The sequence below is a fragment of the Salvelinus sp. IW2-2015 genome, linkage group LG36 (genome assembly GCF_002910315.2).
Source record: "Salvelinus sp. IW2-2015 linkage group LG36, ASM291031v2, whole genome shotgun sequence".
NCBI classification, from domain to species: domain Eukaryota; kingdom Metazoa; phylum Chordata; class Actinopteri; order Salmoniformes; family Salmonidae; genus Salvelinus; species Salvelinus sp. IW2-2015.
Genome location: NC_036875.1, coordinates 17,608,125 through 17,752,303, shown reverse-complemented (window position 1 = coordinate 17,752,303; position 144,179 = coordinate 17,608,125). Strand labels below are relative to the sequence as shown.

Genomic DNA, 144,179 nt, shown 5'->3' with positions numbered 1-144,179 from the left:
TACTGAATGATCTCAAAAACATGCTTYGATTTATTGATTTCTAGGATATAACTGAAATTGGAAAATATCTGTTATTTTAAGGTCCACTGACGTAAGAGAAGATAAGATCAACTTTATTACATGTCCTAAAGTAGTTTGGGTGTAGAGAATTCTGCTGCTAAAGCATGGTACTGCAGACCAGGATTTCCACCACAAATCAATGACAGGGTCATGTCCTTGCGTGTGTGCGTGTACGGTATATGCGTATGGTGGTTTGTGTAGGCCTATGTATGTGTGTGTGAGAGAGAAAGAGAGTAAAAGTATTAGAAAGTCTCCTCCAGCCACCTTGGCTATCTCTCTCCCTTATCTTAAATGGCCGCTGTCTGAGTGTTGACTGTTCTCACCTGAACTGAAACTCTGATTCAATCTCTCATCACCAGAGTGGAGAGAGATAGAGGCAACTTCACACAGCCACAGCTAGCAAGACATCACTCACCTCACCATGACAGCATACAGTGTCCATTTTAGGAACCTGAAAGGGGTTAAGGATTGGCTTAAGGAGGTGAGGTATGAAAGTGAGGGTATCCCAAAATGGATATGGTCCATTGCGAAGGAAGACAGCAGTAACCCTTTGAGCTAAAGCAAAAGCTTTTGTTTTGGACAAGACAGTTCCTGTCTTTAGGTTCCCTTTCAGTCGGTACTCTCGGTACAATACAACTATGGGGAGTCACACTCTCGCAACTTAGATTGAAAAACTAAAATCACGCCTGACAAGGACAATGATATCCGCACCTCGCTGGAATCCCTGCCTTCCACAGGTGATAAGCTTGAGGCTCGGATTCATTCCTTCAATTCTTCCGCTCTTCACCTCGATGTGAGCAGGAACGATTCACGCTAAAAACAGAAAAAAATGGAAAGTGAGACTATCTAAGTTGCCGTCAACTAATCTGTCCCTTTGTGGTAGAGCGTGCTCACCCTCTGGACGTTGTGTTCTGGAGTTTGTATTTGTTCTCCTAGTTTCCGACCACAAACCAATTAGTTATTTTTCGGATTGCTTGGCCTGGTTGTAGGAATGAGTAAGATGGGTAATATGACCAAAATAACGAAGGCTTACAAGCCAGGTTCGTGACCGTGCCCAAATGAATAGAGGATACTCACGTTTGTTGTCTTGTTTGTCTTGGCACATATTCTGTCTGCCCTCGCTCGAATCAGTTAGTGTGCGGCACTGGGGGAAGGTGTCAGTGAACTATGGCACTGTTCCCATCGTCCACGGTGCAGGTTCTCTTGACAATCGTGTAGCATTCTTGAGGGGACTTGGTGTTTCCGATAGTGATTCCCTCTCCCGAGTACCCATACCTCAGCGGAGTCTGAGTTGCAGGACGCGGAGATAGTTTGGGACTTTGGTTTGAGCAAATGTCTTGTCTGCCTGAGCGTGGTGTATGCTGAAGCTGCCCACACTCAACCCAGCTCCTGTGCGCTCTGCCGCCAATTACGGGAGGCTACTTGAAGAGAGAGTCGGACAGGTTTGATGGTTACCTCCCCTGCCGCCTGTGTCTGCCTTGGTCAAGCACCGCTTGCCTCTCTTCCCAGAGTTGTTGATGAAGGGTCCGGTCCCATCTTGGTGATCTGGTCCTATGTAGACTTTTGAGACCAGGCTAGCTAAACAAGCACTGCATAGCGTTCTAGCCAGGTTAGCTAACTCGCCGAGGCAAGCCACTACCAGTTAGTCCTTCCTCCCTACGGTGGAGTTGCTTGGGTAGCTGTTTAGTGTATGTAGCGTTAAGTCGCTTGGTTATCCTAAACAGACCATGCTGTGGTCAAAGAGGTTAGCTAGCCAAGCTTGGACTAAAAAGCCTCCTCGCTAACATCGGCTAGCATGCATGCCTTCTGGTAAATAAAGCTCACTAGCTTTCCCCAGGCGTTATGGCAACCCCATTCTTATTTCCAATTCCTGGAGTTGGAGCGAGTGGAGGAAGCGGGCGCTTGCATGCAGCTCCGATAAGGACAAGCACTTTAGGGCCCTTAGCATGGGTCTGAGAGACCAGTGTGCCCTTACACAAAAATATTACTGTTACAACAGTGCCCCCACATTTGGTTACTGTCCAAACAGGGTACTAGTCCCAGCCATTGTCAGATCCCCCTGTGCCCATAAAGCCAATGTGTCAAACTAATTTCACATAGGGCTGAGTGTCTGCGGGTTTTTGATACACCCTTGAGTTTAACACCCATGCTGTATAGCCTGCACCCTTGCGGCTGGGGTGTCAGACTCACCCAGTGGAGGGCCTAGTGTCTGTAGGTTTTTGTTTTTTCTTTTCAATTAAGCCCTAGACAACCAGGTGTGGGGAGTTCCTTACTAGTTAGTGACCTTAATTCATTAATGAAGTGGGTGGAGGGAAAACCCACTAACACTCGACCCTCCGTGGAATGAGTTTKACACGTGCTATACATTCTCACTGAAGCACAATGTATGTTGGATGCTCATCAATGTTTAATGCCCCTTCTGTTACCCCGAGTTCCATGGTGTTCACGGAGTTCCAGGGGTATATCAATATCCCCAGGGTAAGAGTAATAAGTTGGGCGATTCACCATCTGTCCACAAGGGGGCAATCCTCCCCATAGGTGGCTCATTAATGGGATTAATTTCTGATTCCTGCCTGTAGTTCACTAGTCCCTATGAGGTGTCTAGTGATACAGGTTATGGGCTCTGTTGGTGGTTGGTAGCGGAGTCGAGGGAACAAGCAGAGTTGGACACGAACATGCTTTTATCTAGGCTTTGGTACTTTCACCAAATTGTGCTTAAAAACGGTTCATTACTCAGAGCTTCATTATTGGTTCACAATGTACATTAGTGACATCTGCTGGTCAGCAATGAAAAGCACAGTGTGTGATTATCCCAGGGTTCTCCAAACCTGTTCCTGGAGAGCTACTCCAGTAGGTTTTCGCTCCAATCCCAGTTGTAACTAACCTGAATTAGATTATCAATCAGCTAATTATTAGAATCAGGTGTGCTAGATTAGGGTTGGACTGAAAACCTACAGGACGGTAGCTCTCCAGGAACCGGGTTGGAGAGCCCTGAGATAGAAGTTTATTTTCTCCACTTTTTTTTCGTGTGGCGCAGCAGTAAATCGCTGGCTTTACTAGCCTATAATCAGTTGGAATATCAGGTTCACTTCAAGTTTACTATATTTAAAAAAATTGAATCTATGGCAATATTTAGAATGCTTAAGACAGAAGCGTATACTATACTAAATAAAACAAATTATTTGAACAACAGTGCAGAAAGGGTGGTTTCACATAAAAACAAAATTCAAAATAATGTGCCTTCAATGGGTTTCAACCTCATATCCTCACATCCTTGACTGTTCCATAGTTCCCGCTCTACCTGCTAAGCACCAGTCAGGTGAAACTCTCTGTACAAAATCCTAACTATATTTTGTAAGTACGGTGTCAAGTAGAGGTTGTTTTTTAAAGCAGCTTGGAATTGAAGAAAGCATAGGAACCCCGGTGAAATCAGTGAAAACTCGCATTTTGCAACACACTGTTTGAAAGAGTATGTGATCAAACAAAGCTTCGGATGTCATTGATAACGTACTTCTAATAAAGTGGCACACACATTGGCACACTGTGTCGAAGTTAGCTGCTTAGCAATTTCGACGCATGCCTCGGAGCTCCGGTATTCGACGCACCCCAATTTGGTAAATATTGTACAGAACACGCGTTGGGTTATTTTGTCCTAGCCAGTTGGGTAATTTGGGCTGTTGGGTTTATGATGCTGGGTTATTGAGCTATGACCTGGGTCAAATCAGAAGACGGGAGCCATGGTTTAGTAGGGGCGTGGCTTTCAAATAGTAATATTTGGCCACTCGTAAGAGGAAATGTCATTAAAACATTTAAGGACATTGTTATTTGCAGTGTGAAAACTTAACATGAACAGGAATGGCATTTACACTCATGGGTGGCCCCAAAAAACTATCTAAAACCATGCCGATTACCCAAACATTGGTTAATTTAACCAGTAGTTGGGTTTTTATTCCGTTTTTTTATGTAATCCATAGGTTATTTTCAGGAGGCGTGGCCTATTGGGTGCGTGGCATTCAGGTAGTTATATTTGGCCACCCGTGACAGTAATTGTAATTCTTGTTAATCATATTTGTACATTACAGATTTTAATACACATTTAATAACCTTATTTAAGTATAATAACAAAGTGATAGGTATCCCAACATTGGTATATGCATAGGCAGTTCAGGAACTTGTGTAAGCCTCATTAAAGCTACAAAAGTGTCAGTGCTCAACCTTAACATGTGATGACAATAAATTACATTTACTCTCACGGGTGGCCAAAAAGAACTTTCTGAAAGCCATGCCACTACTTATGCCTCCCATTCTAGACCTAGTCTAGACCTACGTGCCCTCAACAAGCACCTCAGAGTCTACAAATTCAGAATACTCACGAGCCGCCGGCAAATTGGCTGGTGGCGGCAGAGTCGAGGGAGCAAGCAGTGTTACACATATCCGTGCTACTGTCCCGTATTCAGTCTCTAGGCTGAAGAAACCAGAAAAAGAGTTGTCTAACTCCATCCATCTCAGCGCATTCTGTTTCTGGGTATCGAGCACTCCTATCGCCCTTTTCTATACCCAGGTTCCGGCTCTGCTCCGCCAAATTTTGCCTACGCCTACTTGGAACGATGGCTTCTGTGATGGAAGTCGTTCACTTGGGGCTATGCACGCCTTCCAGCACTGAGTGCTAGCCACTCACCTGGACGCATCTCACAGCCTAAGCCGGTCGCTTCAGGTGTCCCTGACAGACCTACAGGCACTGGCCCAATGGTGAGACCCTCTGCTATTGTCATTGGGCTCTGATGGGCTGAGTTGTATCCTGCAAGGTGATCACGACAGATGTATCACGCCGAGGGTTGAGTGCGCAGCGGTCTAAGGCACTGCATCTCAGTGCTAGAGGCGTCACTACAGACACCCTGGTTTGAATCATGGCTGTATCACAACCGGCCGTGATTGGGAGTCCCATAGGGCGGCGCACAATTGGTCCAGCGTCGTCCTGGTTTGGCTGGTGAAGGCCGTCATTGCAAGTAAGAGTTAGTTCTTAACTGACTTACCTAGTTAAGTAAAGGTTAAATAAAAAAATAAAAAAAATTAAAAGAAAGCAACTCCATTTGGAGGTACGGACAGTGGTGCAGAGCGCATGCTGTCCCCAGTTGCCTCAACTTGGGTGCAGATCTTTTATCCAGGTGCCGCCCTCTCTCTCAGGAGTTGAGGCTACACCCCTGGGTGGTCTCCCAGATATAGGAAATGTTCTGCAGGGCCTACTTAGATCTTTACGCATTGCAAGAAAACGTGTATTGTCGTCTGTTTTCTTGATGAGGAGCGTTCCTTTGGGAACAGATGTACCGGTGTGCCAGTTGAATTGGATCCTCCTTCACGCATTTCCCCCCATGRGGCTGATTCAGCCCACATTGGAAAGCAAGAGCTGGAGGGCTTGTCGTCGATTCTTGTGGCCCCGTTTTGGTTCACAGAGACCATTCGCCTGTTGGGCCCAATCTGACAGATAGAGGATTACCTCTGAACTTGATTGCTACTATTTAGTCCGCAAGGGCACCTCTCCATGAGAGGACTGAATGCACATAAGTGGCAGTCATTTGAGCTTCGGTGCCAAAATAAATTAATTGTTCCATTTCAGAGTTCCCTGGGGGACATTTTAATGTTCCAACAGGAGCTTTTTGAGCAAGGTCATTCATACTAAAAAACTAAAGTGAAATTTGTTTTAAATCAAAAAGTAACACACAAAAAGTATGTAACAATAACGAGGCTATATACAGGGGGTACCAGTACCGAGTCAATGTGCGGGGGTACAGGTTAGTTGAGATMATTTGTAAAGTGTCTATGCATAGATAATAAACAGCGAGTAGCAGCAGTGTAAAACCAAAGGGGGGGGTCAATGTAAATAGTCCGGGTGGCTATTTGATTAATTGTTCAGCAGTCTTATGGCTTGGGGGTAGAAGCTGTTAAAGATCCTTTTGGTCCTAGACTTGGAGCTCTTGCCGTGCGGTAGCAGAAAGAACAGTATATGACTTGGGTGACTGGAGTCCTTGAYAATTTTTGGGGCCTTCCTCTGACCTAGTATAGAGGTCCTGGATGTTAGGAAGTTTGGCCTCGTGATGTACTGGACCCTACGCACTACCCTCTGTAGCGCCTTAAGGTCAAATGCTGAGCAGTTGCCATACCAGGCGGTGATGCAATCGGTCAGGATGCTCTCAATGGTGCAGCTGTAGAACTTTTGAGGATCTGGGGACCCATGCCAAATCCTTTCAGTCTCTCGCGGGGGATAAGGTGTTGTCGTGCCCTCTTCACAACTGTCTTAGTGTGTTTGGACCATGGCGATGTGGAAACTCTCGACCCACTCCACTTCAGCCCTGTCGATGTTAATGGGGGCCTGTTCTGCCCTCCTTTTCCTATGGTGCATGATCAGCTCCTTTGTCTTTCTCACATTGAGGGAGAGGTTGTTGTCCTGGCACCACACTGCCAGGTCTCTGACCTCCTCCCTATAGGCTGTCCCATCCATGTCGGTGATCAGGCCTACCACTGTTGTGTCGTCAGCAAACTTAATGATGGTGTTGGAATCGTGCTTGGCCACGCAGTCATGGGTGAACAGGGAGTACATGAGGGGTCTGAGCACGCACCCCTGAGGGGCACCAGTGTTTAGGATCAGAGTGGCAGATGGGTTGTTGCCGAACCTTACCACCTGGGGGCGGCTCATCAGTAAGTCTAAGATCCAGTTGCAGAGGGAGGTGTTTAGTCCCAGGGTCCTTAGCTTAGTGATTAGCTTTGGGGTCACTATGGTGTTGAATGCTGAGCTGTAGTCAATGAACAGCATTCTCATATAGGTGTTCCTTTTGTCCAGGTGGAAAATGGCAGTGTGGAGTGCGATTGAGATTGAGTCATCTGTGGATCTGTTGGGATGATATGTGAATTGGAGTGGGTCTAGGGTTTCTGGCATGAGGGTGTTGATGTGAGTCATGACCAGCCTTTCAAAGCACTTCAAGGCTACGTGAGTGCTACGGGGTGGTTATCATTTACCTTTGCTTTTTTGGGCACAGGGAGTATGGTGGTCTGTTTGAAACATATAGGTATTACAGACTCGGTTAGGGATAGGTTGAAAATGTCAGTGACGACACTTGCCAGTTGGTCTGCGCATGCTTTGAGTACACGTCCCGGTAATCCGTCTGGCCTGTTTAAAGGTCTTGCCCACATCGGCTACGGAGAGCGTGATCACACAGTCATCCGGAACAGCTGGTGCTCTCATGCATGCAGGCATTTAGCTTGTCTGGTAGGCTCGCATGACTTGGCAGCTCGCTCCCTTTGTAGTCCGTAATATTTTTCAAGCCCTGCCACATCCAACAAGCATCACAGCCGRAGTAGTAGGATTCAATCTTAGTCCTGTATTGACGCTTTGCCTATTTGATTGTTTGTCTGTGGACATAGCGGCATTTCTTATAAGTGTCCGGATTAGTATCCCGCTCCTTGAAAACGGTAGCTCTAGCCTTTAGCTCAGTGCGGATGTTGCCTGTAATCCATGGCTTCTGGTTGGGAAATGTACTTACGGTCACCGTGGGGATGATGTCGTCAATGCACTTATTGATGAAGCTGGTGGCTGAGGTGGTATACCCGTCAATGCCATTGGATTAATACCAGAACATATTCCAGTCTGTGCTAGCAAAACCATCCTGTAGCAAAGCATCCACGTCCTTTGACCACTTCCGTAATGAGCGAGTCACTGGTACTTCCTGCTTTAGTTTTTGCTTGTAAGTAAGAATCAGGAGGATAGAATTGTGGTCAGATTTGCCAAATGGAGGGCGAGAGAGAGCTTTGTATGTGTCTCTGTGTGTGGAGTAAAGGTGGTCTAGAGTTTTGTTTTCCTTTGGTTGCACATGTGACATGCTGGTAGAAATGAGGTAAAACGGAATTAAGTTTTCCTGCATTAAAGTCCCCGGCCACTAGGAGCGCCGCTTCTGGATGAACATTTTCTTGTTTTCTTATGGCCTTATACAGCTCGTTGAGTTCGGTCTTAGTGCCAACATCGGTTTGTGGTGGTAAATAGACAGCTATGAATAATATAGATGAGAACTCTCTTGGTAGATAGTGTGGTCTACAGCTTATCATGAGGTATTCAATACCTCGAGACTTCTTTATTTTTAGACATCATGCACCAGCAGTTATTGAGTTATTGACAAATAGACACACCCCCCGCCCCTCGTCTTATCAGACGTAGCTGCTCTGTCCTGCCGATGCACGGAGAAGCCAGCCAGCTCTATATTATCCATGTCGTCGTTCAGCCACGTCTCAGTGAAACATAAGTATTGCAGTTTTTAATGTCCCGTTGGTAGGATAGTCTTAATCGTAAATTCTCCAGTTTGTTTTCCAATGATTGCATGTTGGCCAATAATATGGAGGGACGAGGTGGTTGACCTACTCGTCGGCTAATTCTTACAAGGCACCCCGCCCTCTTTTCCTCCGTCTTTTCTTCACACTGATGATGGGGATTTGGGTCTGGTCTTGACAAAGCAGTATATAATTTGCGTCAGACTCATTAAAGAAAAAATCATCTTTGTCCAGTTGGAGGTGAGTAATCGCTGTTCTGATGTCCAGAAGCTCTTTTAGGTCATAAGAGACGGTAGCAGCAACATTATGTATAAAATGAGTTACAAACATTGCGAAAAAATTCACAAAATACCACAGTTGGTTAGGATTCCCGTATCTTGCGGGCCATTAAATTTGGTATCCATTGGGGCCGGCTTTGGGCGGGATTCTAGTTTCCCATAGTTGTGTTGTACTGAGAGTAGCTACTGAAAGGCAATGTAACATTATAAATATAACTACTGTTCCCTGAAGGAGGGAAAACGAGGTACAGTACCTATTTGGCCCCGCATCGCCTGTTCCTGGGTTTGGTGAATAGAGGTGCGGAATTGAAGGGGGGCTTCCAGCGAGGCGCTGATTTCATTGGCCTTGTCAGGTGGGATTTTTGTTCTTCAGTCAAAGTCGCAAGAATGCGACTCCCCATAGTTGCGTTGTACCTCGTTTCCCTCCTTCAGGGAACAGTAGTTATAGTCAAAGCATTACGTTTTCAGGTGAAGCTGTTTCACTGCAGCAGCCGATGTGCAACTTTGTATTTGTTTTTATTTATTTATTTATCCCTCAACAGCACCGCTACATGATTCACTGGGCTGAGAAGAGATTAGGCTGGAGAGCTGGAAGGAACAGCAATTAAACCTGAATACAACCATCTTTCTCCCTCTATCTCCCTCGCTTTCTCTCTCTCTCTCTTCCTCACTCTCTGTCTCTACMCCTCTCTCTCCCGCTCTCTGCTGGCACCCTGGACCCACCCGACCCACGGGTTACTATGGAAACTGCTCCCCTTCTCTCTGTCTCTCTCACCCTCCCTCTCTCGCGCCCTCTCTCTTGGTTTGCTTCTCACATCATCTTCCCGTCTTCCTCTCTCTGTTACTCTTTTCACATACACACTCTTCTGCCTTCTTTCCCTTTTTCTTTCTTTCACTCACATCCCTTCACTTTTCTACCCCTTCTACTCTCTCTTACTCCTCCCTCTCTCTCTCTTCTTCCCCAGCTCTCCTCCGCTTTACCCCTCTCTCTATCCTGCTGCTTCCAGCATGACACCAAATGTCAGGTTTTAGCACGCATAGAGAGAGAGAGGGTTAGAGAGACTGGGGCGAGACAGGGGGAGGAGGGAGGGGAGGGGGGGTAGTGCTGGTCAGATAGATTTTCCACTGAAGCAGCTCCAACTGATGCTAAAAAGAGAGCGAGAGCAGCTGCCAGCTCTTCTCTTCACTTTAACCGTCGTGTCACACCTGCAGAAAAATGTTAGTTCTAGTGTTCTGCCTCTCTAGTTTGTGTGTGTGTGTGTTGTGTTGTGTGTGTGTGTGTGTGTGTGTGGTGTGTGTGTGTGTGTGTGTGTTGTTGGTGTGTGTGTGTGTGTGTGGTGTTGTGTGTGTGTGTGTGGGGGGGGGGGGGGGAACCCTTATGTTTCACAAGTTCTGTGTGTTCGATGCTCCGTAGCTATAATTGTCACCTGCAGCTCCCACTCTCAACACAGCAGCACAGCAGAGCATACCTCCCCTTTTCTTCCCACCTCCCTTCTTCCTGGGTTTCTCTCCATCATCTCCCTCTCCTATGCTGCCCTAGATTAAAACATGATATCAGATGATATAATTTAGATGGTTTTACGTTCATGCCTCCGTTTGTCCTCCCACACCCCATAGAAAGGTTGGAGTTTGAACATTGACCTCTGGTTGTCTCTTGGATGTATCGTCACTATAGTGTGTAGTTTACACATATACATGTGCAAATACACAAAAGCACACAAGCATGCACTTTGGCTTTTCTCCCACAGTCAACCTGTAGTCGCTTCTGCCCACAAGTGAATTCAGCTTTGATGTTGTAGAGGAATATGTACATGGAGTGGGAGGCAGAGAATACATTTTGTGAGGGACGTGAAGAGAGAGGGAAGGAAGTCATGATAATGACCATAGGAGTTGGTAAGACGGCACCAACAGATCTGGAACCACGCTACATTATCATTGTGTCAGAGAGAAATGTGTTGCTAACAAGATATGTACTGTACCAGTCTCTCAGTCTCCCTATTCACCACCCTGTCTTCTATTACATCAATTGAATTAGTGTTGCCATGAATGCTGTCAAGCTCCACATTTGGCTTTTATAATTGAATACAAATTACTTTGTTGTGCCTGGGAGGGAGGGGTGTGTCAGGACTATCTCTAGGGGTGTCTTATTGGAAAAGGTGTGTGTGTGTGTGTGTGTGTGTGTCTCTGTCTGTCTGAATGAAACAGACAGCTCAGACAAACACCCTCATGCACATACACACACTCACACTCACATGTTTCTATCCAGAATAGTTCTTAGTAGATTGTGCTGTGTTGGCTAAACATATGATTCCATGAAGCATGAAACCCAGGCAACAAAAAAATCAAATTCAAACAGATCGAAAATACAAAGATTTATGTCAAGATCTAAATCGACCCATTTGGAGGACCAAATTGAAAGTGCCAACGTGTACAAGCCTGTTACTCTGGGAAACATATTTATGGTAGATTTAGCCTTTCTTATAGTCCACTTCAGCTCTCGAAGGATAGAGCGTCATTCAGGCTACAATAAGAGAGATTGATGCCTGTGCACATACAGCTAGCTGTATGGTGAGGGTTGGCTATATTTTATACATTGAGAGAGAGATCTACACTGTTAGAAAAAGGGTTCAAAAATGGTTCTTCGGCTATCCCCATAGTAGAACACTTTTTGATTCCAGGTAGAACCCTTTTTGGTTCCATGTAGAACCCTCTGTAGAAAGGGTTCTACATAGACACAAAAGGGTTCTTCCTGGAACCAAAAGGGTTCTTCAAAGGGTTCTCCTATGTGGACAGCTGAAGAACCCTTCAAGGTTCTAGATAGCACCTTTTTTTCTGAGAATGTAGCTTTATGAGCTAGTATGTGCTATGATAAGTATTAATCATACTCATTCACATAGCCTTTGAGATGGTGAGATTTTACTATATTACACAATACACATTGATGGGCTTTCTTGTACTAAGTATAATGGTTCCTGTTCATTCTGTGAGAGAGAACGTACAGTCTGTCCAGTTTAGTGTTAACAGTCTAATGGCTTCGAAAAAGCCATTCGAGTCCACAGGGTGTGTGGTTATCATATAACAACAGAGAGCTTTAAGATGAATGACCATTACCACACTAATAGTAATACTGGAATATGTATAATTGTAGCACATCAGAGAACATTGTTTTAACGTAATCTAAGAAGGGAAATTGATGTTCTGGGATACGCACCCTGAGGCTTGTGATTGACAGGTCCTCTTTGATGTGTGCAAGTTCTGGTTCTAGAGGAGATTCCTGATTTCCTGTTTTCTCAGTTCTGATCAAGCCTAGAGGAAGATCCATCAAGTATGTCCTTGACTCCCTTAATCGTAGCATTGCTGCTGATGTGTTGCTTTGCCTGTGTTCTGAATTACACTGAATAAAATAAAGGTACGATAACTTAGCAGAAGTTGGAAGGCTGAAAGTGGGAATTAAGTACGGATCAAGTATGGCTCAAGACCCAATCAAGAGGCTGTGTGTGTTTGAGGTGGATTGTATTTACCTATGATGAGACTTTTGGATTGAGATGAATGGTGTTAACTGACAGAATTACTACTACTACTCTGTCTCCCTTAGCTCTGTCTCTTCTCTGGCTGGCATGTCTGTTCATGTGTGACCACATCAGAGAAGATGGCCACTTCCACAGGGCAATTGTTAAAACAGCTTAGAATCCTATTTCATACAGACAGTCAGAGAGACAGTGATTGGATACACGCACACACTCACACACACACACACACACACACACACACACACACACACACACACACACACACACACACACACACACACACACACACACACACACACAGGGTCTGACTGGCTCTCTCGGGGAGAAACCACACGCCAGGGCTTCGTCGAGGCGGAATAATCAAATCACATTCTACACAGTTACCTTTCCGATGTAATCATTGCAGGTTCTGAATCAGAAAAGTCATTTGGAACTAGTTGTGATTAGCTCCATCTTCCCTGTAAGGCTTTCAGTGTTGAAGGAAACACTTACCCAGCCTCATAGACATGACAGCTGTAGCTAATTCAATACAGAGCTACACAGTGTTGATGACTCCAGTCACTATTTTAGAAGCTGCCGTATAAAAGCATTCCTGGCAGAGCCATCTAGTGTTACAGTATTAACATGTAGTTACATGGACATTTACAGCAGTATTGGATGGTGTCACTTTAAATGGGAGGAAGGGCTCATTGTAATGGCTGGAACGGAATATGTTTGATACCATTCCATTAATTCCATCCCAGCCATTACCATGATCCACTCTCCCCTCACTAGCTTCCTTTGACGTACAGTGTCATTTTGCAACATAAGTACATAGGCTATTGTTACATAGTAGAAATGTATTACCTGTATGACTGTTAGTCCTTGAAATCGTGCATGTCAATAGCACAGCAAAATCGCATGGCAAGGTCAAGTATTCTTTCCTAACTTGAAGAACTGAGATATCAGTGGATATTACTGTATATCCAGCACACATACATATTGTTATGAAGCCAACTATCCAGACTACCAAAATGTCTATGTTCACCAATCCCCCAAACTTGTGAGCAATCATTCACTTATCAAGCCTACTAGCACACTCAGCATTTGGCCAGGTTGCTGCTGCCCCCTAGGGTTGGGATGTGTATAGTGGAAGTACTGGCTTGCTGTGGCCTACTACACTTCCCTCCATATTTAAAAAAATATATCCTAAACTTTTAAATGTTAAAGTTGTGAGGGTGAAATAGTGAAATACCCATTATATTAGGTTGTGTTCTAAGTAAACAAATCACAAAAACAAGACAATTATGCAAGAAATATAAATTGGGAACATATTTTATTCAACTTTTTTCATACAACATCTGAGCATGTTACATAGACATGTTATCCATGATACGCCTCATGCTCATGAACCTCATGCCCATCTGACTGAAGCTTCTGTACTCTCCAGGCCTCATGTACATCTGTCTGCCTCTGTAGTGGGGCTGCTCGTACATCAGCCAGTGGCCCTCCATGACGTTGCAGGACTGGCAGTCGGACATACGGTAACGCTCCTGGATGGAGTCACAGTCGTCCATCATCTCGTGCATCTGACCTTCAAAGTTCTCCCTCTCGTAGATCTTCATCCTGAAGTTTCCTATGTGCTGTTAGGAGGAAAGCAAAGGTTTCATGGATCGGGGAAATGGTACATACATGTCTATAATATGAGAGTACAACTATTAAAACCTGTTTTGCTTCACCCTACTGTAATTTAATGGCTATTACAACAGCCATCGGGAAGCCAATAGCCATAGGCAGCGCCAACCATGGCTCTGGCCATAGGGCCTCTTTGGGGGCAACAGGGCCTYTTGTGGAATGGGGAAATATTGCATTGTTCATATATGCTTTGTGAATTCTATATAAAGCATCATTGTTAGCTTCCACTGTGGAATAGCACCCACTCTTCTTTCCACCTACCATGGGGATCGTGCGGCAGGACCGGATGCAGTCGTTCATTCCCATTCCCATGCGCTGGTAGTCAGGGTACTCGCCTCTCCTCATGAAGTACTGGTTCCCCATGTAGTTGTTACGATCGTAGACCATGAAGCAACCGCTGTCAACCCTGCAGGAGTGACACCTGCTCAGGAAGGAGGACATGTCAGCGCAGTCCTGGGTGGTCTCATAGGAACGGCCCTGGAAGTTCCTGTCCTCGTAGAAGGTGATCTGGAAGCACCAAAAAATATTTACAATATAATGGCAACATAAATAAAAATATATGAATCCGCAGATACGAGCTGCTTTATAACTAGCAGTGCTACATGCTCCCAAATGTTAAATCATTACAGGTTTTGCAAAATAACCAGTGAACAAATGTAAAAACTGTTTGGAGGAAACAACAACATTGTATGGATGTCGAAAAGAAGCCTCACGTGAAAAAAGGTAACTATCACTTTAAAATGGTGATTCACTTATCCAGCCATTATTCAGACATTGGTGAATTAAAACACTTAGAGTGTGGGATAAAACAGTAGCTTACTTTGCCCATCATGATTGCAGTTGTTCCTGAGAGCTGTGCTGCTGCTGCTACACTGACGTCCTGTCTGTTTTAGCCCTTACCTTTATACCTGACTAAACCCAAAGAGCCTGTGGCCTCCCTTTGTATAAAACCCTGACCCAGCAACATATGGTATAGAGGCCTGCAGAGTGCTAGAAGACTTTAGAATAGATTTTTCCATTGAGAAGTCAATGCAACTGAGCTTTTTGAACAAGTATACAATGGTCTCTTTGACATGGTTCAAATCACACTCGGTAGTGTTCAGTGTACAGTAAACGTGCTCTATTGCTTTAGTTTGTTTGAATGTGATGGCCAYGATCACATCATAAGTCTATACCAACTGCTGTTATTTTGGATTCATGTTTGGTGACTACATATTCAGGTTTAATAATGTGTTAGGACCAAGTAAAGTGTTATCCAGATTGTTATATTCTTTTGGGAGTCCAGTTTAGCAATTAGAAGCAATAAATAGTAAGCTGATTGATTGATTGAATTTATTAGACAATAAAAATGTAAAAACATACATAAGGGCGCTCCAGCCGGTGACGCCTCCACAAAGAACTTAAGAAAATCATCAAGGGTAACACAATAAAGCTTGAACGCTTATTTCCATTGTAGAAGCAACAAACAATGACAGACAAAATTGTTGTTTGTTTCATAAATGAGCTACTGTAATTAGTACAGATCCATTTCCTAATAAACAACTCTGGACAGGTACATCTCCCTTGTCTCACATACCCCTAATATATACAGCATTAATGATCTTATATATACACAAGAAAATCACAATATAATACACAATAGGCACCAAAAGGCAGACCATATGCTATCCCAGGCATGTCCTTCTCACACACGTACTGCAGTCTTACAACTCACTCTTGAGACATGCTGCTATTTAGCAATTTTTTCACTGGGAACTTGAAACTGCCTATGGAGGTTATACTTCAATTCTTTTGGAAGACTATTCCAAAGAATGGCAGCTGAGTACAAAACGTTTCTTTCCCCATACCACTATTAAATCTAAAAGGATCAACATCAGTTTCACTCCTTCCAGTGGATTATCCAGGACAAAGTTAAAGTAGTTACATAGGTACCCGGGGACCATAATATGTACAATCTTATGTACAAGACACAATTTAATCTGAGAGACTCCCTCCTCCACTTTGAGTCATCTGAGGCTTTCAAAGTGGGAATGGTCAAGATGAGTACGTGCCGGAAGTTTAAGAATAATCCTGACTAATTTGTTCTGAGATGTCTGCAGTTTGTTTTTAATTATCTTGGAGGCACTCTTGTACCAGGAAGAGCACACATAGTTAAAGTGGCACTGAATAAGAGCTCCTGCCAATGCCACCATTGCATTCTTATCCAGAAATGTAGAGGTTCTTGCCAGAAACCTAATTCTATGGTTCACTTTGGAGATAACTTTTTGTGCCATGTTCTCCCCTGTCAGATGGTTATCAACATACATCCAAGATAATTAACTGAGTCTTTTGCTGTGACTACTATGTCACCTACTACCACCTTAAAGTCAGGGCATTTCCTCAGTTTCACTTTGGACCTGTAAAAGATGGACTCTGTTTTTCCAAGGTGGAGTGACAGCTTATTGTCATACAGCCATATACTGACATTCAGAAGATCAGCACTGAGGGCTTTCTTAACCACATYTTTGTCTTTGTGGGAAATCAACATTACAGAATCATCTGCATAGAGGAAAAGGTCACATGTACAGACAGATTTCAGATTATTTATATACAACAGAAAGAAAAGTGGGCCCAGCCCACTCCCTTGGGGTACCCCACAGTTCAAGGTTTTGGGTTTAGACAGGGTCCTATCCATCATCCACTGTTTTCTTCCTTGCAGATAAGAGCTAACCCATTTTATGGCTAAGTTATTAATAGGGCACATGAACCGCTAGCGGGACACCTACGACAACATCCGGTCAAATTGCAGAGCGCGAAATTCAAAATACAAAAATCGTAATATTAAACATTCATGGAAAAGTGTCGTACATCATTTAAAAGCTTGAGCTTCTTGTTAATCCAACCGCGTTGTCAGATTTCAAAAAGGCTTTACGGCGAAAGCATACCATGCGATTATCTGAGGACAGCGCCACACATTAAAATACTTTTTCAACCAGCACAGGCGTCACAAAATCACAAATAGCGATTAAATAAATCACTTACCTTTGAAGATCTTCCTCTGTTTGCAATCCCAAGGGTCCCAGCTACACAATGAATGGTTGTTTTGTTCGATAAAGTCCTTCTTTATATCCAAAAAAGTCTGTTTAGTTGGTGCCAATGATCTCAGTAATCCACTCATTCAACATGCATACAAACGAATCCAAAAAGTTACCGGTCAAGTTCGTCCAAACAAGTCAAACGATGTTTCTAATTAATCCTCAGGTACTCTAATATCGAAATAAATAATAATATTTAAGACGGAGAATAGTATGTTCAATAAGGAAGATAAATATCGAAGAGCGCACACCTCATTCACGCGCCAACAAGACTACTTTCTAATGAGAGACACCTTGGAAAAAATACAACTACTTGTTCATTTTTCAAGAAACAAGCCTGAAACCATGTCTAAAGACTGTTGACATCTAGTGGAAGCCATAGGAACTGCAATCTGGGTCCTATCTATTTGTATATCCCATAGGCTAGCATTGAAATGGCCTGTGACCTCAAAACTTCAGAGTGTTTTCTATACAATGCTACCAATTATATGCATATCCTAGCTTCTGGGCTTGAGTAACAGGCAGTTTACTTTGGGCACGTCAGTCATCCGGAATTCCGAACACTGCCGAAGAAGTTAAAGCTAATTGTTTTTAGTTTGATTAACAGAATCTCATTATCCACTGTATMAAATGCCTTTTGGAAATCAAACATAACCATACGACAAAATTTCTCTCCGTCTGCTTGATTCCTGATGTGGTCAGTTAGTACGCAAGTGTAGGTGGAATGGGGTTTCCTAAAGCCAGATTGGAGCTTATATAGTAGGTTATGTAAGGAAATATAACTATCAATTTGTTCGAACATAATCTTTTACCATGACCTTCGATAAAATGCAMRGGATTGAGACAGGCCAATACTTAATACATTTTATTCCCTTTTTCATATAGAGGAATGATCCTTGTAAGTTTTAGTTCCCTAGTTCAGTAGACAGATTTACAATGTGAGTTACGCAGGAGGTGATAATTACCGCAGCATCCCTTAGTTGTCATGTCAAACATTACTATGGCAACAYATACACATATCATTATTATTAGGGACCATTATTTCTCCTGGGCATGACTATTCACTGTCTGATCTTCTGCCCCTGTCAAAACACACACAAACACACACACACGAGTGGCAGGAGGCTACCGAGAGTCAACTGTGCCCAGAAAGGTGCTCAGCGAGTCAGGTTGCTGCCTTATTGCACAGCACTGCTGGGATCTCCAAAGGATTTTCCGTTAGCGGTCAAATTAATTAGAATGTCTAGATTCGTTAGATGCCTTCTCGGAGTAATCCAACCATAATCTCAGCTCAACTGTATTCTTTTAATTAAAATGACTTCCTCACTGTGCGAACCAAGGGAATATAGTAATGTAGTAAATCAGAGGGGTAGGCAGAATGAGACTCAAATCAAATCACATTTTATTTGTCACATGCTTCATAAAGGTGTAGACTAACAGTGAAACGCTTACTTAGAACCTACTTAGGACTGAACTTGTAATAATACAGTTTATATCCAGCTTGACCTAAGACCATTTTCGAGGTGTGAAAATATATCAATTTTTGTGAGTCCATACAGGACTGTCATACCGTATCTAGAAATAAAGTATGAAAATACAGTATGTAATTAATAACTTTGGGGGTGCTTATACTTATACTGTTATACACTTGTACTCCCCCTAAGACAACCGCAGGGAGTGGGGTCACGGCCAAGGTCACCATTGTCCAGCGCAATTGGGGTTAAGTGCCTTGCTCAAGGACACAGTGCCTTTTGGTTACTGGGTCAATGCTCTAACCTCGAGGCTACCTGTCACCCCCTACTATATGTACTAGCCGGTTTTACCAGTGAGATGGGTAGTGTGTCTGGTTCATTAGCTATAGGGGGCTATGTGGTGTCACTGATAAAGCATAGAGAGGATCTATTCTGATCACAGCTGCTTAACGATCCACATTACTCACACTGACACATGCTCCAGACAGATAAAAGAGAGTGTAAGAGAGGGGGAGAGTTAGAAAGAGAGAGGGAGATAGAGAGAGAGAAAATAAGGAAGGTCAAGGAGACTAGGAGAGAGAAGTGCATTATGCTGAGAGGAAAGATACGAGGGAGAATAAACGAAAGAAGGAGAAAAGCAAAGAGAGAGATTATTTAAATTATACTGAGGGATGTGTCAGAGACAGACAGAGATAGGCCTCTCTTACGGCCATGGCCCCTTTGTTTCACCTTTGGAGACCCCAGAGGACATGCAGCTGTTTGAAGGAGCTGAGGCTGTGTCATGTCAGAATGAATGTCCTGTTTGTGGCAATCAACATTAAATTGCGAGACAGCAAGATGGGTAAACATCAGCTGAACAGTAACTATGTAGTAGTTAGTGAAATGGGGACTGGAGAGGACCAAATGAAACASAAGCAGACAGACAGCATGCTCTYGGAAGACAAGCAGCTGTGTCTCYTTGGTCTACAGACCATCTATCTGACTTCTAACATCTTTCTTCTCGGCTAAAAGAGCAGGGAGTCAGTCAGCTAAGCACTTGGAGAGAAGAAGAGAACGGTTTCCTCCCTTCCTGGCAGAATGAGAAAAGTAATTAGAGTGAATTACACCAGGCTCTGAGTTTTAATTTCAGCCTGGCACTTTGTCACTATCTCCATCCCTTCATCTTTTTGTTGGAGACAGAGCAGTAAATAAATAGATGGAGGGAGTAAATCTGATGCTGGATGGAGAGTGAAGTGAGTGAGTCCCAGAGTTGAATCCCCTGGGTGGGGAAATTACTGCGGTAAAGTCAAAAAGATTGGCTTCTCACCGAGGGATATATGTCTACTGAAGCTCTCTCTCTCTAGTCTTAAACCCAACCCTGAGAGAGAAAGGGGGGAGGGAGAGGGGGGGGGAGAAAGTTATGACCTTATATCCCTAGTATCTCTCATTTTTTCTGCATCCCTGCCCTCTCTCTCTCATTCTCTGGACTCTGTGATTCTGTAGGCCTACATACCTGAAGAAAAATGTTATCTGTCAAAATCTGTAATTGCCATCTATTTCTTATTCAGACACTCTTGGAAGAAAAGGAAAATTTATGGAGGCATACTTCGTTACTATGAAAACCAACAGCATTCAGCATTCCCCTTACTGTTGAATAGAATAGAATAGTAGAATACAATTTTTTTAAATGGTTGTGCACCAGCAGTTTTTATCTTGTTATGTAACTCATTTAGCCCATGTCAGATAAAATGTTTTAGATTGATAAGTTTGTCTGGTGTCCAGCTATCTAAACTTGTAGTAATCATGGTCGAATTATTCTCTCCGCCMCATGGCAAAATGAGTAGAATTGCATACAATTTGTTATAAAATTGCTAAATCTTCTAAATCTAAAACTTGCTTTAACGGTGCATTATGCAGAAATCKTTCCACCATTTCCTGGTTGCTAAATTTCTAATAGTTCACCTACTGTAATTTCAGTTTATGTGACAAAACAAGCTATGTATAGAAGCCCTACCATCTAAATCGATGTGAAATACCTTTTCAATAATCTTCAACTGTTTGATGGTGGTGTACAAAACCGGAAATAAAAGACACAAAAACAAAACTTGAGAACAGGAACAAAATGTTGCTTAGGGCCCCCAAAAGGCTGACTGCATGTGTGGGTACGGATCTGGGTATGCAGATCCACGAGGAACTGCGGCCCCTCAYGAGTTCAGATTTTTTGTGGCCCCCAMCCCCATCAAAGTTGCCCATCCCTGCTTTAGATAGATAAACAGGTCTATTCTACTTTCATTTCACTTAAACGCAATCTCCTACTCAGGGTTAAGTTTTGGTGAGAACATAACCTTTTGAAGATGAGCCAAACTCTGGAGGTTTTTGTGTGTATGTGTCTGTCTGTGCACGAGTGTGCGTACGTATGTTTGGTGTGTATGTGTAGTGCGTGTTTGGATGACTGCGGTGTTAATGCTAGCATTCCTCTTTTCGGTCTCTCCACCTGTCTTTCATTCCTTTGTGATTCCCTCCTTTCATCACAAACTGTGCCCCAAACGGAAAAGTAATATATGGCCATATATACAGTATCAAAGAACGTGACATATATTTAAAATATATGATCATATATTTAAAACCCATATATAAATGTGACATTTTAAAATACATGATCATATATTTTAATAACATATATAACTCTCACACCCCCCATACAAAAATTATGATATGGATATGTATTTTCATCATGAAAAATGTACTCATTATTACATTATTATTATTTTTTTCTTTCAATGCAGGGAAGCCTGGTCTAAGGCACTGCGCCACCATCTGTGCCACCAGAGATTCTGGGTTCGAACCCAGGCTCTGTTGCAGCCGGCCGCGACCGGGAGGTCCAGGGTTTGGCCGGCAGGGATATCCTTGTCTCATCATGCACTAGTGACTCCTGTGGTGGGCTGGGTGCAGTGCATGCTGACCAGGTTGCCAGGTGTACGGTGTTTCCTCTGACACATTGGTGTAGCTGGCTTCTGGGTTGGATGTGCATTGTGTCAAGAAGTAGTGCGGCTAAGTTGGGTTGTGTTTTGGAGGATGCCTCTCCCGAGTCTGTATGGGAGTTGCAGCGATGAGACAAGACTGTAACTACTACAGAAACCTATCTCAGTATGAATGTTTATTTTTGTACATAACATTTGTGGAATCACAATAAATGTATAAAACATGGTTTAGATATTGTTGTAATCAATGACTACCAAATATGCTAGTGAGAGGAAGCCCAGTGGCCGGCAGTGGGAGAAGATGGATTTTGTCCGACATTCTGCAAATGTTCTCATCGATGTAACATTTGATCTCAATACAGTTTTCTGTTCCCAAAACTAGAATCTGTTACGAGTGAACAGAGTGGACTAAGTTTTGTAGACTTTACCCTTTGTCAAAGTTTTAAAAAATTGCAAAGGCAAATTTTATTATTGCACATGCGCACTTCACAAAGAAGCCGCTCCCTAACTGAAATATGGAAATTAAAGCTAGAACGCGCAATATGATCTCTCTAGYTCGTGCTTGGCTCCGCCCACTATGACTAATTTGAAACAGGCTGTGGTTTATCTTGGTTTAGTTATACAAATCTTGGACTATACCGTTTCTCCTGTCTAAATAGTTATCTGATTGATACTTACCTTTTACATTGAAATTGTGAAGTTTGAATTTGTTGATTGATCGAGTGAAACTGTTAGCGATCTTGACATAGAGATGACTGGGTTTGAKGCTAAGCAAGGCTAGCTCATAGAATAACACAATGGCACTAAATAATGTTCTGGTTTGAATTTATTGATTTATAGCWCCTCTGAGGTAATATTGTGGTTTCTTTTCTACTCTGTTTATATGGTCTAGGCCCTGACATCTCCCCACCCAAGTGTTATATATTACAGAGTTGTATTTCATTTTCTACTGAGTACACTAAAGTTAATAAAACTGTGCTAATGCTAGCCTGTCAAGACTAAAGGGTTGCTATTAGCTTAGCGGCTACCGTTAGCTGGCTCAGTATTGAGATGGCTGTACTGGTTTATGATTTATTTAGCTATTTAAAGGATTTTTTTATTGAAACATAGCACATGCGGTTAAGATACAGTTGAAGTCAGAATTTACATACACCTTARMCAAATACATTTAAACTCAGTTTTTCCACAATTRCTGACATTTAATCCTAAAAAAGGCAGACTATAGTTTGCAACTGCACATGGGGACAAAGATCATACTTTTTGGAGAAATATCCTCTGGTCTGATGAATCAAAAATAGAACTGTTTGGCCATAATGACCATGATTATGTTTGGAGGAAAAAGGGGGAGGCTTGCAAACCGAAGAACACCATCCCAACYGTGAAGCACAGGGGTGGCAGAATCATGTTGTGGGTGTACTTTGCTGCAGGAGGGASTGGTGGACTTCACAAAATAGATGGCATCATAAGGAGGTAAAATTATGTGGATATATTGAAGCAACATCTCAAGACATCAGTCAKGAAGTTAACGCTTGGTCGCAAATGGGTCTTTCAAATGGACAATGACCCCAAGCATACTTCCAAAGTTGTGGCAAAATGGCTTYAGGACAACAAAGTMAAGGTATTGGAGTGGCCATCACAAAGCCCTGACCTCAATACCATAGAACATTTGTGGGTAGAACTTAAAAAGCATGTGCGAGCAAAGAGGCCTACAAACCTGACTCAGTTACACCAGCTCTGTCCGGAGGAATGGGCCAAAATTCACCCAACTTATTGTGGGAAGCTAGGGTAGTCTGACAGTCCAGGCCACAWCGTGTGCTCTCATATGGTTGGTCGCCATGCAAATACTCTTCATAACACTCTTGGTTCTCTTCTACTCTGCCCCTTCGTACACACTGCCTCCTCCTTTATCCCCAAGCACTCCCTGGCTTAACGAACAACAGCCTTGCCTCGTTGGGGCAGGAAGTCCATATAAGGCCCRGGGGTGAAGCCAACAGGCTGCCAGATATCTCCCCTCAATAACCACTCCCCTCACCTCTCCCTACCGTCTGCCACAATACATATTGTGAAGGAACATTTTCTGYTTCTGCTTTTCTAAAAAMCAATTTGACTGGGTTCATGCAAGTGACTGATTGATCATGCATGGGAGTTATCCTCACTATCAGTTTAAGCAATTTGGCAGTACGCCCAGAACATTGTTTTGAAGACGAAAGGGGTATCTCAGTTTCAAGGTCTCAGCTTGGAGAGAAGGACCCTCATGAGGTATTGGTCRGTCACATGCATGAACCAAACGTTAATGATGAATTAATTATATAATAATGAATTAGCTAAATCATGCAAAAATAATTTGTCTGTAAACAGTATACAAGAGAACTAACAGGACTGCCCCGGCAGAGCTCCTGACCAACGTGTACTATGGTGCATTAAGTTTGTGGGAACCTCTCCAGCTTGATGATAATAAAGAATGATTAATTTAATATTGACTTCAGGTGTATAAGCAATATATAAGCATAGTTTTTTCCACCATATACTGTATGCCCATATAAAACATAAGTTACATATTTTGCCATAAATTACTTTTTCATAAGGGGCTCCTGGACCCCCATTGGCTTTACCGTAACCATGACGATTCTAATGCTGCCWAAGTACACCCCCCGGAGGGTTGCTGGCATCAATATCTCAGGTGCCACCTATCGCCGATGTTCCTTTGAGCAAGAATCAGATGAACTCGTGGATACAACTTTTATGTCTCTGCTTCTAGTTTGAAGGAAGTTGCTAACTAGTGCTAGCRTAATTGCTAACTAGTGTAGCACGAATACTGGAAGTCTATGGTATCTGCTCACATGCTAGAAGATATTACATTAGCTCGCAAAACTACCTCTTAACTTCCATAGTGTACACAAAAACAWACAAATGGCATCCATGAGCTCATCTCACTCTGGGGAAGTAGATTTGCCAAAATCCCAAAGTTTCCCTTGAACCCCCTAAACCGCTCTTTGGGCGTTGGCTCCCCTCGGCGCTGCACTGCGAGGTGGAAGAGACAGAAAAGAGGAATGCTAGCATTAATACCGAAGTTACCAAAACACACACACACCAAATCATGTGCGCACTCTAACATGCACACACTCTCTCACACACACACAATTTCAAAAGTATTTTTACTTAAGTACTTTACACCACTGGTCTCAGGGTACAGAGACTGAGTGAGGCAGAGTAAACAGCTCAAACTAAATTTYATTTCATAATTGACCAACAGAAACACTTACAAATAAGAACCTTAAAGTGTAACTTCAAATAACAAACGTTATCATAACCAGATCGTCTTTCAGCCCTAACCTGCCAACTGCCACCTCCAGCCCTCTCCCTCAAACATGAACAGCAGCAGCCTAATCAACTGTTGGGGCTGATTGTCTAGCCAATCACATACTTRATTGACTTATTACCCTCAGCTGGGCTCCATTAGCCACCCAACAGGGAAGGTGCCAGAAAGGTGCTGGAAGGGCGTGGCAATAGGGTTTGCCTACTCCAGTGCCACACCTAGTGTCTAAACCATAAAGACTGGTTTTCGATCAGTCATGGTATTTCTGAGTTAATGGCCCGCTCTCTGTCTTCTAAACCATAAACACATGATTTAGATCAGTCATGGTGTGTCTGAGTAAATGTCCTGGGTTGTGATACAACACACTGCACTGATGTCACATTCTGCTAGATCACAACACTTCAGTCTAATCTTTGACAGCTAGAAGGTTGTGTAATCACTGCTTGGGGTGCTGTGTATGTATATGTGTGTAATCTGGCTTAGTTACTGAGATTTGGGTTTCCGGCAAAGAGCTTTAACACGCTCTGGGCATATGTTTGCGAAACTGCAGTGGGTTTATGTAACAGAGAAGACTCTGACTGCCATATGGCCTATCAGGAACCTGGCTGTGGCAAGACTGACAACACTGTTAACATGTTCTTTGTATTGTCTTTGTGATGGATCATGAGAAGGAGATGGTGTTTACACATGTTCAAATATTTTCTGCATTCGTATCAGTTGTAAAGGCAACAACCACAATGCATTTGAAACCACAAGCTTATAGTAACACACGTACACGTGTACCACACACACACACACACACACACACACACACACACACACACACACACACACACACACACACACACACACACACACACACACACCACACACACAGCACACACACACACACACCACCATCCCCACCTTATTAGACTATAGCCCAGCTCCATGGCTCCAGCTGTGATATGAAATCTGACACAGCCAATTTGCCTCCCAATCCGTCAGCCACTGGAGCAGATTCATAAAGCAGTGTTTAGTAAGGCCTTCGAGCCCCAGGGCCCCACCTCCAGTCTTAAGCACCCATTCTCCTCCTTGACTCCCCTCTGTCTCACCCCTGTCCCCCCTGCCCCCCCTGCCTCCCCCATGTCTCCCCCTGCCTTCCCTATGCTTCACTCAGATGCAGAGATCCTCTCCAATATCCTGCCGGTTTACAGGGTTTCCCTGGGGTCTCTGTGAACTGCAGGGGTGAGAAGAACCATCCCTGAGATCCCCTGAAGAGGTATTGTTAGATTACACTGAGCAGTATAGGGGTTTTATTCTCCAAACATCACCCTCCTAAAAACAAGGAAACACAGGGTATTTTCACACTTTTGAGCTTCCTGAGCTTCCTGAGCTGGCCTGGATACATACACTGTAATGGAAAATGTTTTATTATACGTWAACTTTTTGTATTATCAGCAGTAAAATATGTTTTACTGCAGCATACTGTAAATTATGGTGCATTGTGGGAAAGAATTGCTGTATTTCGAATGGTACTGTAATYATACCCCACAGATTACAGTGCCTTACCGTATTTTTGGAGCGCCAAAAACTTTTTGACCATTAGTGGGTGCATGGTATTGTTRTTTCTGGCTCATTAACATATTTTGAGGCGTGCCTTGTAAGAGGCTATATTTGTTGTACCTGTGAGTGAGAATGCTGTACCAATTTAACTTCTATGTGGTTATAGTGCCCCTACAATTTAAAATGTATATKGGACAGATTGGAGTGGCAGCAAGTCTTCAACCTTAAATGGTTGTGCTTTTTGCCATGTCCTTTTGGTCTGTTTTGACCTGTAGTTGTTGCCAGTTTGGAAGCCTTTGTTAAGGCCTCTAGAAGTGCAAGTGATATAAAATACAAAATATTAATTAACATGCTGTAATGTTTGTGAACACTTTACCTAGCAGCCAACCTGCTTGCACCAATCCCTTGTAATTACAGTAAAATACAATCACCTACCCTCAATGAATTTCATTCATTCGTTCCGATTACGGTAGCTTTTACTTTTTTACAGCRTAATACAGTACATTTTACAGTATTGTACTGTGTTACACAGTACTTGCTTTGATACTGTATTTATATTACTGTAGATGTACTGTAATATGAAATACAGACTTTTACTTGCCACCGAGCTGCCTGTAAGCTACTGTCAAATTCATGGTAACCCCTTTACAGTGTAGTGACTATAGTTGCTGGAACCATGCTGAAAAAGGCAACGTATGTAAAAAGACAATTCGTGTGAAAAGGGTTATTGTTGAATAATGCAATACTGGTTTTATTTCCTATAAACCAGATGTTTCTTGTGCATACACTTTTGGGAGTTCTGTTCAGCATCAGTGACTTTCCCTTGGCTGACAAAAACAGTAGTTTCTTATGATTAACGCTGGAATCCTTAGTGGTGAAACATCCCTTTGCGATATTACAATAACAAATAAGTTACTGCAAATAACAAACACAGTTTTTTCGCTGCACATTTTTTTATCATGCAGYTTGACGCTCCTCAGCTCGGCAACGAAAGGGTCATTCCACCAATTAAGTGTCTTTTGAGTAGTATAACTTGGTATAAAAAAAAAATACTGCATATATTTTACCTCATTTTTATATTCTGTCACAAAGAGCACATGTACAACTTAATAAAAAACACCTTTTCCCATCTCAAGTGGTTAAATMAAAAAATTRCGATAGTAATTTTGAGAGCCAAATAAATKAACAGGGTTGACCGTAACAGAGTTGATGACTTCATCTTAAATATTGTGTGCAACAGGGAGGGGCAAATGAATGCAAGCTTCACTAAAACATTTAAATTGTTGAAAGATTTGTAGCCTGTTTATCTATGGGTTATAAGGTTGAGGTGTTATGTCCGACCCCCTCAGTTTTCCAACAAAAAACACCAGAAGATTGCAAAAAATAGTAAAACCAGCTCACCTATGATTTGACTATTAGATGTTCAATGTTTAATTGAATGACCTAAAAACAATAACAACGGTAGTGGGGCGGCCAGTGGCACTGTTTCCCCCTACTGCGGATTACATCTTTCACATTAGGGTCTTTCAATAACCCATTGTCTACAATCCTTCTTAAATGAGAGGTTAGTACGTGAAGTTTAGTTTTCACAGCTGTTTTTTGGTCATGCCAGTGGTTGTTTTTATACAAAGGTGTGTTATCCTGTGCTGCTACTTATCTCTGCAGAACACTGATGGCTCTTTTGAACTGGGGTTCTGGGTGAAAGACAGACAGACAGACAGACACGCACATACACACACTGAACTGGAGACTGGAGCCGCAGAGATAAGCAGAACTCTCCAGTGCATAACAGGATAAAAGAAGGGTTTAAAAKGAAGGGTTTATAAGAGGTGTAGTTTGTTTTTCAACATGTCAGTGGGATGTTGAACTGAAGATATACACTGAGTGTACAAAACATTGAGAACGCTGTTTCCATGACAGACTGACCAGGTGAATTCAGGTGAAAGCTATGATCCCTTGTCACCTGTTAAATCTTAAATCCACTTCAATCAGTATAGATGAAGGGGAGGAGACAGGTTAAAGAAGGATTTTTAAGCCTTGTCACAATTGAGACATGAATTGGGTTGACTGTACCCTTTTGGGAGTTCACTGTTTCCATGACAYAGACTGACCAGGTGAATTCAGGTGAAAGCTAGGATCCCTTGTCAACCTCTTAAGGATCGGACCCTTTTTTTCAATTTTCGCCTGAAATGACATACCCAAATCTAACTGCCTGTAGCTCAGGAMCTGAAGCAAGGATATGCATATTCTTGATACCATTTGAAAGGAAACACTTTGAAGTTTGTGAAAATGTGAAATGAATGAAAGAGAATATAACACATTAGCTCTGGTAAAAGATAATACAAAGAAAAAAACATACGTTCTTTTGTATTTTTTGTACCATCATCTTTGAAATGCAAGAGAAAAGCCACAATGTATTATTCCAGCCCAGGCACATTTTGGCCACTAGATGGCATCACTGTATGTGCAATGTTTTAGACTGATCCAATGAACCGTTACATTTCTGTTCAACATTTTGTATCAAGACTGCCCAAATGTGCCTAATTGGTTTATTAATAAGTTTTCAAGTTCATAACTGTGCACTCTCCTCAAACAATAGCATGGTATTCTTTCACTGTAATAGCTACTATAAATTGGACAGTGCAGTTAGATTAACAAGAATGTAAGCTTTCTGCCAATTTCAGATATGTCTATGTCCTGGGAAATGTGCTTGTTACTTACACCCTCATGCTAATCGCATTAGCCTACCAATCCTGTAGAGGTTAAATCCACTTCAATCAGTGTAGATGAAGGGGAGGAGACAGGTTAAAGAAGGTTAAAGAAGGATGGCACCTACTGCCATTCAGAAGGTGAATGGGAAAGACAAAATATTTAAGTGCCTTTGAATGGGGTATGGTAGTAGGTGCCAGTTGCACTGGTTTGTTTCAAGAACTGCAACGTTGCTGGGTTTTTCCAGCCAGGTCACCCGTGATACAAGTCAGTATTCAGCCTCCATGCAACTCAATATTAGGAAGGTGTTTCCAATGTTTGGTATGATGAACTGGAAAAAGTGTGTGCTGAATGATATCCCTCTGCCACATGCCCAGGGATAGAGCATAGACTAGTGCTGAGCGATTAGTGCTTTTGAGGTTGTTTCGGATTGATTATTTTAAAAATGATCACGTTTTTTGTGATTTTGATCATTGTTTTAGACATTAAATGAACTATGCATTATGTGTGTTGAATACTCTAACACAGAATAAAACAATTAATACAAGTCCCATGATAGTAGTGACTGCCCATTACTTCTTATCACTTATCATGTATTCACATTACTATAAGAAAAATATTTGTTTTAATTGATGGCTTTATTATTTAATTCCTAGTCATCAATTGAAATCAAATGACATTTCATTTGTCACATGCACCGAATACAACAGATGTAGACCTAACCGTGAAATGCTTACTTACAAGCCCTTAACCAACAATGCAGTTCAAGAAATAGAGTTTACTAAATATTTWCTAAATAAAATAAAATAAAAGTTTWAAAAAATTATCAAATCAATCAAAAGGTAACACAAGAAATGTACATAACAATAACAAGGCTATATACAGGGGGTACCGGCACCGAGTCAATGTGCGGGGGGGTACAGGTTAATCGAGGTAATTTGTAAAGTGACTATGCATAGACTTTTAATAAACAGCGAGTAGCAGCAGTGTAAAAAACAAAAGGTGGGGTTCAATGTAAATAGTCCGGGTGGCCATTTGATTTGWTTAGTTGTTCAGCAGTCTTATAGCTCGGGGGTAGAAGCTGTTAAGGAGCCTTTGGTCCTAGACTTGGTGCTCAGGTACCGTTTGCCGTGCGGTAGCAGAGAGAACAATCTATGACTTGGGTGACGAGTCTTTGACAATTTATTGGGCCTTCCTCTGACACCGCCTAGTATATAGGTCCTGGATGTCAGGAAGCTTGGCCCCAGTGATGTACTGTGCAGTACGCACTACCCTCTGTAGCGCCATATGGTCAGATGCCGAGCAGTTGCCATACCATGCAATGCAACCGGTCAGTATGCTCTCGATGGAGCAGCTGTAGAACYTTTTGAGGATCTGGGGACCCATGCCAAATCTTGTCAGTCTCCTTAGTGGGGAAAGGTGTTGTCGTGCCCTCCACACAATTGTTTTGGTGTGTTTGGACCATGATAGTTTTTTGGTGACGTGGACACCAAGAAACTTGAAACTCTCGACCTGCTCCACTTCAGTCCCGTCGATGTTAATGGGGGTCTGTTCGGCCTTCCTTTTCCTATAGTCCACAATCAGCTCCTTTGTCTTGCTCACATTGAGAGAGAGGTTGTTGTCCTTACACTGCCAGGTCTCTGCCTCCTCCCTATAGGCTGTCTCATCGTTGTTGGTGATCAGGCGTATCACTGTTGTGTCGTCAGCAAAGTTAATGATGGTGTTGGAATCGTGCTAAGCTACGCAGTCGTGGGTGAACAGGGAGTGCAGGAGAGGACTAAGCATGCACCCCTGAGGGGCCACAGTGATGAGGATCAGAGTGGAAGATGTATTGTTGCCAACCCTTACCACCTGGGGGCGGCCCATCAGGAAGTCCAGGATGCAGAGGGAGGTGTTTAGTCCCAGGGTCCTTAGCTTTGTGGGCACTGTCTCTACAGAGCTGCTGCCTATGCTGTCTGACAAAATCACAATTTTCGTAGTTCTTCAAGGCATACTTTTATGACTGCTGAGTGCCAACTATCAATCAGTTAGATTTAGCATTTTCTTGCTCGCAAAGGAACTTCTTACCATCCCTCTTGATCTTGTGTTCACTCCTCTCTCAGTCTCCATGTTTGCTCTGCACAGACTGGAAAGTTTAAGCGGGCACGCCATGGATTATAGTCATTGTAGTCAATTACCACGTTTTCTGTATTAAACTGTAGAATATGTAGAATATGGGCCTGTTGTAAACTACGACTCCCTACTTGATCTGATATTGCACATCAAGGTCACAGAAAAAAAAAATGGAATTCAAATTATTGACCCGACTCCTTGGTCAATTCGTTTTTTAAAGACGAAAATTAACCACATTTTTGGTTAATCGCTCAGCACTAGCATAGACTGTAAAAATAATGGACAAAGCCATTAATGACATCACCCCATTGTTCCCTATGTGAAGTCTCAGTGGCGCATTTGAAGATCAAGAAGTGTCATTTTAGCGCTTCGCCATCTTGCTTCATGGAGGACTTTTTGGAAACATTGCATGCGCAGTTTGAGCTACTCCAGGAAGTGACATTGCAGGCTAGCTCAGTGCTGCCCCCTCTCATTGTGTATCTCAAGTTGAAGGCAGTCTTGGGTACTGCAGGCTGCACATTGTGTTTCTGACTTCTGTGTGCGGTTTTAAAATAATTGGTTCAAGGACATACATCTGGTGAAATAAAATAAAGTATTGGTCCCATGATTGTGTTTGGTAAACTTGTATACCCACAAATATTGACCATGAAGATCGCTATACTCCAATTGACTATAATGGGGGGATTCTGCTTCCTGAAAACATTGCCTGCAGTACCCCGGTAGGCTTTGAACTTGAAATCCTCAATGACCATGTTTACATGCACACCCATATCTCCTTATTATTTGAGATACTCAAGTATTCTGTTCTTGAGTTGCGCATATAAACATCATATCCCGTTTACAATAACCCAAAAAAGCTTCTATTCCAGTTATGAGAAACCTGAATAAGATGCCTGGGATATGCTTATCTTAGACGGGATACTGTGGCATGTAAACATCTTATCTCATTTACTGTGGTTTTTCATGGTCTGCGCAGGCTGTGTCGCACATCATGGGTGCATGTGATTGGTTTTCATCTTTTTTATTTTATTTAACCTTTATCTAACCAGGAAGAGCTCATTGAGATTTGAAATCTATTTTTCAAGAGCGTCCTGGCCAAGATTGTCAAACAAATCACTACCTGCACATTTTGATCCACCATAATAATTCCATAATAATTTATTTAGCTGAGACTCTGTACTGGACCATATAGGATACTGTCTACTTTCACCCCTAATTTAGACAAGGTTCTGTTTATAATTTCCAACATTTGGTAGGCCATATTATAAWTTCGGACATTTGGTAGGTCATTTGTTTGTCAACTATAGTTAGATACATGCAGCTTCTTTTCTGTCATAACTTGTTGTCATTGAAGACTAAATAAAGTAGTGCTCACCAGAATCATGTCTTAGAATAAATGCATTAGTAATCTATCCAGTACATTAGTAATCTATCCAGTGCATTAGTAATCTATCCAGTACATTAGTAATCTATCCAGTGCATTAGTAATCTATCCAGTGCATTAGGTAATCTAGTCCAGTGCATAGTAATCTATCCAGTGCATTATTAATCTATCCAGTACATTAGTAATCTATCCAGTGCATTATTAATCTATCCAGTACATTCGTAATCTATCCAGTGCATTATTAATCTATCCAGTACATTAGTAATCTATCCAGTGGCATTAGTAATCTATCCAGTGCATTAGTAATCTATCCAGTACATTAGTAATCTATCCAGTGCATTAGTAATCTATCCAGTACATTCATTTTAAGATAGCTAGGTGGGACAACCACATATCTCAGTCATAGTAAGTACATTTCCCTTCAATAAAGTAGCTATCAGCAAAGTCAGAGCTAGTAAGAAAAACAAAGTGTGAGATCATGAAAGGCTTTATTTGACATTTTTGCCTGGGGGGGGGGCTACTGTGGGATTATTTAAGATACTCTTTGAAGAGGTGGAGTTTCAGTTGTTTTTGGAAGATGGGTCGGGACTCTGCTGTCCTAGCTTCAGGGGGAAGCTGGTTCCACTATTGGGGTGCCAGGACAGAGAAGAACTTGGACTGGGCTGATAAGACAATCAGTTTGTCTAGGGTGCATATTTTATGTGGTTGAAATACTGTTTGCTTGCATAACAGTGTCAAAGATAATACATTACACTCACATTCACATTTTATCAAGAGATGATGAAAAAATAAATCATATACCTCCACTCTTGTTCCAGAGACAAAATTAAAATGTATTGTATCACTTTACTGCAAGAAATTCATAATTTAGCAGGAGTTAATATTATATTATGCTACATGTGAGAGGTCATAGGCCTACAGTCAGTGTCCGTATTTCAGTTAGTATTCCATCTAACCCATATGAAYTTAAAGGAGCAATATTCTGTTCACATGAGAGGGGGCAGTCGTTCTCCCCTTGGAGAGAGCCTAATTTGTGACTGGCTACTGCCACTATGTGGAGGCTAGAGGTACTGCAGCCTGTTGTGTATGCCTGACATTGCCCACCCATTAGATCCCAGCCAGCCTTCCAGCCAGTTAGTTGTGTGCAGTGGGCTTAAAGGACACCACTTAACACTGGACTCAGACTAAGACCTTGTTTACACCTTGCATTAACATGTGGGTTTCGTGGTTTGTCGCATCTACACACATTAAAATGTATCTCTTATCCGTCTACTGTGTCCGCACTGAGACCAAATTTCCTGGTGCCCAAATTATTTTACAGATATTCTTTCAAAATAATAGGAATGTATYTATTTTAAGACAATTGTTGATGCCATAAGTCAATTGTGCTACCTGTCATTGATTTTAAAGGCCATTCTAATGATTTAAAGAGTTTGAAGCCCAGATCTGTTTAGACTTGATTAATATCCAGATACAATGGGTCCCTAACTACCTCCAGAGGTGGTCAGGAAGATCTGATCACAATCATATCACAATGCGTCTTTTAATCGTCTACACCAGTCTAAACATGTGAGCACCATCAGAAAGTGGGCAAGATCAGGACAAAGGATGCACGTTAGCTACAGGTATAAACAGGGCTATAGGTCAACATCTGGAGACCACAGACTACAGTTCAAGGTTACTAGCTTCACTTTATATACATTAGTATCCAGACCCTTTGCTATGAGACTCGAAATTAAGTGCATCCTGTTTCCATTGATCATCCTCGAGATTGATTGGACATTATTTGGAAAGGCACACACCTGTCTATATAAGGTCCCACAGTTGACACTGCATGTCAGAGCAATAACCAAGCCATGAGGTTGAAGGAATTGTCCATAGAGCTCCGAGACAAGATTGTGCCGAGGCACAGATCTGGGGAAGGGTACCAAAACATTTCTGTAGCATCCATCATTCTTAAATGGAAGAAGTTTGGAACCACCAAGACTCTTCCTAAAGCTGGCTGCCCGGYCAAACTGCAGAGAAGGGCGTTGTTCAGGTTGGTGACCAAGAACCCAATTGTCACTCTCACAGAGCTCCAGAGTTCCTCTGTGGAGATGGGACAACCATCGATGCAGCACTCCACCAATCARGCCTTTATGGTAGAGTGGCCAGACTGAAGCCACTCCTCAGTAAAAGGCACATGACAGCCGCTTGGAGTTTGCCAAAAGGCACCTAAAGGACTCTCAGACCATGAGAAACAAGATTCTCTGGTCTGATGAAAGCAAGATTGAACTCTTTGGCCTGAATGCCAAGCGTCACGTCTGGAGGAAACCTGGCACCATTCCTACGGTGAAACATAGTGGTGGCAGCATCATGCTGCGGGGAAGTTTTTCAGTAACAGGGACTGGGAGACTAGTCAGGATCGAGGGAAAGATGAACGGAGCAAAGTACAGAGACCCTTGATGAAAACCTGCTCCAGAGCGCTCAGGACCTCAGACATGGGCAAAGGTTCACCTTCCAACAGGACAACGATCCTAAGCACACAGCCAAGACAACGCAGGAGTGGCTTCGGGACAAGTCTCTGAACCCGATCGAACATCTCTGGAGAGCTGAAAATAGCTGTGCAGCGACACTTCCATCCAACCTGACAGAGCTTGAGAGGATCTGCACATTATGGGGTTTTGAGTGTACATTGATGAGGGGAAAAAATAATTTAATCCATTTTAGAATAAGGCTATAATGTAACAAAATTTGGAACAAGTCAAGGGGTCTGAATATTTTCCAAATGCACTGTATCTAACTCATTCATTTACTCACTCGCATGCGTTGATCTGGCTAGTTCACAATCCTGCCCTGCAGTCCTACACACACGCACACATAAAAGATAAATGACTCCGAGACCAGTAGGAGGTACATTTCAAATAATTTATCATCAGCTTTGTAGAGAAATCATACAAAGATATTAAAGAATGCAATTACACGACTAGAAAGTTGGAGACTTCATACACACAGCCAGTGGGAGAGGGATGGAATAGATTAGAACAATCTCAGCTCAAGAACCAGACACAGAGAGGAATAGATGTGATAAAGAGGTCAATGGAACTCCATGGAAATGCGGGGGGGGGCCGTAGGGTAAAGATCCTCAATCTCCTCATTGCCCCCCCAGCTAAATTTGGGCTATTGTTTATATGTGTATTCCACACTACTGTATGTTGAGTATAATTCTTATATGGATTTCAACCACAATACATGTTCATGTCGTCACCAATCAACTGCATTACAGTTAAAAACAACTTTGACTAGCACCACCGATTTCTATATGCTAACTATGCTACCAGCTTAGATGAACAGGAGTTAGCATTTAGCAGTCACAACTTCTACATGTTATGCAGCAAAAGCAGCCAAATATATCCAAATCAGACTTTAGTAACCACATGACAGTTTTGACGAATATCCATTTTGTTAGATCAGATTTGTTGAATGTGCGCCAATATGGCATCCTTCTTCTATCCCCCACAGTGTGCGTTCCATGTACCTCTTTACTGCATCTATTGGACACTGATGATGTCATACAGGGAATCAGGGGAGCAGCTGGGAGCTGTAGTTCTAAAGGTTCCAGTTGGTTCCTGTAGTTCCATTCACTTTTCAGAATCATTATATACTTAAGCAATAAGACCCGAGGGGGTGTGGTATATGGCCAATATACCACGGCTAAGAGCTGTTCTTAAGCACGACACGACGCGGAGTGCCTGGATACAGCCCTTAGCTGTGGTATATTGACCATATACCACAAACCCCAGGGGTGCCTTATTGCTATTATAAACTGGTTACAAACATAATCAGAACAGTAAAAGTAGATGTTTTTGTCATACCCGTGGTATACGGTCTCATATACCAAGGATTTCAGCCAATCAGAATTCAGGGCTCGAACCACCAACTTTATAWTGTAGATTATATAAAGACTATACTTCTACTATACTTCTTAGAAAATGTTGAGATCTTTCTTGACATCGTTGTCCAATCCCTCTTCGTCAGATTCTAGTTACAACCAGGTYGCAAAAGTTATGTTGAGGCGAATCAAGTGCAAAAAGATGCAATGCTTGGGGCCTGGGGTTAGCAGTTAAAGTCTAGTGCCAAGGTAGGATGTAAGCTAAGCTAAAGTAAGGGATAGATAGCTTATCAGAGGAGTACATCAACAACAACATTACAGAACACCTAAATAGCTTCACTGGAGACGGATGGGCGGATTTACACAGTTCACAGTCTGCCATTTTAAGGCTCACGCATACACACTGGTGGTAGAAAGCTAACTGTAGTATCATGGAAGTTAGCTTGATTGTTTGTTTAGCCTCAGAGGCTCAGCTAATCCTGTAGGAAACAGAGCTCAGTCATTGTCCTACTGTAGGAGGGTGACACTCAATCCAAGAATGGCCAATGAGGTTGCAGCTCTAGTTAATGCCAAATGGGGGAGAAGGGAGAAAGTAGGAGGAGGGAGAAAGTGGGAGGAGGGGACGGGAAAAGAGTTTCATAGTTACACAGGCACTTGATAAATGACAACACACCACCACGACTTGTAATAAGGCACGACAGACTATACTCACGACGTACGCACACGTCTTCGGGACGACACCACGTTAATCCACCACTCAATGTACAATTGTACAGTACGCTTCAGAACAGATGGGTTTACAGGTTGATACTCTTATCTACTTAGAGCTATAATTTGGTTAATCTATTTAATCTATTTATTTATCTTTTAATTCCCTCACATTTTCTGAGGAGCAGTATCTTTTAATTCCACTGTTGTTTTGTAAAAAATAATCAAAATAAAAAATAGAGGGATATATCTGATTGGATAGAAATCTTTTCAAAACATATTTTTGTTGGGGGGGAAAAAAATCTATATCTGCTGAAAAAACGGTGAAACTATTTATTCAGTATCATGTGGAAATGTAATATAGCTATAAGGAAACTCAATGCTCTGGCTTCAGCAGAAATAGATGGGAGAAGCAATTTCATAAGGTTAAATAGTCGGTGTATATTTCCCTGGCTAATGGTTAGCCTGCTCAATAAATACTGCCTAATATATTTCTGTAATAAATCTAATACAGCATCTCAACATGTAGCAACGAGAGCATTAAAATAGAATGGTTACAAATAAGGTCTTTCCATAATTACACACGCACGCACACACACACAATAATGCATGGAGAGACAGACACAATAAGTGTACTCACACACGCACGTACGCACGCACAAACGCATGCACGCACAAACGCATGCATGCACAAACACATGCACGCACAAACACATGCACGCACAAACACACAGGGTTAGGTAGTGACATAATGGATGGAGCTCTAGCTTTTGATAAGGGCAGAATATCACATGTTTGTAGTACTGTAGTAATATTCTTAGTATTTTGTTTAGTTTGGTATTTTTTCAAATGGTTAAGGACCCAGACAATAAAAGGATTGTCTCTAAAATGACTTCCAAGTATAATGGGCATCTTCAACATACAGTTTATGATTATCATCGAGGATTGAGCCTCATTGTAAACTATGGCAAATATAAAGTGAAACGCATGATATTTCAAATTTGCTCATAGGAGATTAGAATGGAAACAACAATGACAGAAATCATGATATATGGAGGAAATACATTAAAATACTTCCATTCTCTATACAAGGCATACCATGACTATTAAGAGCAGCTTGATGGAGACACAACTCTAGATGCAGGATTCTGGTTACATTAATAACACAGGTATTCGGACACTATTATAACGTTACTAAACTGTTATTATGACTTTACTAAACGTCATCTTAGAGCTGGTTACAGCTTCTATGCCATTAGAGATCAGATCAGTCAGCACCTAAAATCAGCAGCGGTAATTAACACGGAGGTAACACACACACACGCACGCACGCACGCACGCACGCACGCACGCACGCACGCACGCACGCACGCACGCACGCACACACACACACACACACACACACACACACACACACACACACACACACACACACACAGATAAATTAGTCTTCACTATCCTCAAACAGTCAACGCAGGTTTGTGAATTTATTGGCAATTTCTGGAATGATAATGGTCATCAGAAAAGCTACTGTTTTCTTTTTCAATAACTCTGATTTAGTTGTCATCCTTCATTGGTTAAAGAGTCTGAATCAGACTTATTTTGGTTTATTTTGCTCTCTCTCTCACTCCCCCCTCTCTCTCTCTCACACACACACTCTTTCTCTCTATCCACTCACATCTTCCATCGCAAATCTGAGGTGTCAAAGACACAAATCTTAGCAGAACAGACAACATTATTGTGAGTTGGTCTTGAGAGATGGTCTGTTGGGAGACTGTTTACACTAGTTTTAGAACAATGGATGGGGGCGATGGTACAGTAGTGAATGACAGGGTTAAACAGTCTTTACCAAGGCCTATAACACACAGTGGCTATGTCTAACACGGCATCCTGTTCTCTATATAGTGCATTACTTTAGAACCATAGCCATATATGGTCAAATGTAGTGCACTACTCTTGTTCTGGTCAAAAGAAGTGCACTGTAAAGGGAATAGGGTGCCATTGGAAAATTGCTCTGTAGAGATGCAGGAGAGAAGAAGGAGGAAAGTGGGAGGGGTTTAGGTTTAACTCCGGGTGAGAAGCCCCTTCTTATAGGCCAAAAGGCCTGCTGCCGTGGCAACAGACAGGACAGAGGCTACGCCCAGGAAGTTGATGAACCCACCCACCGACGGGAGGTTCCGCTGCCAGAAGGTGGTAACGAATGGCAGTGGTGGGACTTCCTGTGTGTGAGAGAGAGAGAGCAAGAGAGAGACGGGGGCACAAAGTTAGGTCTACATTCGCTAATGTCCTTTAGATACTTTACATTTAGATTTAAATTTGTTTTATATGTGACTTATAAAGTATTGAAATCCTTACCATTGACTCAGGCTCTGTTTGCCAGATCTGATTCTGAGGAATCCTGCCCATCATACACATGATCTGGAACAACAATTAATTCCTTTACAATACAAAACAATACACAAGACCATGTGTACCACAATTTCTTTGTAATATATTTACATTTTTCTTTTTTGGGGGGTATATGAAATAAATATACACTCCCCTGCGTATTTATTTGGACAGTGAAGCTAAACCTTTCAATTTGGCTAAATACTCCAGCATTGGGATTTAAGATCAAGTTGTAAGGTGGCGCCGACAGACATGGCAGCTCTGCTTCTAGCTCCTAAGCAACTTTGCAGTATATTGTTTTTTGTGTGTTATTTCTTACATTATTAGCTCATAACGTTTTGTGTGTTATTACATAAAGCCGGAAATAACTTTTGGATATCAGAGCGGCGGTAACTCACCAGCATTTCGACCAGGAATACAACTTTCCCAAATTGGATCCTTTGTTCATAACTCCCAGGGCATTTTAAATTATCCCAGAGGATGCTCCACGACGCCTCCTTGGAGAACAGGTATTCAGGAGTGGACTTGTAGTCCAACACAGGAGGTGTGCACACCATCCACCGCTTCCGAGTATATTACTCGCTAATGTTCAGTCTCTGGACAATAAAGTAGACGAGCTCAGGGCGGGGATCTTCTTCCAGAGAGACATCCGGGACTGTAGCATACTCCGTTTCACAGAATCATGGCTCTCTCGGGATATACTGTCCCCATCCATACAGCCAGCTAGGTTCTCAGTACATCGCGCAGACAGGAATAAAAAACTCTCCGGGAAGAAGAAGGGGGGAGTTGTCATGCCCTGACCTTAGAGATCCTTTTTATGTCTCTATTTTGGTTTGGTCAGGGCGTGAGTTGGGGTGGGTATTCTGTGTTCTAAACGGACCAAGCAGCCTGGAAAAAAGGAGAAATGGACATGGGATGACATCCTGGACGGCAAGGGTTCCTGGACATGGGAGGAGATCCTGGCCGGAAGGGATCGCCTTCCATGGGAACAGGTGGAAGCATTGAGGAAGGCGGAGGCAGCGACGAAAGCAGAGCGGCAGCGTTACGAGGGAACACAGCTGGCATGGAAGCCTGAGAGGTAGCCACGGGGAGTTTGGCTGAGTCAGGTTTTGAGCCAACTCCCCGTGCTTACCGTGGCGAGCGTCGTACAGGAACCATGTTATGCGGTGGAGCGCACCATGTCTCCAGTACGCGTTCTTAGCCCGGTGGCTACATTCCAGCTCCCCGCATCTGCCGGGCTAGGGTGAGCATCCAGCCAGAACGGGTTGTGCCAGCCCTGCTCTCCAGACCTCCAGTGCGCCTCCACGGCCCAGTGTATCCGGTGCCTCKGCCAAGGAYARRGCCTCCTGTATGTCTCTCCAGCCTGGTGAGYCCTGTGCCTGCGCCCAGAACTAATCCTCCTGTGTGTCTCCCCAGCCTCGGAGCCCTGGCAGCTCCACGTACCAGACTGCCCATACGTCTCCGCCCTCCAGTGATGATCCATGGCACGAAGCCTCCATTGAGGATCCATGGCAAGAAGCCTCCAGTGATATCCATGGCACGAAGCCTCCATGTATGATCCAATGGACAAGAAGCCTCCAGTGATATCCATGGCAAGAAGCCCAGTGATGATCCTATGGCACGACACCTCCAGTGATGATCCATGGCACCATGCCCCATATGTCATAGCAAGAAGCCTTCAGTGATTCATCATGGCACGAAGCCCCAGTGATGATCCATGGCAAGAAGCCTCCAGTGATGATCCATGGCACGAAGCCTCCAGTGATTTCCATGGCAAAGGCCTCCAGTGATGATCCATGCACGAAGCCTCCAGAGGATCATGGCACGAAGCCTCCAACGGAAGGCCTCCAGTCGGAGCCTCCAGCACGCCTCCAGTCCGAGACTCTCCAGCGATGGCCTCCAGTCCGACCTCCAGCTACTTCTCCAGTCCGGAGCCTCCAGCGACGTCTCCAGTCCGGAGCCTCCAGCTTATTCTCCAGTCCGGAGCCTCCAGCGACGTTCTCAGTCCGGAGTCTCCAGCGACGCCTCCAGATGACGTCTCCAGTCCGAGCCTCCACGACGGTCTCCAGTCCGAGCCCCCAGCGAGGTGCCCAGTCCGGCGACGCAGCGAGGGGCCCAGTCCCCGCAGCGAGACATGCCCAGTCCGCGGGCCCGCAACGAGGGGTGCTCAGTCCAGGGCCCGCAACGAGGGTGCCCAGTCCGGGCCCGCAACGAGGGTGCCCAGTCCGTGGTCGGCGACGAGGGTCCCCGCACCAGAGGTGCCACCAAAGTGTGGTGAGCCAGTGTGGAGCGGGGTCTGCGTCCCGCACCTGAGCCGCCACCGTGGATAGATGCCCACCCAGACCCTCCCCTATAGGTTTAGGTTTTGCGGCCGGAGTCCGCACCTTTGGGGGGGGGGGGGGGTACGTCACGCCCTGACCTTAGAGATCCTTTTTATGTCTCTATTTTGGTTTGGTCAGGGCGTGAGTTGGGGTGTTATTCTATGTTCTATGATTTGTATTTCTATGTTTTGGCCGGGTAGGGTTCTCAATCAGGAACAGCTGTCTATCGTTGTCTCTGATTGAGAAGCCCTTTTTTCCACCTGTCTTTGGTGGGAAGTTKACTTTGTTTAGTTGTTTAGGGCACATAGCCTTTAGCTTCACGGTTTGTTTTTGTAGTGTTTATTGTTTTGTTCGGCGTCATTTTTATTAAATAAAGGAAAATGTACGCTCACCACGCTGCACCTTGGTCCTCTTCTTTTAACGGCCGTGACAGGTGGTGTATGTTTCATGATTAGCTACTCATGGTGTGATAGTGATAATACACAGAAACTCAAGTCCTTTTGTGTACCCAACCTAAAATACCTCACAATCAAATGCCAACCATATTACCTCCCAAAATAATTATCTTCGGTTATAGTAACAGCCGTGTATATTCCCTCTCAAGACGATTCCACGACTACCCTCAAGGAATTACACTGGACTTTATGCAAACTAGAAACCACATATCTGAGGCCGCATTTATTTTAGCTGGGGATTTTAACAAAGCAAATTTAAGGAAATTGCTACCGAAGTTCTATCAACACATTGACTGTAGTTGACTGTAGTACTCGCGCTGGGAAAACACTCAACTACTACTACTCCCCCTTTCGAAATGCCTAAAAGACCCTTCCTCGCCCTCCCTTCGGCAAATCAGATCACGACTGCATTTTGCTCCTCCCTTCCTATTGGCAGAATCTCAAACAGGAAGTAGCCGTGCTAAGGTCTATTCAACGCTGGTCTGACCAATCGGAATCCATGCTTCAAGATTGTTTTTATCACGTGGACTGGGATATGCTCTGGGGTGCCTCTAATAACACTGACGTATACACGGATACAGTGACTGAGTTCATCAGGAAGTGTATAGGGGATGTTGTTCCCACTGTGACTATTAAAATCTACCCAAACCAGAAACTGTGAATAGATGGTAGCATTCGCTCAGAACTGCCACATTTAAGCATGGCAAGGTGACTGAGAATATGGTTGAATACAAACAGTGTAGTTATTCCCTCCGTAAGTCAATCAAACATGCAAAACGTCAGTACAGAGACAAAGTGGAGTCGCAATTCAATGGCTCAGACATAAGATGTAAGCGTGTTAACCCTCGCAAGGCTGCTGGCCCAGACGTCATCCCTAGCCGCGTCCTCAGATAATGCGCAGACCAGCTAGCTGGAGTGTTTACGGACATATTCAATCTCTCCTTGTCCCAGTCTGCTCTCCCCACTTGCTTCAAGATATCCACATTGTTCCTGTACCCAAGAAAGCAAAGGTAACTGAATTAAATTACTATCGTCCCGTAGCACTCACTTCTGTCATCATTAAGTGCTTTGAGAGTCTAGTTAAGGATCATATCACCTCTACTTTACCTGACAACCTAGACCCACTTCAATTTGCTTACTGCCCCAATAGATCCACAGACGATGCAATCACCATAGCACTGCACACTGCCCTATCCCATCTGGACAAGAGGAATACCTACGTAAGAATGCTATTCATTGACTATAGCTCAGCCTTTAACATCACAGTACCCTTCAAGCTCATCATTAAGCTCGGGACCATGGGTTTGAACCCCGCACTGTGCAACTGGGTCCTGGACTTCCTGACGGGTCGCCCCCAGGTGGTGAAGGTAGGACACAACACCTCCACTTTGCTTATCCTTAACACAGGGGCCTCACAAGGGTGCATGCTCAGCCCCCTCCTGTACTCTCTGTTCACCCATGACTGCGTGGCAATGCATGCCTCCAACCAATCATCAAGTTTGCAGACAGCATAGCAGTAGTAGGCCTGATTACCAACAATGACGAGACAGCCTACACGGAGGAGGTGAGAGTGGTGCCAGGAAAATAACCTCTCCCTCAATGTCAACAAAACAAAGGAGCTGATCGTGGACTTCAGGAAACAGCAGAGGGAGCATGCCCCTATCCACATCGATGGGACCGCAGTGGAGAAGGTGGAAAGCTTCAAGTTCCTCGGCGTACACATCACTGAATGTATTCAGATCCCTACACTTTTTCCACATTTTGTTACGTTACAGCCTTATTCTAAAATCGATTAAATAAAGAAAGAAATTCAGCAATCTACACACAATACCAAAGCGAAAACAGGTTAAACACTTTTTTGCAAATGTATTAAAAATAGAAATACCTTACTTACATAAGTATTCAGAACCTTCGCTATGAACCTCGAAATTGAGCTCAGGTGCATCCTGTTTCCATTGATCATCCTTGAGCTGTATCTACAACTTGATTGGAGTCCACCTGTGGTAAATTCAAATGATTGGATCTGATTTGGAAAGGCACACACCTGTATATATAAGGTCCCACAGTTGACAGTGCATGTCAGAGCAAAACCTAAGCCATAAGGTTGAAGGAATTGTCCATAGAGCTCTGAGACAGGATTGTGTCGAGGTACAAATCTGGGGAAGGGTACCAAAACATTTCTGCAGCATTGAAGGTCCCCAAGAACACAGTGGCCTCCATCATTCTTGAATGGAAGAAGTTTGGAACAACCAAGACACTTCCTAGAGCTGGCCGCCCGGCCAAACTGAGCAATCTGGGGAGAAGGGCCTTGGTCAGGGAGGTGACCAAGAACCTGATGGTCACTCTGACAGAGCTCTAGAGTTCCTCTGTGGAGATGGGAGAACCTTCCAGAAGGACAACCATCTTTGCAGCACTCCACCAATCAGGCCTTTATGGTAGAGTGGCCAGACGGAAGCCACTCCTCAGTAAAAGGCACATGACAGGCCGCTGGGAGTTTTCCAAAAACAAGATTCTCTGGTCTGATGAAACCAAGATTGAACTCTTTGGCCTGTATACCAAGTGTAACGTCTGGACGAAACCTGGCACCATCCCTACGGTGAAGCATGGTGGTGGCAGCATCATGCTCTGGGGATGTTTTTCAGCGGCAGGGATTAGTCAGGATCGAGGGGAAAATGAATGGAGCAAAGTACAGAGATCCTTGATGAAAACCTGCTCCAGAGTGCTTAGGACCTCAGACTGGGGCGACGGTTCACTTTCCAACAGGACAACGACCCTAAGCACACGGCCAAGACAACGCAGGAGTGGCTTCGTGGACAAGTCTCTAAATGTCCTTGAGTGGCACAGCCAGAGCCCAGACTTGAACCCGATTGAACATCTCTGGAGAGATCTGAATATAGCTGTGCAGCAAAGCTCCCCATCCAACCTGACAGAGCTTGAGAGGATCTGCAGAGAAGAATGGGAGAAACTCCCCAAATAAAGGTGTGCCAAGCTTGTAGCGTCATACCTAAGAAGACTCGAGGCTGTAATTCCTGCCAAAGGTCCTTCAACAAAGTACTGAGTAAAGGGTCTGAATACATATGTAAATGTGATATTTCAGTTTTTAATTTTTTATAAATTAGCACCAAAAAACACTTTTTTTTTTAGCTTTGTCATTATGGGGTATTGTGGGTAGATTGATGAGGAAAACAAACAATTTAATACATTTTAGAAAAAGCCCGTGACGTAACAAAATGTCAAGGGGTCTGAATTTTTACCAAACTAGGCAAGTCAGTTAAGAACAAATTCTTATTTTCAATGACGGCCTAGGAACAGTGGGTTAACTGCCTTGTTCAGGGGCAGAACAACAGATTTTTTCCTTGTCGGCTCAGGGATTTGATCTCGCAACCTTTCGCTTACTAGTCCAACGCTCTCACCACTAAGCTACCTGCCGTATCTGTTTTACCATTTAGAATTCAGGGCACCTTATATATCTAGTCCCCCCATTTGAAGGTGTCATAAGTATTTGGACAAACTCCGTCTTCACTTCTCCTCCACATTTACTGGATTGGTTGAACAGTGCAGAAGAGAACCTCCCCTGACAGTTTTTTTCTTGTCAGGACCAAAAAAAATTGAAGACAAAGGGAGATACCTAGTTAGTTGTACAACTGAATGCATTCAACTGAAATGTATCTTCCACATTTAACCCAACCCCTCTGAAACAGAGATGTGCAGGGGGCTGCCTTAATCGACATCCACAGCGCCCGGGGAACAGTGGATTAACAGTCTTGCTCAACCAGGATTCAATCCAGCAACCTTTCAGTTACTGGCCCAATTCTCCTACCCGCTACCTGCTAACCTCCCCTGTTATTACTAATGGTGAGAGATTAGCATGTTTTGGGGGCATAATTTTGTGCGTCTGTAACTTTCTCACTCATCATTATTCACTCATCATTCATTATTATCCATAATCACGGTAGCATTCACATTAATGTAGAAGTGTTCAGAAACATATTATTTTCTTATTTCCAATAAAAATTACACAAAACATTATTTACCATTCATTTCTATTGGGCACAACATAATCCGAAACACAACCAAAACAAACTGCAAATGCATCCAACAAGTTTGTAGAGTCACAAGCTTGATGTAGTCATTGTGTGCTAGAAATATTGGACCAAATACTAAACTTTTGACTAAATGTAGTACACTATAAGTGAATTTGTCCAAATACCTATGATATCTTAAAATGGGGGGACTAGATATAAAGTGCATTCATTTGGAAACGGTAAAACAGATATGTACTGTATGAAAGTACCCTGAAATTAAAGGTGACATTCGGTACTGTCACCTCATATAAAACATTTGATCTCAAATCCAAAATGTTAGCGTATAGAGTAAAATAAAACGTTTTAGCTTCACTGTCCAAATAAATATGTACACTTTTAGAACAAAATTAGCTATCTAGAACCTAAAAGGATTCTTCAGCTGTCCCCATAAGATAACCCTTTGAAGAACCCTTTTAGGTTCCATTTAGAACCCTTTTGGTTCCAGGTAAAACCCTTTTGTGTTCCATGAAGGACCCTTTCCACAGAGGGTTCAACATGGAACCAAAAAGGATTCTCCTATGGGGACAGCCGAAGAACCCTTCTGGAACCCTTTTCTCTAAGAGTATAGGGGAGTGTATTACTGCATTGTGAAGGCTCTCACCTCTCTGGCGGCCCTCTCCCCTGCCTGAACAGCCCCCTCCATGTAGCCACTCCACTCAGTAGCTGTCTCTGTGCCTGCAAAGTACAGTCTGCCTACTGGCTTCCTGAGAACCCTAAAAAGAGAAGGGAGGAGTAGAGGGAGCGGAAGGTGAGAGGGAGGAGGGGAGGTATAAAGGTTAAATAAAAGGTGTGTGTGTGTGTGTGTGTGTGCGCACGCGTGTCTGCTACTTACTTGCCGTACTGGGTGAGTATACCAGGGGGGAAGTAAGCAGTGTAGCAGCCTCCAGAATACTCCTCCTCACACCAGTTCTTCTCCTCGTAGTGCACAGGCTGGGCGAGAGAGGACTGGGGGTTAGTACTCATATCAAACTTAAAGCTACAATCCTTAGTTGCTACATCCATCCTTGGACCTATACATTTATGATAAATACCCATTGATTGTTTAAGAATAAAACGTTTATAGGCCTGATGAGCTTAGTGTGCCCTTTCCACAGAGGACCCTTTCCACAGAGGGTTCAACATGGAACAGTGTGTGTGTGTGTGTGTGTGTGTGTGTGTGATGTGTCTGTGTGTTGTGTGTGTGGTGTTGTGTGTGGTGTGTGTGGTGTGTGTGTGTGTGTGTGTATAGTGTGTGTGTGTGGTGTGTGTGATTGTGTGTGTGTTAATTACTCTGCTGATTTAGGTGCTGACTGATCTGATCTCTAATGACATAGTCATGATGTTACCCCATCAGAACCCAAAATTATAAGCTTTGTTTTACTATAATGTTTGCAAACAAATTAAATATAAACAAATACGTTGTTACAGTCTCAAAACATCGTTTTAAAACTATAATTGCATGGTCAGTGCTTGCATCCATAGTAGTATAGTAGTAGTAAGTAGTAGTAGTGTCATATAGGTAGTAGTAGTAGTAGTAGTAGTAGTCATAGTAGTAGTAATAGTAGTCATAGTAGTAGTAGGTATAGTCCATAGTAGTAATTAATAGTAGTAGTAGTAGGTCATAGTAGTCAGTAATAGTAGTCATAGTAGTAGTAAGTAGTAGTCATAGTAGTAGATAATAGTAGTCATAGTAGTAGTAGTCATATTAGTAGTAAGTAGTGTAGTAGTAGTAGGTAGTAGTAGTATCATAGTAGTAGTAAATAGTAGTCATAGTAGTACGTTCATAAGTAGTAGTCAATAGTAGTCATAGTAGTAGTAGTCATATTAGTAGTCAGTAAAGTAGTAGTAGTCAGTTAGTCATAGTAGTAGGTCATAGTAGTATAGTAGTAGTAGTAGTATAGTAGTCAGTAGTTAGTAGTAATAGTAGCCATAGTGTAGTAGTCATATTAGTAGTAGTAGTAGTAGTAGTAGTAGTAAGTAGTAGTGCATAGTAGTAGTAATAGTAGTCATAGTATAGTAGTCATATTAGTAGGAGTTAGTAGTATTATTAGTAGCTAGTAGTAGTAGTCTAGTAGTAGTAATAGTAGTATCAGTAGTAGTAATAGTATCATAGTGAAGTAGTAATAGTAGTCATAATAGTAGTAATAGTAGTCATAGTAGTAGTAGTAGTAGTCAAGTCAGTAGGGTAGTAGTCCATATAGTAGTGCAGTAGTAGTAAGTAGTAGTCATAGTAGTAGTAGTAGTTAGTCATTAGTAGTAAGTATAGGTATCTATAGTTAGATAGTAATAGTAGTATAGTAGTAGTATAGTACGTATAAGTCTAGTAGTCATAGTAGTAGAGTCATATTAGTAGAGTTGTATACCGTATAGTAGTAGTAGTAATCATAGTAGATAGTTCCAAAGTAGTAGTCATTAGATAGAGCTAGCTAGTAGGTACGTCTATAGTAGTAGTAATAGTCAGTCAGTAGTACTTAGTAGTAATAGTAGTCAGTAGTAGTAGTAGTATAGTCATAGTAGTAGTAATAGTAGTCATGAGTAGTAGTAGATATCTAGTATAGTAGTAGTAGTAGTAGGGTAGATAGTAGTAGTATAATAGTTCATAAGTAGTAGTCATATTAGTAGTAGTAGTAGTGAGTATGTAGTTAGTGCTAGTCATAGTAGTAGTAATAGTAGTTCATAGTAGTAATAGTAGTCAAGTGAGTTGTTGTATTTTAATAGTAGTAAGTAGTCAGTAGTAGTAGTATATAGTGTCAGTCAGTAGTAGTAGTCAGTATGTAGTAGTAGATAGTAGTATGTTAGTTAGTTAGTAGTCAAGTAGTAGTCAAGTAGAGTAGTAGGTGTCCATATAGTAGTAGTAATGAGTCATAGTAGAGTAATATTAAGTATAGTTAGTAGTAGTCATAGTTAAGTAGTAGTATATAGCTAGTCAGTAGTCTAGTAGTTTAGTAGTTTAGTCGTCATATGAGTAGATACGTAGTATAGTAGTAGTATACAGCTAGCCTGTCCAGTCAGTAGAGAGTATCGTCATAATGTAGTATGTACTCCATCAGTAGTATTATTTAGAGTAGTATAGTAGTCATAGTATGTCATAGATGTAGTTCATAGAGTAGATAGTTCATATAGTAGTATAGTAGATATGGTATAGTAGTAGATAGTAGCTAGTAGTAGTAGGATGAAGTATGAGTGTAGTCAGTATATAGGTAGTATAGCTAAGTAGTAGTCAGGTAGTAGTAAGTCAAGTAGTAGTCAAGTATAGGAAGTCATAGTCTAGTAGTAGTAGTAGTAAGATAGTGCTTAGTATAGTCATAGTAGTTAGTTATAGTAGTACTCATAGTATGGTCAATGAGTTAGTCATTGCGTAGTAAGGTACGTTCATAGTAGTAGGCAGAGTAGTATAGCATAGAGTAGTAGTCTCATTTATAATAAGTGTAGTAGCTATCTAGTAGTATAAGTAGTCATAGTAGTATATTAGTATAGATAGTAGTCCATAGTGCAGCCAGTCAGTTGAGGTAGTTGTAGTCATGAGTAGTAGTGTAGTGATGAGTATAGTAGTAAGTAGAACATAGTAGTAGTAGTTTGTCAGTCAGTAGTAGTCATAGTATATTAGTGATGATTAGTAGTACGTTTTAGTAGTAGTAGTAGTGGATGTAGTAGATAGGATAGGTACAGTGTAGAAGAGTGTAGCATAGTAGTAGCATAAGCTTAGTAGTAAGTAGTAGTAGTGTAGTAGTAGTAGTAGTAGTAGTAGTAGTAGTAGTAGTAGTAGTAATGCTATAGTCATAAGTATGATATGTAACGTGTAGTAGTATGTCAGTATGAGTCAGTATAGTTAAGTAGTCTAGTAGTAGTATTAGGTAAGTATAGTAGTTAGTAGTATAGTAGTAAGATAATAGTTATAGTACCAATTCCCCCATTCTCATATCATATCTTTCAGACGTAGTATGGTAGTAGTAGTAGTAGTAGAGCATAGTAGTGTAGTGCATAGAGTCAGTAGTAATAGTAGTCATAGTAGTACGTATAGTAGGTCATATCAAGTATATATATTATTATTAATGTAGTTAGTGTTAGTCATAGTAGTAGTATAGTAGTCATGTAGTAGTAATAGTAGTCAGTAGGTATATTAGTGTGAGTAGTGTGTGAGTAGTAGCTAGTAAGTAGTGCGATAGTAGTAGTTAGTAGATATGTACGTAGTCGAGTGTAGCTAGTAGTTAGTAGTAGTAGTCTAATAGTAGTAGTAGTATAGTAGTAGTAGTAGTAGTAGTATCAGTAGAGGTAGTAAATAAGTAGTATCATAGTAGTAGTATTAGTAGTAGAGTCATAGTAGTAGTAACTAGTAGTTCATATTAGTAGTAGTAGTGTAGTTAGTAAGAGTAGTAGTATGTAGTAGTAGTGTAGTAATCAGTCATATTTAGTCATAATGTAGTGTAGTAGTAGTTAGTAGAAATCAGTACGTCAGTAGTTAGATCATTAGTAGCTAGTTAGTAGTCATAGTAGTAGTAGTAGTAGTAGTAGTAGGAGAGCATAGTAGTCATCAGTAGTAGTAGTAGTACGTAAGTAAAGTTTAGTCATATTAGTCATATTTAGTAGTAGTTAGTAGTATAGTAGTATAGTGTCATAGTATTAGTAGTAAGTAGTAGTCAAAGTACCGGATAGATATAGTAGTAAGTATGTAGTAGGTAGCAGTAGTAGTATGTAGTAGTAGTGAGTAGTGTAGTTGAGACTAGTAAGATCGTTAGATAGTAGTATAAGTAGTCAGTAGTAGTAGTACGTAGTCAGAGTCAGAGTGCATGCAGTAGTAGTTAGTAGATAGTAGTAGTAAGTGATAGTTCAGTGTGCATAGTAGTCGATAGTAGTAGTTAGTCATAGTACAGTAGTAGTACTATAGTAGTAGTAGTAGCAGTAGTAGGCATAGTTAGTAGTAGTAGTAGTAGTAGTAGTAGGTAGTCATCAGTAGTTCAGTCAGTAGTATAGTATAGTAGCTAGTAGTAGTAGTAGTTAGTAGTGTAGTAGTAGTAGTAGTAGTCATAGTAGTAGTAGTAGTAGTAGTGTTAGTAGCGTAGTAGTCATAAAGATAAGTAGGTAGTAGTAGTAGTAAGAGTCATATTAGTCATATTAGTGTAGTGAGTAGTAGTAGTAGTAGTAGTAGTAGTGTAGTTCAGAGTAGTATAGTCATAGTGATAGTGTTAGTGTAGTATAGTAGTAGTAGTAGTAGTAGTAGTAGTAGTAGTATAGTAGTAGTAGTATAAGTAGTAGTTAGTAGTAGTAGTAGTAGTAGTAGGTAGTAGTAGTATAGAGTATAGCAGTAGTAGTCAAGTAGTAGTTAGTAGTATAGTAGTAGTAAGTAGTAAGTAGTAGTAAGTAGTCATAGTAGTAGAGTAGTAGTAGTCATAGTTAGTAGTATAGTAGTAGTAGTAGTAGTAGCAGTATAGTCTAGTAGTAGAGTAGTAGTAGTAGTAGTAGTCATAGTAGTAGTAGTTAGTAGTAGTAGTCATAGTATAGTAGAGTAGTAAGTAGTAGAGTATAGTAGTAACATAGTAGTAGTAATGGTTCCACTTCACATGCAGAGCCTCCTCTGAGCCAGCACTCTGGAGTAGATCTCACAGATCCTCTTCTTCCTACAGGGACAACAACCATTTTAAGGGTTAAGGAAAGATAGGGTTAAACTCTCAATGCTAGTGCACATGGACATTCCTACTAGCATAGTATACACATGAGGAAGTGAGTAAAACGCACTGTAGGTACTGAACACGGTAAACCAGTCAGACAGAGTTTACCTCTCCTCTCGGGGTCAGTTCACATAGCTTCCTACACTTGCGGGCCAGGATGAAGCTGTGACAGAAATACAGTTATTACCACAGTTTCTTGTCTCTATGGGTAATCATAATGGGATGCAGGAAACTAAATATCTGTGTTTACCCCATAATGGCAGGCACAGTTCCCATCAGGCTTTGTGTCATCCAGAGTCAAGCTGTTGGGGCCTCTTCCTCCTCGATCACCATAGTGCCACAGTACCTGAGAGAGGGGAGGAGTGAGATACATGAGAGAGGAAGGAGGACAGGAAGAGAGAAGGGATCAAAGACAGGCAATAGGAAGGAAAGGAAGAGAGGAGAGAGAAGGGATCAATAGACATGGATAAGGAGAAAGAAGAGAGGAGAGAGAAGGGATCAATAGACAGGAATAAGGAGGAAAGGAAGAGAGGAGAGAGAAGGATCAATAGACATGGATAAGAGAAAGGAAAGAGGAGAGAGAAGGGTCAATAGACAGAATAAGAGAACAGAGGAATCAATAGACAGGATAAGGAGGAAAGAAGAGAGGAGAGAGAAGGATCAATAGAACAGGAATAAGGAGGAAAGGAAGAGAGGAGAGAGAGGATCAATAGACATGGATAAGGAGGAAAGGAAGAGAGGAGAGAGAGAGAAGGGATCAATAGACAGGAATAAGGAGGGAAGGAAGAGAGGAGGAGAAGGATCAATAGACATGGATAAGGAGGGAAGGAAGAGAGGAGAGAGAAGGATCAATAGACAGGATAAGGAGGGGAGGAAGAGAGGAGAGAGAAGGGATCAATAGACATGGATAAGGAGGAAGGAAGAGAGGAGAAGAAAGGATCAATAGACAGGAATAAGGAGGGAGGAAGATAGGAGAGAGAAGGGATCAATAGACATGGATAAGGAGGGAAGGAAGAGAGGAGAGAGAAGGGATCAATAGACATGGATAAGGAGGAAGGAGAGAGAGGAGAGAAGGAGGATCAATAGACATGGATAAGGAGGGAAGGAAGAGAGGAGAGAAAAGGGATCAATAGACATGGATAAGGAGGGAAGGAAGATAGGAGAGAGAAGGGATCATAGACATGGATAAGGAGGGAAGGAAGAGAGGAGAAGAAGGATCAATAGACATGGATAAGAGGGAAGGAAGATAGGAGAGAGAAGGGATCAATAGACATGGATAAGGAGGGAAGGAAGAGAGGAGAGAGAAGGGATCAATAGACATGGATAAGGAGGAAAGGAAGAGAGGACATCTATCTCTCAGTCCTTCATTTATTTCTCCAAGTTATCTCCTAGTATACCACATATTGATGACAGAGCCCATGGACCCTCCCTCTCTCCCTCCCTCACTCCCTCTCTCCTTACCTTTCTTCCTCCAGAAGTTATCTCTGTAGTAGACCATACACTTAATGACAGAGCCCATGGGGACCCTGTGGATCAGCTGGTTTCTGAGCGGGGGCAGCTCGGGGTTAAAGTGCATCTTCAGGTTCAGACCAGGGCGGTTGCCACAATCACATACTTGGCTGGGAGAAACAAAACACACCAGAGAAGAGTTGAGGCCTACGTGGTGTGTAGTGTGTACCTCCCCAGTTCTTCCCGGGTGACTAAGCAGCTCTAGGGCACTTCTGCTTAATGGGTTTTAACAGGGAAAGAGGATGTGGTCTGGATAGAGAGATGAAGACCAGCTTACTGACAACAATGTCCTCAGGCTTACACACACACACAGGCACACACACATGCACTCCCGCCCCCGCCCGCACACACACAAATGCAGACAAACATACGCACGCATGCAGGGCACATAGGCACGCACGCACACACAAACTAAGGTGTCCTGTAAGTACAGAGTTGTATGGATAAATGAAGGATTCCTAGAATGTTCCAGGAGTTCTAGAATGCAGGTTTACAGTAGTCACAACATGGACCTCATGAGGTGTCATGTATTATGAATATACAAGCTCTAGATGGCAGCAGAGGCACAACCTGAAATCAGTAGGTTACAACAGAGTGGAATGTGCACTTTATAAACCGCTAACTTACAGCAACAAGTTACCTGTAAGTTACTGTAAAAAAACAGGTACAATATGTTCCTGTCAACTGCAAAGAAACTTTGGTTAAATTAAAGTTTTCTGGGAAGTTACGGTAACATACTGTTACTTTTTTTACAATAACTAAAAGGTAACTGGGTGCCAGTAAGTTACCACAAAAACAAGTTGCATTTTTTACAGTGTGGGCTGACATCATCAATAGGTTGATGGATTGGAGACGACTGCTCTCTCACCCACCTTGTATGTTTCCTTGTTGAGAGTCTCAACCTCGACCATGTCCCCTGTCTGGTCGATCCTGTAGACGGGAGATTCCATCTTGACACACTCACCCAGCTCCTTGGCCATACACTCACTGATCTGGCTGGAACCGCCCACAAACTTCCTCTCCTGAAATGTAAATACTGTATCATCAGTCATATGAATCAAATACACGCAATGGTAATAAGGCCTAACCTGCTCCAAGAGGGCGCTGCTCTGCGACTGACCCCGTGCTGCTTCCAGCCTCTGTGTGTTTGTGTAATGTTCAGAGGGTTGGGAAAAACATAAGATAGGGAAAGGCACCTTTATTTTACAGTGGACTATTACTGAAGTGCACTACTTTTGACAAAGTTAGATATAGTATTCTCTATAGGCTGAATCCTAACGCCAGAATACGCGCTATCCTAATCCTAATGACATCAGTGCCAGATTTACACCCTATGAGACATGAAATTGTTGTTCTGTTCCTTCTTCTGCATCCCTAAATATACCTAAGACACTCAGACTGAGGACAATTTATCTGCAGAGAATATGCAACTATGCTTGGCATGCATGGCAATTGACTTCAACATAGGATGCAGGCCAGGCAGCAGGCTGTTAGCCAGCCTGCCAGCTTAGTGGAGTCTGCCACTAGCACAGTCAGTGTAGTCAGCTCAGCAATCCCCATTGAGACCGTGTCTGTGCCTCGACCTCGGTTGGGCAAAACTAAACATGGCGGTGTTCGCCTTAGCAATCTCACTAGGATAAAGACCTCCTCCATTCCTGCCATTATTGAAAGAGATCGTGATACCTCACATCTCAAAATAGGGCTACTTAATGTTAGATCCCTCACTTCAAAGGCAGTTATAGTCAATGAACTAATCACTGATCATAATCTTGATGTGATTGGCCTGACTGAAACATGGCTTAAGCCTGATGAATTACGTGTTAAATGAGATTCACCTCTGTTACACTAGTGACCATACCCCCGTTGCATCCCGCAAATGGCGAGTGTTGCTAACATTTACAGATAGCAAACATTCAATTTACAATAAAAAAAAAAATGCTTTTCGTCTTTTGAGCTTCTAGTCATGAAATCTATGCAGCCACTCAATCACTTTTTATAGCTACTGTTTACAGGCCTCCGGCCATATACAAGCATTCCTCACTGAGTTCCCTGAATCTCTATCGGACCTTGTAGTCAAGCAGATTAATTATTCACATTTTTGGTGATTTAATATTCAATGGAAAAAGTCCACAGACCCACTCCAAAAGGCTTTCGGAGCCATCAATCGACTCAGTGGGTTTTGTTCCAACATGTCTCTGATCTACTCACTGTCCACAGTTCATACTCTGACCTAGTTTTTGTCCCATAGAATAAAGGTGTTGTATATCTTAATGTTTTTCCTCAAATCCTACTATTCGACCACCATTTTATTACGTTTGCAATCTGCAACAAATAATCTCTCAGACCCCAACCAAGATGCATCAAAAGTCGTGCTAAAATCTCAGTACAACACAAAGATTCCTTTGATGCCCTTCCAGACTCCCTCTACCTACCCAAGGACGTCAGAAGACAAAAAATCATGTTAACCACCCTAACTGAGGAGACTCAATTTTACCTTGCGCAATATCCTAGATCAGTTGCACCCCTAAAAACTAAAAACATTTTGTCATAAGAAACTAGCTCCCTGGTATATACAGAAATACCCCGAGCTCTGAAGCAAGCTTCCAGAAAATTGGAACGGAAATGGCGCCACACCAAACTGGAAGTCTTCCGACTAGCTTGAAAGACAGTACCGTGCAGTAATCGAAGAGCCCTCACGTGCACTGCTCGATCATCCCTAGTTTCCAACTTAATTAGGAAAGTAAGAACAATCCGAAATGCATTTTGACTACTAGTCGCGAAAGGCTAACAAACAGCAGCATTCCCCAAAGTGAGGATGGCTTTCACCTCAGCAGTTAATACATTCATGATACTATCTTGAGGAAAAAGATCATGATCATTAGAAAGCAAATTACGGACTCCTCTTTAAATCTGCGTATTCCTCCAAAGCCTCAGCTGTCCTGAGATCTGCAAAACCTGCCAGCACCTAGGATCAAGAAGAGACAATTAAGTGTTTTAGTACGATACTCTGACACAATATGAAAATAATCATGCCTCTAAACCTCAAGCTGCATATCGACCCTATCCAACTAAACTACTGAAAGAGCTGCCTCCTTGTTTGGCCCTCCTATGTTGACATAATAAACGTCTCCTCTATCCACCGATATGACCAAAACTCAACAAAATTGGCAGAATAAAGCCTCTCTTGTAACAAAGCCAAACCTTGCCCCAGAAAATATAAAAAAACTATCGCCATGATCGAATCTTCCATTCCTCTCAGAAAAATGTTAGAAAAAGCTGTTGCACAGCAACTCACTGGCCTTCCTGAAGACAAACAATGTATACGAATGCTTCAGTCTGTTTTAGACCCCATCATAGCACTGAGACTGCACTTGTGAGGTGGTAAAATGACCTTTTAATGCCGTCAGACCGAGGCTCTGCATCTGTCCTGTGCTCCTAGACCTCAGTTGCGCCTTTTAATTCCCATCGATCACCACATTTCTTTTGAGATTGGAAAACCCAAATTGTCTACACGGACAAGTTCTGCCTGGTTAAGATCTTATCTGTCGAAAGATATCAGTTGTCTCTGTGAATGGTTTGTCCTCTGACAAATCAACTGTACATTTCGGTGTTCCTCAAGGTTCCATTTTAAGACCACTACTGTTTTTCACTATATATTTGACCTCTTGGGGATGTCATTCGAAAACATAATGTAACTTTCACTGCTATGCGGATGACACACAGCTGTACATTTCAATGAAACATGTGAAGCCCCAAAAGGCCCTCGCTAGAAGCCTGTGTTTCAGACATAAGAAGTTATGCTGCCAAACTTTTCTATTTAAACTCGGACAAAACAGAGATGCTTGTTCTAGTACCAAAGAAACAAAGAGATCTTCTGTTGAATCTGACAATTAATCTTATGGTTGTAAAGTCGTCTGAATAAAAACTGTGAAGGCCTCGCGTTACTCTGGACCCTATCTCTCTTTTGACGAACATAATCAAGACTGTTTCAAGGACAGCTTTTTCCATCTACGTAACATTGCAAAAATCAGAAACTTTCTGTCCAAAAATGATGCAGAAAATAATCCATGCTTTGTTACTTCCCAGGTTAGACTACTGCAATGCTCTACTTTCCGGCTACCCGGATAAAGCACTAAATAAACTTCGGTTAGTGCTAAATACGGCTGCTAGAATCCTGACTAGAACATTTTTTTTATCATATTACTCCAGTGCTAGCCTCCTACACTGCTTCCTGTTAAGGCAAGGGCTGATTTCAAGGTTTTACTGCTACCTACAAAGCATTACATGGCTTGCTCCTATCTTTCCGATTTGGTCCTGCCGTACATACCTACACGTACGCTACGTTCACAACGCAGCCTCCTAATTGTCCCTAGAATTTCTAAGCAAACAGCTAGAGGCAGGCTTTCTCCTAATAGAGCCAACATTTTATGAATGGTCTGCCTACCCATGTAGAGAACGCAGACTCGGTTCTCAACTTTTAAGTCTTACTGAAGACTCATCTCTCAGTGGGTCATATGATTGAGTGTAGTCTGGCCAGGAGTGTGAAGGTTGAAACGGAAAGGCTCTGGAGCAACGAACCGCCCTGGCGTGTCTCTGCCTGGCCGGTTCCCCTCTCTCCACTGGGATTCTCTTGCCTCTAACCCTATTACAGGCTGAGTCACTGCTTACTGGTGCTCTTTCATGCCGTCCTAGGAAGGGAGGTGTCACTTGAATGGGTTGAGTCACTGACGTGATCTCCTGTCTGGGTTGGCGCCCCCCCTTGGTTGTCCGTGGCGGAAGATCTTGGGGCTATACTCGGCCTTGTCTCAGGATGTAAGTTGGTGGTTGAAGCTATCCCTCTAGTGTGTGGGCTGTTGCTTTGGCAAAAGGGGTGGGGTTATATCATTCCTGTTTGCCCTGTCCGGGGGAATCATCGGATGGGCCACAGGTCTCCTGACCCCTCCTGTCTCAGCCTCCAGTATTTATGCTGCAGTAGTTTAGTGTCAGGGGCTAGGGTCAGTTTGTTATTCTGGAGTACTTCTCCTGTCTTATCCGGTCCTGTGTAATTCTCTCCTTTCTCTCTTCTTTCTCTCTCTCTAGGACCATGCCTCAGGACTACCTGGCATGATGACTCCTTGCTGTCCCCCAGTCCACCTGGCCGTGCTGCTGCTCCAGTGCAACTGTCTGCCTGCGGCAATGAACCGCTGACCTGTTCACCGACGCTGCTACCTGTCCCAACCTGCTGTTTTCAACTCTCTAGAGACTGGCAGGAGCGGTAGAGATACTCTTAATGATCGGCTATGAAAAGCCAACTGACATTTACTCCTGAGGTGCTGACTTGCTGCACCCTCGACAACTACTGTGATTATTATTATTTGACCATGCTGGTCATTTATGAACATTGAACATCTTGCCATGTTCTGTTATAATCTCCACCCCGCACACCAGAAGAGGACTGGCCACCCCTCATAGCCTGGATTCCTCTCTAGTTTCTTCCTAGTTTTGGCCTTTCTAGGGACTTTTCCAAGCCACCGTGCTTCTACACCTGCATTGCTTGCTGTTTGGTTTTAGGCTCGTTTCTGTACAGCACTTTGAGATATCAGCTGATGTCAGAAGCTATATAAATACATTTGATTGATTTAGAGCAAATGCAATTGACCTCAAAAGGAAGCAATGCTATATCAACTCATGAACAAACTTAGGTTTCTCTATTGCTCTACCTGGAAAATAAACACACTGAATAAAAACATTTGAGCCAGAGATCGGGCGGACAAACAGAAATGGAAAAGTGATACCTCACAACAACATTCTCTAATTAGTCCAACACATCCCCTTCCAACCGTCACCTAGCAATGAGCCACTCAGCTTTTAAAGTAAACCAGAATAATGGTTCTCCCTGGCTCTGAAGAACAGCAATTGGAGGAGGATTATCCTGTAAATTAGAGAGCAGGGATGAACAAGGTTAATGGGGGGGGGGGGGGTTGAAGGACGGCTCTACAGGGCCAGGAAGTGTAAGATTAGAGTGGCTAATTTTGCCCCAGAGTTTCATGTTAGGACAATCTAAGAAGAATCCAAATGAGAAATGTTGTTGTGTGAATGTTTTGTGCTAACATGATGGATCGTTTTCTGAGCTCAGGTCAAAGGTCCTGCTATGAGAGGCTCAGCTCAGCAAAACCGAGAACCCAAACTTCTCCTTAGTCTATGTAGGGTTCTCATAGAACACCCTGTATATGGTTGTGACCTAAAACCTTTCTATGAAGGGTTCAGCATAAAACCCTCTATGAAGGGTTTCACATAAAACCCTCTATAAGTTCAGCCATAAAAACCCTCTATGAAGGTCTCAACATATACAACCCTCGTATGAAGGGTTCAACATAAAACCCTCTATTGGAAGGTTCAACATTAAAACCCTCTATGAAGGGTTCAACATAAAACCCTCTATGAAGGTTCACACATAAAACCCTCTATGAAGGTCACATAAAACCCTCTGAAGGTTCACAAAAAACCCTCTATGAAGGGTTCAACATAAAACCCTCTATGAAGGTTCAACATAAAACCTCTAGAAAGGGTCAACAAAAACCTCTATGAAAGGGTTCAGCATTAAAAACCCTCTATGAAGGTTCAGCATAAAACCCTCTATGAAGGGTTCAACATAAAACCCTCTATGAAGGGGTTCAGCATAAAACCCTCTATGAAGGTTCAGCATAAAACCCTCTATGAAGGTTCAACCATAAAAACCCTCTATGAAGGGTCAGCATTAAAACCCTCTATGATAGGGTTCAACATAAAAACCCTCTATGAAGGTTCAACATTAAAACCCTACTATGAAGGTTCAACATAAAACCCTCTATTGAAGGGTTCCACCAATAACCATTTTAGCATGTAAAATTATTCCGAACCCTCTATAAGGGTTCACCAAGAACACTTTTCTCTTTGGAGGTTTTCTTTAGAACCATCAATTAAAGGTCCACCAGCATTATTAGACTTTCAAATTAATTACATATCATACAACACTTTCTATGAAGTTCATCTACCCTAACACAGTGGTGTTAGGAAACTCCTTTTACAGGCCAAAACAGCCGCAAATCCACATTGATGTTGGCTTGCAAAGTGATATGCAATTCCTATTCTTATCTAGAGCCAGAGTTATCCTACAAGTAGGAATTTTATCACCTGCATTCCAGAATGACTGCCAGGGTAGGAAGATTACTACCTCATCATCTAAACTGAACAACCATCCCAGTAACGTGGTCGAATTAGTCCAACTACTAACAAGATTGATAGTTTAGAAAACAAACCTAATTCTGAAAATCTCCCTTGCAAATAGAGCTTGCTTGAAATATAATATACTGTTCTATTGTAGAAACCTTATTGCCATCCAAATAAACCCTTTTTCCATCTAAATAACCTTCTGCCACAAGAATCATCAAGAACCCTTTTTGCCATCTAAATAATTCCTTCTTGCCAAAGAAATCATCAAAGAACCCTTTTTGCCATCTAAAAATCCTTCTTCAAAGAATCATCAAAAACCCTTGTTCCCATCTAAATAATCCTTCTTGCCAAAGAATCATCAAAGAACCCTTTTTGCCATCTAAATAATCCTTCTTGCCAAAGAATCATCAAAGAACCCTTTCTTCCAAAAATGGTTCTTAGGATGTTAAAGGTTCTAGGTAGAACCCTTTGCCTTACAAAGAACATTTGTCTTTTTCTAAGTGTGTAGAACCCTGTATGGATATGGAAGAGCCAGTCCACTTGGTCAGAGACAGACAGACAGACAGACAGACAGACAGACAGACAGACAGACAGACAGACAGACAGACAGACAGGAAGCCAGCCAGCCAGACTGTCAGACCGTCAGACCACCAGCCAGACAGACAGGCATACAGACAGACAGACAGACAGCCAGTTGTGTACAGTACCTGTCCTCCGTTGGTGGTGGAGAAGATCCTCATGGTCCCTCCACACTGCTTGATGTACCAGAGGAACCACAGGGCAGACACCTCGTGGGGTTCAGAGGTCACGTTCACGTTCACAAACAGAGTGGCAAACCGCCTCGCAGAACTGTGAGGAGAGGGAGGAGCATGCACATGCGCACACACACAGACAACACACAACACACACACACACATGTAATCACTCAATCACAAAGACTATAAAAAGTGTAACATTATTGAATGATGCTCCGTGAGGTTGAATGGTCCTGTGTGTATTGTGAAATAGGTGTAGTACAGTACCTGGTCCAGCAGATCTTGTCAAAGAGCTGCTTCATGGTCATCTTGTCCCACTCCTCAGCATGGGGAGCCCTCCATGGAGCCTCTCTGGGGATCTTTAACACACACACAAACACACTATGAGGGTGGGACCATCAAGAAGTATCAATGGCTAGAGACTAGGGAGTAGGGGTTGGTTTGGGATTGGGCCTGAGATGTGGAGGGGATGGCTGCACTAGACAGAAAAGGATGACGTGTGTGTTTACCTCGCTGCCCATCTCATCCATCTTCCTCCACAGGTTGTTGTAGTCCATCAGGGCAAATGGATTCCACATGGGGGGGAAGGAGCCTCTGAATGGGTAGGACTTTCCCTGTAGGACACAACATGCATGGGAGAAGACATGGAAGGGTTAGTTATCTTCAACATCGTCATCATCTTCATCATCCTCCTCCTCATCGTAATATTAATCTTCATCATCATCTTAGTCTTCGTATTCATCATCCTCCTCCTCATCATCAGCAGTAACAGCATTATCTTCATCATCCGCATCATCATCATCATCATAATAGTGATCTGAAAAAGCAATATTTTGCAAATGTTTCAGTTCTACTGAGATTCTGAACTGAACTACACATTTGTATTTGTATCTATTATGAATCCCCATTAGCTGCTGCCAAGGCAGCTAAATACAGCAGTAATGACATTATAACAAAAAAAATAACATTAAAATACATTTTACAACAGATTTCACAATACCTTAAATGTGTGCCCTCAGGCCACTACTCTACTACAACACTATCCAGATGTACGTGTGTGTATAGTGTGTATGTTATGTGTGTTTGTATCTGTGTATTTGTACCTGTGTGTGTGACTCTTCACAGTCCTCACTGTTCCATAAGATTTATTTTTATCTGTTTTTTAAATCAGATTTTACTGCTTGCATCAGTTACTTGATGTGGAATAGAGTTCCATGTAGCCATGACTCTATGTAGTACTGTGTGCCTCCCATAGTCTGTTCTGGACTTGGTGGAATGTCTTGTGGGGTATGCATAGTTTCCGACGTGTGTGCTAGTAGTTTAAACAGACATCTCTACGTGTACATTTAAGGCCCAGCCGTGCTGTCCTGTTCTGGACCAGTCGTAATTTTCCTAAGTCCCTCTTTGTGGTGCAATAAAACTACGACCTGTAGAACCTGCCTTGTTGATATTGTAGTTAAGAAGGCCGAACAACACTTTATTATGGACAGACCTCTCCCCACCTTAGCTACTGTTGCATCAAAATGTTTTGACCATAACAGTTTACAATCCAGGGTTACTCCAAGCAGTTCAATCTCCCCAACTTCCACATTATTCATTGCAATATTTAGTTGAGGTTTAGGGTTTAGTGAATTATCTGTCCCAAATACAATGCTTTTAGTTTTTGAAATATTTAGGACTAACTTATTCCTTGCCACCCATTCTGAAACTGACTGCAGCTCTTTGTTAAGTGTTGCAGTGATTTCACTTGCTGTAGTAGCTGACGTGTATAGTGTTGAGTCATCAGCGTACATAGACACACAGGCTTTACTCAGAGCCAGTGGCATGTCAATAGCAAAGATTGAAAAAAGTAAGGGGCCTAGACAGCTGCCCTGGGGAATGCCTGATTCTACCTGGATTATGTTGGAGAGGTTAACATTAAAGAACACCCTCTGTAACGATTTTCTTCTTCTTCTGACGAGGGGTATGAAGGATCGGACCAAAATGCAGTGTGGTACGTGTCCATGTTAAATTTATTAAACTGAACACAAAAATAACAAAGGAGAAAACACGAAAAAACGAAACAGTCCTATCAGGTGACAAAACACAAAACAGGAAACTACCCACAAACACAGGTGGGAACAGGCTACCTAAGTATGGTTCTCAATCAGAGACAACGATTGACAGCTGCCTCTGATTGGGAACCATACCAGGCCAAACACAAAAATACAAAACATAGAATGCCCACCCCAACTCACGCCCTGACCAAACTAAAAAGGAGACATAAAAAAGGAACTAAGGTCAGAACGTGACACCCTCTGTGTTCTCTTAGACAGGTAACTCTCAATCCACAATATAGCAGGGTGTGTAAAGACATAAGATATACTGTAAGTTTTTCCAGCAGCATACTATGATCGTTAATGTCAAAAGCCGCACTGAAGTCTAACAAAACAGCTCCCACAATCTTTTTATTATCAATTTCTCTCAGCCAATCATCAGTCATTTGTGTAAGTGCCATGCATGTTGAATGCCCTTCCCTATACACACTGATCTTCTGCCTTCTCCCTGACAGAGGGAGCTGTGAGGAAATCCCTACCCCACAGCTAGCTCCATTGGGGGCAGAATACGATAAGGCAGCTTGCTTCATATTTCACTCCAGATCAAAGATAGCATATAACTACCAGAGAGAGAGAGAGAGAGAAGGAGGGAAGGAGAGACAGTGTCTGAAATACAGTACATAGACAATGGTGAGGAAGCTGTGGACCTATAGTTCTTGTACTGGACTATAGTCCTTATACTGTACAATATCCCTATACTGTACTATAGTCCTATACTGTACTATAGTCCGTATACTGTACTATAGTCCCTAAACTGTACTATAGTCCTATACTGTACTATAGTCCTATGCTGGACTAGTATCTTATATACTGCGCAGTCTAGTACAATGCCTATACTGTACTATAGTCCTATACTGTACTATAGTTCTTATACTGTACTATAGTCCCTAAACTGTACTATAGTCCTATACTGTACTATAGTCCTATACTCTACACTAGTCCTATACTGTACTATAGTCCTATACTGTACTGTAGTCCTATACTGTACTATAGTCCTATACAGTACCATAGTCCTTATACTGTACTATAGTCCTTAGTCCTGAAGTGTTTGATATAGGACCTTAGAAAATACAAGTTGATTGACCCTGAATATGAAAGCATCTCTGCGATGCACTATATATTGTTCCTTGAAAAAGTAAATTAATGTCTGTATTTCATGAAACTCAGACTATTTCATGTATAATTCATATAATTTTGTAACAGTCAAAAGACTTGACCTTGGCTATTCAAGTACAAGTTTTATGAAAGACATTCTTTGTACATGCTTTTCTAGAACTGCACTCTAACAACTAAAAAGTTGTTTCACAGTTCCTCTTGGCACGCTAAACCCAATCTGAGCCTAATTTATTTTAATWAAATTTTGGTCACAACATCAACGTCTACTTATCCAAAGCTTCTTAGGGCCTGCTCTCAGGACATGCAAGAAGTACATGTGCAACAAACAAAAAGATATATCAAACTTTCTGCCCTCTCTCTCTCTTTTATTAGGTGTTCCTTATGTTTGGTATACTCAGTATATAGTTAGTGATTAACTAATGAGTATTATGATATATTCTACAGTATGGCATTTGTCCTAGTTACTATCAATGGAAAGTCCAAGTCTTGATGAAAAGAGCTACGGTTGTAATGTGTCCTTATCAGTTACAACCGATATCGCACCTGAGTTATCCACATGACATTAGCTAGTACAGTACAGTCCTGAGATAATTCACTCTCTGGGGGGGTGTTGCATTTTAATGGTGGAAGGGATGGAAATACACACAAACAAACACACACACTCACTCTGTGGTACAGGTTATGATTGCCAAAAAGATCATCAAGGACAACAACCACCCGAGCAACTGCCTGTTCACCCCGCTACCATCCAGAAGGCGAGGTTAGTACAGGTGCATCAAAGCTGGGACCGAGGAAAAATAGCTTCCATCTCAAGGCCATCAGACTGTTAAACAGCCATCACTGACACAGAGAGGCTGCTGCCTACATACAGACTTGAAATCATTGCCACTTTAATAAATTGATCACTAGTCACTTTATTAATGCCACTTTAATAATGATGTTTACATATCTTGCATTACTGGGGCAGCAGGTAGCCTAGTGGTTAGAGCGTTGGGCCAGTAACCGATATGTTGCTAGATTGAATCCCTGAGCTGACAAGGTAAAAATCTGTCGTTCTGCCCCCGAACAAGGCAGTTAACCCACTGTTCCTAGGCCGTCATTGTAAATAAGAATTTGTTGCCTAGTTAAATAAAAAAAATACTCATCCTGTATGTATATACTGTATTCTATGCCGCTTGCTCATCCATATATTTATATGTACACTTATTCCATCCCTTTGTTTGTATTAGGTAGTTGTGGTGGAATTGTTAAATTACATGTTAGATACTGCTGCACTGTCGGAACTAGAAGCGCAAGTACTTCGCTACACTCGCAATAACATCTGCTAACCATGTGTATGGGACCAATAAAATTTGATTTGAGGGTGAGCGCCTTTTGATGAGGTGCACTACCATGGCAACCAGCCAGGAAGGTACCAGAGTGAGTGTACATGCAGATCTCAGACATAGAGATAGTAGCTAAGAAAACACAGTCACACAGGGGTTCCAGTGAGCTGCTGGTAACGTCAGAACTCAGAGTCTAGCTGCATTACAACATCTTAAATGAGGAACACATATCCTTTTCAGAAAGGAAACCTTTAATTGCAGAAAATCAGCTGGAAACATGTGATTTCACACGGAGAGACACACTGTATTTAGAGCCCATAAGTCAGTGGAGTCTCTTGCCAGATTTGACGTGTGACCCCGCAGCACACATTCGTAACTGCTATCTACGTTATTCCACATGCTTGTGGCATGTCAGGCAGGCTGTGGCAGGCTGAAATAGATCATGTCAATAAAACTACAGTGTGACTAGAGTGACTGGACTGAACTAACACTCACATTGATTCATGTCTACTTCCCTGTAGCCAATCAGAGCATTTGGTTACTCTAAGAATGAGAGCTCCTCAGAAGCATGTGGACTATAGTGACGCAAAAAGACCACGTCCAGTTCTTAGTGGTCTGTGTCTACAGAAGCTAGACGGGTTAGGGTTAGGGTTGAACTGGGATATGGACATGAAGCTAGGGTTAGGGTTGAACTGGGATATGGACATGAAGCTAGGGTTAGGGTTGAACTGGGATATGGCCATGAGCTAGGGTTAGGGTTGAACTGGGATATGGACATGAAGCTAGGGTTAGGGTTGAACTGGGATATGGACATGAAGCTGGTTAGGGTTGAACTGGGATATGGACATGAAGCTAGGGTTAGGGTTGAACTGGGATATGGACATGAAGCTAGGGTTAGGGTTGAACTGGGATATGGACATGAAGCTAGGGTTAGGGTTGAACTGGGATATGGACATGAAGCTAGGGTTAGGGTTGAACTGGGATATGGACATGAAGCTAGGGTTAGGGTTGAACTGGGATATGGACATGAAGCTAAGGGTTAGGGTTGAACTGGGATATGGACATGAAGCTAGGGTTAGGGTTGAACTGGGATATGGACATGAAGCTAGGGTTAGGGTTGTGGTTTAGGCTATGGTTAGGGTTAGGGTTAGGGTTTAATCAGGATGTGGACATTAAACTAGGGTTAAGGTTGTGGTTAAGATTGAACTGGTATGTGGACATGAAGCTAGGGTTAGGGTTGTGGTTGAGTGTTAGGGTTGATCCGGGATGTGGACCTGAAGCTACGGTTAGGGTACTGTCCCTAAAAACTACTGCCACGTCTGAATACCTGTACTTGCTTTCTAGATAGTAATAATTTGGGGTATGCAAAAATATTATGTTTTATAGTAGTGCAGGGCAGTATTTCTGTTTCATGTATTTGATATAGTCATTTCAATACTTTCAATACCTATTTTGTCATTTGTATTTCACTGGTTTGCACTACATTTCATATGGCCTATTTTGTAATAATTTCATTCGAATTTTCTAATACAAATATATACTTGCAAGTAGCACGCTTAACTACAACATTCTCTGTAACGGTAACATAATCTCTTTACTTGCTATGACTGTTGTATATTCTTGTTAACCTTAGTTTAATACACTGACTGTAAGACGCTCTGGGTAAGAGTGTCTGCTAAATGACCACACGTAAATGTAAAAATTAACCATTGCAAAGCAAGCACCAACCAAGCTTCTGGGAGAGCGCAATGGTCCCCTTTTGATTAGTTATTATTATAATGCCACCTCTTGCAGCACAGTAGCCAGTAAATAATTGTAGATTTACAGGAAAAGGTTTTTAGATTTAAAAAATACATTATGGTACTGTATTCTGTGGGGTGGTACTGAATTACAGTAAATTACTGGCAGCACAGTAGCCAGTAAATTACTGTATATTTATAGGACAAATATAACAAATACAGTATGGTACTGTATTCTGTGGGGTGCAGCATTCTCACTAATGGGTGCAACAAATATAGCCTCTTACAAGGCATGCTTCAAAATATGTTAATGTGCCAGATATTTACAGAAGCAGTATGCTACACACATAATTTGGTTTTAATCCAGAGAGGATTGCAAAAGTATCTAGATCCTCTATGAGGCCGTGGAGAGATTCTAATTGTGGTTTTAAAAGAAAACAATGAATCATCAGCGTACAATGACACGGATTTCTAATACCTTAATATTATTGTTTGATCTAAATTTAACAGCTAACATTTTGATGGCAATAATAAATATATATGCCAATAGTGGACAACCTTGTTTTACTCCTCTAGATAGTTTAAAACTTTCTGAGATGTAGCCATTATTTACTATTTTACACCTAGGGTTACTATACATAACTTTAACCCATTTTATAAGAGATTCCCCAAAATCGAAATATTCTAGGCATTTATATATAAACTCCAGTTGTACTTTATCAAAAGCCTTTTCAAAATCAGCTATGAAAACCAGGCCTGRTGTCCCCGATATTTCATAGTATTCTATTGTGTCCAGTACTTGTCTTATATTATCTCCAATGTATCGTCCATGTAAAAAACCTGTCTGATTAGGATGAGTAATATCTGACAATACTTTTTTTATTCTATGCGCCAAGCATTTTGCTAGGATTTTGCATCACAACACTGTAAGAGGTCTCCAATTTTTTAAATGGACTGGATTTTTATATATACCACTTGTTCCTGTTTCAGTAATAATGATATCAGACCTTCTTGTTGCGTGTCTGATAATCTACCATTTATATAGGAGTGGTTAAAACATGCAAATAATGGTCCTCTGAGTACATCAAAAAAAGTTTTGTATACTTTCACTGGTAGGCCATCCAGCCCTGGAGTTTTCCCATCCTTAAAGGCCCCAATTGCATCAAGAAGTTCCTCCTCTGTAATTTGGCCTTCACATGAGTCTTTCTGTACAGATGTTAATTTTACATTATTATTAGGAAAAAATCCATACAATTAGTTTCAGTTAGTGGAGATGGAGGAGACTGAAATGAAAACATATTCTTAAAGTACTTTACTTCCTCTTTCAAAATATAATTTGGTTAATAATGCGTGACTGATTTTTCCCCATATTCCATCCAGTTCGCTTTATTTTTTATAATATATTACATTGGATCTTTCTTGAATAAGCTCCTCCATTTCTTTTTGTTTTTCCTCTAACTTACTCTGAGCCTCTATGGTACAGTTTTTATTGCTGTCTAACTGTACTGTTAGTCCTTCAATTTCCTTCAATTTCCTTTGTTGATATGGACTCTTTTGATCTAAATTGCTTTTGTTTTATAGATGAGTACTGAACTGCATGGCCTCTAAAGGCACATTTAAAAGTGTCCCATACAATAAGGGGTTCTGCTGTACCTGTCACGACTTCCGCCGAATTCGGTCCCTCTCCTTGTTCGTGCGGCATTCGGCGGTCGACGTCACCGGCTTTCCAGCCACCGCCGATCCACTTTTCATTTTCCATTTGTTCTGTCTTTGTCTTATCACACCTGGCTTCACTTAATCACCAGGTCCCCACCATGCGCATCCCCTCAGAATATGCCGATTTGGCTCTCGCCTTCTGTAAGAAGAGGGCGATTAAATTACCACCTCATCGACGGGGGGATTGTGCGATAAATCTCCTGGTAGACGCAGCACTTCCCATGAGTCACGTGTATCCTCGGTGGCTATGGAAACATATGTCTCCGGATCCCTGGGGCAGGGATACATTCGGCCCTCCACTTCACCTGCCTCCTCGAGTTTATTTTTTGTGAAGAAGAAGGATGGGGGTCTGCGCCCGTGTATTGACTATCGAGGGATCAATCAGATTACTGTGAGGTACAGCTACCCGCTGCCTCTCATTGCCAGTGCAATCGAGTCAATGCACGGGGCGCACTTCTTCACAAAATTGGATCTCAGGAGCGCTTACAACCTGGTGCGTATCCGGGAAGGGGACGAGTGAAAGACGGCATTTAGTACCACCTCAGGGCACTATGAGTACCTCGTCATGCCGTACGGGTTGATGAATGCTCCATCGGTTTTCCAGGCCTTTGTTGACAAGATTTTCCGGGACCTGCACGGGCAGGGTGTAGTGGTGTATATCAACRACATTCTGATATACTCCACTACACGCGCCGAGCATGTGTCCCTGGTGCGCAGGGTGCTTGGTCGACTGTTGGAGCATGACCTGTACGTAAAGGCTGAGAAATGTCTGTTCTTCAAACAGTCCGTCTCCTTCCTAGGGTACCGCATTTCCACGTCAGGGGTGGAGATGGAGAGTGACCGCATTTCAGCCGTGCGTAATTGGCCGACTAACACCATGGTAAAGGAAGTGCAGCGGTTTCTAGGGTTTGCCAACTACTACCGGAGGTTTATCCGGGGTTTTGGTCAGGTAGCAGCTCCCATTACCTCACGGCTGAGGCGGACAGGGCTTTTGGTCACCTGAAGGCTCTGTTTACCTTGGCTCCCGTGCTGGCTCATCTGGATCCCTCTTTGGCGTTCATAGTGGAGGTGGACGCGTCCGAGGCTGCTCTCTCAGTGCTCGGGCACGCCACCAAAGCTCCACCCCTGTGCTTTCTTTTCGAAGAGGCTCAGCCCGGCGGAGCGAAACTATGATGTGGGGAACCGGGAGCTGTTGGCTGTTGTTAAGGCTCTGAAGGCGTGGAGACATTAGCTTGAGGGGGCTAAACACCCTTTTCTCATCTGGACTGACCACCGCAATCTGGAGTACATCCGGGCGGCGAGGAGACTGAACCCTCGCCAGGCAAGGTGGGCTATGTTCTTTACCGTTTTGTTTTCACTCTATCCTACAGACCAGGTTCCCAGAACGCTAAGGCAGACTCACTGTCCCGGATGTATGACACAGAGGAGCGGTCTATGGATCACACTCCCATACTTCCGGCCTCTTGCCTGGTGGCATCGGTGGTGTGGGAGCTGGACGCGGACATCGAGCAGGCGTTACGCACAAAGCCCACTCCCCCCCAGTGTCCAGCTGGGCTCCTGTACGTTCCGTCTGCTGTCCGCGACCGTTTGATCTTTTGGGCCCATACGTCACCCTCCTCTGGTCATCCTGGCATCGGTCAGACGGTGCGTTGCCTTAGTGGGAAGTACTGGTGGCCCACCTTGGCCAAGGACGTGAGGGTTTATGTTTCCTCCTGCTCGGTGTGCGCCCAGTGCAAGGCTCCCAGGCACCTGCCCAGAGGGRAATGACAACCCCTACCCGTTCCACAACGGCTGTGGTCACACCTGTCGGTGGACTTCCTGATGGATCTTCCTCCCTCACAGGGCAACACCACGATCCTGGTCGTTGTGGATCGGTTTTCTAAGTTCTGCCGTCTCCTCCCTCCTCCCGGTCTCCCTACGGCCCTACAGACTGCGGAGGCCCTGTTCACTCATGTCTTCCGGCACTACGGGGTGCTTGAGGACATAGTCTCTGATCGGGGTCCCCAGTTCAGGTCCAGGGTCTGGAGAGCGTTCATGGAACGTCTGGGGGTCTCGGTCAGCCTTATCTCAGGTTTTCACCCTGAGAGTAACGGGCAGGTGGAGAGAGTAAATCAGGATGTGGGTAGGTTTCTGCGGTCATATTGCCAGGACCAGCCGGGGGAGTGGGCGACGTTCATCCCCTGGGCAGAGACGGCCCAAAACTCACTCCGCCACTCCTCCACTAACCTCTCTCCTTTCCAGTGCGTACTGGGGTATCAGCGCTTGGAGGAGATCTGGGACGCTGCCCATGTGCACCTACAACGGGCAGTGAGGCGGCAAAAAGTGAGCGACGACCGCCACCGCAGCGAGGCCCCGGTGTTCGCACTGGGGGACCGGGTCTGGCTCTCGACCCGGAACCTGCCCCTCCACCTGTCCTGCCGGAAGCTGGGTCCGCGGTTTGTGGGGCCATTTAAAGTCCTGAGGAGACTGAACGAAGTATGCTACAGGTTACAGCTTCCCCCAGATTATCGCATTAATCCCTCGTTCCATGTGTCTCTCCTCAGGTGGCTGGTGGCTGGTCCACTCCAAGAAGCTGAGGTGCGGGAGGTTACTCCGCCACCTCTGAACATCGAGCGGGGCCCCGGCGTATGGGCCTTCAGTACCTCGTCGATTGGGAGGGGTATGGTCCGGAGGAGAGATGCTGGGTGCCGGTGGAGGACGTCCTGGACCCTTCGTTGCTACGGGATTTCCACCATCTCCACCCGGATCGCCCTGTGCTTCGTCCTCCGGGTCGTCAGCGAGATCGGTGTCAGTGCGCAGCAGGAGCCGCGCGTCAAGGGGGGGGTACTATCACGACTTCCACCGAAGTCGGTCCCTCTCCTTGTTCGGGCGGCGTTCGGCGGTCGACTTCACCGGCTTTCTAGTCACCGCCGATCCACTTTTCATTTTCCATTTGTTCTGTCTTTGTCTTATCACACCTGGCTTCACTTAATCAACTACTTGTTTATTATTTAACCCCCTGTTCTACATGTTGTATTTGTAAGTGATTGTTTGTTATATTGTGGTCCGTATTGTGTGGCCGTGTATAGTACGTGTTATGTTTGAATTTTTGAGTAAAGTATTTTATTACTCATATCTGCTGTCCTGCGCCTGACTCATCTCACCAGCTACACACAGACACCTTTACAGTACCTATGTTATGTCTGAAAAAGTCTGTTATAAATTCTATAAATCTAGTAGGCTTTGACTAAATGTCCAATATCCTCGCCCACGTGGAAATTCTGTAAGAGTAATATATATGCCAATTATGTGATGATCTGACCACATTCTGTCCCCTATCAACACTTTTTAAACTTTTGGGACCAGAGAGAATGGCATAAGAAAGTAGTCAAGATGACTAGCTTGATTAAGCCTCCGCCATGTATATCTCACTAGGTCAGGGTAATTAAGTCTCCATATATCCACTAATTCCAATATATCCATGACATTCATGATTTCCTTAAGTGCCTGAGGGTGATAGTTTGTAGTGTGATTTCCTTTCCGGTCCATAGAGGTATTTAAGACCGTATTAAAATCTCCCACCATAATAATAGAGTCTAGTGTTGCTTGCAGAGTTGATAAATTCATATATATATTTTCAAAGAAGCTTGGATCATCATTATTTGGACCGTATAGGTTAATAAGCCATATCTGTTTATTATCCCTGAAAAGACTGGGATCCATCCTTCGGAAAGAGCACACAGTGCCATTTACAGAACAGAAGTAGATCAACCGCCAAATGCATTTGCATCGCTCTCACGCTCATTGTATTATTTCTTATACACTGCTCAACAAAATAAACAGAACACTTAAAACAACACAATTGTTAACTCCAAGTCAATCCACACTTCTGCTGAATTTTCAAAACTGTCCAATTAGGGAAGCCAACACTGATTGACAATACATTTCACATGGCTGTTGTGCCAAATGGAAAGAACAAAAGGTGGAAATATAGCAATTAGCAAGACCAACCCCCAAAAAAACAGGAGTGATTCTAGCAGGGTGGGGACCACAGACCACTTCTCCAGTTCCCTATGCTTCCCGGGCTGAGCCGTTAGGTCCACTTCTTGAAGGACGGCCAGAACCCGACAATCCAGAGAACCGGAACCTAGCACTGGACCGGTTGCCGACACTAAGGCGCAGTTGACAGACGCACGAGGGGAGGCTGCACATACAGCGCTGAGGCCACACGGATTCTTTCACATCATGGTACATTGGAGACGGAGTCTCACACCCACACAAAGTGGCTCAGGTACCCTCGAGCAGTAGTGCTCAGCTTCACCAGGATGTGGCACATCAATGCGAGCTGTGGCAAAAAGGTTTTGCTGTGTCTGTCAGCGTCAGATTGTTTCCAGAGCATGGACGGCAGCTTACCAGGAGACAGAGCCAGTACGTTCAGGAGATGTGAGAGAGACATTCGGCGGCCGTCAGGCAGGGCCCCCAAGAACGCCAGCCAGCAGCGACACGCTACCTTCCCGCCCTCTTCTTGCCAGGGAGGTGGCCCACCTGGCCCAGAGCCCCATCAAAGCCCAAAATAATGACTCAGGCCAGGACAAGGCATGTCCTGTAGTTCTGCCCTCAAGTAGACCCCCGCTCCCAGGAAAAACCCCCCAGCCTCCAATTGAGCCAGGTGTACTATGGACGACCCGACCGTCGTCAACAAGCTAGTGGCCTGTGTGGCGGTTTATGCTTACAGGCCGCCCCCAGCCACTCCCTGATGGCAGTCAGGACTCCAGACGTGTGGCACATTTGCCAGAGAAAACCCACCAAGATTGGCAAATTCGCCACTGGCGCCCTGTTGCTCTTTCACAGAATCTGGGCGACAGTCAGTCTTTCCATCTTCTACCTGGGAGCAACTTTATTGTATGCACATGTGACAGACGTGACCAGAGTTTCTGGAGACGCTGTGGCGGGAGAATCCGTCCTGGCTTGGCCACCTCTGGCAACATTCCTCCAGTCGAGCGACCATTCCTACAAATACTGACCGTTTGGCCGACGAGGCGTAGGGTCCAGTCTGGTGGGCGGCTGTCAAAATATGCCGCCATTCCTCCCCGGTCGGCATTTCTTTGTGGAGGATCGCCAACACCACCGCCAGTGCCTCGCCCAGAGGTAGCGCCTGGCGAGCTTCGCCATAGGCGTACTGAATCGAGATCCCCGACCCCTTGTGAACCATATGCTGACACATGCACATGGTGCCTGCTGGGCGAGGGGTGTCGAGTGTTTGCAGCTTTGGGCGCAGGTGCGAGCCTCCGTGCACAAAGGCCGAGAGGGCCGCACGGTTAGTGCGCCAGGAGCCGGCGCGGGCGCGATAGCGGCGACCGGTCAGCCGGCTCCTGCTGCTGGGTTGTTGCCCTCCTACGGCCTCCTCCACTCTCCTGATTACTGGCCTGTCTCCTGGTAGCGCCTCCATGCTCTGGACACTACGCTGACAGACACAGCAAACCTTTTTTGCCACAGCTCGCATTGATGTGCCATCCTGGATGAACTGCACTACCTGAGCCACTGTGTGGGTTGTAGACCCGTCTCATGCTACCACTAGAGTGAGAGCACCGCCAGCATTCAAAAGTGACCAAAACATCAGCCGGAAGCATAGGAACTGAGAAGTGGTCGTGGTCACCACCTGCAGAATCACTCCTTTTTTGGGGGTGTCTTGCTAATTGCCTATAATTTCCACCTTTGTCTATTCCATTTGCACAACAGCATGTGAAATGTATTGTCAATCAGTGTTGCTTCCTAATGGACAGTTTGATTTCATAGAAGTGTGATTGACTTGGATTACATTGTGGTGTTTAAGTGTTCCCTTTATTTTTTTTGAGCAGTGCTATATACGCCCATCAAAAAATATATATATATTTTTTAAATCCTGTTTCTTATTTTCCATAATTACCTATTAATATTTGTAGTAATGTCATTTGGACGTCATTTGCAAACCGAGCGCATACCGATTCTACATGTACAAATGGCCGAAAATGTCGGCAGTCAGACGCCCCCCTGGCAGGTGGTCCCTAAAACACATCGTGCCAAATGAACGGTGCATGAACGACAGACAAATGGCAGAACATCACTCGGTGCAATGTTTTCTCCCTAAGTTAAGGGGATGTGAAGAGGAATCCACTTTAGACTATTGAGGTGTAGGAAAGGAGATGTGAAAAGAAAGGCATCTATAGACTATTGATATGTAGGGAAGGAGATGTGGTGAGGAAGGAAAGGGAAAGGGGGATACCTCGTCAATTGTACAACTGAATGCATTCAACTGAAAGGTGTCTTCCGCATTTAACCCAACCCCTCTGAATCAGAGAGGTGTGGGGGGGGGGCGCCTTAATCGACATCCATGTCTTCTGCACCCGGGGAACAGTGGGTTAACTGCCTTGCTCAGGGGCAGAACGACAAGTACCTTAGACTATTGAGATGTAGAGAAGGAGATGTGAAAAGGAAGGCCCCTTAGACTATTGAGATGTAGAGAAGGAGATGTGAAAAGGAAGGCCCCTTATACTATTGAAATGTAGTGAAGGAGACGTGAAGAGGAAGGCACCTTAGACTATTGAGATGTAGGGGTGGTTCTGGGCATGCCCAGTAGAGAAGGGTTGAGTGATGTCATGTGCCAGAAGGCTCTCCCGCTATAGTCCGAGATCCACTGAACACAGTGATATCATCCACATGACCGCTATGCTGCATTTTAAACATGTCTTATCTCATTCTCTGCTGTGTGGGGGGGTGAAGGGCATACCAATGTGTGTGTGTGTGTATATGCATGTGTATGGGGGGGCTTACTATTGTGTGTGTGTGTGTGTGTGTGTGTGTATGTCTGCTCATGTGTGTGAATGTCTCCAAAGTGAATGACTCCATGTTTAAGCCTATGACTCCATACATAGGAAGGGTGGAAAAAGTACCCAATTGTCATACTTGAGTAAAAGTAAAGATACCTTATTAATAGAAAGTCACCCAGTAAAATACTACTTCAGTAAAAGTCGGAAAGTGTTTGGTTTTAAATATACTTAAGTATAAAAAGTAAAAGTATAAATCATTTCAAATTCCTTATATAAAGCATACCATTTTCTTACATATTTTTTATTTAAGGATAGCCAGAGGCACATTCCAACACTGAGACATAATTTACAAACAAAGCAATTGTGTTTAGTGAGTCCGCCAGATCAGAGGCAGTAGGGATGACCATGTTCTCTTGATAAGGGTGTGAAGTGGACCATTAACAAGTACTTTTGGGTGTCAGGGAAAAGTACAATCATTTCTTTATGAATGTAGTGAAGTAAAAGTAAAAGGTGTCAAAAATATAAATAGTAAAGTAAAGTACAGATAGCCCACAATATACGTAAGTAGTACTTTAAAGTATTTTTACTTAAGTACTTTACACCACTGTATGAAACAAAGGCCCATACAGTAGAAACAGGAAGAGAAGTGCCATCCTAACCAGTTCAGAGAGCCCATTGATTTACAGTAGCGAGAGTAGGTTAGCCTGGGTATATGGCTGGAACCAGAGGGACCAATCTAATAAGGAGGTACAGCATGCTGTGTGTTAAGAACAGTGGTGTACCTACTATAATAAGATATGGAGGAATATTTTGGAGAGAGAGAGGGAGAGAGAGAGAGAGGGAGAGAGAGAAGGAGGGAGGGAGAGAGGTAAAGAGAAATGGGGGTGGCTGTAGCTCTCTCTCTTTTCTCTCTTTCGCTCTGTCTTTCTCTCTCTCTCTTTATCCTTCCTCCCTCTCTCCTGGGCCACTCAGAGGAAGAGAAACTATATTAGAAAACTCCTTGAGGCAGAGATTAGCATCTCCAGTCGCTAGCGCTCACCGCTAATGCTGGAGAGAGGCTGGATGCACTGAGGGTCATGTGGTTGATACACAGGCAGAGAGGGCGGGTAGTCACTAGATGGCTATGCTGGAAAGGACAATATTGTTATCAGAACTATGTGAAGTAGGGTTTAGAGTTAGGGTTGTGGTTGAGGCTAGGGTTGTGGTTGAACAGGGATGTGGACATCAAACAGCTCGAGGCAGGGCTTTCTCCCATAGAGCTACATTTTTATGGAATGGTCTGCCTATCCATGTGAAAGACGCAGACTCTGTCTCGACCTTTATGTCATTACTGAAGACTCATCTCTTTAGTAGCTTCTATGATTGAGTGTAGTCTGGCCCAGGGGTGCGAAGGTGAATGGCAAGGAGTGACGATCCGTCCTGTCTCTGCCTGGACTAGTGCTCWTCCATGTCGTCCCTAGGAAGGGTGCGTCACTTCGTGCCTGTCGGGGGGCTAGACCCTCCCTCTCCCTCCCTCTCTCTCTCTCCCTCTCTCTCCACCGCTCTTGCTGTCTCAACCTCTGAATGCTTGGCTATAAAAAGCCAACTGACATTTACTCCTGAGGTAATTAATACTGCTGGTCATCTATAAACGCTTGAACCTCTTTAAGAACGATCTGGCCTTAATGGTCATGTACTGTTATAATCTCCACCCGGCACAGCCAGAATAGGACTGGCCACCCCTCAGAGCCTGGTTCCTCTCTAGGTTTCTTCCTAGGGAGTTTTTCTTAGCCATCGTGCTTGTTCATCTGCATTGCTTGCTGTTTGGGGTTTTAGGCTGGGTTTCTGTATAAGCACTTTGTAACAGGGCTTTATAAATACATTTTATTTGATTTTGATTTGATTTGATGAAGCTAGGGTTACAAGGAAACCAAACCGGTCACGTTACGTGCATGAGTGTTTCAAAATAAATGTACACATACATTGTTATTCAATCATTTTATCCACACTGATCGCACGCTTAAGCATGCGTCTGCGATGCCAAATGCTAAAGTAGAACTTGGTTCTATTTGAGACGCTCGGCAAGTCCCGCATTTCCCATCTCCTTATTGGTTTTCACGAAGATACAACCTCACATACAGTAGTTGTATAAAAGACAACGAGGAGATATTAATCAAAGATAATTAACTAAAAACTAACTAGGTTTACCTTTTTATGTGTGGATTAATTGTCGGAGTAGAGAAACATAACATTTTTGTATGAACCGGGTCAAAATTCTACAAAGAACCAGCTAAAAACGGGATCAATGTTCATCTGCCAGGACAAACTGCTAGCAACAGCACATCCATGGATGTTCCATGTGTCTTTATACCTGTCCCCAAATGAATATACTGTAGTTGGTTCACAGTTGCGTGTCATAATCACGTCTGGTGGGAATAGACAAAAACAACATGTGCATGATGGCGCACGAGGACGCACACGCGGGGCCGTGTAGCCATGGTGTTAGAGTTAAGGGTAGTGTTAAGGCTTGGGTTAGGGTTGAACTGGGATGTGGCCATGAAGCTAGGGTTAGGGTTAGGATTGTGGTTGAGGCAAGGGTTAGGGTTGAACCAGGATGTGGCCATGAAGCTAGGATTAGGGTTGTGGTTGCGCGTTAGGGTTGAACCGGAATGTGGACATGAAGCTAGGGTTAGGGTTGTGGTTGTGGGTTAGGGTTGAACCGGAATATGGACATGAAGCTAGGGTTAGGGTTGTGGTTGCGGGTTAGGGTTGAACCGGAATGTGGACATGAGTGCTAGCGTTAGGGGTAAGGGTTGAGTGAGGTCATGTCTTCTCTAGCATGGCCCTATAGTGTTCAGTCCTTTCAAGCATGGCCAGATACTCATGACTGGAAGAGAGACATGCATTTCCTCTGCATTAGAATGTGAGAAAACAGATTCTGTTCTGTTCTGGCTATCTAAAGCCGGGTGTACACTACACGATTTTGGCCCCGATTTAGCTGTCCCAGACATGTTTTTGAGATGTGGAGACAAAATCCCCATGTCGTTGCCTACACAGGATGCGTGGCCGTCACATTTCATGTGGGCGAGTCAGAGACACAATCTGATGGCTATCGATCTCGTCTTTGAGCCGTCCCAGAACGACCCAATATTTTCAAATATGTTTTCATTTATCGGCAGAAAATCAGCAATGCTCTTCTAGTGTGAGACAAGTTCTGAGAACGGTGATCAGCAATAGCCAATAAGAGCAGAGAAGAAGCCAGTGAGATGATGACGTTGTTTAACATCATCCAAGTAGCAGGAGCAATGACTGCTACTAGTATGGGTTTGTACTCGCCTTTAACCAAAACCAAAGTGTCAAATCGTTACAGCTCTTAAGTTCACAAGCAATGTTATTCAATTCAAAACGTTGGCTAGATATTTCAGCTTTGTATGGCAAGCGTGAGTGTCTGACTGAAAACGTTTATGAGGCTGCTCCGAGGCTGCTCTGAGCGTTAAATCTAATCACTTCAGTACATGCATGTAGCATGTGACCCCCTGTCTGTGCCAGATGGTTTAGTCTGCGCACCACTATGTTGGCAAGACAAACAAAACTACAGGAAAAACGGTTGTTTAATGTGAGAGGCTCAGTGATGTTAGGATTTTGTGTACACCCGGTTTAATGGAAGTGGTCAATACTAACTGCAGCCCAAGCCCTGCTAACAGTGTTTCAGAGAAACCCATGGATTTATCATGGATCTGTCCTGTGTTTGTTCTGTTCAATTAAGTAGGACAGGGACAGACGTGGCCTATGTGGTCCTGCACCGGGTTTCAGCATGCGCGCGCGCACACGCGCGCACACGCGCGCACACGCGCGCACACGCGCGCACACGCGCGCACACACGCGCACACGCGCGCGGTGGGAGTGCGCGCACACACCTTTACATAATGCACCAGCCTCTCCTCCTCGTTGACTTTGTAGGTCTTGACTCCGCACTCTTTAGCCAATCGGAGGATACGATTCTGAGTAGGCCCGACGTAGGCCCCGCCCAGGTCAACATACTTAGTCTGCTCATTCTGGAGAGAGAGAGAGGGAGGGAGGGAGGGAGGGAGGGTTCATCAGACAAGAAGTGGACAATCCTAATCCCAGAGATCAATTTAGTTCAAATCTTTAACCAAATCAGTTGCTTGAAAATGCTTTACATTATAACACAAGTTAAGCTGCTAGACAGCATCTAGAGAGGGACCTGGTACGGTCATCAGAGAGAAAACTGGATTCTTATAGGGATTACACTTTGACTGGCACTTTGCCTGTGGTGTGACTGAGGTCTTACCCGTACGGTGAAGGTCCGTCCACCAACCCGATCTCTAGCTTCCAGAACCACAGGACTCAGCCCTTTCTCCTTCAACAGCTTAGCTGCACTCAGCCCTGAACGAGACAAAGAGTGGACAGAGAGAGAGGGAGAGGTTAGTGTAAACATGCCAGCTGAACATCTAATGTTGATGAAATGAAGAAACATTTTGTGTAAACAATCCAAGTTTGAACATAAATAATTTTGGTATGTCACTCCTCTCCATATCCCCTCTCTCATCCTCCCCCTGTGTTTGTCCTGTTGTGTAGAACAGGAGAGGATAGCCCAGTGATATAGCAGGCTGTGATACAGTATGAGTCTGTGAGAAAACAGAAGGCCAGAGGTGAAATAAACTCCAGAAATCTCTCTAAAATGTTGTGTTTTGGTGCTGCTAGGGCAATTCAGGTGGCTAATTGGTGACCTTTTTACTGAAGAATGCATTCGTTTTTATGATTGTGTTTTGTAAGTTGATGTATTTTGTATTTGTAAATGTCGTAAATTTGTATTGGTTGTGTAAATCAAATCAAAGTGTATTGATCGTGTACACAGTTTAGCAGATGCTATAGCGGGTGCAGCGAAATGCTTATGTAACTAGCTCCTAACAATGCAGTAAAATGTCAGACAAGTACACAAATAATCATCAATTTAAAAATGTCATGAGAAAGAGACAAACACACCAACTGATCCCCTGCTTATTTCAATATCAAGGAAGTGTAGAGAGCAGAAAATAGCTGAAGACTTTCACATCCCAACACGCACATCCCCAACACGCACGCACACCACACACCACACACACACACACACACACACACACACACACACACACACACACACACACACACCACACCACACCACACCACACCACACCACACACCACCCACACACACCACACACACCACACACACCACACACACACACACACACACACACACACACACACACACACCACACACCACACACACAACACCACACACACACCACCACCAACAAAGAGAGAGAGGGAGGTAGTCAAGTGAATTACTTAATCTGTAATTGACCTACAAGCCTTTACTCCTAACCACTTCTCCATGCCTCATCAATCTCATCAAAAATGAATAAATCACACCCTATAGTGTTCCCTCATAGTAGCACATTACATGGGTAATAGGGTAATTTGAGACACAGTAGGGTAATTTGAGACACAACCTAGGACAGTACTTTATATATATCAGTCCAAAGTTAACACATTTTGTCTCCACAGATAGAATGGGCTGTTTCCCCTACACTCGTAGAAAAAAAGGGTTACAAAATGGTTCTACGGTTGTCCCCATTGTACTGTATAACCTTYTTTGGTTCCAGGTAGAACCCTCTTTGGTTCCAGGTAGAACCCTCTTTGGTTCCAGGTAGAACCCTTTATGGTTCAATATAAAATCCTCTGTGGGAAGGGTTCTACATGGAACCCAAAAGGGTTCTACCTGGAACCAAAAAGGGTTCTTCAAAGGGTTGTACTTTGGTGACCGCTGAAAAACCCTTTTAGGTTCTAGATAGCATATTTTTTTCTAAGTGTACCACTCAACAGTCAGCCTACTCCCAGTCCAAACCATAAATAACAAGCTCATATCAGTAATTTTGTCTTGTTTTGTTTCTTGCTTTTCAATAGTGTTTTCAATAGGGTTTGCAGTAGGGTTTTCAATAGCATACTAGAGTCAAAAGCAGGGGTGTCCACTGTCCAACACTCCTCCTGGAGAGATAACCACCAGCAGGATCATTTGGTCAATGGCTACTTGTTTGTTATTGTAGTGTGACTGAATGATACTTAGCTACAGAGGTAGTATGGGCCTTTCTCATCACCATAGTGACCCCAAGGCCATCTCAGTCTAGAGCTTGATTCAATAAGACATTACATTTCACACATGTAATTTCAGCTGAAGCTAGGCGAGATCACACAGGCGCAATCACACACACACACACACACACACACACACACACACACACACACACACACACACAAACACACACACACACACACCACACACACACACACACACACACACACACACACACACACACACACACACACACACACACACACACACACACACTTGAAGGATTAGGCACAATGGAGCCTCTGGCCTTTGTCAGTCGAGCAGGCATTCAAATAGAAGACACAGGCAGCAGTGTCCCAGTGCCAAGGATCCATTCAGAATGTCTCAGTACACACACATATGACCAAAAAAAGGATTCCTGGAAAAGTGTGCTTTGCAGCAGGTTGTAAAACACTGCACAAACATCCTAAGCAGAAACTGTGTGTGTGTGCCAAAGGGCACTTTATAATGCTCTGATACAATGGAGATGTTAGTTTGTCCAGTGAATACAGACTGTATTACATTCTCTCCTACTGGGAGAAGTGTGGATATTCACCCCAAGACACTGCTCTACATACTGCATGGAAAATCTAACATGAGCTGAGGCCAACAGGAGGTAACTAGAGGAGAGGGAGGTAGTGTGTGAGGGTAAAGGAGAGGGACGTAAAGGGGGCAGAGAGGGGAGAGATGGAGGAGTCAAATAGAGAGAACGAGAGAGGAGAGAGACTTGATAAAGAAAGACGCACTGTATTCATCTCCACGGTCCGTGTTGCCATCTCTCAACAGGAGCTCCCATCTGTCTAAATGTTCTCATGGCTCTCTCTCCATCCCGCCATCCCTCCCTTCGTTTATCCCTCTATCTCTCCAGAGCAGCCTGGAAAGCTACCAGGGTTTATATTGGTTTAAGCATACTTGTTATGCATTACCAAACTTCTCCATTGCCCTTATGCACGCACGCACGCACACACACACACACGCACGCGCACACGCACACGCACACGCACACSCACACACACACACACACACACACACACAGCGCTCTGGGGGGGTACTACTTCTTTTAAGTAAATTGATGCTATTAGGTGTTCTCTATCCAAAGGTCAGACAAGCGCAATTGTCCAAAACAAAAACAAGCTCCGACTGTTTAACCTTGTTGTTTATGCCGACAGCACTCTGGAAAAACAAGATAACTTTACCCCTGGGGTTTTGCTTTGATCAAAAACCCATTTGGGGGTATATAATTTTTTTCAGAAGAAAATTATGATTATAAAATAAGGATCCAGTCAGAGGATTTCTTTGTTGCTCAGTTCCATTTGGATAGAGGTCATTTGTCTGGCTGGGACGAGACAACAATGAGTGTGTTATGAAATACATGAAATGAAATGAGCAGCTGAGCATCTAAGAATATTATGGACACATGCAGTTTGACTGATGCCTTATTTCTAGCTGAAAAGAGAGAATAGAGAGAGAAGAGGCTGAGAGAGGCAGATTCTCTGAAAGATTAAGGGAAGTGATAAATAAATAACTTTGTGATAAATGGTATATCAAAATTGCCCTGCAATATGGCCAATGGGTGTTTCCCCTTTTACTTGGAAGTAGAGACACTGATTTCATTCCACACAAAAAATCAACAATGCAGTGATTAATGCTGGTATAGTTAATTCCCAAGTAAACTATAAGAGACACTATTTTGAAGTCCTGAGATATGATTGGTGTATAGGGCTGGTTTAGGTTTAGGATTGGTGTATAGGGCTGGTTGGTTAGGTTTAGGATTGGTGTATAGAGCTGGTTGGTTAGGTTTAGGATTGGTGTATAGAGCTGGTTGGTTAGGTTTAGGATTGGGGTTTAGAGCTGGTTAGTTAGGTTTAGGATTGGGGTTTAGAGCTGGTTAGTTAGGTTTAGGATTGGGGTTTAGAGCTGGTGTGGAGACACAACCACCACCAAAACTCTATGGTGTACCTACAGGCCAATTTGCACCTACCCAGGTGTTAGTCTTTCAATTACATTACCATCTATACAAAAGGGGAAATCTTAGGAATAATGCTGTACTGTAATGTAAACATGGACCCAGCCAGAGATAGAGAAGTGGCTGACAGAGGAAGAATAGTGTCTGGGAGAGGGAGAGGAGTATTTGTGGTGGAAGAAGACTGAGAGGAAGATCAAGAGCTGTAGTCTCAGATGAGATTAGGGATACTATAACTGATCATGTAATAAATCATGATCTATTTGTAAGTCGCTCTGGATAAGAGCGTCTGCTAAATGACTTAAATGTAAATGTAAATGTATCAATGAGAGACTGATCTGAGAGTGCAGCCAAATCTGCAATGCTCAACAGTGGCATCTATTGTGAGAAATTTTCAGCAAAACAACAGGTAAGATGTGCATTCTGCAAGGGCATCTGACTGAACTGCACATTACAGAAGTAAATTGAGCAAAGCCTCCAAACCCACTTGTGTGTGATTGTTTCTGTATTTCTGCTTAGGACCCAGCGGTTACCTCCCACAGGCGGGAGAGGTAGGATTTTTACTGCTGTGAGGAAACTGCAATCGTTGATATGGTCATCAGAAACAATGGTATAAAACTCACAGAGATTTGGGACAGAGTGTTGGCAGACAACATTACATTTGGAAATATTCACAATGTAAGCATAACAACTATTTCTAGAGTCCTGAAACAACATCAAGTCAGGATGAAGCAGTTGTACACTGTCCCCTTTGAGAGGAACTCTGAACGAGTCAAGCAACTCAGGAACCAATATGTCCAGGTAAGATGACTATAAAATACAGAACTGGTTTTGAACAGAACCAAACAGGGCAGAGGCACACAATGGCATGTTTTAAGGTATAATGTAAACTACCGTAATAGACTAACTCTTATGTTGCCTTGTTGATTTATTTTAGAGAGTCATGGAGATTGAAGCCAGGCAAACACCCTACATATTCATCTTTGTGGATGAGGCTGGTTTCAACTTGGCCAAAACACGGCGGCGAGGAAGGAATGGGATTGGGAAAAGAGCCACAGTGGATGTCCCGGGCCAGAGGGGTGCCRACATCACAATGTGTGCAGCAATATCCTCTGATGGATTGCTGTTACACAAACCGCTAATTGGGCCATACAACACCCAGCGTCTCATTYCATTCCTGGATGACCTCTATGGAAGGGTTGTGCCAGGTGAGGAAAGGGTTGCAGTGAGGCGAAATCGGACAACGTTTGTAATTTTTTGGGACAATGTGTCATTTCACCACTACCGGGCAGTCACAGAGTGGTTTGCAGCCCATCCCAGGATGGTGTCACTTTTTCTCCCACCTTACTCTCCATTCCTCAACCCCATAGAGGAATTATTTTCCTCATGGAGCTGGAAGGTTTATGACCACCATCCACATGATCAAATGTCCATCCTAGACGCAATGAATGCTGGGTCTGGCTATTTAGCAGTCTTATGGCTTGGGGGTAGAAGCTGTCTCGGAGCCAGTTGGTCCGAGAGCCGATGCTCCAGTACAGTTTGATTGGAGTCTTTGGAAATGTTTCGTGCCTTCCTCTGACACCACCTGATAGAGAGGTCCTGGATGGCAGGGAGCTCGGCCCCAGTGATGTACTGGGCTGTCCGCACCAACCTTTGCACCGCTTTGCAGTTAAGGGCAGTGCAATTGCCGTACCAAGCGATGATGTAGCCAGTCAAGATGCTCTCAATGGTGCAGCTGTAGAACTTTTTGAGGATCTGAGGGCCCATGCCAAAACCTTTCAGCCTCCTGAGGGGGAAGAAGTGCTGCTGTGCCCTCTTCACGACTGTGCAGGTGTGTGTGGACCATGTTCAGTCCTTAGTGACACAAACCTACATACACACACGCCAATGAACTTAAAGCTCTCGACCTGTTCCACAACAGCCTCGTCGATGTAGATGGGGCGTGCTCTCCCCTCTTTCTCCTATACTCCACGATTAGCTCCTTGGTCTTACTGACATTGAGGGAGAGGTTGTTGTCCTGCACCACACTGCTAAGTCTCTGATCTCCCTGTCGGCTGACTCATCGCCTACGGTGATTAGGCCTACCACTACCATGTCGTCAGCAAACYTGATGATGGTGTTGGAGTCGTGCGCGGCCACGCAGTCGTGGGTGAACAGTGAGTACACCCCCCTGAGGGGGCCCCGTGTTGAGGGTCAGCGTGGCAGAGGTGTTGTTGCCTACCCTCACCACCTGGGGCTGACCCGTCAGGAAGTCCAGGATTCAGTTGCAGAGGGAGGGGTTCTATCCCAGGGTCCCTAGCTTGGTGATGAGCTTAGAGGGAACTATGGTGTTGAATGCTGAGCTGGTCTATGAACAGCATTCTCACACAGTTAATTCCCCTCTAGTCCAGGTGGGAGAAGGCAGTGTGAAGTGCAATTGAGATTGCGTCATCTGTGTATCTGTTGGGGCGGTATGTGAACTGGAGTGGGTCTACAGTAAGGTTTCTGGGATGATGGTGTTGATGTGTATCATGACCAGCCTTTCAAAGSACTTCATAATTACAGATGTGAGTGCTACAGGTCGATACTTATTGAGGCAGGTTACCTTGGAGCTCTTGGGAACAGGGACAATGGGGGTCAGCTCATCCAGCCTCGTTTCAGAAAGACATAATATTGCAGCTTTCCTCTGATAGGAGACTCTCAAACGAAGCTCATCCATCTTATTCTCCATCTTATTCTCCAGTGACTGGACATTTGCCAATAGAACGGAGGGGAGCGCCGTTCAGTTTCTCTTCGCCTCAATTTCACTAGGACTCCACCTTGTCTCCCACGTTTACGCCTGCTGTGTTTTGGTAGCCCATGGAACAAAGGAATAGGGTGCGGTATGAAGAGTGGACCAGCTGAGTCAGAATTGAAGTTGTATTTAAGTCAAAATCAAGGTTAGTAACTGTCGATCTGATGTCCAGAAGTGTTTGGCGGTCATATGTGATAATAGTATGGTCTTTCTGTACAAAGAATGGAAAGATAAACACAATAAAAGTCACTAAATAGAAAAGTTGGGTTGGAACACGTAAGATGTCGCCCTTCTCCGTCGGCGCCATCTTGTCATCTTGTTGTTTGTGCTGCACTGGTTGCCCTTTTCTCATGGCAACGGGYCACAACTCTTGCTGCTGTGATTGCACACTGTGGTATTTTGCCTAACAGATATGGGAGTTTATCAATGTTTGATTTGTTTTCAAATTCTTTGTGGGTCCGTGTGATCTGTGGGAAATAAGTATCTCTAAGGTGGTCAAACATTTGGCAGGAGGTTGGGAAGTACAGCTCAGTTTCCACCTCCTTTTGTGGGCAGTGTGCACACAGCCTGTCTTCCCTCTCTTCCTATCTCTACCCCTGTTTATTCTCATCTTTCTCATTCTCTATCTGTCGTTATCTCTCTCCTTATCTCCTTCTCTGTCTCTCCCCATCCAGCCTCTCCTCTCTCCACCAAGCACCTTCAGGCAGTAGCTGACCTGATTGTGTGGTGGTTTCTCTCTACTGTTAGTGAAGGGAGAAATCCAGACAGCTCTTTCTACTCTCACTGTCTGCTCTCTGCATAGCTACTGTTTGCCAGCCTTTTAAAATCCCAGCCTCCGCAACTTTCTGCTACTGAGAAACAACAACCAAAGAGGACTACAGTGGATTACAGAGTTTGTATGATAAATACACACACGCGCGCTCAAATACACACCAACACCAACGCACACACATGTACGTGCGCTCCTAAGGACACCAACACAGGAGTGCACAGTCCAACACAGGAGTGCACAGTCCAACACAGGAGTGCACAGTCCAACACAGGAGTGCACAGTCCAACACAGGAGTGCAACAGTCCACACAAGGATGTGCAATTTGAAAAATCTTGGGTTACAAATTGTCCCACCCACCGCAAACATTCCCTTGTCTATCTGGCTTCTGCCAGTGTCAAAAACACACAGAGCTTTTCACTGGGAAACAAGATTGAGAGGACAGCCGTGTTACTGTGACAACACAGTAAAGGGTGTGTGTGTGTGTGTGTGTGTGTGTGTGGTGTGTGTGTGTGTGTGTGTGTGTGTGTGTGTGTGTGTTGTGTGTGTGTTGTGTGTGTGTGTGTGTGTGTGTGTGTGTGTGTGGTGTGTGTGTGTGGTGTGTGGTGTGTGGTGTGTCTCGTGTGTGTGTGTGTGTGTGTGTGTGTGTGTGTGTGTGTGTGTGGGGTGGTGTGTGTGCGTTGGCAGGGGTAAATGTGTCCATTGTTGTTCGAATGCCTTGCCTCTTTTCAGAAGCCAAACAGCATCTTACAGCCAGTCCAAAAAACAAAAACAAACTACGAGTCTGGAAGACTATTTGTTCAATAGCTTACTCAGTATCCTTACAAAGAAGTTATGAAACACCAGCTACGCAAAAGGATATGCAAAAGACATGTGCAAGCTGTCATGACAGTCCCATTGTTGAATGCAAACACTTTCAGGTACCATGGCCATCTCAGCAGTCAGACAAAGGCCACAGAGTTAGTATTCACAAAGTCTCAGACTGCTGATATAGGATTAGTTTGGTCTTTCCGATCTTAACGAATAAGATTTTATTGACAGGGAACACTGATTCTAGAACGACACTTTTACTCTGAGATGCTTTTTGAATAGGAATCTATGATTACATAAATCTAATCAAATTTCCACTGTAATAGACGAGACTCTAACCTGCTGTAATCTATGTGACACTGTTAGTAGTTCTAATCTCCGTTTCACCCAGGCCCAATCAGACCAGACATGTAATCAGTCACCTCATATATCCCTCCTTATATGACCAACTTTGATCCCTCTTTTTGCTCTCCTGTCTCTCTCTTCCACCCCTCTCTTCCCCCATCTCCCTCGTCTATGCCGAACCCTCCCTCCCTCCCTCTCGCAATTCAATTAAATTCAGTATACTTTATTGACAAGGAAAGAAAACACTTACATTGTCAAAGTAAACATATAGTGACGATTGTCAAATACAAGAATATACTAGACTGTTTGTAATTAAGCAACAATAATGATTGTGACTCATTTTAACAGCAATGACAACAAAAAAAGTATATGAATAATCACACTGTACTTCTCACTGGCTGTCCCTCAGGTCTCTCTCTCTCTCTCTCAACCTCACTCACCCTCCCTCCCTCCCTCCCCCCTCTCTTCTAATGGCAAAATCACATTATCACTTCACATTATCACCGACAGCGCTGCAGATGGGAGGTGACATGACATCCACCTTTAACTCAGAGTCTTTCCTTTTCAACGCCTCAGGAATCTCTCAGCCTGAGACAGCCAACAGACTAGCCTGAACCCAGATCTGTTAGGGCTATATGGCCAACAATCACCATAGCCCTTTTGGAAAAACCACATGATTTCACAAGTGGAAAATCACATGCTTTGCACATGTGAAATCATGTGAAACCATGTGTTTTTGGGACTCTTCATATGTGATGATACAGTATTTTACATGAAGTTTCACATGTGGATTTTCACATGTGGAATCATGTGAAACCATGTGTTTTTGGAAATACGTGAAATATCACGTGAAGTGTTCCAAAAATGTTTTATTCACATGTGAAATGTCAGGTGTAAAGCGTTCCAAAAACATGTTTTCACATGTGACATTTCTGGGTTCAACATTTGATAACATGAAACTACACTGTAAGCCATTGCTGTTCATTTTATGGTAAATTGTACAGTCATTATACAGTACATTTCTACATTAATAGGATACTGTACTAGTGTTTTGCTATATACACTACATTACCAAAAGTATGTGGACACCTGCTCATTGAATACCTCATTCCAAAATCATGGGCATTAATATGGAGTTGGTCCCMCCTTTGCTGCTTCTGGGAAGGCTTTCCACTAGATGTTGGAACATTGCTGCGGGGCTTACATTCAGCCACAAGAGCATTAGTGAGAGCGGACACTGATGTTGGGCGATTAGGACTGGCTTGCAGTCGGCTTTCCAATTCATCCCAAAGGTGTTCGATTGGGTTGAGGTCAGGGTTTTGCGCAGACCAGTCAAGTTCTTCCACACCGATCTCGACAAACCATTTCTGTGTGGACCTCGCTTTGTGCACGGGGGCATTGTCATGCTGAAACAGGAAAGGACCTTCCCCAAACTGTAAAGTTGGAAACAAAGAATCGTCTACAATGTCATCGTATGCTTCCCAAGTTCTCTCACGTCACCCCGCTCCTCCGCTCTCTCCACTGGCTTCCAGTTGAAGCTCCGCATCCGCTACAAGACCATGGTGCTTGCCTACGGAGCTGTGAGGGGAACGGCACCTCCGTACCTTCAGGCTCTGATCAGGCCCTACACCCAAACAAGGGCACTGCGTTCATCCACCTCTGGCCTGCTCGCCTCCCTACCTCTGAGGAAGTACAGTTCCGCGCTCAGCCCAGTCAAAACTGTTCGCTGCTCTGGCACCCCAATGGTGGAACAAACTCCCTCACGACGCCAGGCAGCGGAGTCATTCACCACCTTCCGGAGACACCTGAAACCCCACTCTTTAAGGAATACCTAGGATAGGATAAAGTAATCCTTCTAACCCCCCCCCCCCTTAAAAGAGTTAGATGCACTATTGTAAAGTGGTTGTTCCACTGGATATCATAAGGTGAATGCACAATTGTAAGTCGCTCTGGATAAGAGCGTCTGCTAAATGACTTAAATGTAAATGTAAAAAAATGTATGCTGTAGCGTTAACATTTCCCTTCACTGGAACTAAGGGGCCTAGCCCAAACCATGAAAAACAGCCGCAGACCATTATTCCACCACCAAACTTTACAGTTAGCACTATGCAATTGGGCAGGTAGTGTTCTCCTGGCATCCGCCAAACCCATATTCGTCCGTCAGACTGTGAGACAGTAAAGCGTGATTCATCACTCTAGAGAACGCGTTTTCACTGCTCCAGAGTCCAATGGCAGTGAGCTTTACACCACTCTAGCGACATATTGCGCATGGTGATCCTAGGCTTGTCTGCGGCTGCTCGGCCATGGAATCCCATTTAATGAAGCTCCCGACAAACAGTTATTGTGCTAACGTTGCTTCCAGGGCAGTTTGGAACTCGGTAGTGAGTGTTGCAACGGAGGACAGACGATTTTTGGTGCTACTTGTTTCAGCACTCGGCAGTCCCGTTCTGTGAGCTTGTGTGGCCTACCACTTTGCGGCTGAGCCATTGTTGCTCCTGCCGTTTCCACTTTACAATAACAGCACTTACAGTTGACCGGCACCTCTAGCTGGGCAGAAATGTAACAAACTGACTTGTTGGAAAGGTGGACCATCCTATGACGGTGCCACGTTGAAAGTCACTGAGCTCGTCAGTAAGGCCATTCTACTGCCAATGTTTGTCTATGGAGATTGCATGGCTGTGTGCTCGATTTTATATACCTGTCAGCATCGGGTTTGGCTGAAATAGCTGAATCCACTAATTTGAAGGGGTTCTCACATACTTTTGTATATATAGTGTATTTACTGTCAATTGCAATGCACTAAGGTACTTTTTGGCCCGTCCTGCAAATTAACTTGGCATGCCTCACTTGCAATTGCAGTTAAACTTATAGGATACTTTAGATATGCTTATGGCACAAACTGTTTAAAAAAAAGTTTCCTGTAATTTTACATTAAGTTACTGGCTACTGAGTGAAAATAATGGACACAACTTTTAATACACTAAACAAAAATATTAACACAACATGTAAAGTCCCATGTTTCATGAGCTGAAATAAAAGATCCCAGAAATATTCATTCGCACAAAATGTTGTGAACAAATTTGTTTACATCCCTGTTAGCATTTCTCCTTTGCCAAGATTATCCATCCACCTAACAGGTGTAGCATATCAAGAAGCTGATAAAACAGCATGATCATTACACAGCTGCACCTTGTGCTGGGGACAATAAAAGGCCACTCTAAAATGTGCCATTTTGTCACACAACCCAATGCCTCAAGTTTTGATGGAGCGTGCAATTGGCATGCTGACAGCAGGAATGTCCACCAGAGCTGTTACCAACTTTAATATCGTTTTAGAGAATTTGGCAGTATGTCCAACTGGCCTCACAACTGCAGACCACGTGTATGGCAAGTGGTATGCTGATGTCAGCGTTGTGAACAGAGTGCACAATGGTGGCAGTGGGGTTATGGTATGGCCAGGCACAAGCTACGGACAACGATTAGGGCCTAATTCATTTATTTCAATTGAGTGAAATTGTTGCATGTTGCGTTTATATTTTTGTTCAATATATATTCTACAACTGAACTGTATTTTGTCAGTAAATATACAACAATGAACTGTATTCAGGAAGTACACAGAAATTCCATAATCGGAAAAAAAATGGAATTTAAATTTGGTTTACATTCTGAATTGACTGGAACTTAAATGTAATTGACCTGAACATTGGTTAGCACACTTTGGATGCAACCACACCTGGGATTTGAAGTCACAACCTCTTAAATGACAGCAACCTGAATTTCCTGCTTCGCGTCTGTCGCCATGATAAAGATTGTATACAAAAGCTGAAGAACATACGCACATCCTGGTACTTTCCGCAGGTGCTGGAGTCGTAGGCAAACTCATGGAAAACAGAAAGGAAAAGCTGCACACTGCTGCTCATGCTCCCAGGTGATATTTATGTATAACAACGTTTCGATAGAGATCGGCCATAGATTTATTATCAAGAACACATTTCTGAACTTTGCTAAAAGTTGCCCGGAATCAAGTCAATAATTGTGCCATTATCTTACAACACCAACTAAAAAGTAGCAGTGTTCAGAGACACTTGACATTAAGGCCTAGATTCAATCTGATCAAGCGCACGCAGTTCTACCTCCGACACAACTGCTATGCGGGTGTCTGCTAGCATGGCTCTGATAGAATCTAGCCCTAAGTGGGAGTAAATGCTCTCGGGATTTGAACTTGCAACCTTTTGGTCTGGAGTGCATTATTGCCTCAACAGTGCCACCAGATGGTTATTTGTTACCAATAACATATAGTAGATGTGTTGGTGACAGCTGCAGAAAAGGATTTGGGAATATGAGATTTAACTTCCGAAGAGTTAGAGTGTGTGTTAAGTGGTGGTGTTTTTAGCTCGCTAAATAAATAGCTACATAAATAGATAAGTTAGCCTATTAGCCATGTATTGACTGACTTGTGATCATTGCCCTTGCTAGTTTTGAATTGACATTCCCAGCCTTAGTTACATTAGTCCGTTTTTATCCAAAATATTGAGTAATTGAAACTGAATCTCGATTGACTTGAGACAGCACACAATGTACAAGGCCAGCTGTGATTTACAACCTGATAGCAATATTTGTTGGACTACCAAGAAATATATTAGTGAATTATACTGATCATGCATTGAATTGCATCCATCTATCTAAGTTTTGTTGCATAAACTCGGAATTTGATCTTTTTTGACTGATATTATGATTGTCTGTTTGTTTCATATCTGCAAAGTAGTTAAAACGCTGTCAGTTCCTCTTTAATGGCAAATGGTTCACAGGAGGTTAATGTTTAATTTTCAATAACTTACTGTCAACTATAATACTTACAAGGGAGGTATTGTAAATTTCACAGTAACTTACCATATCTAATCCATCATACTCACTGAACTGACGGTCTGATAGGAAAATGAGTATTACAATTGCATGGTAACTAGCTATAAGTTAAAGCTCTTATGATGCTTGGTATCACATGCACTTATGTCAGCCTTTAACAAACCTGCAGAACTAACAGTGTCAAAGCATAACATTTATGAACAGGCCAGATTAACTGGGATGACAGCCCCTCTTATGGAAGACTAAAAAGAGCTAGCTGAAAGCCATGCTTCGAATAAGCCAAGCCTGTATGCAGTATGCTGCCAATCAGCAAGTGATGTGCATGTTGTCAACAGAAGAGTCAGTGAAGGCACAATAGGTCGCTGGCAAGATTGCTAGCGGCAGCAGGGTTGCCATGTTTACCCTTTTCCCGCAAATTGGGCTACTTTCAAAACAATGTCGCGGGTGAAAATGTATTGGTAGCGGGTCGCGGGTTTTTGGGCTACTTCTAAATGGCACTGTGGCCGCCATTGTATTTCTCTTAAAACATATATATCTTAAAGTATTTCACTGTGACCTGCTGCTGCTAACTATGTTACTGAGTGAGTGGTTGGGAGGGCCTTAGGGATGTGTGTGTGTTGAGAGAGCACTGCAGCATGCAGCTTAGTCCACTATTGGCTGAGTCATGTGAGTTAGAGGAGACAGAGCAGCAAGATGTGACAACTTTTTACCAGTTGTAGGTAGGCTATTTAACTTGTCATTATGCGCGAGTGGAAATTTGAAATGGGAATTTTGGAACTCCCTCACCTGCTTCTGTTATGGGGAAAAGTACTCAATGAAACTGACATTAAATGTGGAGAATGATACATTTACATTTGTTGTCCATCAAGTAGCCTATTCATTTATATGCCATTGTAGGCTACCATTTGATACAATAAATATGTTGAAATGACTAAATCACTGGAGTCATTGCAAAACAATTTGTGCCACTTGTATATCCTACCTGGAGCTGGCAAACGGGTTTAATAAATAGCATATAACATCAGTGTATTGTTGTTGCAGCCTTGTGTTATTATGCAATTATTATGGCCATGTTTAGTTAAATAAATTGGAAGTTATCAAAGCTCTATCGCAATTGCCAATCAGTTGTTGGAACGCAGTAGACTGACGGTAACAGTCAATCAGATTTGGCTACAGGTAAAAAAACAAAAACAATGGCTGTTGTTGACAAGCAAATTCAGTTCATGTACATATACATAATATTTAATTCAGTGATTGAAATTACGACCCCATCCTCAGTAACCTATTCCAACAGGCTATTGGGAAACACAAGCACTTTTTACTTCGAAATCGCCAAACTATTCATGTTTAATAAATTAGTCTGCTAAATCGTTCAGTTTACATCTTGCCTACATTTTTCCTAGGCTACAGTAGACTATCTGAAACTATATGTAGGCCTATCAGGGGCTATAGGCTGCCTGCATCTATCCAAGCAAACCACAGCAAAGTTGAATTACAATTATAAACCCAGATTTTCGTCTGTAGCCTATGCCTATTGAAATTACAAATCAATCTCGCAAATGGGCGAGTTATAAAGGTTTTTAGTCAATATCTGGCACATGATAAGAGCCCAATTGCCAGAAAATAGCCTAACAATTGTTTTTAAGTTCGTCCTAGTGTTTCTTGCTCAGAGATTTCGACATCCTCTGTCCACCTTTCATCACTCAAACTCTCCTGTCGGATTTATCTATAGTTATGCACATGCGCACAAGGGATTTATTTACAATTATAAACGAGGTTCAAGCCCTGAATGCTGATTGGCTGAAAGCCGTGGTATATCAGACAGTATGGGTGCAAATTTCGGTGTTAATATCGGTGATACTATCAAGAGCAGTGTGTGGTTTCCTTTTTCCTATATCAGACAGTATACCATGGGTATGACAAAAAAAATATTTTACATTGGTAACCAGTTTATAATAGCAATAAGGCACCCTTTGGTTTGTGGTATATGGACAATATACCACGGCAAACAGCTGTATCCAGGCACTCCACGTTGCGTCAAGCTTAAGAACAGCCCTTAGCCGTGGTATATTGGCCATATACCACAAACCCACAGGGTGCCTTAATGCTTAATCATAGCAGTCAAATGAGTTAAATCGACATCCGTTAATGGAAAATGATCTGCCGATTTTAATAAGGGCAAATTATATTTTCTCTTGCAACATATTCCAATTAGTTTATTAAGTCATGTCATAGTTCACAATAACTAATATTTTGGTGAAAACCAAATTTAGCTTCTAACGTAGTTACAAGTTACGTCRATATTCCTTCTTAATTGGCTCAATACAATTATGGAAAATGTGTTTATTGTATAAATACGGCAACTCCTCTCTTGCCGGCAGGTTTTGAGTTGTCATTGGGCTAGTAATTTTAGCTATACCTGGCAACCCTGAGTGGCAGCAAGAGTTCTGTAGGTTACTGGCAACATTTCCACAGTGAGTTACAATAAAATTCCAGTAAAAAAAGACAAATTCACAGCAACAACTTGCCATTAAGTTAATGGAATATCCACAATAACCTCTAGTCTATAAAGACCAGCTCATCACTGACACACTCTCTTACAAAGTCTGAAGAACAGCCAGTGCCAAAGGAATTGCTCTGCTTCATTGGCATAACCATCAAACAATTAAATGGCTACAACACTTCGACTGACGGTTGGCATAAATACCCATATATTTGACCACGCCCCAAAATATGATAATGCCCCCACCAGTACATTGCACCCACCTATCAAAGCACAGTGATGATCATACATTATATTCAAAATATTGGGTAGAAAAATATCCTATTATACCTACCAGGTACTGAACTGTACCGTGTGATTTCATATGTGTTCCTGTGAAGTGTACCTTTGACCTTTTTGTACCCCAGGTAGCAACACTGTTCCCTAACCATCCCCTTATATTTATTTTATTTTTCGTGTTTTTTTCTATTTTTTAAATCTATTATTATTTAAAAAATGTTTTAACATAGTATGAATAAGTACGAACCTGGTGGCTCTGCAAAAACATTGATGCACTCCCAACCAAGAAGAAGCAAGTTGAAATCCCCAAAGTGTTAATGTATACCAGGGATGAAGTGCCGCAAGCACCTCATGTTTTTGATTTAACCAACCTGGATGACCAGGTGTGTTGAATTTAGGCAATCACTGAACTGATCAACTGGCTCAGCTGGTCGGGTGTGGTGCGTAGTTGAACAAAATCCTGCGGCACTCCAGGAACAGGGTTGCCTACCCCTGATGTGAACTCTATGTCAAGTGTCCTTGAGCACTGCTAGTTTTATGTTGATGTTATATTGGTGGTGATAATTGGACAATTATTGACTTGGATTCTGGGCAGCTTTTAGCAAAGTGTAGAAATGCATTAAGTCCGTGGCCAAATCTTTTTCATGCTCGAAGATCTGGTGTTATAGCTGCACTGTAGCAGGATGTTTCAGGTTGTTAGTGACCAAGAGGTTTTTCTTTCAAATCCCAAGTGTTGTTACAGTACAAAATTACAGTTTATTTACACTAATTGAAATCAGAATACAACAACATACTGTCATTTTATAGAAATAACACCAAGTAGTATATATTTACTTTATTTTACTACAACGTTAGGCAAAGTGCAGAAATGTATTTTTGCCAATTTCCATTACAACAGCAGACCTGGTGGTGCAGTAGGAACTTCAGGTAGTTAGCAACCAGGAGGTTGTGAGATCAAATCCCAAGCGAGGTTGATTCCCAAGTATCAGCATACTGTCTACTAACACCTGTTTTTAGCTGTAAAAATACAGTAACTAGTTCTATATATCATATTTTCACCGTAACTGGACAAAAACCTCCAGGGGACCATGACAGAACGTTCTAAAAATGTCCTTGGGGATGTCCCTGAAACAAACCGGGAACTAGACAAAACCTGCAGGGAACCATGTGTCACGTCCTGACCATAGAGAGCCTTTTTATTCTCTATTTCGGTTAGGTCGGGGTGTGACTAGGGTGGGTAATCTAGGTTGTTTATTTCTATGTTGGCCTGGTATGGTTCCCAATCAGAGGCAGCTGTTTATCGTTGTCTCTGATTGGGGATCATATTTAGGCAGCCATTTCCCCACTGTGTTTTGTGGGATATTGTTTATGTGTAGTTTCCTGTGAGCACTCCATAGCTTCACGTATTGTTTGCTTTTTATTGTTTTTGTGCGTTTCACGTCAATAAATTATGTGGAACTCATATCACGCTGCGCTTTGGTCCGAATGTTCTTAGGACGATCGCGATACCATGACTGTTTAAATTGAATTAACATCAATTATGCCTTTCAAAGTAAAATATTCTAAATTACATTTGACACCTGGGTTTTCAAATGATGTGACGTGTAGTTTCAAGTTATCACATATTGACATTTTGCTATTGCTTGTTGTCACATTCATTTCACATGAGCTCATGTTCTCACATGTTGTCACGTGTAGTTTTATGTTATCATATGTTGCTTCACATGCTATCACATGTTATCACATTAACTTCCCATCAAATTTGATTTAACTTTAAATCAAATGTGATTTCATGAGGTCACACACGATCACGTGTTCACATGTGAAATTCATAAGTTTTTTCCATAAGGGAGGAGTTGGCTAAACAGATCCAAGACAGGGCAAGACATAAGACCATAGGAGTTTCTACGGCATTGTCTTACAAGGGCCACTCATGCAAATGCACAAGCTTCTGCACACTGGTATACTTGGAACTGCTTACAGTTTGACACTTGTTTTCTTTTAACCTGTCAGGATTACTAAAGACAGCCAGCTGTGTGTGTGTGTGTGTGTGTGTGTGTGTGTGTGTGTGTGTGTGTGTGTGTGTGTGTGTGTGNTGTGTGTGCGTGTGCGTGTGCGTGCGCGTGCGCGTGCGCGTGTGCGCGTGCGCGTGCGCGTGTGTGTGTGAACCTCAAAACATGTCAAAAGAGTGAGATGAGACTATTCTATCTCCCAGATAATGTGGAATGTTCTTTCCCTGTGCTCTGCCAAGACAGAACAGCGACACAAAACAAAAATCCAATACCAAGAACACAACAAGAGGACATTCTGCCACTGTCCTTAGGCCCTAAAATGCTGTGTATTGATCCGGCAGAGGGGAGACATTTACAAGACTTAAGGGCTCAGACAGTGATTGCCTTTTCAGATCTATCAAACAAAGCAGCTGTATCGAAAAGCAATTATAAGGAGGAGAGATGTGTGAAATTGCATGTTAAACAGGTCATGTCCGCAGGGTGGTGAGAGAGAGATTGAGAGAGAGAAAGTGGGAGGGAGACAGAGAGAGAGAGAGAGAGAGAGAGGAGGAGGAAGATGGAAGAGACGAGGAAGATGGGAAGAGACAAGAAAGGGAGGGAGTGTGTGAGAGAAAGAGGGAGGGAGAGAATAGGGAGAGTCAGAGAGAGACCGATGGAGAGCCAGCGAGAGAGAGAGAGAGAGAGAGAGAAAGAGAGAGAGAGAGATGGGCCTCTTTTCCCTACATTCTTAGAAAAAAGGGTTCCAAAAGGGTCCTATGCAGAGGGATAAGGTTCTACCAAGAACCATATTCATCTGAACAAAGGTTCTTCAAAAGGCAAAGGATTCTACTTAGAACCTTTAACATCCTAAGAACCATTTTTGGAAGAAAGGGTTCTTAAATTATCCTTTGGAAGGAAATAATGATTCGTTGGAAGGCAAGAAGTATTGATTCAGAAGTAACCCCCCCACCCCCAGCATTTCTCTATTGCAGGTTGATTTTCAGAATTTTTTTTTTTCAATATCTGTGTTTTTGCATGTCATTGACTGGTTGATTAGTCTTATACTACACAAAGATAAATAACATAGCTACATTATTAAAACTAATACAATCTGTTAGTTGGACTTACAGTATGCCCCGTTACTGAGACGGTTGTTCCAGTTTAGATGATTTATGCAGTCKAAGTAATCAGTCTTCCCCACCCTGGCAGTCATTCTGAATGAAAACGGTTGTGGGTGATTAAGAGTTCCAATTGTTAGATATCCTTACTCTGGCTGGATCCCAATAGGAAATACACATCACTTTGCAAGCATAATATGACTTGCAGGCTTGATGTGGCCAGGTATTTCCTAACACCACTGTGTTGGGGTATAACTAGCCCGTCAAAGAATGGCCTTATGATATATGTAATGTATACTGTCCTACAAAGGCAAAACGCAGTAACTACACTTTTGGTAAAAATTAAGTTAAAACTGAAATCATGCTTTTTAGTATCTGTTTTATCTTATGACAAAGTGTACTGGTTCAATTATGTTCCGTTCCAGAGAAAAGGGAGTGTGAAATTTGCAGTAACTACAAAATCCAAGTAAAAACTGAGGCAAACAGCAATAACTGAAGTTACTGCACTTTGGCTTTGTTCCACCTTGTTGTGACTGCAGTTACCCGCTTTGCCATACAAAGGCAAAGTGCTGTAATCACGCAAACAGTGAAACGGAGAAAAATGGATTTAAAGTTTATTTGCTGTCCATCCAAATATGTTGTAGACACGTGATAATGTATTATCTTACTATTAAGTTATTGTCTATGCATATCAACCATGACCACTGATTTGACCTGTGACCCCCTAAGTAAAAACAATAACCACACAAAGTCAAACAGAAAAAAACACAAGAAAGTTGGATAAAGACATTTACATTGTAGATACTGCACAAAGTTGTAAGTATAAACATTCTGTTTGATGAAATAGTCCTTACCTTATGGTTGAAAAAAATGCTTGAGGGTTACTACAATACAACATTAAAAACATGAAAATATAACTACATAAAACCATTAAATACAGTTGAAATGTAGTTAGAACTGACACATCAAACAGAAAACCAATAAGAAAGTTGGATAAACACATTTAGATTGAAGATACTGCACTTTGCCTTTGCATTACCCATATAGTTGTTTAAGGTCATACAAAGGCAGAGTGCAGAATCTGTATTTTAGGGGTCATAGGTCAAATCAGTGGTCATGGTTGATATGCACAAAAAATACTTCATAATAAGATGATACATCAGTGCATTATCACTTACGGTATCTACCTACAACATATTTGGCTGATTAGCAAAAACATGCGTTACTGCTACTGTAGTTACTGCGTTTTGCCTTTGTAGTAATATACAGTTTAATTTTAAAGGATAATAAGGCTGACTGAACTGTTCATAGAGAGTTCTAGGAAGAACCCTTCAAAGATAAAAGTGTTCTTAGTAGAACCGTTCATGAATATGTACAATATATGCTGTATGAATAGTGCGTAAATTGTATTTTTGTTGTCTCTTGGTCTTTCCAATATATAACTCTTATTTAATGTTTAATTTAGAATTTAATGTAATATCATATGTTGTTCTTGTCTATAACTGTTTTGTACTTTTTGTTTAATATGTATTTGTATGTTTTATGTGGATACCAGGAAGAATAGCTGCAGCATGTGTGGTAGCTAATGGGGATCCCAATAAACTAAACTAAACTAAACCAGGAAAAAGGATTCAACCTTACTGTGTTTGGTCCTTGATGTATTGGTGTACTTTCTCCCCTGCCAGAGGTGCATGATTTGATCATCGATCAGATCAATCTATCTATCAATTATTCACAATGAATCATCTTTGTATTAGAGTCCCTGCAGTACTCTTGAACCTCTCCCACAGCTTGACTGCCATTATCTAACATCCCATTATCTAACATCCCATTATCTAACATCGCGTTATCTAACAATAAAGAGCTCATATGTCAGTGTGGACTCATCAACCACCCTATCTATAATATTCCCTCTGTCTTTCCAGCTGTGCAAACAAGAAAAGCTATCAATTAACTTTTACCATTAGATATATCGGTAGTGTATGTGCTCTACTTTATTTACCTGCTATAAATTAATGTTTGAGATGTTTCTTCGAGGCTTCAGCTGTGTCTCTCTCACCCTGGAAACAATGGCAGCTATGGATTTGAATAGCTCTCTCGCTCTCTCTCTCTCTCTGATGTTTGTCAGAGTGATGAGAACACCTGAAATGACTGTATACTGGCACACAGAACACTGTGCCCTCTTTAGAGAGGTAGTCAAGTGAGATCAAACACACATTCTTCAGTAGGTAGGTATAAAATACATAGAGCCTGCGCTTATAATCTCCAGGAAGTGTACCACGCCCATATTTATAGACATAAGACAAGCACTAAGTTCATGATGGCGCCGGTGGGTAGGGCTGCCGTCTTATTGGCCCTCAACCAATCATGCTATTTTGTTTGTTTTTTCGCGTTGTTCGTAACTTGTTTTGTACATAATGTTGCTGCTACTGCCTCCTATGACCGAAAAGAACTTCTAAACATCAGAACTGGGATTGGAGAATTTTATGATAAGCTGTATTCTTCAATGAGTCGGACGCGAGGGATATACTGTTGACACCCGACCAGGCCCCGATCCCTGTGATTCGCTGGAGAAGGAAACGGCGATTCCGAGGCAAAAGATCAGGTTGCCTTGTGAGGACCAGGCGACGAGTGGCTATTCTGCCCTTGCCCTCCGTTCTGCTAGCTAACGTTCAATCGCTAGAAAATAAATGGGAAGAACTGAAAGCACGTACATCCTACCAACGGGACATCAAAACTGTAAGATTTTATGCTTCACCGAGTCGTGGATGTTGTATTCGGCGCATGTGACAAATACAATTTTAGTTTATTTGCTTTGAATTAAGGCGGTCTTTACATATTTAAGTTTTCATTTTTATGAAAGACTGTAACACCAGGAAATCAGCTCCAAGTGATTTTCATTCAGGAAATCTGTTCCCAAGTATTCCCACACATAATAGAGAGACACGTGATCTTATAGAAATGTAAGCAAATTATTGAAATTATGTTTTAGTCAAATATGTTTGGGCTTCTTGCGGTTAATTTGCAGTCTACAAATCATTTGTAATTATGTTCCGGCCCCCCGACCAGCCACTCAGGGAAAAAATCGTCTAGTTGATGATCCCTTCTTTACGCCCTGGAGCCCCTGAAGATTTTCTGCAAAATCCTTTGTATAAACAGTACTGTAGCTACAATACTGTAGATAATCCTAACCCACACCTGTTTTATATTGTGTTCCACAACACATTGACTGCAGGGCTCTCTGCCTCTGCTAACACTAATACAAAAGGCAAGCTGGAGTTGGCTGGCTGAAGGCCTTTGGAAACATCTACTGAGTCTTGACCCAGAATTTCTATTGAGCGTGATGCAATTACACAGCCACTTAACTTTTACACCAATGTTCCAGGGGAAAGGTTCAGGAGAAGGGGAATCCAGCTGCTTTCTATAAATATCTGGCCCTCAGTCAACAGCCCAGTCAAACCAAGCCTGCGTCCAAATCGCTAAGCAGTGTATGTCAAAGCAGTGTGCCGATACCTGTATTACTTTATCAGAAGCATGTGATCAATGACATCCGAAGCTTAATTTTGTCAAACAACCACCTTTTTGATTTGGTATTGGTTTCGGTAGAAGACAAAAAAGGATACGGCGTGTGGGACATCGTCTATAATTATTTGGCTGGTCTAAATTATTTTCACCAGCAGGTGCCACTAGTGTACACTGTGTTGATCAAATCCTTGAGTAATGAACCTATTTTCGACACAATTGGCTGGAAAGTCCCAATGCTTCAGAAAGCTCTGTTTCTCCATCACTAGTAAATAATGGACAGAACATACAGGTTATTTCTTAGTTAGGTTATTGGCCTGAGGGCATGGTTTAGTAGGGGCTTGGCTTTCAAATAGTTTTTTTTGGCCACCCATGAGAGTAAACGTCACCCCGGTTAATCTGTTTTGTTGTATTGTCAACAAATGTTACGGTTGAGCACTGACACTTTTGTAGCTTAATGAGGTGTATACAAGTTGAATTCCTCCAGTGCCTATGTGTATCCCAATGTTTGAATATATATGACCACTTTGTTATCATATTTAAATAATAATGTTATTAATTGCATATTAAAATATTGACTTATAAATCAGAAACAATTCTAAAAATCAACCTGCAATAAAGCATGCTGGGAAATATGATAAAGATGGGTTCTAGTTTTGGTTTAACACTGGTTACTAACACCAACACCGGGGTTATTTTACACTAATGAGTGTTAATTTAACACTTACAGAGTTAATTTAACACCAGCATCAACACTATAAATGTCTCTTTCTCTCTGGTTTGGTAACAGTCTGTGTTAAATGTTCTCTACACTCTCGGAATTAGTGATGACTCAAGGAACCCTGGAGATCCTCAAGGAACCCCTGGAGTTCCTCAGGGAACCATTGCTAGTCAATGGTTCATATTTGCACATTCGGTTTAGTTGAGGGGTTCTTGGAGGAACCTTTAATGGTTCAATGTAGCAACATTGAGGTTGAACACTGACAGTTTTGTAGCTACAATGAGGCTAACAGAGGTGTCTGAGCTCTTCAAGAGCCTATGCATATCCCAAAGTTGGAATAGTTACTACTTTATTCCTCTTGCTGCTCTGTAATTATTAGAATAATAAAATAATTTGCAGTGTATGAACTTAACATGATGAACAGGAATTACATTTACGCTAAAGGGTGGCCAAAAATAACTATCTGAAAGCCATGCCTCCAGTCTGATAGGCTGCCCCCTCTACAATATATGATCAAAAAGGTAAAAATGTGAATCCCTCCCATCACAGGGGTTCTTCTGAGACCATTTTCAGAGGGGTTCCTTGATGAGCCCTTTTGACCTGGAAAGGTTCCGCCTGTGTGGCAACCCAAAAGGTTCTTGCAGGTGACATGTAGACTACTGGTTAGAGTATTGGGCCAGAAACCGAAATGTTGCTTGTTCAAATACCTGAGGTGCAAGGTGCAAATATAATGATGTGCCCTTGAACAAGGCACTTAGCCCTAATTTGCTCCAGCGGTGCCGTACTACTATGACCCTGTAAAACAACACATTTCACCTCACCTATCCAGTGCTGCTGCTAGCGCCCCTGGGGGCCAAGGGGCTGGTGGCTGCATGATGAATTGCAGAGGACAATTTGCAGCAAGAAGAGAACACAGCTCTCCACTGCTCGGTACATAAGGAGAAGCAGAGAGAGGGGAGGGGGGGGGGGGRAATTMCCCCCCCCCCTCTCTCACCCTCCCTCCATCTCTCTTTCTTCCCTTCCTTCATCCCTCTCTCCTTTGATTAGAGACAGTGATTGAAATAAGTGGGCCTCATTGTCACCTTCTAAAGGGCAACAGCACAGACAAACAGAGATATTTAAACCTTGTCCTAGTGTAACTGTAGGAGAAAGAGAGAGAGAGAGAGAGAGAGAGATAGAACAAGAGAAAGAAAGAGAGAGAGAGCAAAGTGTGACACACTATGATTCATATGTAAACCTGCAGAGACATGCTTTTATAAATACAAAGGAGTAATTAAGAAATATGTATTTCGCTATTGCAGAATAATTTTTCTCTATTATTCTGTCTATTGTTGAATATTTATTGCAGAGGTGGTGGATATGCTTAAGACGATGCTGAGTTTACCTATAAGGTTCGGGTTTGCAGGCAATATCTTAATGCTATCTATGTTTCCAGGCTGTATCACAACCGGCCGTGATTGGGAGACCCATAGGGCGGCGCCCAATTGGCCCAGCATCGTCCGGATTAGTTTTGGCCGGGGCAGGCCGTCATTGTAAAAAGTAATTTGTTCTTTGCTGACTTGCTAAGTTAAATAAAGGTTAAATACAAAAAATAAATTCAACATAAAGTGATGAAAACTCTATTCCACTTCAATTCAACCTTGAGACAACCCTCTCTACAGAACCCTCTCTACGGAACCCTCTCTACGGAACCCTCTCTACGGAACTCTCCTTTATTAATCATAGTCATTCACAGACAGGCCAAAATACCTCTCCGAAACAACATTTAACAGCGTAACTGATACATTAGGCTGTAGTATGGAAATATGATTATACTGGATTTGAAACGACAGTATGTGATTCACTAACAGGAACATTGGTGTAGCAGCTGATAAACCGGTTTTAATCCAGATATTTAACATGGTCTGTCCTATTAGGAGTTGAGCTCTTATTGACTGTCTGCCAGCACTGACTGACCTAAATCAATGTTTCCAAACTCGGTTCAACACAGGTTCCACTTGTCGAAAGCTGTAATAGCCCTGTGTGACACTTCCTCAACCAAGACATTTGACAGCTCTTGTTCTGTCTCCGGGAAAGAAAAGAGTTTACTTACTATTTATTACTCACCACTCAGCTTCTACAACTGTAGAAATAAAATGGGTTCAACCTAGCCAAGTCTGGAGTTCAGACTTAGAAGGCACCAGTGGTGGTTAGTGCCGTTTAAGTTGAGGAAGGACGTAACATTTTTTTTCATGAACATGGCCTTATTTCTATTACCACATTTTGGATGACTGTCATTCATATTCCATTCACCCAGTTAAATGTAACACACGATTGGTTTAGGCTACTACATGATACTCTCATTTTCCCTCTACCCATCATGAGGTTGCTACAACCTGGCCTATGAATGAAAGTTTACAACATAGGTGCACACAGGTCGAGAGAAACATTTGAGGTGACAGACAGGGACACATGGACAGACAGTGATACATTCAATACCGCCTTTCACACTCTTGCCTGCATATAGTGTGTAATCCTTAGTCCAATAGTTGCAAACGAGAGTTTCTATTGGACAAATTCAGGTATGTTTATGCCCGTTTGGTTCCGTTTGCTTCTGTTTAAGAAACGTTTTTCAATGAATACATCACTGATCACGCGTAAAAACAATTCACATTCATAGCTGCCAAATTGTATTCCTTCTCGCATCTATGCACTCTCCTCCTCTCACCTTTTCCCTTCGCTTGTAGACTTCAATGCACAACACATCAGCTGTATGTGACCAGGCAAAAAAAACTTTCTAAGCCAAACCATATCATAACCGCTACACACAGCCTACATTGTTGTCACCCGCTACAATCATGCAGTAACCTTACAGTGTACAGTCAGTAAGGGTCTGTAGTGACGCCTCTAACACTGAGATGCAGTGCCTTAGACCGCTACGCATCTCGGGAGCCCCTATCTAGCTTTCTCTTGCTTCTACATCATTTTGGAATAAATTAATTTGTTCAAAACTGTTCAACTTTCTCTCTCTCTTTGAGTCAACTACTCACCACATTTCATGCACTGCAGTGCTAGCTAGCTGTAACATGCTTTCAGTACTAGATTCATTCTCTGATCCTTTGATTGGGTGGACAACATGTCAGTTCAAGCTGCAAGAGCTCTGATAGGTTGGAGGACATCCTCCGGAAGTTGTCATAATTACTGTGTAAGTCTACGGAAGGGGGGGAGAACCATGAGCCTCCTACGTTTTGTATTGAAGTCAATGTACCCAGAGGATGACAGAAGATAGCTGTCCTCTGGCTACACCATGGTGCTACCCTACAGAGTGCTGTTGAGCCTACTGTAGACCTTCATTGCAAAACAGTGTGTTTTAATGAATTATTTGGCGACGTGATTATATTTAGTGTAGTTTTATCTTAAAAGGATAACTTTTTAAATGTTTTACAATAAAAAAATGATCAAATTCACTGAGGAGGATGGTCATCCCCTTCCTCCTCTGAGGAGCCTCCACTGGAGGGCACATGATTACAGACATTGATTCAGCCATAGCATACAGTAAGCATTATTTTCCACAATTTCATTGGCAACAATATTTGAATGCTCTAATCCAACATATTCCATGTGGGAGGTGATATACTCTCTCCAGCTGCATAGAGAATGTGAAAAATCGGTCGATGTGCCTTTGAGCAAGGCACTTAACCATAATTTGCTTCAGGGGCGCCGTACTACTATGGCTGACCTTGTAATACAACACATTTCATTGCACCTAGGTGACAATAAAAATATATATTATTTTCATGTCACGGGCAGTACCTGAACCCTGGTTTCCCACAGGAGAAAACAACTTCTTAACCATTTTACCAAGAGAAAATTCCCTGTTGGGCCGAAGGTGGCAGTGATTTTAAAGTCGCAGGTACTGCATCATGAAACCGTGAGCCTGACTCTCGTACGCTATATATAATATACCTAATATTGCTGTTATAGTATTCTATATGCAATCCCTATTTAAGTGGATGCTTACTCATAGCATTGATGCTTATAAGGCAGACTTGATTTTTATTGGGACTGTACAGCCCTCTATGAGGCTACACCCATACAGCTATTTACACACAGCAAATGCAAAACACCACCAGCTAGCCGTATGCATTATGTGGGGTTAGAGTCATCACACAGTCAGACTTTCAAATCAGGACACAGCTTTATGTGTGAGATGAGATGAAATCACGATCAGCAACTCAAATGACATATCAGGCAAACTGTGACTGCTAGTTGTGTGAAATGCTGACATGACAAATAAGATAACTGTTGTATACAGGTGTAGGATCTTAATTTGACCAGTTTCTCACAGCAGGAAATGTATCCTGCAGCAAAAGGAAATGTGCATTATTGTATGGATTATAATTAATGTAAATGTGTATAGGGGTTGATGCATTTTTTGTTAGCGCAAATCAAGTCTGACATTTTAAAATGGAAATTACTAACTTTTAGTAATTTTAAACCACCTTTCAGTTTTCTCAATGTCATTCAATTCAGCATTGAAAAAAGGGTCAAGTTAAAATGTGCTCCACCTGAGCCAGTGTAAACACAGGTCAGAGACCACTATAACACACCAAATGCGTTTGATGAATCCTTTTCGTGTTATTCTATGTCTCTTAAAGGGAAAGTAATCCAAAACGCATTGAAAGTAAACTGATTACGTTACATAGTTTGGGGGTAATCCAAAAGTGATGTTACTGATTACAATTATGGACAGGTAACACGTAACTGTAATAGATTACATTTGGAAAGTAACTTACCAACCCTTTATAAGGTAAAATAAGGCTATTAAAGTTTGTGACTGTGATGTGGAGAATTAGGCTACAGCAACCCTAGTCGGAAGTCAAATGTCATATAGCCTATACTGCATGTTCATCATATCAAGTGCATGACAGCAAAGAATAGCACGAACAAAGATGCTCCAGTTGTTAAATTGTAACCACTGTTGTTACAATATTAAAGAAATATGGTGCAACATGTGCATTTGGACACTCCTACTACAAAGCGACATGTTATCAGTCGATGTAGCTTCACGGAAGAGACTATCTACAAGCAAAGCAAACGCAGATGAACTGAAACTGCACAGTAAGTCCATATTGATTAAGAATAACGCGTATTCAATCATGGCCAATGTAGGCTATATGCCTCTACAATAACAGCGCACATTTATTGTCTGACTTGTGGGCTACAGTGTTGCACATTTGTGCTGCAACAGTTGGCCACTTACATAAAGCAATGTGGCTGCTATTCGTACAATATCATATCACCCCGAGTTCCTATCGATTCCCTTCTTCGCAGTCCATTGTAATATTCCCAGTAGTCTATTTACTAACTGCAGTAAATTGTTTGGAAGCTTCCCTTTAAATTGCACGTACCTGATATTCCTCCTCCGATCACTATTACGTCGTATGTGTTCGGTGCTGTCATGGTGTTGTTTTGCCGGTCTCTCTCTTTCTCTCTCTGTACGTCCGCTGCCTGCTGTTCGCTCGCCTCGCTCGGTGCTGGACGCCAGGCGGACAGAGGATCGCATCTGTATTAAAAGCGGAGAGACAGGCCCACTTGAGCCGACTCCGCCTACGGGTTGCAGCCTAGCCTACTCTGCATGATTTTATTCTGATGTCAGGGGTGAGAGAGGGACCATACATGCTCTTTGTCCTAGAACGACACCTGCTCCAATAGGCTAGGCCTACTGTAGTATAGAATTTGGACATTATATACTGAGATAGGGTAGTGTGATTGCATGCTTAGTAGCAATGTGTTGTTTTGCAATCCTGCACATGTAGCCACTAATCCTGTAAAACAAGATTACAGTTACAGTATCCATGATACAGTATCAGGTGTTGATGTGTTGCAGTATCAAGTATGCTAGGTTATGGAGGGTCAGTTTAAAGTCATTGGTCAATGGTCACTATAGAAAGGCTAACATTATAGATGAGTTATTATGCATGGACAAGTAATGACTGAACATTAGTCTTCATGACTGGACATGATAGCAATTAGATAGCAAAGCATGAGCTAAGTGACACCATTAAGTTATGTGTGATACATTTATAAGTTGTTATTCATACCGTAAATCATAGGCTATATAGGCCTACAGCTGTCCATATAAATGTATTAACAATTTGGATTTAGTCATTAATGTCGCCCCCTTGTGGAAATATTTGGTCATCAAAACACTGAATAAATTGCCTTTTTACTCTCTGATTATGAACCTTTTACACTGCCATGGGGTCCAAAACAACTTCCAGCTAACTGAGCCCCTTTCTCTAGCCCTGGCCCAGCCCTGGCCCCTCAGTGACTGTAGATCTTTGGGGTAACTAGTTGAGGTGTCTGGGGACCTTGACCTACCGCTATACTAGCCTTTCATAGGGGATAACAATGAGCATGTTGTGCAGTATAGAGCAGTGTAGTGTAGAATATAGAGAGTGCGTAGGCAGAGATCTGTGTCTTAGCGAGTGTCCAGTACAGTGTATTATATGATCCATAATGGGTATATTGTGGTTAATCATATAATCTGAGTTAGATCCCATATGGTTTAAGCTAGTAAAGTGCCATGCTGCACAGTAAATTCTCCAGTGTTAGAATCAACATTGAAAGAGTGGGACCATATACACACTGGAACCAGTATTAACACTTTGTATTCAGGATAATACGTTAATTGCTTTACCACATTTTTTGCAATATTACTTTAGTGCCTTGTTGAAAACAGGATGCATGTTTTGGAATGTTTTCACTCTGTCAATTAAGTTAGTATTGTGGAGTAACTAAAATGTTGTTGATCCATCCTAATTTTTATCTTTTACAGCCATTAAACTCTGTAACTGTTTTAAAGTCACCATTGGCCTCATGGTTAAATCCCTGAGCAGTTTCCTTCCTCTCCGGCGTCTGAGTTAGGAAGGACGCCTGTATCTTTGTAGTGACTGGGTGTATTGATACACCATCGAAAGTGTAATTAATAACTTCACCATGCTCAAAGGGATATTCAATGTCTGCTTTTTTGTATTTTTACCCATCTACCAATAGGTGCCTTTCTTTGCGAGGCATTGGAAAACCTCCCTGGTCTTTGTGGCTGCATCTGTCTTTGAAATTCACTGCTCGACTGAGGGACCTTGCCTTACAGTATGGTGGGGTACAGAGAGGAGTTAGTCATTAAAAAATCATGTTAAAAACTATTATTACACACAGAGTGAGTCCATGCAACTTATGTGACTTGTTAAGCACATTTTTACTCCTGAACTTATTTAGGCTTGCCATAAAAAAGGGGTTGAATACTTATCGATTCAATACCTTTTTTTGTTTCTTTTTTTTTTACTATTTTTTTTCACAAACAAACTAATAAAAATGTAAAATAAAACATTGTACAGCATAAAAACATTGAGCATGACATCAAGACATATCCTCCAACATAGCATACATACACAGTCAAATAGTATCTAACAAGCTACAGTACATAATAAATGGGTTCACAAGCATAAGTCATCACCTCCCAGTCTTAGAAACGTATCCAGCTTCTAGAATTGTCATTTCTACCAGTGATCCTAGCAACCATGTGTTCATACTATGCTACCACCAACATTGATTCTATCCACTGTTTCAGAGTAGGAGTGGTATGACCCTTCCAAATTCTAACGATTACTCTAGCTGCTATAACGATAGCAACAGTGATCAGTGCAAATTTCTCATTTGTTACATTAGGTAACTCTGTTCTATCACCCAAGAGACATATATTCTCAGTGAAACTGGAATTGTTAACTCAAACCATTCCTCCAGATATTTGAAAACATCCTTCTAGAAAGGTAGCAGTAATGTACATTCCCATATTGCGTGTAAAAATGTCCAAGTGTCTTTTTGGCATTTCCAACACAGATAACGTATGAAGCCTTGTTGGGGTCCAATAAAACCTATGTAGTATCTTGTATTGAGTAAGTTTCCCCCTGGCTTCCCTTATGTTCCTCCCTGAGCTGGACAAGATCTTCAAACAGGTATCATCCTCAAGTTCACACTGAAGGTCAGTTTGGTTTTTACAGTCTTTACTCTGCAGATGACTAAATATTGAGTAAAAAATGGCTGCTTTATGTTTGGGTAATTCCAAATACACAGCTATTGGGTCCTTTCCTGGATTTTGTTGAAGGCCTGTTAACAAACATTCTCTCAGTTGTAAATATTTCCAGAAATGATCCTTTTCTCCCACATCATATTTTTGTACCAAATCTGAGTATGGCATTAAAACATCTTCATTTTACAGATCACCTATAGTATGAATTCCTTTCATTAGCCACTGTTTCCAGTACACAGACTTCTTTCGTGTCCTTAGCCTAGGATTGTGCCACAATGATGAGTATTCTTGTTATAGATGTGAAATTCCACATATCTTGTGTACTGTTCTCCACACCTCTTTTGAGTGTGGGTTGGGAGTATCAACAGACCTCTCCCCAATAAGACTGTGACAGAGTATCAACAGACCTATCCCTGTAAGACTGTGACAGAAGATCAACAGACCTCTCCCAATAAGACTGTGACAGAGTATCACAGACCTATCCCCTGTAGACTGTGACAGAGTATCAACAGACCTCTCCCTGTAAGACTGTGACAGAGTATCAACAGACCTCCTCCCCTGTAAGACTGTGACAGAGTAATCAACAAGACCTCTCCCTGTAAGACTGTGACAGAGTATCAACAGACCTCTCCCCTGTAGACTGTGACAGAGTATCAACGACCTCTCCCTGTAGACTGTGAAGAGTATCAACAGACCTCTCCTTGTAAGACTGTGACAGAGTATAACAGACCTCTCCCCTGTAAGACTGTGACGAAGTATCAACAGACCTCTCCCCTGTAAGACTGTGACAGAGTATCAACAGACTCTCCCTGTGCGATGTGACAGAGTATCAACAGACCTCTCCCCTGGTAGACTGTGACAGAGTATCAACAGACCTCTCCCCTGTGAGACTGTGACAGAGTATCAACAGCCCTTCCCCTGTAAGACTGTGACAGAGTATCAACAGACCTCTCCCCTGTGAGACTGTGAAGAGTATCAACAGACCTCTCCCCTGTGAGACTGTGACAGAGTATCAACAGACCTCTCCCCTGTGAGACTGTGACAGAGTAATCAACAGACCTCTCCCCTGTAAGACTGTGACAGAGTATCAACAGACCTCTCCCCTGTGAGACTGTGACAGAGTATCAACAGACTCTCCCCTGTAGACTGTGACAGAGTATCAACAGACCTCTCCCCTGTAAGACTGTGACAGAGTATCAACAGACCTCTCCCTGTGAAGACTGTGACAGAGTATCAACAGGACCTCTCCGCCTGTGAGCTGTGACAGAGTATCAACAGACCTCTCCCTGCTTAAGACTGTGACAGAGTATCAACAGACCTCCTCCCTGTAAGACTATGTGCACAAGTATCAACAGACCTCTCCCCTGTAAGACTGTGACAGAGTATCAACAGACCTCTCCCCTGTAAGACTGTGACAGAGTATCAACAGACCTCTCCCCTGTAAGACTATGTGACAGAGTATCAACAGGCGTGAAAGGATAACTTGGTTCCCGTTCTATTGTTATCCAATCCAAGCCAGCATACCCTTTACCCCAACGCGTCGCCAATTTAGCCATTTCAAATGATACATTTTACAATTTAACATCTGGTAAAGCCAAGCCTCCTACATCCATTGGTAAGCACATCTTCTTCATATTAATCGTGTTTTTTTCCCTATCCCACAAAACGTTTTTAGTTAATTTGTCATATTGTTTAAAATAACTGCCAGGAATATTCATAGGTAACATTGCAGAGATATGTTTAAATTATGGGACCACAACCATTTTAATCATGTTGATCTTTCCCCATAAAGAAAGTTTGATATTTTCCCATTTTTCTAAATTGGTCTTAATCTTGACTAGTAGTGGCTAAAAATGTTGTCCCATCACTTCCTCTAAATTTGAGCTCAACTTAATATCCAAATATTTCATCCCAGTAGGAACCCATTTGACATTAAATGGGGTAACATTTCCAGAGTACATATAGCATTATTTGGCATTGCTTCCGACTCATCCCATTGCATTTTGTAACCCGACATACTAGAATATGATTCAATACAAGTAAGTAATCATGGTACAGACTGAAGAGGATCAGAGACCAGCAGTAGAATGTCATCTGCATACATAAGCAGCTTCTGTTTTTTTCCTCCTCCATGTACACCCCTAATTTCTGTATCTGTTCTTATCATTGTTGCAAGAGGCTCTAAAACTATGGTAAACAGGAGAGGGGAGAGCGAGCCACCCTGCCTTCTGCCTCTAGAAAGACAAAAAAAAAGAAGACATCGTAAGTACTGCTGCTTTAGGATTGGAATAGAGGACCCCTATCCATATACAAAAGTCAGGCCCAAAACCACATTTTTCTAGGGTTCTAAGGAAAAAAGCCCACTCTACCCTATTAAATGCCTTCTCAGCATCTAAGGAGACAGCAGCGGTAGCGGTTTAACCACATGAGATGTAAGAGCCTCCTCATAWTATCAGTTAAGGTYCTGTTCTTAATAAATCCTACTTGGTCACTATGTATAATATTAGGTAGTTMCTTCTCTAAGCGTAAGAATCTTACAATCCACATTAAGGAGGCTGATAGTTAAAATTCCCAGGTTCTGTAGTATCTCAATCCTTTTTAGGAATCAGCGATATCAAAGCCTCATTAAAGGTGTTCGGAAGGGATCCATTTTTAAATGCCTCCTGGTAAACCACTGTCAAATAAAATAAAATGTTATTGGTCACATACACATGGTTAGCAGATGTTAATTCTAGATGTTAAATCTAGTTCCGACAGTGCAGTAATATTTAACAAGTAATCTAACAATTCTACAACTACCTAATACACACACATCTAAGTAAAGGGATGGAATAAGAATATGTACATATAAATATATGGATGAGCGATGACTGGCATAGGCAGATGCAATAGAATACAGTATATACATATGAGATGAGTAATGCAAGATATGTAAACATTATTAAAGTGTCATTATTAAAGTGACTAGTGATCCATTTATTAAAGTGGCCAATGATTTTGAGTCTGTATGTAGGCAGCAGCCTCTCTGTGTCAGTGATGGCTGTTTAACAGTCTGATGGCCTTGAGATAGAAGCTGTTTTTTAGTCTCTCGGTCCCAGCTTTGATGCACCTGTACTGACCTCACCTTCTGGATGGTAGCAGGGTGAACAGGCAGTGGCTCGGGTGGTTGTTGTCCTTGATGATCTTTTTGGCCTTCCTGTGACATCGGGTGCTGTAGGTGTCCTGGAGGGCAGGCAGTGTGCCCCCGGTGATGCGTTGGGCAGACTGTACCACCCTCTAGAGAGCCCTGCGTTTGTCGTGGTGCAGCTGCCGTACCAGGCGGTGATACAGCCCGAGAGGATGCTCTTAATTGTGCATCTGTAAAAGTTTGTGAGGGTTTTAGGTGACAAGACACATTTCTTCAGCCTCCTGAGGTTGAAGAGGCGCTGTTGCGCTGTTGCGCCTTCTTCACCACACTGTCTGTGTGGGTGGACCATTTCAGTTTGTCCGTGATGTGTACACAGAGGAACTTACAACTTTCCACCTTCTCCACTGCTGTCCCGTTGATGTGGATAGTGGGGTGCTCCCTCTGTGGTTTCCTGAATTCCACGATCATCTCCTTTGTTTTGTTGATGTTGAGTGAGAGGTTGCTTTCCTGACAGCACAATCCGAGTGCCCTCACCTCCTCCCTGTAGGCTGTCTCATCGTTGTTGGTAATCAAGCCCACTACTCAATCATCTGCAAACTTRATAATTGAGTTGGAGGCGTGCATGGCCACACAATCATGGGTGAACAGGGAGAACAGGAGAGGGCTGAGCACGCACCCTTGTGGGGCCCCAGTGTTGAGGATCAGCAAAATGGAAATGTTGTTTCCTACCTTCACCATCTGAGGGCGGCACGTCAGAAAGTCCAGGACCCGATCGCACAGGGCGGGGTTGAGACCCAGGGCTTAATGATAAGCTTGGAGGGTACTATGGTTGTCACGATCGTCATAAGAACATTCGGACCAAAGCRMAGCGTGATATGKGTTCCACATATTTATTGAAGTGAAACGCACAAAACAATAAAGAACAAACGAAACGTGATGTCAATGAAGTGCTCACAGGCAACTACACATAAACAAGATCCAACAAAACACAGTGGGGAAATGGCTGCCTAAATATGATCCCCAATCAGAGACAACGATAAACAGCCGCCTCTGATTGGGAACCATACCAGGCCAACATAGAAATAAACAACCTAGATTACCCACCCTAGTCACACCCCGACCTAACTAAAATAGAGAATAAAAAGGCTCTCTATGGTCAGGGCGTGACAATGGTGTTGAAGATGAGCTGTAGTCGATTGAACAGCATTCTTACATATTCCTCTTGTCCAGATGGGATAGGGCAGTATGCAGTATGATGGCGATTGCATCGTCTGTGGACCTATTGGGGCGGTATGCAAATTGAAGTGGGTTCAGGGTGGCAGGTAAGGTGGAGGTGAAATGATACTTGATTATTCTCTCAAATGATGACAGAAGTGAGTGCTACGGGGCGATAGTCATTTAGTTCAGTTATCTTTGCCTTCTTGGGTACAGGAACAATGGTGGTTATCTTGAAGCATGTGGGGACAGCAGACTGGGATAGGGAGAGATTGAATATGTCCGTAAACACACCAGCCAGCTGATCTGCGCATGCTCTGAGGACGCGGCTAGGGAYGCCGTCTGGGCCGGCAGCCTTGCGAGGGTTAACACTGAAATGTCTTACTCACGTCGGCCATGGAGAAGAAGGGGGGACGAAGTCCTTGGTAGCGGGCCRCGTTGGTGGCACTGTATTATCCTCAAAGCGTGCAAAGAAGGGGTTTAGTTTGTCTGGAAGCGAGACGTCACGGACGACGTGGCTGGTTTTCTTTATGTAGTCCGTAATTGTCTGTAGACCCTGCCACATACGTCTCGTGTCTGAGCCGTTGAATTGCGACTCCACTTTGTCTTTATACTGACATTTTGCTTGTTTGATTGCCTTGCAGAGGGAATAACTAAACTGTTTATTTTTGGCCATATTCCCAGTCATCTTTCCATGGTTGAATGCAATGTCGCCATCTATCCACGGTTTCTGGTTAGGGTAGGTTTTAATAGTCATAGTGGGTACAACATCTYCAATGCACTTCCTTATAAACTCAGGAATGTCAATATATACTTTCTATAATATTCTACAGGAAGGCCGTCCAGACCAGGTGATTTCCCTGCTTTCATAGATAAAGTGGCATTTCTAACCTCCTCTTCTGTTATAGTTCAGTCCAGGTCCTCTACCTGGCTATCTGATAATACAGGTAATTCTATACCAAAAGTATCCATATCTATGGGGCTCGCTGAACAGGAGGATGCATATAAATCTCCATAAAAACATTGAAACACACTGTTTATCTCTTTGGATGAGGTCACCATCTTATTGCCCTTCTTAATTGCTGGAATTACTTTAGAAGTGATCTGCATTAGTAGTTGTCTTGCTAGTAGCCTGCCTGTCTTCTCACCTCCCTCATAAAAACTGGTTCTAAGTCTGAACAGTGCATCTTCTGCCTTTTTATGTCCAGCACTTAAAATGTTCTACTGCTTGAGTTCCTGCACCTAAAAAGAGTACAAACAGTACCGGAACTGAAAATGAATACTTCCGTCCATGAGTATTTCAGTCCAAGTCAAGCACTACACATATAGCTATATTCCCCCCGAGAATTCTGTTTCATTCTGGGTTAGGCCTAGTGATAAAATATTAGCATAGATGTAGGATCGTAATTTTGATCAMCCTGGACAGCAGGAAATTCAAACTTGTAGTGTATTCAAGGTTAAAAAAGGCTTCTAAAATGAATAATTTCCACTTTAAAATGTCAGACTTGATTTGCCCAAACATAAAATGTATCAACCCCTACAAAAGTGTCCATTCATTATAATCCACACAATAATTCACATTTCCTGTTGCTGCAKAATTATTTTCCTGCTGTGAGAATATAATCAAATGAAGATACTATATATCTAGGTGAATGCATGGAAATCATTTGGTTTCTCCCGTTTTGCGAGGTGTTATCATTGTTTATTAGAATGCAAATTATGAATTTGCTTTGATAAATGCATCACGTATTAGACATTTATTATGTAAAAAGAGCAATACTATTGCCTTTCAGGTGAGCTATCACTGTTTACTGAGAATGTGTAGAGGTGCTAATAGTTTATGCCGTAGACGGCTGGGTTGGCTGTAGTTAGATAGATGAGTAGAAGTCTTTAGTTTGGGTTGATGTAAAAATACAATAGGAGTATACCAAACCATTGTGACATGCAAAGACAGAGGAGATAGAATGTAGCTGTCAGAGTTGGGGATCAATTCCAGTGAGACCATAGTAAGGTTAGAAAATGATCCAAAAATATTGTATGAAGATTTAGATTTAGTTAATGGACAGAGTTGCCCAAAACTGCAGGCAATGTTTGAGAGTGGAGTTTATTCAACAGTTGTGTGTATTCCAATGGTTCAACAGAGGGCGATGATGTCCCACAATACCTTTTACTCTGGACAACAGGATTCAATTCAAGTACCCAGTCCAAAAATAACCCATATCCCTATACAGCTTTGGTGATACCAGCTCTGAAAAGACCAGATAGGTGTAAACAAAATGTTTGGGGATGGCTACTCTAAGCCTTCCGATGAACTTAGGAGAGCTTTGTCATATCGCTTACACCTCTAATATCTCCTTCAGGGCTACACAAACAAGATAAAGAGGCAAAGGGTTGTTTCTGGACTGGGCTATAGAGGGTGGGTTGTAACTTGTTTTTCTTGTTGACTGTATACTGGAAATACAATTTAAGATGATTGTATATTTTCAGTAACGACAGATGATGGTGATGGATGGGTTGATGCTGTAATGAAGAGAATTGTACCATATCTTCTGTAACTCGAGAAATACAAATGAGAAATAATATAAATGCAGGTTATTTTGCTCAAGTTTAATAACATTAACACACTCAATCCATTTTCTCTCTCACGTTCAGCATTCCACCTGTTATCTTCCTATTGATCCACTGTATATCAAATCAAATGTTATTCGTCACATGCTTCATAAACAACAGGTGTAGACTAACAGTGAAATGCTTACCTATGGGCCGTTCTCCACAATGCAGAGAGAGAGAAAATAACACGTAACAATACAAGTAATGATARACATACAATGAGTAATGATAACTTGGCTATATMCACAGGGTACCATTAATGAGTCGATGTGCAGGGGTACAAGGTAATTGAGGTACATATAACTATGAATGAAGTGACTTGGCAGCAGGATACATAATAAACAGTAGCAGCAGCATATGTGATGAGTAAAAAAAGTTATTGCAAAAAGCGTCAATGCAGATAATGAGGGAAGCTATTTGGTTAACTATTTAACAAACAATTTATCAGTCTTATGACCTGGGGAGTAGAAGATGTTCAGGGTCCAGTCGGTTCCAGACTTGCATCGGTACCACTTGCCGTGCGATAGTAGAAAGAACAGTCTATGATTTGGATGGCTGGAGTCTTTGAAAATGTATAGGGCCTTCTGACATCGCCTGGTATAGAGGTCCTGGATTGCAGGGAACTCGACCCTAGTGATGTACTAGACCGTACGCAGTATCCTCTGTAGCGCCTTGCAGTCGGATGCCAAGTAGTTGCCATACCAAGCGGTGATGCAGCCAGTCAATATGTTCTCTGTGGCGCAGCTTTAGAACTTTTTGAGGATCAGAGGGCCCATGCCAAATCTTTTCAGCTTCCTGAGGGGGAAGAGGCATTGTCATGTCCTCTTCTTTACTGTTTTGGTGTGTGTATTGTGGACCATTCTAGATCCTTAGTGATGTGGACATAGAGGAACTTGAAGCTCTTGACCCTCTCCACTACATCCCTGTCGATGTGGATGGCGTGCTCTCCATTTCCTGTAGTCCACGATCAGCTCCTTTGTCTTGCTGACGTTGAGTGAGAGGTTGTTGTCCTGGMACCACACTGTCAGGTCTCTGACCTCCTCCATATAGGCTGTCTCTTTTGTCGTTGGTTATCCGGCCTAGCACTGTTGTGTCGTCAGCAAACTTAATGATAGTGTTGGAGTCTTGCACGGCCATGCAGTTGTGGGTGAACAGGGAGTACAGGAGGGGACTAAGCACACACTGTCACGTTCCTGACCTGTTTTCTCTTGTTTTGTATGTGTTTAGTTGGTCAGGGCGTGAGTTGGGGTGGGCATTCTATGTTATGTGTTTCTATGTTGGTTTAAATGGGTTGCCTGATATGGTTCTCAATTAGAGGCAGGTGTTTTACATTTCCTCTGATTGAGAACCATATTAAGGTAGGATGTTCTCACTGTTTGTTTGTGGGTGAATGTCTTCCGTGTCTGTGTATGTCGCACCACACGGGACTGTTTCGGTTGTCGTTCGTGTATGTAGTCTGTTCCTGTTCGTGCGTTCTTCGTGTCTATGTAAGTTCTCATGTTTAGGTCAGTCTACGTTGTTTTGTTATTTTGTATCATTCAAGTGTAGATCGTGTCAGTGTTCGTCTTGTCAATAAATTCATTATGTCAGAATACCTCGATGCGTATTGGTCCGATCCCTGCTTCTCCTCTTCAGACGAAGAGGAGGAGAGCAACCGTTACACACACCCCTGAGGTGCCCGTGTTTTGAGTGTCAGCGCATCTCCCTGACTAAGGGCCTTCTCCCCCGAATGCTCAGTTTGGCCTGGCGGCCAGCTCTAGGAAGAGTCTTGGTGGTTCCAAACTTCGTCCATTTAAGAATGATGGAGGCCACTGTATTCTTGGGGACCTTCAATGCTACAGATCTTTTTTGGTGCCTTTCCCCGGGATCTGTGCCTCGACACAATCCTGTCTCGGAGCTCTATGGACAATTCCTTCGACCTCATGGCTTTGTTTTTGCTCTGACATGATCTGTCAACTGTRGGACCTTATATAGACAGGTGTGTGCCTTTCCAAATCATGTCCAATCAATTGACTTTACTACAGGTGGACTCTAATCAAGTTGTAAAAACATCTCAAGGATGATCAATGGAAACAGGATGTACCTGAGCTCAATTTGAAGTCTCATAGCAAAGGATCTGAATACTTATGTAAATAAGTAATAAGTAAAAAGTAAAACATTTGCTAAAAAAATTCTAAAAAACAGTTTTTGCTTTGGCATTATGGGGTATTGTGTATAGATTGATGAGGATTTTTTTATTAATCAATTTTAGAAAAAGGCTGTAACGTAACAAAATGTGGAAAARGGGAAGGGGTCTGAATACTTTCCGAATGCAGGTAGCACCCAACACATCCACTCATTTTACCACATCCACTTTTTACCTGGCATAGTTCACCACTATAGTACCTTTGATCTTCATGTCTAATATAAAGACCTTTGGTTGTGTCCAAATGTGCTATATGATTCAAACTAAAATATTGGATCCAACAACCCAACCCTGCAGCGACAGGCCAAATGGATCCTGTTGTGTCTTGGACCATCTAAAAAGCATCACAGTGAGCAGAATGATGTGAAGTCATCATCCAATTAGAAACATATGGCTATGAATGATAATTTCCTTTGTATGATTTTTATTGAACGTTGAATGGTTATGATTATCACCGTTGTGAGGAAAAAGTCAAAGATTGTAATATAAATCAATGATTTGAAGGGTTATGAAAATACCATATGTGCCTTATTGTCTCCACCTGGAAACATTCCAACCCAAGAATTCCTGGAGGGGCTGAAATGAATTCTATATTTGATGATGACATGTGAGCGTGTTGTTTCTGTTATTAGAACTGCAGCACTGTGTGTGAATGTGTGTGTGTATGTGTGTGTGTGATCATGGCTGCTTGCATTGCCAAACAGCTCATTCATATGCCACTTTTAGGGCAGCCATAAGAACATTGTTAGCGTCAGTGTGACAAGCATTATGTTGCTCCTCTGTCTTGCTGTCAATTCAATCCCCACATAATTATACCCACAGGTTCACGGCATGGAACTGTGTGCGTGTGCTGATGAAGGAGACACACAGAGAAGAGACAACCAGTGAGGGACAGATCAATCTCTAGAAACAAAGGAAGAGTGTTTTATTATGTTCATGTGTGAAGCAGCCAGTTGTGCTGTCAGCAGAGAGCTGCATTAAAAAGTCCTCAGACCAGTAAATTGTATGATTTCATAGGGGAGGGTACAGTTTGAGGCCATAGCAAAGAACAAAGGCATTTCAGAGGAGTGAGTGTGAGTGAGTGTGTGTGTGTGTGTGCGCCTGTGTGTTTGTGTCCATTCCACTCTTTTCCAAAATGTAACCCTCCCCCATACCTTAACCTGCTAGATACAATAGTTGACTCCTGATACATTCAATGGTTTGGGACTGTCTTAAATGCACTAGAGAAGAACATGCACATATCCAGAGTAAGTCAAAATKATGTTTTTGAATTGTGACTGGTGAGCAGCACAAGCCGTACACGTTTCCTTTCTCAAAGTATCTAACCCCTTGTATTGAAATTACATCATTAGTAAAGTAGTAACACTTACTGATAACAAAACATGTCAGTAATCATAAACTCTGGCATGATAATAATATTAATAGTTTCAACATCAACAACAACCATATTGTCAGTTGCACAGAGTATTTAACATAAGCATTGACAGACCCTTTCCCTTTAGAGAGTATATGCAGCTCCATAAAATGGATTCCCATCAACAGAATGTCCCTCCGGATACTCCACTCTGCTGCCTCTCTGCTGCTAGTCATTTTGTAAGAGTCTATCCTCTGAGAGTCATGTTTTACACAGATAGATGAAAGGCTGGGTTTGAGTGTGCTAAATGTTTATGGTCTGGCTAGGAGACGGGGCTCCGGTGCAGTTAAAAACAGTTAATACACATACAGCATATATTGTAGGATACATGGCCTGTTCTGCCCCATGCTGCTTTTAAAGGCCCAGTGCAGTCAAAATGTAGTTTCCCCTGTGTTTCATATCATATTGTACAACAGCTGTTGAAACTAACACTGTAGAAGTGTGTTTTTTTTTTTAAATCACTGTTATTTCCTGATAGTTGCTGGTTGAATATACAATCTACACGGAACCTTATCAGCATTTTTGCATGGATAGGAGTTYGGGCTTTCCATGGTGACATCACCCTGCGGTAAATTGGTTAATAGACAAACATCAAAGAAAGTTCCAAACCTCTCTGCCAATAAATTTCCCTCTCCCCACTCAGACCACCCTCAGACAGTCCAGGCAAAATTCTTTGCTAAAAAGCTATTTTTGATAATTTTAATGTAAATCTGTTACAGTAAGGTACTTAATTGTTAACCCCAAAATTATTTGATATTGATATAAAAATGGCTGATTTGGGCCTTTAATGACATTTGTTGTTGTGTTGTTGGGCACTGGTGTGTTTTTATGACGTTGGCACCATATCTTTATTGATGCCTGTAATGATGGGTGACTGGTGAGAGAGTGTGTGTAGTAAGAGAGGGGATGTGTGTGTGGATGTGGGTTGTTTTTGCCTGTAATGAGTGGTGAGAGGTTGGCTGAAACCCAAAAAGCAGTTAGTTGTTTAGGGTCTAAATTCATGGGAGGGAATGGAGGGTTGTATGGGATCCGGGGGAATCGCATCTACCCTGGATGGATTAGCAGAAATTACTCTTTCAGGGAACCTTGAGGAACTGATTGTTCTGCTTGTTCTAGACACACAGAATTGGGGATCAGGGTTCCTAATTGGTCATCGGTTGGGGACTGAGCCACTGGAAGAGGAATAGGAACTCAGGTCTCAGAGTCTAGCAGTTTGATCCAGACTGATAGGTAGTGAATTTAGGAAGGAAAAAAAGCAGTTTGACAAAGAGTCACGAGAATTAAGGTTCTCATGACTGACTTCTCAGTCAGGCCTAGAAACACAAGTAGAACCATGAAATTGTACATGGGGTTCCTCAATGGTTCTTAACTTCCCCCCTCCCCCCCCCCCCCCCCCCAATATCTCTGTTCTAAAGTCCAGGGCTCCTCTCCTTGTACATTTATGGTCAGATATGGCAGTTGTGGCACTGGAGTCGCAGTGGCAACGGCCCCGCCTGGGAAGTTTATGTCTCAAACGGCGTAAGATTTCCGTGAAGGCACTATCAGAAGTGGGTTCCTTGGTATACTCTGTTCCGCATAGCGGCTTGGCGCCCACAGACTACACTCAAGTTTTAGAGTTCGATACTAGGGTCGCCTTAAGCGCAGTTCCACTTCTTACTGCATCGCAGAGGATGTAGGCCAGCGGCAGATAAGCTATTGTGTCTCTTGGTAATCATTTATACAGGGTATCTCATAAAAACACCCCTGTCTCCTTTGTTTCAGCATTGTGTTACCAGTGGCAGACTTTTCTTCCCTCCCCTCACGGGTTCTTCTACACAAGCGTGTGGGTGTTTCTCAATTCTCGAATGTTCTAGGATTTCCCCAACCCTTTTACAGCCTCTAGACTCTACAGGCCGGTAAAGAACTCTCAAAGAGCCGGTTCTGCGTCTCTAAGTTCTCTTAAAGTGTTCCTTACTGATCTCAATGTTATTTTTCATCCTCTGCTCAGCTGCACACTCCATTCACAGTTGCAGGCAAGGATGTAGCGGTAGGCTGCTGGTCGGCGGGTAGAGGGGCGCGGTGTTCCTCCGGCACAGCGGAGCCTCACAGCCTTCAGCTTGGAGGTGTGGGGCCTGCAGCAGAAACAGGTGTTCTTAAAGGCGCTTCAACACCGAACTGAAGGAGATGAGAGGGCCGGAGCGGGACGTGTGGCTGCAGTGCCCTCACACGAGCCAGCAACACCATCTGGATAGGAGGAGAGGAGAGGGGAGGAGGGGAAAGTGGAAGATAGGAGAAGTGAGGGGAGAGGGAAGAAAACATACACTTAAAGGGAGTTTAGAAAACAATAAAGTTATGTTATCCTGTTCAAGGAGCTGATGTCTATATACTATAGTTCGTGTCACAGTCAGGCTTTGTATTCTCTTACTGTAATCTACAGCCTGTAGTATAACTCCCAGTCTGTGGCCTTGCGCCTGCTGTGATAGGAGTCAGGCTGGAAAGCTCAGGTTAGTCACACACCAACACTCACACCACACGCACACACAGCACAGCACACACACCCACACACACACACAACACACACACACCACACACACACACACACACCACACACACACACACACAACACACACCACACACACACACACACACACACACACCACACACACAACACACCACACCACCACAGTAAATCACATGAGTAACCTCGCCTGAGACTTGCGTTAGCTCCCTGAGCTCTCAGCAGGCTAACAGCAGTGACACAAACACACAGTATCATAGCCCTAATGAGTGATCTTGTTAATTACTAATGATTCAGGGCTCCATCCTTTCTGTGTGTTTGTCTGTCAGAAGAACACCACGCTGCAGAACATGGCTGACCCTTTTCTTTGTGTTCTACTGATCCTCATCTAGACGTGATGGCCTGCCTGTGATGTGACCACTTTCTATTGCACACACACACACACACACACGCGCGCGCGCGCACGCACACACGCACGCACGCACGCACGCACGCACGCACGCACACACACACACACACACAGACAGACACAAACACACAAACACACCCTCTGATGCCTCAACAGTGAATCATCACTCAAACACACTTACCAGTACACACACAAACACACATACACACACACACACATTGCTGTCGTGTCCGCAAGTGGACTCCTGTGTCATGTTCCCTGTCAGCTGCCTCGTGTCGCCACCGATGTCACCCTCTCTTACAATAGCTCATCTGGGGCCAGGGGATATGGATATCTTTCTGTCTCTCGTTCTCTCTCTCTCTCGGTCTTTCTCTCCCTCTGGATATAGCCTGTCTGGGGATAGGGGATATGACACACACACACTTGCCGGCGACGACTGCAAGGGAGTTAGCAGCCACTTTAGGAACGTGTCCTCATTACAATAGCTGAGGACTAGACAGTGAGCTATCAGCTAGGAAGAGTTTTAGGTATTTTCACAGAGAGAGGTTGGAAGGCTTTGTGTGTGTGTGKAGGGGGGAGAAGAGGGGAGAATGGGCAGAGGAGGATTGAGATTCAGAAGACCATGGCAAGTTGACAGCTGGGCAGCAGATCAAGGCTCCTTCCCCTTGCAAAAACTTTCCGCCTTCCCAGTCAAACTTACAGATACACATGCACCTACTTAGGCACTGTTGCATACTGTGCATTGGGAAAGTATTCAGACCCCTTCCTATTTTCCACATTTTGTTACGTTACAGCCTTTTTCTAAAATGGATTCACTTCATTTTTGTCCTCATCAATCTACACACAATACCCTATAATGACAAAGCAAAAACAGGTTTTTAGAAATGTTTGCAAATGTATAAAAAATAAAAAACAGAAATACCTTATTTACATAAGTATTCAGACCCTTCGCTATGAGACTCGAAATTGAGCTCAGGAGCATCCTGTTTCCATTGATCATCCGTGAGATGTTTCTACAACTTGATTGGAGTCCACCTGTGGTAAATTCAATTGATAGGACATGATTTGGAAAGGCACACACCTGTCTATATAAGGTCCCACAGTTGACAGTGCATGTTAGAGCAAAAACCAAGTCATGAGGTCGAAGGAATTGTCCGTAGACTTCCGAGACAGGATTATGTTGCTGCACAGATCTGGGGAAGGGTACCCAAACATTTCTGCAGCATTGAAGGTCCCCAAGAACACAGTGTCCTCCATCATTCTTAAATGGAAGAAGTTTGGAACCACAAGACTCTTCCTGAAACTATCCGCCCGGCCAAAATGAGCAATCGGGGGAGAAGGGCCTTGGTCAGGGAGGTGACCAAGAACCCGATGGTCACTCTGAGAGAGCTCCAGAGTTCCTCTGTGGAGATGGGAGTCTAGTCAGGATCGAGGGAAAGATGAACGGAGCAAAGTACAGAGAGATCCTTACTACCGGAGGTTTATCCAGGGTTTTGGTCAGGTAGCAGCTCCCATTACCTCACAGCCAAGACAACACAGAAGAGGCTTCGGAACAAGTGGCTGAGTGGCCCAGCCAGAGCCCGGACTTGAACCCGATCGAACATCTATGAAGAGAACTGAAAATAGCTGTGCAGCGACGCTCCCCATCCAACCTGACAAAACTTGAGAGGATCTGCAGAGAAGAATGGGAGAAACTCCCCAAATATAGGTGTGCCAAGCTTGTAGCGTCATACCCAAGAAGACTCGAGGCTGTAATCACTGCCAAAGTTCTTCAACAAAGTAAGCACACTGCTGAAGGGGGGACCGGTGCGGCTGCAGTGGTCGGCTGAGCCGGACAGGGCTTTTGCTTTGTCATTATGGTGTATTGTGTGTACATTGATTGAAAAAAAATAACATTTTAATCAATTTTAGAATAAGGCTGTAACGTAACATGTGGAAAAAGTCAAGGGGTCTGAATACTTTCTGAATGCACTGTATATGTGGGACAGAGAGAGGTCCTCCTCCACAAACAGTCCCCTAGGAACCCCTGTGTCACTCTGGGCCCGGCCCTAAGCCCAACAAGGGATCACTTACACTCATTAACACTCCTTTACAGCAGGAACTGTCACTATCACTCACTCCTCACTACAGATCCTCAGTGTCAAACCATGGACTGCATGTTGTATAGTCCACATGCCTTATACCTCAGAAAGGGAGCAGAAAACTCCATCATATGTTACTCAGCGCCTGTTTGCCACACTCATTTTTCTCTTTCCCTCTCCACCCCTTTTCTTTCTATCTTTCTATTCTTTGTTTCTATTAGACCTCTCTCTCACCTCTCACTTTGTCTCTGTCTCCCTCTCTCTCTTTCTGTCTCTCTCTCCCTTCTCTCTGTCTCTATCTCTCCCCCTCTCTCTGTATCTCTGCCTTCCCCCATCACCCTCTCAATTTCAATTCAATTCAAAGGGATTTACTGGCGTGGGAAACATATGTTTACATTGCCAAAGCAAGTGAAATAGACAATAAACAAAAGTTAAATAACCAATCAGAAAGTAAACATTACACAAAAATGTTTCAAAAGAATAGAGACATTTCAAATGTTATGAGCTTCTCAATGACCTTGACACCTTGAAAAGCTAATTTCCTGATGATGGCTCGCCGCTCTTCGTACTTGGCAACTTCAACCTCCCGACTTCTGCCTTCAGTTAATTTCTAACCAACTCTCTCTTTCCCCTCCTTGCCCCTTTTGACCTCACCCTTTCCCGGTCCCCTACCACCCACAAGGCAGGCAATACTCTTGACCTCATCTTTACTAGAGGCTGTTCGCCTACTAATCTCACTGTAACCCCCTTCAGGTCTCTGATCACTACTTAGTTTCCTTTTATGTCTCCATTTCTTCCAACCCAAACCACTCAGCCTCTACCCAGATGATCAGGTGCCGTCGCAATATTTGCTCTCTCTCTCCTACACTACTCTCTCCGCTTCTATCCTATCATCTCTCTCTTCTGCTAAATTCTTCTCCCTCCTGTCTCCTGATTCTCTCTTCAACCCAACTCTCCTCCCTTTCCACATCCTATGCCTTGCACTGTCTCATTTCTTCCTGGCAAGCTCGGCCCTCCCATTCTGCTCCGTGGCTGAGTGTTTAAGCAAAAATGGAGGAAAACTAAACTTCCGGAGGACCTATCATCCTTCCACTCCCTCCTCTCTACCTTCTCTTMCTTTGTATCYGCTGCTAAAGCCAATTTCTATCACTCATACCAGTTACTCTCACACTGGTGTCCCCCAGGGCTCGGTTCTAGGCCCTCTCCTCTTTTCTCTTTACACCAAGTCACTCGGCTCCGTCATATCCTCATAAGGACTCTCTTATCATTGCTATGCAGATGACACTCAACTTACTTTTCTCATTCCCCCTTCGGACACCCAGATGTCGACACGCATCTCTGCGTGATAGCTCAGCTTGGATGTCGGCCCCAGACCTCACAGTTATAGAGGGCATTAGGTTATTGTCCCATTTTGTGACTTCTTGGTTGGCGAGTGGACCCCAGACCTCACAGTTATAGAGGGCAATGGATTCTATAACCGATTCAAGTATTTCTAGCCAGATTCTAATTGGGATGTTGAATGTTATGTTCCTTTTGATGGTGTAGAAAGCCCTTCTTGCCCTGTCTCTCAGATCGTTCACAGCTTTGGGGAAGTTACCTGTGGTGCTGAACATTGCTGCGGGAACTTACTTCCATTCAGCCACAAGAGCATTACTGAGGTCGGGCACTGATGTTGGGTGATTAGGCCTGGCAGGCAGTAGGCGTTCTAATTCATCCCAAAGGTGTTGGGGTTGTGGTCAAGTTCTTCCACACCAATCTCGACAAACCATTTCTGTATGGACCTCGCTTTGTGAACGGGGGCATTGTCATTCTGAAACAGGAAAGGGCCTTCCCCAAAATGTTGCCACAAAGTTGGAAGCACAGAATCATCTAGAGTGTCATTGTATGCTGTAGCATTAAGATTTCCCTTCACTGGAACTAAGGGCCCGAACCATGAAAAACAGCCGCAGACCATTATTCCTCCTTCACCCAACTTTACAGTTGGCACAATGCATTCGGGCATCCGCCAAACCCAGATTCGTCCAACTGCCAGATGGTGAAGCATGATTCATCACTCCATAGAATGCGTTTTCACTGCTCCAGAGTCCAATGGTGGCAACCTTTACACCACTCCAGCTGATGCTTGGCATTGTGCATGGTGTTCTTAGGCTTGTGTGTGGCTGCTCGGCCATGGAAACACATTTCATGAAACCACTTCTACGCTGCTGCTACTCTCTGTTATTATCTATGCATAGTCACTTTAATAACTCTACCTACATGTACATATGACCTCAATTACCTCGACACCGGTGCACCCACACATTGACTCTGTACCGGTAACCCCTGAATATATCAACAATATTGTTGCTTAATGCTTCTCTTTAATTATTTGTTATTCTTATCTCTTACTTTTTTTAGGTATTTTCTTAACTGCGTTGTTGGTTAAGGGCTTGTAAGTTAGCATTTCACTGTAAGGTCTACACCTGTTGTATTGGGCGCATGTGACAAATAAAATTAGATTTGATTAGCTCTTCGTGTTGTTGTTTGTGAAGTGTGTTCCAATTTTCCCAGAAGTGGTTCAATTCTATGGATTCTTCGATTACATTGAGCTGGTTTCTGACGTGCTGTTCCTTCTTTTTTCTTGGTGTATTTCTGTGTTGTTTTAGTGTTGTACCACAGTGAAGGCGTAGGCTCAGGTTTTCTGGTTCTCTGTGTTTTTGGTTGGAAATGTTTCTTAATTTCTTTGTTAGAGTTTTGCATTCATCAAACCATTTGTAATTGTTGTTAATTTTCTTAGGTTGTTTGCTGGAAATTTGGGGGTTTGATAGGGAAGCTGAAAGGTCAAATTTACTGTTTAGGCTTTCTACTGCCAAGTTTACACCTTCACTATTGCAGTGAAACATTTTGTCCAGGGAGTTGTCTAAAAGGGATTGGATATTTTGTTGCCAAAATGTTTTTTGGTAGGTTTCTACACTACTTTCCTTTCATCTATAGCATTTCTTAAAAGTCTGCAGTTTGTTGGGCTTTGATGCCTCTTGGTTGAGTGTTGCTCTTTTCAAGTAGACTGTGATTTTGCTATGATCTTATAAAGGTATCAGTGGGCTGATTATGAACACTCTGAAAGACTGGGTTGAGGTCGGTGATAAAGTAATCTACAGTACCACTGGAAAGGGATGAGTTGTAGAAGTACCATAGGAGTCCCCTCGAAGCCTACCATTGACTATGTWCAGACCCAGCGTGCAACAGATCTGTAGGAGTTGTGACCAATTTTGGGGGGCTGTTTCGTCGTAGTTGTGTCTAGAGGGGCATATTTGGGAGGGAATGCTGTCACCTCCAGGTAGGTGCTTGTCCCCCTGTGTCTGGTTCTTGTCCAATTCTGGCATGTGCCTGGCGCTGCTGTGGTCTGGATGTAGGTCTGTTACTTCTGTGTGAGGTGCTGGGACTGCGGTTGAGGGCCATGTCTTTCAGGGTCCTGGCAAAAGTAGGGACTGCTGCTTTGTAGAGGTGGACCTGGTCTTAAAGGCTGTTCAGKTCCAGGGTGGAGTGATGGGCCAGGTAAGCATTTGGTTTTGAGGTATTTTTTCGTGGTAGCAGTGTGGAGAGAGCATTGGGGAAAGTGGAATAAACGTTTTCAATCTCTCCCTTTCCTGCTGTGGCCACCCTTTCCTGCTGGGGCCAGCCTTTCCTGCTGGGGCCACCCTTTCCTCTGGCTGGGGCCCACCCTTTCCTGCCTGTTGGCCACCCTGTTCCTGCTGGGCCACCCTTTCCTGCTGTGCGCCACCCTTTCCTGCCTGGGGCCACCCTTTCCTGCATGTGGCCACCCTTTTCCTGCTGGAGCCCCCACCCTTTCCTGCTGGGGCCACCACTTTCCTGCTGGGGCCACCCTTTCCTGCTGTGGCCCCCCTTTCCTGCTGGGGCCACCCTTTCCTGCTGTGCGCCCCCTTTCCTGCTGTGGCCACCCTTTCCTGCCTGCGGGCCACCCTTTCCTGAGCTGTGGCCCCACCCTTTCCTGCTGGGGCCACCCTTTCCTGCTGGGGCCACCCTTTCCTGCTGGGGCCACCCTTTCCTGCTGTGGCCCCCATTTCCTGCTGGGGCCACCCTTTCCTGCTGTGACCACCCTTTCCTGCTGTGGCCACCCTTTCCTGCTGGGGCCACCCTTTCCTGCTGTGCTCTCAGGTTGTTTGTGTTTTTTCAACCCCCCCTGCCTGGTCTGGTCTAGGTGAGTCATGCTTCTGTTGTGTGTGAGGTGTTAGATGTGGGCCACACTACAGACATTTGCTACTCTCTCTGTGGGGGCTCGTTTTAATTTTGGCCTAGGTGAGGAACTCACACAGAGAGATTGAACAGACTGCATTTATCTACCTCTGCCAGGGGTCACTGAGAGAGAGAGAGATAGAGAGAGAGAGATTGCTATTTGCATATTGTCACAACACTGTATATAGACATAATATGACATTTGAAATGTCTTTATTCTTTTTGAACTTCTGTTACTTTTGTTTATTATCCACTTGCTTTGGCAATGTTAACATATGTTTCCCATGCCAATAACGCCCTTACATTGAAATTTAATTGAATTGAATTAAGAGAGAGAGAGAGAGAGAGAGAGAGAGAGAGAGAGAGAGAGAGAGAGAGAGAGAAAAATACATAGACAGTGAACAATAAATGAGAGAGAGAGAGGGAAAGACCTACTCGTTAGAGAGAGCAGACAGACTTTTGGCTGTGTTTCCCTGTCTGTAGTCCCAGGGGTCTGGTTTGGAGGTTTGAAGCAGATTTCTGTTCTGATATTTATCATGTAAAACATCCTGTAAAACCTCTGGACTGGCGCTGTTATCTAAAACAGCTTGTTAGCTGGGATGAATGACAGGATTGGCTTACAGTGTGTGTACTGTCTCTTATACACATCTAGATGTGTATAAGAGACAGGTGTGTGTGTGTGTGTGCGCGCCCACACGTGTGTTTTGACTTACAGGGAGATCTGACCTCCTTTATCATTATCTATCTGCTAGTGTATCCTTGTCCGTGTGTGAGAGAGCGTGTGTGTGCACATGCTAGTGTGTGCACATTCAGCCGGCTTACCTTGGAGTTACACTTGTAGATGGGGTGTGTGATGGTCTCTACGAAGTGATGCCTCATACAGCGGTCTGGGTCTGTGTCTCCCAGGTGTGTGCTGTGTCCGTTCTCTGCCTTACTGCTGCTGGCATGCACTACCACCAATAGGGGGCAGAAAACCAGCAACAGCACCAGCCCTGAGGAGGGAGAGAGGGGGGCTGGGGTCCGCATACTTGGGCCAGGGAGGGCTGGGGTGGGTGGGACAGGAGTTAGGGGGTAGTGGGGTAAAGTCCAAGAGGCACGGAGGAACTTTACAGGTGACACAAAGAGGTCCGAAAGAGGGACACCCTCTGTCTTTCTCTCTGTTCACTTATTTTTTTTCTGTTTGTCTGTTTGTCTCTCTTCTCACTGGGAGTGACTTTTCTTTCTTTTTTTCTCTCTTTCTTGTTCTCTTTACTGACGTGAAAAAGTGAGGCTTTCCCTTGTCCTCTCTCTAATGGAATTGGCGTGGAGCTCCTAGCCCGGGCCCAATGTGCTGCTGCAGTCTGGTCTGTGGGTCCTCACACCGGTCCTCTCCATATCGCCTGTCTGGATCTAGGGATAGAGGGAAATAATAAAGGAAGGGTAGATGGGTCAACTCTTTAAAGCACCGTACATATTTCACCTCTAATCGAGGAGTGATTTAGACCTGGACACCAGGTGAGTGGAATCCCTGACTGATCAGTGGTATGAATCAATCTATTAACTGAGGAGAGGGAAAATCACAAGAGCTCTGGACGTTGAGTTATGCTATAAAGATGCCCACGTTGCACTTTTCCTTGGCTCCTCATAGACTACGCAGGGGATGCATTGTTTCCAAACATTTGTGATTTGATTTATACAAATGTTACAGTTGCTATTTAAGTTTTGTTGCGGGATATGGTTGGATCTGAATTGATTTCACAGCTATTTGTGTTTTCAAATCCTTTCTAGTCTTTGAAGAAATCCCACAGATCTCGTCTGGTACAACTCATATTGGTTCGTTTTTGTTGTTGTTGTAATATTGCCCGTTCTAATATGGCATTTCCGCTAAGCATTTGACGTTACAGACTTATTCTAAAATTGATTCAACTGTTTTTTTCCTCATCAATCTTCACACAATACCCCATAATGACAAAGGAAAAACAGGTTTTTAGAAATTGTTGCTAATTTATAAAAAATAAAAAACTGGAAAAAGGGAAGGGGTCTGAATACTTTCCGAATGCACTGTGTGTGTGCTGTGTGTGGTGTGTATATATATATATATATATATATATTATATATACAGGGGGAGAGGAAGTATTATTACACTGCCGATTTTGCAGGTTTTCCTACTTACAAAAGCATGTAGAGGTCTGTAATTTTTATCATAGGTACACTTCAAACTGTGAGAGACGAATATAAAACAAAAATCCAGAAAATCACATTGTATGATTTTTAAGTAATTAATTGGCATTTTATTGCATGACATAAGTATTTGATACATCAGAAAAGCAGAAACTTAAATTTGGTAACAGAAACTTTGTTTGCAATTTACAGAGATCATACGTTTCCTGTAGTTCCTTGACCAGGTTTGCACACACTGCAGCAGGGATTTTGGCCCAACTCCTCCATACAGACCTTCTCCAGATCCTTCAGGTTTCCGGGCTGTCGCTGGGCAATACGGACTTTCAGCTCCCTCCAAAGGATTTTCTATTGGGGTTCAGGTCTGGAGACTGGCTAGGTCACTCCAGGACCTTGAGATGCTTCTTACGGAGCCACTCCTTAGTTGCCCTGGCTGTGTGTTTCGGGTCGTTTGTCATGCTGGAAGACCCAGCCACGACCCATCTTCAATGCTCTTACTGAGGGAAGGAGGTTGTTGGCCAAGATCTCGCGATACATGGCCCCATCCATCCTCCCCTCAATACGGTGCAGTCGTCCTGTCCCCTTTGCAGAAAAGCATCCCCAAAGAATGATGTTTCCACCTCCATGCTTCACGGTTGGGATGGTGTTCTTGGGTTGTACTCATCCTTCTTCTTCCTCCAAACACGGCGAGTGGAGTTTAGACCAAAAAGCTCTATTTTTGTCTCATCAGACCACATGACCTTCTCCCATTCCTCCTCTGGATCATCCAGATGGTCATTAGCCAAACTTCAGACGGGCCTGGACATGCGCTGGCTTGAGCAGGGGACCTTTGCGTGCGCTGCAGGATTTAATCCCATGACGGCGTAGTGTGTTACTAATGGTTTTCTTTGAGACTGTGGTCCCAGCTCATTGACCAGGTCCTGCCGTGTAGTTCTGGGCTGATTCCCTTCACCTTCCTCATGATCATTGATGCCCCACGAGGTGAGATCTTGCATGGAGCCCCAGACGAGGGTGATTGACCGTCATCTTGAACTTCTTCCATTTTCTAATAATTGCGCCAACATGTTGCCTTCTCACCAAGCTGCTTGCCTATTTGTCCTGTAGCCCATCCCAGCCTTGGCAGGTCTACAATTTTACCCTGATGTCCTTACACAGCTCTCTGTTCTTGGCCATTGTGGAGAGGTTGGAGTCTGTTTGATTGAGTGTGTGGACAGGTGTCTTTTATACAGTAACGAGTTCAAACAGGTGCAGTTAATACAGGTAATGAGTGGAAACAGGAGGGCTTCTTAAAGAAAAACTAACAAGGTACTGTGAGAGACGGAATTCTTACTGGTTGGTAGGTGATCAAATACTTATGTCATGCAATAAAATGCAAATTAATTACTTAAAAAATCATACAATGTGATTTCCTGGATTTTTGTTTTAGATTCCGTCTCTCACAGTTGAAGTGTACCTATGATAAAAATTACAGACCTCTACATGCTTTGTAAGTAGGAAAACCTGYAAAATCGGCAGTGTATCAAATACTTGTTCTCCCCACTGTATATGAAAGCCAGTTTCATAATAACGCTTGATGGTTTTTGCGACTGCAAAAATATATATATATAAACACTAGCGGTCAAAAGTTTGAGAACACCTAACATCCTCAAGAGGCAAATCATTTTGCAGCAATCACATAAACAACATCCCATATTAAAAGGCCACACATACCAGTCAACAGTGTGGACACACCTACTCAAGGATTTTTCTTTACTTTTACTATTTTCTACATTGTAGAATAATAGTGAAGACAACAAAACTATGAAATAACACATATGGAATCATATGGTATGTGTGGCCTTTTAATATGGGATGTTGTTTATGTGATTGCTGCAAAATGATTTGCATCTTGAGGATGTTAAAGTTTTCTGAATCAGAATCGGATGATGACGATGATGATGATGATGATGATGATGATGATGACGACGATGATGACGACTACGATAATAGCTATGATAACTATGACAATAATGTTAACTATGATAACCATGACTACGATGATAACTATGACAACGATGACAGTGATTACACCAGTTGCTATGCCAGCCAGGTATGTGTGATATTAAAATAACTGTGATAAACAACTGTGAAGGCTGGCTGTCTGAGAGGTAGAGGTAGGCTGCCAGTGCTCCCCTCAGTAAGAACAGATTGTGATGTCTGCTGTGCTGTATAAACCATGTAGCAGCACATGTTACTGGCCAGCTAAACATCTTAGGGAGTATTTATTTTAACAGGCCAACTGATACTTCTATTCCTAACAGGAGGAATTCTAAAGTTTTTAATGATTCCCTCTAGAAAGAAAAACACTGGGATGGAGGAATGGAGGGATGGAAGGAGGGATGGAAGGAGGGATGGAAGAAGGGAGGAAGGGTTTAATTGAACTTAATGCATTCTGTGATTTTGGTACAAATGAGGAAACCCTAGCAGAGTTGTTTAGATACAAAGAAGAATGCTAAAGAAGGACTTTTGACATAATACAGGGTATTGTTTCGTTATAAATTATAATTTCCTCTTTTGGAGCATGCCAAACCCTGCTCTGGAGTTCTGTTACTGAGAGAGTCTCAGGGAAGTCAGCCACGGCCCACACACACACACACGCACACACGCACTACAGCCACGACAGCACACACACACACCACACACACACACCACACACACACACACACACACACACACACACACACACACACACACACACACACACACACAACACACACACACACAACACACACACACAAACACACACACACACACACACCCCACTCAACATGCACCACTCCCATCACCCAACACACACCAACCTGCCTTCTACCAAGCCTTAGCAAAGCTGCCCCAGCCAATGGAACTGGCCACACTCTCAACACCAATGCCTTTGTCAGGAGAACCATAAAAAGCAAAGTATCTTCGGGTAAGAAAAGAAAAACATGATACAGAATGAAAATATGTGCATCTCTGGCGGTGGCTTTGCGGTCGTGAGAGAATTTGTTGGGAGAGCAATACGTTTTAATGAAAAGTCATTCCTGGTGGAGAGGAAAGGTCTGGCTAAGAGCTGTTTGTGCTTGTATTGGGTAATCCTCTGTGTAATAAAATAACTGAGTTCTCCGTGTGTGTGTGTGTGTGTTGTGTGTGTGTGTGTGTGTGTGTATTTGGTGATGTGGAATAACATTGGAGTGGGCTGCAGGTCAACCCACGTGCTCCTGGCTATAGGATCCCCTCTGTCACGTGACAGCACACACACACACACACACACACACACACACACACACACACACACACACACACACACACACACACACACACACACACACACACACACACACACACACACACACACACACACACACACACACACACACAACACACACACACACAGTCAGTGAAATGACACAGGATCTGGCAACAACACAGATGCCTCTGTGACGGGTCCTCTGTCGCCAACATCCTATCCTCACTGACATATTGCGCACACAACGATAAACACACTCGGACGGATGGACGGACATTCGGCGATGACGGACACCTGCCGGACAGACAGACAGGCGGCTGACGGACAGACAGACACAGACATTAGCCGTGTCAGGAAGCGTCCCCACCCTGTACCTTGGTTCACCTGCCCCACGCTTACTGCTGATCTGTTCAGCAGCTCCTGGCCCACCACCGCTAAAAGGCTAATAGACACAACTGACCTGTTACTATAAACACAACCACACGCCAACACCACACACCAGACACCACACAACACACACACAACACACACACACCACACACCACACACACACACACACACACACACACACACACACACACACCACACACACACACACACACACACACACACACACACCTTGTTTGTGCTGGGACTGCCATCCTCATTTTTCCCATTTAGTTCACATTGGGTCAACCCTTAGTACTTTTATGTCTGTTTTCTCTCCCTTTCTCGCTCTCTTCTTCTCTTTCCACTGCTTTCCTACTTTGCTGTTCCCTGTACCCTTTAACAGAAATGCAGCTAAACAAAACGTTTTGTCACTGCATCCCTCATATAGCGTTGGGTGTCATTGCCTGTTAGCTGCCAATACTCCACTCCGTAGACAAAACTCATTTACCAGCAATAAACAGGCAACCACACGCACCGTAATTGACATTGACAAGCCTCTTAGATCCCACTTAGTCTATCTGTGATTGCCAGTCTTATGAGCTTAGTGATCTAGTGACATCAACACATTGTTTCGCAGGGCAGCTAGCGCAGCTAAGACTGGGGGCTTCCAGAACAATATCAGGAGAATGAAGGGCAGGTGTGTGTGTCTATGTGTGTGTGCACATGCACTTGCAGGGGGAACCCTAAATTCCTGAGAATAATGGTTGGGTGAGGGACAAGTGTGTCTGAGTATCGGTGTCTGTGTGTGTGTGTCTGAACCCCCTTAATTGGGGGAGTTGTTTGAGGGCAGAGGGCCCGAGAGGGGTAAAGGGCAGACTGTGGTCCTCTCCCTCAACTCCCACACACCTGCCCAGGACTCAGATTTATATAACACTGGGTCTACACAAACAACAAGCTGTAGCCTCCTCTCTTCTCTTCACTGCTATTGATACTACGTAATGCCCAACAAGGTATCACGGTGTGACTTCAATATTCAACGCTTGTCCAAAGGGAGGGGGAGGTGGGGAGGACCACAGGGATAAACATCAGATTTATATAGTTAAGTTTAGACATTCATTCAGAATGGTTAAGGTAAGGGTTAAGGATTAGGATAGGGTACTTTWAAAAAATGGTGAGTGCCTAGAACTGGGACGCTCTGGGCCAGAGCTTGCGGCTTACGGTGGACAGTAACAGTGTGTGTCACTTCTCCATTCACCTCTCATCACACCAAACATCTACATTGGCAGTCGAATCCCGTACGATACAATCGACTCATTCATTTTGAATTACACTGAATTTTATTAAAGTAAACAACTGGGTTTTATTTCTATCACAGAAAGTTGCTACGCTTTGCCAGGCTTGCTGTCATTATTGTTATTATTATGCTGTAACTTTCCGTTTTGAGAAACATTTGATATTGAGAAGCAGTCAGACATGTCTGCTGTTTTAGCTGTGGGAAAATACTGTACACCAAATACAGCTCTTAGTCTTTCTTTGTCTGTCTGTCTGTCTGTCTGACACACTCCAGGTCTGTATGATCCAGCAGCGCCAGGGCTTGGCCCAGTCACCGACTGTCTCTAACCCAGTCACAGTGACCTGTCTCGGGGGTAGAGTGGAAAAGAAGAGGGGGTGGGGAGGAGGGTTTAGGGGTAGATAGCAGACCTAGGTGAATATGGATGGATAGGAGGTTAAGCAAGGGAACGAGGGGATAATGTAGGTTAGGGGACTGAGAAGAGAGAGAAAGAGGGAGAGGGGGTATACAGTAGGTTGTTGAGGCACTTAAGATATACGCCCCAGTAATGAGATATTTTTACTATCAGCCATGTTCCCTCACACAAAACAAGTCCCCTTCAAGTGGGAAGTGGCCAAAACGAGTCCACTTACGAGGGGGGAGGGGGGGGGGGGGGGGGGGCTTAGGGGCACAGGCTGGCCCAAGAATGAGTTATCCAAAGTCATTCTGATTCTCTTCCTAAGACAAGCAATGTTAAGATACGATTTGGGCAGTCTTATCTCTTCAGGGGCTTCACATCCAGTAGCTAGGAATAGGCTGTCCCCCGGACTTGCCATCACCACAACAGATTTGAGATTAGGCCCATTCTGGGCGCCTATTAGCTCTCTGAAGAGGGGTCCTAGTCGTTTGTTGGCCCATTAGTGCTGAGACATTCCTGACATTCCAGGAGCCTAGGCGGCCAACCCTCCACTGATACGCATGGAGACCCTTCACCTAGCCCACCACACACACACACACACACACACACACACACACAACACACAACACACACACCACACACACACACACACACACACACACACGCACACACACACACACACACACACACACACACACACAAGCTCGCAGGCATAATGCAAGACCCCCTCACCCTAACTGCAAAAGGCCCTTGACATAATTCTAGTAGTAGTACCCTGTTAGAAGACTGAACTGGATAAAGTAACAAGAGCACACAGCATTGGGCCGCTTAGGTTTAGTAACCCAATAATAAGTGCAGACAAGTTTCCCATTTTAGGGTTCAGCGATGCAATTCCAACCAGTTTCATTTATCTGTACATATCCATTTAGTGTCAACAGGGCCCAAAAACACCCCATGTAGCCAAAGCTATCTATTGATATCCACAGAGATGCAGTCAATCTCAGGGCTTTGGCTAAATGAAACATTAAGACATAAAACCATCCAAAACACCCTTTGGGAAATAAATAACTTATTAAAGCAGTGAAAAGGAAGAGGAGAGATTAGTTTGTTGCGTTTTTCCCATGCTATGGTTGGAGCCACACACACACACCACACACCACACACACACACACACACACCCACACACACACACGCACACGCACAACGCACACACACACACCGCACACACACACACACAGGCACACAGCACACACACAGGCCACACACAGGCACACGCCAACAGGCACACGCACACGCACAGGCACACACACACACACAACACAGACACACACACACACCACACACCTGAGCTAACTTCTGGACCTCAGGTGACTGCAGACCAGGAGTTTCCGTGCTAAACTGAGGCAGACAGGGATACTGGATGATTTCACACACCACATTCTCACCTAGTTTAACTTCACAATATGTGTTGTGTTGCTGTCAGTGAGTTGTGGTGAGTAGAAACATCGCTGCCTGCCCACCTCTCCTTTGTGTATTTAGCTGGAGAGTGGAGTCAAATGCATACATGCACACGCTCGCGCTGGTGTGTGTGTGAACTGCTGGGATGCAGGTACGGCTGGGGAATATATAACTTCTGAGGGATCCTCTCCTCTTATCTGTGTGTTGGAAGCAGTTGTTTGTGGGAACTTGTCTGTCTGTCAGCTCCCTAGGCAACTGCTGCCTGCCAGTCGTAAACTGCAGTGGAGGACAAGAGAGGCGTTGGGAGTATTTGTAGGTAGAAATGTTGTTGTCAGTTATTTTTTCTTCTCCTTCCCTCTTTATATCCTTCTCTCCTGCTCCTAAATTCTGCCAGCATCTCCAATTCTATCCTCTCTGTATATCCCCCCTCTCCCTCCTCTGTTCTCTCCCTCCCATCTGTCTGTCTCCCTCCCTCTGTCTCCTCTCCCTCACTCTGTCTCTCTCTCTCCCGACTCTCTCTCTCCCTCACCTGTCTCTCTCCCTCACTCTGTCTCTCCCTCTGTCCTCCCTCCCTCACTCTCTCTCCTCCTCAACCCTGTCTCTCTCCCTCCATCTGTCTCTCTCCCTCCATCTGTCTCTCTCCCTCCTCCTCCCACTGTACATCATTGTTTTCTGAACACCCTCCTCCATTGTTTCACCAGCTTTTAATAAACTAAAGGGCCAGATTCTTCAGGGAGGGGAGGGGTGTGTACACACCACACACACACGCAAGCACGCACGCACGCAGCAAAGCACACACACACACACACACACACACACACACACACACACACACACACACACACACACACACACACACACACACACACACACACACACACCACACACACACACAACACACACACACACACCACACAACAGAGAGAGACCCATGGCATTCCTCTCACACTACACTAACACCCTTCAAAGCTAAGCCCCTCACTAAATATATCACCCTGGTAAGAGATAAGACAGAATAGTGTGGATTTGAGGCCAGTGTTCAGCCCAATGACAGGCGGACATGGGAGCAAAGGCTAAGCTAATGTTAGCTTTACAATTTAGGCTTCTCAGAAACACCACTGGCTAGCAAGCAGAGAGAGAGAGAGAGAGAGAGAGAGAGAGAGAGAGAGAGAGGAGAGAGAGAGAGAGAGAGAGAGAGAGAGAGAGGAAGGAGGAGAGAGAAAGAGAAGGAGGGAGAGAGGAGACAGACCTGCAAGTGTGTGTTTTGTGCATGCACATGTCACTGTCTATGTGTACAAATCTCTGTCCATGTCTGTGAGTGTGAGTGTGTGTCGTGTGTGTGTGTGTGTGTGTGTGTGTGTGTTGTGGTGTGTGTGTGTGTGTGTGTGTGTGGTGTGTGTGTGTGTGTGTGTGTGTGTGTGTGTGTGTGTGTGTGTGTGTGTGGGTGTGCGCATGTCGTGTGTGTGTTTGGTGCGTGCTTTAGGTGGTCCAGTGCCACCCCTCTGATCCGTTAACTTTGCTTTGATATTGTTAACCTTGCTTTGATCTGAGTGGACGCTCCTCATCCCAGGGCTCAGTAGTTAAGACCCTGCTAACCCCAGTCACTGTCTGATGATCACATCCATTTGACCTGGACTCTCTGTACCCAACTACACTCACTCAGGACTCTTTAGACTAATCACACGCCCATTTGACAACATCCACAAGAAACGAATGGGACACAGTGGCATACACTTTGATACTGAAACACAGTGGCATACACTTTGATACTGAACACAGTGCATACACTTTGATACTGAACACAGTGGCATACACTTTGAATACTGAAAACACAGTGGCAACACTTTGATACTGAACACAGTGGCAGACACTTTGATACTGAACAACAGTGGCAGACACTTTGATACTGAAACACAGTGGCATACACTTTGATACTGAACACAGTGGGCAGACACTTTGATACTGAACAACACAAGTGGCAGACACTTTGATACTGAACAACAGTGGCAGACACTTTGATACTGAGCACAGTGGCATAACACTTTGATACTGAACACCAGTGGCATACACCTTGATACTGAAACAGTGGCAGACACTTTGATACTGAACACAGTGGCATACACTTTGATACTGAACACAGTGGGCATGACAATTTATTTCATACTGAACACAGTGGCAGACCACTTGATACTGAACACAGTGGCAGACACTTTGATACTGAACACAGTGGCATACACTTTGATACTGACACAGTGGCATACACTTTGATACGATGTGAACACAGTGGCAACATTTATCCATACTGAACACAGTGGCAATACACTTTGATACTGAACACAGTGGCATACACTTTGATACTGAACACAGTGGCAGACAATATATTTCATACTGAACACAGTGGCAGACACTTTGATACTGAACACAGTGGCATACACTTTGATACTGAACACAGTGGCAGACACTTTGATACTGAACACAGTGGCATACACTTTGATACTGAACACAGTGGCAACACTTTGATACTGAACACAGTGGCAGACACTTTGATACTGAAACACAGTGGCATACACTTTGATACTGAACACAGTGGCATACACTTTGATACTGAACACAGTGGCAGACACTTTGATACTGAACACAGTGGCATACACTTTGATACTGAACACAGTGGCATACACTTTGATAGCTGAACCACAGTGCATACACTTTGATTACTGAACACAGTGGCAGACACTTTGATACTGAACACAGTGTGCAGACACTTTGATACTGAACACAGGGCATACTACACTTTGATAGCTGAACACAGTGGCAGACATTTATTTCATACTGAACACAGTGGCAGAACATTTATTTCATACTGAACACAGTGGCATACACTTTGATACTGAACACAGTGGCAAGACATTTATTTCATACTGAGAACACAGTGGCAGAAAATGCAAGGGCTAAGTTTGAGTAGCGGTGGGTGCTGCAGTGAATTAAGCCATGTGATGAAACAACCTCAACCTTACCTTTAACAGCCTCTAGTATGAAACGTAGGCTTTTGTCTAGGCTTTAGCTGCAGAGGGCTAATGCAGTCTTGAAGGGCGTAGACAGCCCAGATTTGATACCTGGTTGTTTGCATGACTAAAGAAGACCTTACCACAAAGAGCTCTACATCCATCCTCAATCAATCAATCCATCCATCATCCATCCATCCATCCATCCATCCATCATCCACCATCCATCCATCATCCATCCATCCCATCCATCCATCCATCCATCATCCATCCATCCATCCCATCCATCCATCCATACCATCCATCCATCCATCCATCCATCTATCTATCTATCTATCTATCTATCTATCTATCTATCTATCTATCTATCTATCTATCTATCTATCTATCTATCTATCTATCTATCTATTTATCTATCTATCTATCTATCTATCTATCTAATCTATGCTATCTATCT

At 43.2% G+C, this 144,179-nt stretch overlaps 3 protein-coding genes across 3 annotated transcripts in view; all 3 read right to left on the bottom strand.

The window, feature by feature from the left end:
- Positions 1-13,479: 13,479 nt before the first annotated feature.
- LOC111959339 (gamma-crystallin M2) lies at positions 13,480-14,760 on the bottom strand. Its single transcript, XM_023980838.2, has 3 exons — positions 14,676-14,760; positions 14,117-14,362; positions 13,480-13,803 (listed from the first exon to the last, which is right to left on the bottom strand). The coding sequence occupies exons 1-3, from the start codon at positions 14,685-14,687 to the stop codon at positions 13,531-13,533; spliced, it is 531 nt and encodes a 176-aa protein (XP_023836606.1). The 5' UTR covers positions 14,688-14,760; the 3' UTR covers positions 13,480-13,530.
- A 24,049-nt stretch (positions 14,761-38,809) lies between these two features.
- On the bottom strand, positions 38,810-109,475 carry mao (monoamine oxidase). The gene is given in 20 exon segments (XM_070437591.1): positions 38,810-39,225; positions 39,362-39,424; positions 46,857-46,968; positions 47,088-47,185; positions 51,793-51,815; positions 51,818-51,849; positions 52,009-52,019; positions 52,021-52,063; positions 52,151-52,173; positions 52,175-52,206; positions 52,209-52,247; positions 53,362-53,496; positions 53,499-53,519; positions 54,278-54,431; positions 61,308-61,449; positions 61,623-61,714; positions 61,865-61,969; positions 80,029-80,166; positions 80,424-80,518; positions 109,332-109,475. Coding segments are annotated over 20 exon segments (1,566 nt in total). The 5' UTR covers positions 109,384-109,475; the 3' UTR covers positions 38,810-39,069.
- A 15,133-nt stretch (positions 109,476-124,608) lies between these two features.
- Positions 124,609-144,179, bottom strand: part of ndp (norrin cystine knot growth factor NDP) — a 22,917-nt gene continuing 3,346 nt past the window's right edge. The window contains exons 2-3 of the mRNA XM_070437589.1: positions 132,606-133,172; positions 124,609-124,786 (exon numbers count right to left, since the gene is read on the bottom strand). Of these exons, the coding sequence (XP_070293690.1) occupies positions 124,655-124,786; positions 132,606-132,809 (336 nt within the window). The 5' untranslated portion in view covers positions 132,810-133,172 and the 3' untranslated portion in view covers positions 124,609-124,654. The remainder of the gene's footprint in view (positions 124,787-132,605; positions 133,173-144,179) is intronic.

What these genes read in the sequence shown, in the direction of transcription:
- LOC111959339 (XM_023980838.2), bottom strand. An exon ending in CCTGCCGCACGATCCCCATG is followed by an intron (nt 13,804 to 14,116) that starts GTAGGTGGAAAG and finishes TCCTCCTAACAG; the next exon opens with CACATAGGAAACTTCAGGAT.